At 32.2% G+C, this 141,227-nt stretch overlaps 18 protein-coding genes and 1 long non-coding RNA gene across 36 annotated transcripts in view; 10 read left to right on the plus strand and 9 right to left on the minus strand.

Annotated features, from left to right (window-relative positions):
* Lztr1 (Leucine zipper like transcription regulator 1) overlaps positions 1–1,900 on the minus strand; it is a 5,891-nt gene extending 3,991 nt beyond the window's left edge. The window contains exons 1-5 of one of the 2 annotated variants that reach the window (XM_083042272.1): positions 1,495–1,900; positions 890–1,198; positions 485–599; positions 207–373; positions 1–74 (exon numbers count right to left, since the gene is read on the minus strand). The exon at positions 1–74 is cut by the window's left edge and continues 128 nt beyond it. In XM_083042272.1, coding sequence (XP_082898398.1) covers positions 1–74; positions 207–373; positions 485–599; positions 890–1,198; positions 1,495–1,628 — 799 coding nt within the window. In that variant the 5' untranslated portion in view covers positions 1,629–1,900. The remainder of the gene's footprint in view (positions 75–206; positions 374–484; positions 600–889; positions 1,199–1,494) is intronic. The other variant, XM_083042273.1, reaches the window with a different exon arrangement.
* Positions 1,901–3,619: 1,719 nt separating this feature from the next.
* On the minus strand, positions 3,620–6,744 carry Set8 (SET domain containing 8). Of its 2 annotated transcripts, none has more exons than XM_083042532.1 (6): positions 6,420–6,744; positions 5,513–5,718; positions 5,258–5,393; positions 4,822–5,174; positions 4,561–4,751; positions 3,620–4,445 (listed from the first exon to the last, which is right to left on the minus strand). In XM_083042532.1, the coding sequence occupies exons 1-6, from the start codon at positions 6,481–6,483 to the stop codon at positions 4,235–4,237; spliced, it is 1,161 nt and encodes a 386-aa protein (XP_082898658.1). In that variant the 5' UTR covers positions 6,484–6,744; the 3' UTR covers positions 3,620–4,234. The 2 variants fall into 2 exon arrangements, with proteins under 2 accessions (XP_082898658.1, XP_082898659.1); XM_083042533.1 differs by lacking the exon at positions 6,420–6,744 and adding an exon at positions 6,062–6,361.
* A 1,117-nt stretch (positions 6,745–7,861) lies between these two features.
* Positions 7,862–19,072, plus strand: Sno (Protein strawberry notch). Of its 2 annotated transcripts, none has more exons than XM_083041656.1 (17): positions 7,862–8,032; positions 9,572–9,662; positions 9,802–9,909; positions 9,999–10,226; positions 10,637–10,759; positions 10,850–10,987; positions 11,061–11,428; positions 11,615–11,867; positions 11,970–12,295; positions 12,375–12,655; positions 13,410–13,774; positions 13,887–14,331; positions 15,006–15,389; positions 15,578–16,144; positions 16,272–16,588; positions 17,367–17,487; positions 17,630–19,072. In XM_083041656.1, exons 1-16 carry the CDS (start codon positions 8,030–8,032, stop codon positions 17,471–17,473), a joined length of 4,104 nt encoding a protein of 1,367 aa, XP_082897782.1. In that variant the 5' UTR covers positions 7,862–8,029; the 3' UTR covers positions 17,474–17,487; positions 17,630–19,072. The 2 variants fall into 2 exon arrangements, with proteins under 2 accessions (XP_082897782.1, XP_082897781.1); XM_083041655.1 differs by lacking the exon at positions 7,862–8,032 and adding an exon at positions 8,601–8,988.
* Positions 19,073–21,005: 1,933 nt separating this feature from the next.
* On the minus strand, positions 21,006–22,915 carry Gos28 (golgi SNAP receptor complex member Gos28). Of its 2 annotated transcripts, none has more exons than XM_083041658.1 (5): positions 22,690–22,915; positions 22,094–22,315; positions 21,826–22,007; positions 21,676–21,744; positions 21,006–21,542 (listed from the first exon to the last, which is right to left on the minus strand). In XM_083041658.1, the coding sequence occupies exons 2-5, from the start codon at positions 22,283–22,285 to the stop codon at positions 21,305–21,307; spliced, it is 681 nt and encodes a 226-aa protein (XP_082897784.1). In that variant the 5' UTR covers positions 22,286–22,315; positions 22,690–22,915; the 3' UTR covers positions 21,006–21,304. The 2 variants fall into 2 exon arrangements, with proteins under 2 accessions (XP_082897784.1, XP_082897783.1); XM_083041657.1 differs by having other exon boundaries at positions 21,007–21,542; positions 22,094–22,269; positions 22,690–22,913.
* A 1,074-nt stretch (positions 22,916–23,989) lies between these two features.
* On the plus strand, positions 23,990–35,374 carry Shtd (anaphase promoting complex subunit 1). Of its 2 annotated transcripts, none has more exons than XM_083041981.1 (22): positions 23,990–24,347; positions 24,997–25,140; positions 25,377–25,694; positions 25,990–26,060; positions 26,192–26,301; positions 26,439–26,708; positions 26,950–27,343; positions 27,885–28,074; positions 28,156–28,558; positions 28,685–29,668; positions 29,763–30,013; positions 30,779–31,037; positions 31,312–31,824; positions 32,226–32,433; positions 32,569–32,889; positions 33,043–33,271; positions 33,348–33,553; positions 33,757–34,096; positions 34,212–34,395; positions 34,523–34,822; positions 34,898–35,029; positions 35,098–35,374. In XM_083041981.1, the coding sequence occupies exons 1-22, from the start codon at positions 24,324–24,326 to the stop codon at positions 35,184–35,186; spliced, it is 5,940 nt and encodes a 1,979-aa protein (XP_082898107.1). In that variant the 5' UTR covers positions 23,990–24,323; the 3' UTR covers positions 35,187–35,374. The 2 variants fall into 2 exon arrangements, with proteins under 2 accessions (XP_082898107.1, XP_082898108.1); XM_083041982.1 differs by having other exon boundaries at positions 24,997–25,116.
* A 151-nt stretch (positions 35,375–35,525) lies between these two features.
* LOC145938404 (rhomboid-related protein 4) lies at positions 35,526–37,212 on the minus strand. The gene is made up of 2 exons (XM_083041983.1): positions 36,523–37,212; positions 35,526–36,322 (listed from the first exon to the last, which is right to left on the minus strand). The coding sequence occupies exons 1-2, from the start codon at positions 36,643–36,645 to the stop codon at positions 35,708–35,710; spliced, it is 738 nt and encodes a 245-aa protein (XP_082898109.1). The 5' UTR covers positions 36,646–37,212; the 3' UTR covers positions 35,526–35,707.
* A 389-nt stretch (positions 37,213–37,601) lies between these two features.
* LOC145938554 (xaa-Pro aminopeptidase ApepP) lies at positions 37,602–40,662 on the plus strand. Its single transcript, XM_083042269.1, has 6 exons — positions 37,602–38,025; positions 38,126–39,240; positions 39,332–39,658; positions 39,766–39,896; positions 39,998–40,173; positions 40,261–40,662. The coding sequence occupies exons 2-6, from the start codon at positions 38,126–38,128 to the stop codon at positions 40,381–40,383; spliced, it is 1,872 nt and encodes a 623-aa protein (XP_082898395.1). The 5' UTR covers positions 37,602–38,025; the 3' UTR covers positions 40,384–40,662.
* Positions 40,663–44,896: 4,234 nt separating this feature from the next.
* On the minus strand, positions 44,897–86,049 carry LOC145938164 (uncharacterized). 5 transcript variants are annotated; one of them, XM_083041580.1, is made up of 5 exons: positions 85,955–86,049; positions 78,300–78,519; positions 69,446–69,664; positions 50,046–50,750; positions 44,897–48,811 (listed from the first exon to the last, which is right to left on the minus strand). In XM_083041580.1, the coding sequence occupies exons 4-5, from the start codon at positions 50,683–50,685 to the stop codon at positions 47,523–47,525; spliced, it is 1,929 nt and encodes a 642-aa protein (XP_082897706.1). In that variant the 5' UTR covers positions 50,686–50,750; positions 69,446–69,664; positions 78,300–78,519; positions 85,955–86,049; the 3' UTR covers positions 44,897–47,522. The 5 variants fall into 5 exon arrangements, with proteins under 5 accessions (XP_082897706.1, XP_082897707.1, XP_082897703.1 ...); XM_083041581.1 differs by lacking the exons at positions 78,300–78,519; positions 85,955–86,049 and having other exon boundaries at positions 69,446–69,678; XM_083041577.1 differs by lacking the exons at positions 69,446–69,664; positions 78,300–78,519; positions 85,955–86,049 and adding an exon at positions 65,994–67,371.
* Positions 86,050–86,655: 606 nt separating this feature from the next.
* LOC145938848 (nuclear receptor-binding factor 2) lies at positions 86,656–88,226 on the plus strand. The gene is made up of 2 exons (XM_083042657.1): positions 86,656–86,984; positions 87,072–88,226. Exons 1-2 carry the CDS (start codon positions 86,707–86,709, stop codon positions 87,547–87,549), a joined length of 756 nt encoding a protein of 251 aa, XP_082898783.1. The 5' UTR covers positions 86,656–86,706; the 3' UTR covers positions 87,550–88,226.
* A 705-nt stretch (positions 88,227–88,931) lies between these two features.
* Positions 88,932–92,487, plus strand: LOC145938207 (tubulin alpha-2 chain). Its single transcript, XM_083041669.1, has 6 exons — positions 88,932–89,105; positions 89,765–90,009; positions 90,461–90,688; positions 90,878–91,136; positions 91,858–92,013; positions 92,227–92,487. The coding sequence occupies exons 1-6, from the start codon at positions 88,932–88,934 to the stop codon at positions 92,485–92,487; spliced, it is 1,323 nt and encodes a 440-aa protein (XP_082897795.1).
* Positions 92,488–96,311: 3,824 nt separating this feature from the next.
* LOC145938811 (uncharacterized) lies at positions 96,312–97,592 on the plus strand. Of its 2 annotated transcripts, none has more exons than XM_083042587.1 (2): positions 96,312–96,471; positions 97,227–97,592. In XM_083042587.1, exon 2 carries the CDS (start codon positions 97,227–97,229, stop codon positions 97,437–97,439), a length of 213 nt encoding a protein of 70 aa, XP_082898713.1. In that variant the 5' UTR covers positions 96,312–96,471; the 3' UTR covers positions 97,440–97,592. The 2 variants fall into 2 exon arrangements, with proteins under 2 accessions (XP_082898713.1, XP_082898714.1); XM_083042588.1 differs by having other exon boundaries at positions 96,325–96,471; positions 97,189–97,592.
* A 686-nt stretch (positions 97,593–98,278) lies between these two features.
* Jef (major facilitator superfamily domain-containing protein 6 jef) lies at positions 98,279–109,433 on the plus strand. Of its 3 annotated transcripts, none has more exons than XM_083042987.1 (11): positions 98,286–99,078; positions 99,341–99,908; positions 100,295–100,639; positions 100,788–100,909; positions 101,057–101,285; positions 101,586–101,714; positions 102,280–102,549; positions 102,915–103,173; positions 104,187–104,480; positions 104,593–104,658; positions 104,955–109,433. In XM_083042987.1, the coding sequence occupies exons 1-11, from the start codon at positions 98,669–98,671 to the stop codon at positions 104,963–104,965; spliced, it is 2,703 nt and encodes a 900-aa protein (XP_082899113.1). In that variant the 5' UTR covers positions 98,286–98,668; the 3' UTR covers positions 104,966–109,433. The 3 variants fall into 3 exon arrangements, with proteins under 3 accessions (XP_082899114.1, XP_082899113.1, XP_082899112.1); XM_083042986.1 differs by having other exon boundaries at positions 98,287–99,078; positions 104,593–104,705; XM_083042988.1 differs by lacking the exons at positions 104,593–104,658; positions 104,955–109,433 and adding an exon at positions 103,783–103,831 and having other exon boundaries at positions 98,279–99,078; positions 104,187–104,440.
* Positions 101,143–112,788, minus strand: LOC145939003 (uncharacterized). Its single transcript, XR_014425772.1, has 3 exons — positions 112,668–112,788; positions 110,530–110,643; positions 101,143–101,163 (listed from the first exon to the last, which is right to left on the minus strand). It is a non-coding gene; the product is annotated as an uncharacterized LOC145939003 (long non-coding RNA).
* On the plus strand, positions 109,915–124,129 carry Adar (adenosine deaminase acting on RNA). 3 transcript variants are annotated; one of them, XM_083042989.1, is made up of 8 exons: positions 109,915–110,673; positions 113,452–113,525; positions 115,423–115,486; positions 117,014–117,844; positions 117,958–118,343; positions 119,064–119,358; positions 119,467–119,657; positions 119,792–124,129. In XM_083042989.1, exons 1-8 carry the CDS (start codon positions 110,352–110,354, stop codon positions 119,888–119,890), a joined length of 2,262 nt encoding a protein of 753 aa, XP_082899115.1. In that variant the 5' UTR covers positions 109,915–110,351; the 3' UTR covers positions 119,891–124,129. The 3 variants fall into 3 exon arrangements, with proteins under 3 accessions (XP_082899115.1, XP_082899116.1, XP_082899117.1); XM_083042990.1 differs by lacking the exon at positions 109,915–110,673 and adding an exon at positions 112,899–113,374; XM_083042991.1 differs by lacking the exon at positions 109,915–110,673 and adding an exon at positions 112,899–113,079.
* A 10-nt stretch (positions 124,130–124,139) lies between these two features.
* Positions 124,140–131,166, minus strand: Golgin104 (coiled-coil domain-containing protein 186). Its single transcript, XM_083042985.1, has 9 exons — positions 130,835–131,166; positions 128,745–130,482; positions 128,154–128,424; positions 127,590–127,993; positions 126,756–127,291; positions 126,416–126,678; positions 126,098–126,127; positions 125,836–125,985; positions 124,140–125,393 (listed from the first exon to the last, which is right to left on the minus strand). The coding sequence occupies exons 1-9, from the start codon at positions 130,929–130,931 to the stop codon at positions 125,331–125,333; spliced, it is 3,552 nt and encodes a 1,183-aa protein (XP_082899111.1). The 5' UTR covers positions 130,932–131,166; the 3' UTR covers positions 124,140–125,330.
* A 630-nt stretch (positions 131,167–131,796) lies between these two features.
* On the plus strand, positions 131,797–133,913 carry Pbp49 (proximal sequence element A Pbp49). 2 transcript variants are annotated; one of them, XM_083042994.1, is made up of 6 exons: positions 131,798–131,932; positions 132,062–132,189; positions 132,292–132,472; positions 132,700–132,975; positions 133,069–133,307; positions 133,492–133,913. In XM_083042994.1, exons 2-6 carry the CDS (start codon positions 132,137–132,139, stop codon positions 133,766–133,768), a joined length of 1,026 nt encoding a protein of 341 aa, XP_082899120.1. In that variant the 5' UTR covers positions 131,798–131,932; positions 132,062–132,136; the 3' UTR covers positions 133,769–133,913. The 2 variants fall into 2 exon arrangements, with proteins under 2 accessions (XP_082899119.1, XP_082899120.1); XM_083042993.1 differs by having other exon boundaries at positions 131,797–132,189.
* On the minus strand, positions 133,869–137,583 carry LOC145939000 (protein O-mannosyl-transferase TMTC4). Of its 2 annotated transcripts, XM_083042992.1 has the most exons (11): positions 137,449–137,583; positions 137,139–137,364; positions 136,427–136,610; positions 136,168–136,347; positions 135,640–136,094; positions 135,060–135,443; positions 134,864–134,971; positions 134,593–134,734; positions 134,399–134,513; positions 134,112–134,294; positions 133,869–134,005 (listed from the first exon to the last, which is right to left on the minus strand). In XM_083042992.1, exons 1-11 carry the CDS (start codon positions 137,477–137,479, stop codon positions 133,869–133,871), a joined length of 2,145 nt encoding a protein of 714 aa, XP_082899118.1. In that variant the 5' UTR covers positions 137,480–137,583. The 2 variants fall into 2 exon arrangements, 1 of the variants encoding a protein (XP_082899118.1); XR_014425771.1 differs by lacking the exon at positions 133,869–134,005 and having other exon boundaries at positions 134,159–134,294; positions 134,582–134,734.
* Positions 137,584–138,410: 827 nt separating this feature from the next.
* The window catches only part of LOC145938462 (nonsense-mediated mRNA decay factor SMG9), a 3,186-nt gene continuing 369 nt past the window's right edge, over positions 138,411–141,227 (plus strand). Inside the window, exons 1-8 of one of the 2 annotated variants that reach the window (XM_083042130.1) lie at positions 138,411–138,660; positions 138,750–138,796; positions 138,990–139,176; positions 139,262–139,561; positions 139,670–139,814; positions 140,153–140,270; positions 140,339–140,447; positions 140,698–140,811. In XM_083042130.1, coding sequence (XP_082898256.1) covers positions 138,515–138,660; positions 138,750–138,796; positions 138,990–139,176; positions 139,262–139,561; positions 139,670–139,814; positions 140,153–140,270; positions 140,339–140,447; positions 140,698–140,776 — 1,131 coding nt within the window. In that variant the 5' untranslated portion in view covers positions 138,411–138,514 and the 3' untranslated portion in view covers positions 140,777–140,811. Of the gene's footprint in view, positions 138,661–138,749; positions 138,797–138,989; positions 139,177–139,261; positions 139,562–139,669; positions 139,815–140,152; positions 140,271–140,335; positions 140,448–140,697; positions 140,812–141,227 lie in introns of both variants that reach the window. The other variant, XM_083042129.1, reaches the window with a different exon arrangement.
* Positions 140,807–141,227, minus strand: part of Nc2beta (negative cofactor 2beta) — an 831-nt gene continuing 410 nt past the window's right edge. Inside the window, exon 1 of the mRNA XM_083042131.1 lies at positions 140,807–141,227. This exon is cut by the window's right edge and continues 410 nt beyond it. Within this exon, the coding sequence (XP_082898257.1) occupies positions 141,134–141,227 (94 nt within the window). The 3' untranslated portion in view covers positions 140,807–141,133.

Below are 141,227 nucleotides of genomic sequence, written 5' to 3' on the forward strand. Positions count from 1 at the left end.
TCGTGTGACCGTATCGTCGCGCGGGTGGCGGCGGTGCACCACGTAAAATATGCTCCGTCGAGATCCTCGTCCATCTAAAAGAAGAATTATAATTACAATTAAATAATAAATTAAATAAAAAAAGAAATATAATTTAATTAATTGCAAACTGAAACGAATTACATAAATGTAATGTAATCTATCATGGCGTATAAAATAAAACTCACCGTCTTTCCTTAAAATGAAATTGAAAGAGACTGTTGGTTGTCCGAGCCCCACTTTGGCCGCTAAAAACGAACATGGATTCTCGAGCTACTGCGACAGGAAAGTTGCAGCATGTCGGTGGACGTTCACCGGCCTGAATAACTTCTTCCCACGCTTTAAGATCATTAGGCTAAAATTATATTGAATTAAATTAAGATATCTGCTATATACATACGTTGTACAATTTTAATATCTTTGCTATATTTATATATTTTGTGAATATTTATAAAATAAAACATACCAACAATGATATTGTCCACATATCATTCAATCTAGCATTACCGTCATAGCCTGCGAATATCCATAATTTATTATCATATACAGCTGCACCGTGAGCAGACCTAGGCACTGGAGTCCTATAAATAAGTTAATGTGTTTGATAAACATATTTATATTTATATACTTTTATATAATAATTTATATATATTTATAATAATATATAATAAAATATATAATAATTTAATATAAAATATATAATAATTATATATTAATATATAATAATATATAACAATTGATATATATTTATAAGAAATATATAATAATTTATATATATATTTATATCTAAATTTATGAAAAAGAACTAAGAAGCAAGAATAAATGCCAGACATTGTGAAAGAAACTCTCTTGAGACATAAGTAATACTTACAGTCCAATAAATTTCCATTCTATCCACTGACCAGTCTGGAAGCGATACTCGAACAAATCATTCTTATTACTGAGATTAGAATTAGAGTGTATATCCCCGGTATAGCCACCAAACACAAACATCGATGATCCATGAATAACTGCAGAGTGATGGTAGCGTGGCGCAGGTGGAGTTCCCGTTGCAAAAGCTCTACCCCAAGATTTCTCTTTCACATCAAAGCGCAGTAAATCGTTCAACATCCTTTTACCATTGTCGCCACCAAAAACGTAAATAGCATCTTTATATGCCACAATAGTGTGTTTGCTGCGTCTGCAAAGAGGAAAGAAGGATAATTAATTGAATGCGCTATCAAAATAACTACTTCCTTCTAAACGTACTTTGTGCATTTATATAAAACGTTAAATAAAACTGTTATTACAAATGGACTGAATAAATTATACAACATATAAATATAATAATAAATAATAATAAATATAATAATATAATATTTCAAAAATAATAATAATGTAATAAATATAATAAAAATAAATAAATGTGTAGAACCAGATTGAAAGATAGGAAAAGTAAAAAGAGCACAAAGAATGCACATGATTTTTTCGGTTTACCTGGCACCGACGAATTCGTCGCACTCTGGCATACGTTGCCACCGGTGCACCGTCTCGAACGGGCCGAAATCCAGGGTCAGACACTCGGCGGTTGCCACGTTATCCATTGTCAAACTCTCGCGAGAATATCTCATTCAAATGGGGATGGATCACCCTCTCCTTAACCTATGCGCTCTTCCTCATTGACATGTCCTCTTCTGTAGGAGACAAGTGTTGATGTATATCCGTCGACCTTGTGTGCACCGCGCGACGATGATAAACGCGTTTCTTTCATCGTAGAGATCAACGCTCCGGATCGCTCCGCGAAACGGAGCATGCATCTGTCAAAAACATGTGTGTCGCGCGTAAACTGGAAGAATCAATATCTAGCATCATCCATTCGTGTCTTCTACGTCACGCTTGCCGCCACCGTCGGCATCAATGAAAATTTGCATATACTACGTGACTTGTATATATATCACGTAACATATGAAATATATGTCTACTGCTGACATTGAAAAAAAATTGGACTGTATAAATATACATAATATACACTATATTATATACATAATATAAAATTTCTAATTTTCTCTCAATTATAATTAATAATTAATTAATTTTCTCTCAATTATAATTAATAATTAATTAATTTTATCTCAATTATAATTAAAGTTTACAAAGCATTTAATAATTATTTAATAATTATTTTTGAATATATTATAATCTTTTATATATATATATATATATATATATATATAAAAGATATATATATACCAGGTGTCCCATTTTAAAGGACCCACTCAAATATCTCATTGTCAGAAACACTGCGTTAAATCGAAAAATGTTTCCTACAAAAGTTGTAGGGTTTCGAGGGGGACATAACATAGTAATATTCATATGACCTTGGGCGGCGTCTCCAAGGTCAAATGAAGGTGAGAATGAATTTTGAAAAGAAGAAAAAATATTAGGAAAATAAAAAAATGGTTTAGGTAAAAGTTGTTCAAATTAATTAGTAGAAAATATGGGTTATAATAAAAAATATGGGTTTCCATTTAAAAAATTCATTCTCACCTTCACTTGACCTTGGAGGCGCCGCCCAAGGTCATATGAATATTACTATATTATGTCCCCCTCGAAACCCTACAACTTTTGTAGGAAACATTTTTCAATTTAACGCAGTGTTTCTGAGATATTTGAGTGGGTCCTTTAAAATGGGACACCCGGTATATATATATATATATAAAAGATATATATATTATATATATATAAGATATATATATAAAATAATAAGATGGATTTTATTGTTGAAAATATCTTAATTAAAAAGTTATATATGAGACAAAAGAAATCTTAGATGCTTTTTCTTGATATAGCAGAATCTTTTTATGCAACTTTTTTCTTATACAATAAGAAAGTCCTTCACAATTGTTCTATAGTTATACATGCATTTTTTATAGAACAGAACAAATAGCAATTTTTGATTAAACAGCAAAGTATCATGAATATAGTCACTTTTGAAAAAATACTAAACTTGAACATATTCTAAAAAGAGTTGCGCATATAAATCTAAGAAAAAATAAATATGAATATAACACTATTATATGTACAAATGTTATGATTATAAATAAACAATATATATGTATGTATTTTTTGTATATGTGCGAAATGACAAAAATTCTGATCTATAACAAATAAGTGCAATGAATATGATAGACAAATTAAAAAATTTTTACTAAAAACTATTTCTTCTCTTTCTCTCTCTTTTTCTGTGTGTATATATTATATATATGTGTGTATCTGTTTTCAAATTATTATGGATTTAAAAGTAGAATAGCTGCTTACTGATAACAATAATGTAAAAGTACACGAGCAATATCGTATTATTAAATAATAACGCATATTTATGTCATAAATAGTCGATGATGAAACGATAGCATCCCTATTATCTAGTCCCTTCATTAAAAAAAAATATATACGATTGAGAAATATTATTCATACATGTCATTATTGTATAATTGTCTTAGGGAACATTCTCACATCTAAATATGTGGCAGTGAAGAACTTGCAAGAATTCAAAGCTTGTGTGTTGCGTAAATATCTCAACAAAAATCTTTTTTTTTAATAGTTATATTGATTATATATATACTTTCTTTTTTTTTTTTTTTTTTTTTTTTTTTTAAGAGAAAAGCGGAGAACATATATTCATACACACACACATACACACACCATATCACAAATGCTTCAACCAGGAACTAGATGAAGCACTTTGTCATAATTCATTATAATTTAAAGAGCAAATACGAAATTTCCAATTTAATTGGTAATACTGTTTTATGTTAAACATTGAATGACAACAAAAATATATACTTTTAAAAACCATTAATCAAATCTGATAACAATAAGAATTTGGTCTGATGATATATTATGCATTGAGGAAGCTCATTACAATGATCAAATATCATCATTTTTCATTTTTGATGTAAGATGAGCTAAATTATTAACAATTATTATAACTCCTTCTTTACATTCAAGCAAATTAATTTCGTAAAGTGTAAAAAGAAGTATTTGGAATTCACTAGCTTAAAAGCATTTTGCAAAATTGCATATCCAATTCCTACGCTGCAATTTTGTTTTTGAAGACACAATTTGTACACAATTCAGCATATACATAGTCTATATATAAAATTCCTTCATAGGAGGAACATAAATAAGAATATTTCTTTTACAATGTAATGTTGTATAAATAATGAAATAGAAAGTGCTATAATGCCAACCATGGATGATTACGAATAGATTCGCGACTTCGATCTCCGTAGTCGTATGAAATCTCCACACCTATCGGTATATCTTCTTTCGCTGTAAGTACAAGATGCGGTGTCGAACTGACTTCGACGATTCGCGCAACCAAATTGCCGTTTCGCGAATGGTTGACCAATCGGCCCAATTTATCACTCTCTGCTGTAGCGTCGACACTGAAAATTATATATATATCATAACATTTGTGCTTTTTCTATTTTAATTAAAATTATTATACAATATTTTCGCATAAAGAATAATTATTTCATCGAAATCTAAAAATTTTCTTACCAATACTGCTGATTACGATGTTGAAAGTAATACATGTAGCATCCAGTGTTTTGATCTTGCGCGTATATTTGTTCAAGCTCTTTCGCTTTCCCCTGATTAATCAGTTCGCCGATATATTCAACTACAAATTCGCCTTTAGCAAATTCTCGCGTTGTTACGACACCACGACCTTTACCCGGAAAACATCTCGCCTGTAATAGGAAATAAATTGTAACATATTTGCAGAATTATTTGATAAAAATTCTTTATACAGATTCTTACCTCTAAGCCTTCCTCTACTTGACAAAGTACTTTATTTTCTAAATCACGTTGTTTCTCCTCTAATACAACCTTCTTGCTTTTTCTGACACTACGACGTACTGGAAAGTAGTCAGTAATCGAATGATTTGTTTCAGTGCCCCGCGGCTTGAGTGAACGATGATTGGATTGATTGGACACTTCTTTTTTACGTCCACGTGAGGCAGGTTTTTTTATAACTTGCAATGGGCTAAGTAATGTAATCACAGATTGCTTTTCGTTGGTAGTAATTGTAGCTTTTTCATTTAAATCTTCCGATGGCATATTTATTCTATGCGGTGTAGATGGCCCATGAATTGGAACAGCCACCGGTGTTTCTAAGATAAAAGTTTTTATATATCATAAATTGGATTAAAAAGAGAATAACCAAATATGATATGGAGATTTATATGATTTATACCATCAGTTTTGAATTGTTCTACATCAGAGATAACCTTATTTTTTGCATTTTCACAGGTTGAAACTTGCGCATTTCCAAAAAAATAATGGGTAAGTGACTTGGAACATTTCCCCTTCGTAACTTCCATATTTGAATTCTGAAGCAAATAAAATAATGCTGCAGTGATTTCACAGTAACCGTTATATATTTACATGCATATTTATAAAAATGCAATTATATTTAAAAGATATATAGATTTTAGCGCACAATACTTACTTGATAAGAATGAATTGTGTTTGTAGAGGTTTTATGTGTTTCCAATATCGATTGTGGTTTAATTACATTAAACCAATCTGACACAGTTTTACTGTCAATGTCAAATAATTTACTCTCTTTTTTCACAGGTGAGTTTACATCTTCACTTTGCACAGGCAAAGATACAGTCTTTGTTACATTTTTTTCTAGATCATGTTTCCGCCTTCCTGTGTAAACCATTATTTATATTATTTTTTTTTTTAAATTGAGAACGCAATGTATAATATATATTATATTATTAAATAACTATGTAAAATATGTATATAAAACATTGCTATGTATTATTATATACAAATAATATTAAAATACAAATATTAATATGTATTAATGTAAGCCACTAAATATATACAAATACAATTGCTAATTTAACAAAAATAAAATTGTATATAAAAAAATAAAAGTTGTATAACAAAGTTGTATAATTTTAAGATTGTGAAAATTCTAAAAAAAAAAAAGAAAAATCACAAATCCATAAAAAATCTCGCATTTCTACACAAATTGCCAACTGACTTCGACCATCATACTCCATATTAAATTAGAGCCTAACCCAAGTGCTCTAGCCTAGGTTCTAGCGAAAATCGCGAACTGCAGCTTAACGAAGACCATCGTCGACGGAACAATCCGACAATAGAAACAACCGTCTCGCGTTTAAGAAACTAGGCTCGAGGCGTCTCGGAAAGGAGAGACGTCGCGATGGAAAGTCGAGAGGCGTCGAGGGACATAAAGTCGCGGGGGCGTCTCTACGACAGCGTTCAAAATGGAGCAAGAGCGAGAGAGGAAGGAGATAGATCGGGCCATCGAAACATAACCTACCAGCGAACCGGTGCGAAATGCTGAGTGAAAATGTCCAAGCCCGACGTATCCTTACCTTTGACGACGTTCTCCGCGCGGTTTCCCACACGGTGGGACGACGCCCGGGTCGTTCTGTACATGATAAATCACTGTCCGAGTCTCGGACGGATGGCAGCGAAAACGGCAGCAGTTAACGGTTGGCAGCTACGGCGAAGCGAGGCGATAAAAACTCGCGACGCGTCTCGTCTCGTCGACGTGCGAATGTCGGCCTCGCGGAGCCGCTTCCTCTTACTTTTACCAACGACAAGCCGCGTAGCCGAGGAATTCAGATTATAATTTCTTTCTCTCTACAGGAAGACGTCTAAATTAATACAAGCAAGCTACGCGCCGGATGTGCCGCCATATTGCAAGCAACCGTCGACGTCCAATCAGACGCGGCGGAAATTATAATGCTCTTTTATCCGCATATGATCTTTCGGAATATGACGCGAAATTATCGCGCGACATAGTAGTTCGCGCGACGACCGCGAGGCGGCGCAGGCGGCGACTCGCGCATGCGCGGGAGCGCGCATGCGCGTACAGCTGGCTGCTAATCGGAGCACCGCTCGCCGATCGATTGCCGCACTCTCGAGCGTCAACGTTATTATTTTTTAGACGAATTTATCGGCGATCGCGTCGCCCTGAGCCACGTATTCGCGAGATGCTTTGATCGCCGAAGCGACCGCAAATGCCGGATTTCGATCGGCGACGCCGAAATGCGCGATCGAACGCTTCTAACGGGCGTTCGCGCCAATTCCGCTCGACGCCGGGTTCTTTTCTTTTTAGCGCGAATACTTTAAATCATCTAACGATCAGCGCCGCACGCAGGCGGCGACGTTGCCAAATTTACGACATCCGTCGCCATTTCTCATATGTAACCCGGGATTACGTAATATTACGTGATACGCGATATCGCTTTGCTAAAGACCGCCGTGAATCGGGTTTCGCGGTTTTAATTAAACGAGCTCGGTGGATAATGAACGCTGATATTATCGATCTAGAATAATAAAGAGAGCGTTAACAATTTCTTCTCGATTATTCGATGTAATACGTGGTTTAGCCTAAAATGCGATAACAATTTTACAATTTATAATCGTCCTAATATATCTTACGTTTATATATACTATCTGCAACAGTGGATAAAAGTATTTTTCTTATTATTGTTTAATATTTCGTGGCATAAATTAATTAATATAATTATTATTAATTTTTTGTGTTTTGAATAAATGTAAACAAATTTTATATACAATATATATATATTTTTTTTTTATTGGGAATAAAATAAAATAAATACAACAAATACATTTATTGACATATGTAATATAATTCATGCATGATTGAATTATCGTTTCTCGTTCTGACCGACAGAGAGCGCGAGAATTCTCATGCGGTTAGCCATCTTTGATAGCATCTTGTCGATGACTGTATAGAGGCAGCTTCGTACGTCGTCTGGTGCTGCAGTCGCATTGCGATCGTGGATACATGCGAGTGTGAACAAACAAGTGAGCGTGAAAAACATCATCGAGGAAAGAAAAACTAACTTTAATCGCCGCTCGACCTTTCACTCATCGCATCGACGATTTTACACATCGCTTTATTATCGCGGTGCTAAAGACGTCTTAGATTTTGGATTCGTGCGCTTAAAAAATGGTACGTATACACAACGTTGAGTAAACCACGTTGATGAATAACTCACGAGTCCGAAAAAATTGCATTTTTCATTTCGCAACGACCTTACATTCTCGTATAAATTCGCCTTATATTATATTATCGCGATTATTTGCGATTATTGAAAAAAGAAACGTGTTGATCGCAAACTTCCGGAACTCCGGGGTTCCTTCCTATCTTGTTTAAAAATTCCGCGGGTGCGGGAGGGAGGGTGACATCGAAAGAGCATTCAATTACGGAAACTCGGATCTCCGATGACGTTCCCGGCTTTTTTTCTCCTCGCCGAGCGAGGAGAAAACCGAACGGGGCGGGGGCGGCGCGAAAAAACGAATCTCGCGCTGATCGGCGGCGATCAAACGTCGCGAAAACGCGGCAATTTTTTGGCTCGCCGCGCGCCCTACGAATCTGCCCTTATATTCGCCGGACATCCGGCAACAGCGCGTCGTCCGGCCGACAGCGCCGCTCCGCGGCGGCGGCGCGAAACGTCACCCGAGCGGGCGCGTGTGTTTTTGTACTCTCGTTGGTCGCGTGGGTGGGGGGGAGGAGCGGAAGAGGGGGGACCAATATGGCGGCAGCCGAGCGAACGCGCTCACGACGTGAATCGCGCGCTCCCTTATCGACGACGGTCGCGTGAGATGGCCCGGCTCGTGTCAACGTCGGTCTCGCAGCTCGCGTAGGACGCATCGTCGCCAACTCCTGGGGATCGTCACCGCCGGCGATGTTTCTAGCTTGATGCGACACGCGCTGCTTCTCGATCCTCCTCCGATCGGGCCGAAAAAAATCGCCTCGCGGGGGCCCGCGTATCCCGATTCCAGGAATACCAGTAGCGTGTCCACGCGCTCTAAGGAACTGTCCTTGTCTCTGTCGCCCTAGCACCGGCGCACGTCGTGACGAGATATACGCATACGAGATCCTCGCAACATACTTCGTTTGTCATGGTGGGTTTTTATTCTCGATGCACAAAGGTCGAAATAAAAAATGTAAAGATAGGGAGAGAGAGAGAGAGACGGAGATATATTTTTAAAGAGTACGATGAAAGGGCACGCGCTTCTCTCCTATCAAGGATTAGCGCGTATCTTGTTTGCTTCGTCTATATAGACTAACCTAAAGGCTTGTAAGACATGCCCTTTTTTTTGTTCTTTCGCGCCGAACAAGCGCGTTCCGTCGAGCTATCACGCTATCGGAATTGTAAATGATATTGCATTATAATAAATTTGAGAGATATTTTATTACTTTAAATTTATACATTTATATATGACGCATGCTTGACAAAAAATGTTACTTGAGAAACAATTTTTAATTATTCTTATATATGTATTTATTCTTCATTTTGAGTTTTTTTTTTTATGTCTAAATTGCAGACCATACATTTTTAATTGAGATGATTAAATATTTCCTGTGATTGCAGATAGATTATAGAGTGCTTTATAGATGCTTTTAATTTAACATTGCGTCTGATTTGATATTTGCTTTTACGATTTATCAAATGATATCTGTTGATCGTAATATATATTTTTGTAGGCAACAAAAAAGTACGACGATGGAGTGAGTGATGATACTAGCGGGAGTGACTTTGATGATGAAGAAGATCCTGATAAAATTGAAGTACCTGGTAAATTATAAACATATATATACACACACACACACACATACATATATATACTTTAATGTAATAAAATTTGTCAAAGACTTAGCATTTTATACAAGTTGCTATTTTTTACACAAATTAAGAAATGTTTTAAAACATTTAGGTGGAGGTAAAGATCTTGCAACCGCCGCTGGAATTGCTAATATCAAAGATGAAAAGCCTACAGATTTGCCAGCAAGTCCTTTGGAAAAAACACAAGGGGCATTAACTGGTAAATTATATATAATATTTAAAGGCAGATTTTTTATTAGGTTTTCTATTATTTCAATATTACCTATCTTTTCTAAAAATTATTTTTAGAATTAAACCAAAAATTTGGCAACAAAATTCCTGGAGGATTAGTAACAAAGACTGCAACACCAGGTTATGAAATGGTGCGTGTAGGAGGTTCTCAAGGCAATCCGCCAGGTTTTATGAACTCAAACCAAATGAATCAACTTAATCAATTAGCAGCTGGTGGATATGGTGGTTTCCCACCAGGATTAGCTTCTCTCGCAGGATTTAACCCTGCTGCTTTTCTTCAACCAAGTAAGTTTACTTTTAAACTTTAAAATCATTTTATTATATTAACCGAGATGAAAAATTTTACATGAAAATAAATTTTCTTCTCATGACTTAATTTTTAAAGACTTTGTTTTGCGTAAAAGTATGTATGAATATCACCTGTGTACATACATGACTGACATAAATTATCAAGTTTTCTTAATATAATATTTATTTTATGTTATTCTGACTTTAATTACTATTCTGCGTGTTAAATAAGATAATTTTTTTTGTGTCTATTATATTTTATTATAAAAATAATATATTGAGGGATTAGATGTATATTCACGAAATGTGAATATTGTATTTATAAATATATTTTTGTGATAAATGAATTAATAGCTAATTAAAATTGCAATAATATCATTTATATATTCGTACTAATTATTCCTTAGACATGGATATGAATGCTTTAATGGGCAGCTTTATGGGTATGCCTGGGATGAACATGGGAATGAATCCATTCATTCAGCTGCTTAATCAAAGCGGAATTAATCCCAATTGGTCAGGCCTTTCAGGTATTTACAATATGCTGATAAAAATGCTCGGCTGTTATAAAAAAGCATAATTCAAGAAGCAAATTCATACTATTTGTAATTTTATTATAGGAAAGACTGTATCACAGATGTGGATGAATTCAGGTGATCCAACAAAAATGATGCAACCAAATATACCGGAAGAGGAAGAAGTAGATGATGAAGATATGGGTGTCGCTGAGACTTATGCAGACTATATGCCGACGAAACGTATGTATTAATGTTTATCATATTTTTCTTTTTTCACAGCTTTCTTTCAATTAAAATCTCTAATAATTAACAGTCAAGCTCGGACGAAAGCATCCGGATCCGGTTGTCGAAACAGCATCCTTGTCGAGCGTCGAGCCAACAGATGTTTGGTACAAAGTATCTATACCAGAGGAATCGATACGATCCGGCGCGCTATCTGCGCTTCAACTCGAATCTATCACGTACACTTCTCAACAGCACGAGCATCTGCTACCCGATGGTACACGTGCCGGATTTCTCATCGGCGACGGTGCGGGTGTCGGCAAAGGCAGAACTATAGCCGGCATAATATATGAGAATTATTTGAAAAGCCGAAAACGTGCCATTTGGGTATCAGTGTCGAATGATCTCAAATACGACGCCGAACGCGATTTAAAGGATATAGGTGCATCTAAAATCGAAGTATGTATCTTCTTTTTGTTTCAAATTATGTTCAATATAATATATGTATATCGTTAAAAATATTATTGATAGTTAAAGTTCTAATTTTGTCTTCTGCAATCAATATTACATATATTTTAATTTTATTAAACACGTTTACAGACAAGTAATATAAAACACAATTACAATGAATAAAACTATTTGCAGGTACATGCCCTGAATAAATTCAAATATGCGAAAATCTCATCAGCTGTAAATGGCAATGTGAAAAAAGGCGTGATCTTCAGCACATACTCTGCATTAATTGGCGAATCGTCACAGAGTGGTGGGAAATACAAGAGCCGGTTGAAGCAGCTGTTGCAATGGTGCGGTGAAGATTTCGACGGTCTGATAATTTTCGACGAATGTCACCGTGCGAAAAATTTGTGCCCCACCGGAAGTTCAAAACCTACAAAGACAGGTTAAGAAATAAACTTTGATGCACCTACATTGTTTAAAGTTAAAGTATCTACACGAATTACTTCATTTTATCGATAAAAAATTAAATTGAAATTTTTCGCAGGTTTAACGGTCTTGGAAATACAGAATAAACTTCCAAAGGCTAGAGTCGTCTATGCCAGCGCGACCGGCGCTTCCGAACCTCGTAACATGGCCTACATGGTGCGACTAGGCATGTGGGGCGAAGGCACGCCCTTCCCGGAGTTTACCGATTTCATCGCCGCCGTAGAAAAGCGCGGTGTCGGCGCGATGGAGATCGTAGCGATGGACATGAAACTGCGCGGTATGTATATAGCTCGGCAATTGAGTTTCCACGGTGTTGCCTTCAAGATCGAAGAGGTACCTCTTTCCAAGGATTTCACGAAGGTCTACGATCATTCGGTGCGATTGGTGAGTTTCATCGCGTGCTAAAGTATAAGCTTTTACAGATTGTTTTCGAAATATTCTCACAATCCGCACTTCGATCTAGTGGGTAGAAGCGATGCAAAGATTTCAAGAAGCGGCGGAACTGATAGACGCGGAGAATCGTATGAAGAAGACAATGTGGGGTCAATTTTGGTCGTCGCATCAGCGCTTTTTCAAGTATCTCTGTATCGCCGCAAAGGTGAAGCACGCAGTGTCTGTGGCTCGCGAGGCTGTTAAATGCGGCAAGTGCGTAGTGATTGGTCTGCAGTCTACCGGCGAGGCGCGTACCTTGGAGCAGTTGGAACGGGATGACGGTGAACTCAGCGATTTCGTGTCTACTGCAAAGTCAGTAACATTTTATACAAATACGTAACGAGAAAAGAAATTATAATCAGAGTTACTCTTGGGAGAAACCTTGAAAATCTGGTATTCTCAGGAAATTTGATTGGGATTCAGGGAATTTTTTTTTAAATTGCCTCTAACAATTTTATTATTTAGTACAGTTAAGAAACATATGTCTATCATATCTTGACAATATTTAAGTTTTTTATTAAAATTTTATGTGATTTTTTTATTGATCTATTTTTAGTATCAAAGATCTTTAAGTTTCATAGAAAATTGTTCAATTTTTTAATATTTATTAATAAATTAGTACTCCTTATTTTTTAAATAAATATTTAAATAAATAATAATTTTTAATAAATAATTTTAATGAATTAGTATTCCTTAAGACGTTTATTATAATAAATTATTTTTTGTTTTATATTTTTATCTTATATTTTTGCATATATTTTTAGCGTTTAGATATAGTGATATATCGTTATTGTCTAAATTAATTTTACAATTAATAATAAGTCAATATTAAATGCTAGAAAAATTTTTGAAACACTCTTGCGTATGAATAGGAAATATTACAAAACGCACACAATAAAGAAACCTTATTTTAAAAAGATGCATCTACAAATTTTCTTATTTTACTACTTATTTTACTTTAATTTAATTTTTAATGAAAATAAAAAATCAGGAAATTGAGTAGACACATGTATAATATAAATTAGTGATTTCGATATCTAATAACTGATAATTTCGACATTTACAGAGGTGTTTTGCAAACGCTAGTGGAGAAACACTTTCCGGCACCAGATCGTAATCGCATTCAACGCCTTCTCGGTCTAGAACCACCAAAGCTTAAATTAGAAGACGATGACATGGATGGTGCTGGTGGTTCTGCGGGTGGTAGTAAAAGGAAACCAATCCGGCAAGCAGCGCAGCGTGCGTCGAAAAAAGTGCGCGCTTGGTCGTCAGAAGAGGAGATCTCGGAGGAGGATAGGAACGGCGCTCATAGTTCCGGTTCGGAGTTTAAATTAAGTGGTAGCGAGAGCGAAGACGATCATCATACCGATGAAGAGAGCAACGTCAGTTCCGATTTTAATCCGTTCTTCAGCGACAGCGATTCTGATACCGGTAATTCTGCACAAACTTTTTATCTCGTAATCTATTTTCTTCTTTATTTTGATTTTTTTTTAACATGTATGTAATCGCAGCAAAATTTCACAATTACTTTTTACGTCTTTAGATCCTTGGGACAGGCGAAAGAAAAAGGGCAAGAAGCAGAAGAAACCGGCGAAGAAACGTTTGAGCACGCAAGATAAAATCCAGTCGATGCTAGTGCATAAGCAATCCAGCAATAGAAATAAACGCAATGGCGACACAGCGGTGAGCAGCAATATTAGTGCCATGGGCGGAGGTGTCCCCCATAATCAGGCTCCGCCTAGAGACGCTATCGAGAGAGCTTGTAGTATGAAGGAAGAGTTATTATCGCAAATAGAGATTCTTGGCGAGCGATTGCCACCAAACACGCTAGATCAATTGATAGACGAGCTTGGTGGACCAGAGAATGTTGCGGAGATGACGGGTAGAAAAGGTCGCGTCGTACAAACGGAGGATGGTGCAATACAATACGAGTCCAGATCGGAAGTAGATGTTCCTTTGGAAACCCTCAATCTGACGGAGAAGCAGAGGTACGAGTGTTAAAAATTCTTATATAAGTATATATGTACTCCTACTAATTTACATATTAAGGCTCCTGGCTCCTTGCCGACCATGTCGAAATCGTGACGTCAGAGGCGAGAAAACACGCTAAAATTTCTTAGATGCCATTTCGAAATAAAAAAAAGATTTCGATGAAACAGCACTTCAGATGGCTTTAGCACACTCTTAAAAAACCCCGAAAACTATCCTTTCCCCTTTATAATCAATCGACAGCTGTAAAATGTAATATTATGAAGCCCAGTCCGTCTGGTCTTTGCACATGCGCAGTCATTCCGCATGTCAAAGTCTGATATCTCGATCATTTTACAGATGTTGATTGATTATAAAGGGAAAAGGATAGTTTTCGAGGTTTTTTAAGAGTGTGCTAAAGCCATCTGAAGTGCTGTTTAATCGAAATATCTTTTCATTAAAAAATGGCATCTAAGAATTTTCAGCGTGTGCTTTCTCGCCTCTGACGTCACAATCCAATATGGCTGCGGTGAGCACCCAGGAGCCTTAACTTTTAACGATTTGTAAAGAAATTTGGGATATTATTTCTTATAACAATCGCAACTTGTTAAATCTTTATGAATATGTCTACAGTTATTTCATTTATTTCGGTCAGATATTTTTAACTAACAATAAATATCGTTCTTGCGTACAGGTTTATGGATGGAGAGAAAACTGTAGCGATAATTTCCGAAGCTGCCAGCAGCGGTATATCATTACAGAGCGACAGACGAGCGAGGAATCAAATGCGACGTGTGCATATCACGCTCGAGTTACCGTGGAGCGCGGATAGAGCGATACAGCAGTTTGGACGAACGCATCGATCGAATCAGGTTAACGCGCCGGAGTATATATTTCTTATATCGGATTTGGCTGGAGAAAGGAGATTCGCCTCGATCGTTGCGAAGCGTCTAGAGAGTCTGGGTGCGCTAACGCACGGTGATCGTCGCGCGACAGAGACTCGGGATCTCTCGCAGTTTAATATCGACAACAAATACGGTCGCACAGCCCTAGAAGCGACGATGAAAACTATAATGGGGTTCGTATCAATCAAAATAATAATCTCGCAAGAAATGCAGAATATATATATTTATGTAATCTTACATAAAATTTATATAAAATATATTTATATAAAATATATTTATATAAAATTATATAAAATTTATATAAAATATAATAAAAATAAAAATAAAAAATATTTAAATAATCGGCAAATTATAATTTCAGGTACGAAGCGCCATTGGTACCGCCGCCTCAAGATTATCACGGGGATTTCTTCAAAGACGTGGCGGACGCGCTGGTGGGCGTCGGTTTGATTTGCAACAGCGAGAGTACGCCGGGTGTGCTGACGCTTGACAAAGACTACAACAACATGTCAAAGTTCCTGAATCGTATCCTCGGCATGCCGGTCGATCTGCAAAATCGTCTGTTCAAATATTTCACCGATACGCTCAACGCCATCGTCACGCAGGCTAAGAAGACCGGCCGGTTCGACATGGGTATCCTCGATCTCGGTACATCGGGCGAAAACGTCCACCGAGTACGACTGTATCGATTCCTGCGGAAACACGCGACCGGCAAAGCGCCAACGGAGTTGCACGTGGTTCATGTTGAACGTGGCATGAGTTGGTCCGAAGCCACGGACAAGTGCTCGGAATTAATCGGGACGAAAGAGGGTTTCTACCTGAGCCATCAAATCCGTAATGGCAAACAGACGGCCATTCTCGCAGTCGTGGTGGACAGTGGCAAGAAAAAGTCCGAGAGCAAGAAGGATCAACTTTATATGGTGTATAGGTATAGTTATTCACACACACACACGAAGCTTCACTATTTACAATAATTTAAATTGTATTATATAAATAGAATTGTGTTTATGCGTAGTCTTTGACATTATTGGAAACTATAAAATCATTTATTGTAGGCCCAACACTGGACTGCAGCTACGACAGGAGTCTCTAGGTGAATTAGAAAAGAAGTATAAGAAAGTTAGCGCCGACGAGGCGGAGCCACACTGGACGCAACAGTACGAGGCTTCCGTGAATACGTGTTCACACGCGTACTGGAGCGGAAATTGTAAAAACGCCACTCTCGGACTCATGGATTGCGAAGTGGGGTTAAGAAGACGTTCCTATAATGTATTAGCCGGTTCGGTTCTCAGCGTTTGGAGCCGCGTGGAGAACGTGCTCGCCGCACGATCCGGACATAATTCTAAGATGCAAGTTGTAAGGCTGCGAACGGGTAAGTCGACGATTAAAATATTCATAATCAGGGTGTATACTCCTGGGAAAAATGTGAAAACCTGGTATTCTCAGGGAATTTTGTTTTACCTTGAAGAATCAGGGAATTCTCACATTCTGGAATTTGATTGGAATTCAAGGAATCTTTTTAAAAAATTGCCATTTTGATAATTTTACTCTTATCTAGCATTTAAGAAACATATGTCTAACATATCTTTGCAATATTTAAGTTTTTTTTAAATATGATTTTTTCAAAATATCAAGATCTTATGTAAGTTTCATAGGAAATTGTTCAATTTTTTTTAATAGATAATATTTAAATAAATTAGTACTCCTTATTTATTTAATAAATAAATAAATAATAATTTAATAAATAATTTATTTAAATAAATTAGTATTTCTCAAGACATTTATACTAAATTATTTTTTGTTTTATATATTTATCTTTTATTTTTGCATATAATTTTAATGTTTAGATATAGTGATATATTGCACTTATTGTCCAAATTAATTTTACAATTAATAAATCAATATTAAATGTTAGAAAAACTGCACACTTGATAACTTTGGAATCGTATGAATAGAAAACATTAGAAAGCGCATGCAGCAAAGAAACTTATTTTAAAAAGCTGCATCTACAAATTTTATTTTACTTGGAATTTTAAACGAAAATATCTGGAAGATCAGGGAAATTTTTTACGAAATTTGAGTAGACACCCTGATAATGATTGTTCTAGTAAAACCTAAAAAAAACCGACTAATTTCTCTTTCTGTAACAGATGAAGGATTGAAGATTGTCGGGACGCTTATTCCAAAGTCTTGTATGGAAGCTTTGCGTCAAGCGCTTTCCTCCGACGCGGAAAACACGGAGGAATTGACGTTTTGAATGTTGAATCAAGGGTAAGACATCATATCGACAAGACTTAAATTATATATAATTATATATATAATTGTGTAACATAAAAGTACATAAATAATTCGTACATGTGAAATTATTCAATCCTTCAGTATTCTCGAGTTAATATCTAATTAATCATTTTAGAGGCGTGAATAGGACCAAGCAAGCTTGTCGGCACGAGTCTAATATGCCGCGACTTTAGAACAACCCCTCTTTTTCTTAAACCTTTTATTGGAGAACGCAATAAGAGGAATGCGAATTTATCAGGCGTATTACTGGAACCTTTGATGCGTCGAAAAATAGATTCCAGAGTGAATCTACTAGTCGCCGCTTTGCTGTCCGATGTTAACGAATACGAGCAAACGCTTCCATAATTAACCGACAAAGTCAAGACTACAACTTGCTGCTTACTTATTTGTCATGCAATCGTGAAAATTGTAGCATCCACCCGCCGTATACCAATGTAGATTTCTAAGTAGTTAGACCCCTCTTTTATTATTTTCTAGATATAGACATACGCGCCCTCCCCTTTCCCTCTCCTTGTTACGCCGAGAAGAGGAAGTTTTATTTTTTACGTCGTCGCCGTTACTTATAATATTTTCATCAATGAGATTTTTAGCGGACGTATAGTAGGGCGAACACAGATTCCATTCATTTCGGCTGTGCCCTAAAATAAACACGAGATGTGTAATTGGACAACGCATAGAGAACGCATTTCTCGCTTGAAAAGTGTGAAATTTAAAAACATACGATTCAAGACGCGTTCATTCAATTTATTTAAACTAGCCTATGGGCCGGTTTCACCATCTCCGATTAACTCAATCGACCGATTAAACTATATCTTTGTCTCTTTTCAGCTAAGTTCTTAAAAAGAGACAAGGATATAGTTTAATCGACCGATTGAGTTAATCAGAGATGGTGAAACCGGCCCTATGTACGCGAATTTTTTTAGCAACATTCGACGAGCGATTCTTTTCATCGGAACACAATGCCAATAGATATACTCAGTTAAAAATAATAACAGGATCAATTAATCGAAAATATCAAGACGATTTGATCCTCGTTAAGAAAACACAAATGTATACGCGATAGCTTTTTGAGTTTGTTCGTGTTAGCGTTTTTTATTTGATCGTTGAATCAATTGGAAAGAAGCAATTTTACACGTGTGCTACTACTACTTTACCGTTGCTACCATAATCACTATAAATTACTGCTAATATTAATATTAATGCTGCACACAGACACACACATACAATTACAAAACTATTAATATTATCTAGATGTAGGGAGACGAGGTAAACACTATACATTGTAAATGTGCTTATGTTTTTTCTTATTCTGTAGAACTTGAGAGACGCGACTCACACTATGCAAGTGCCAAGTTATACGTGTTCTCTCTTTTTTTTAAATTTTATTATTGTGACAAAAATTTGTTAAAGTGGATTTTCATTAACTATGTCAATTTTATCTTCTGTATTACTATGCGTAAGAAAAATTACATTTCCATATGTAAATGGGCAACTATTTATCTTAAGTTTAATACAAGTTATCAGTTTAAGCACATATTAAATATATTTATAACAAATATATATATAATATTATATATAAATATATATATATATATAAATATATATATATTATATATAAATATATATATAAATTATATATAATATATATAAATATATATATATATATATGTATTATATATATTTTATATATACATGCATGTGAAAGTAAAATTTATATTCTTTCGCACAAAATAGAATTTTATTTTTCTGGATATACAAATTAATATTTTTCTCTTGTTTGAATTTATATATTTGTTAGTAAAATTTTAATTGGTTCGTGAAACGTATTGAAATAAAACTTAAAGATATATGTATAATACTTCCGTGATGCTGTATATTTCAATGGATAGTGTAACTTTAATGATGAGATACTTTCTCATCATTAGAGAAATTATTTTAAGACAATGCCTCGTCTCTCAACGATCTCCATTTATAACTAATAGCCTTAAAAGAGGAAAAAAAAAGAAAAAAGAATTAGATCGAAATAACGTATACAGCCGATATATTTATATTCAAATGCATATACTAGTAACCAGTGCGGCCTGTATGTACACTGAATGTATGTAGATGTCTGTTTGTACGTCTGGACGAGTTTCGAACGAATGCGAAGTTCCGGAGAAGAATTAGTAATGATATAGGCCTCGCGATATATCCACCTTCTCTAATATGATAGAACTTCAAGATGCAGACTTTTAGAGCGTAGAGTACTGTCGAAACAGTTGTTAGAATCAATCCGTGATTAGAATCCTTATTTTAGTGATCTAATTCTTAAGAGCGTAATGCGTCTGATGAGTGAAAGAGATATTCATCATCATTCACCTGTTTCCACGGTTCTTTGTCTCGCAAGAATATAGAAACTTATATCTACACAAATAACTGCATTGCTTGCATCAAAGAAGATTAAAAAAAGAAAAACAACACATTTGATTATACAATATTTATAATATTTATATATTCTCGATTTATGATAATTTTTTCGCAATAATTAAAGAAAAAGAAAGGAAAATGCAATTTGTATCATAAATTTAAATCTCTCTTAGCTGCTATCAATTATTTGTAACATGTGATATTAATTATTATCACATTACTTTAACAAAATACAAAAAAAAACGTAGAGTTAGATGTGATTCGAAGATGTTAATCACATCGTGTTCAATTCAGAACTCAGTTCAAAGATGCAATCATCTATATAGATGAAATTCGACAGCAAAACTTTACGATGTGATTATATGCTGATAAAGTTAAGTGCGAAATGTATATATTGAAAGTTGTAAAACTTTAGGACGTAGACGAAATGCTTTGTATTCGATACTTTTAACAATAATTATCTCGCTTGAGTTCCTATCTTTGCAGGCGCGACTTATAAATCTGGTATCTAGTACACGTGGAAACAGGCGTCGCGCTTTCTAGTGAATTATTCCTTTTGTAACGTGCTGTGCTTTTTTTTCATGAATGATAAGAACGAGTGTGCTGCGTGTATATATGCATATGTATAAATGTCTCTGTGTACGTAAAACCAATAATTCTTACTCGAAATAATACCCATCTTTCGCGTCTAAGAACTTTTTTTTTGTTAAATAACTATTCTGCGTTGTCAAATCAATCGATCAACAACATACGCAATTTCTCTTTTGTGAAAACATTGTTGAAATAACTATTCAATTCTTTTTTTTGTTATTTTTAGATGTGTTACACAATGCAGAAAAAGAATATTGGTTTATACAGATATGAAATACAATGATTTTACTGCAAATTGTGCAAGTCTATTGAAAATTGTCCTAGTTTTTCATTTAAAAAAAAAAAAGTTAATCAAAAAAATGTAAGTAAATCGTGATTTAATTGTGCATCTTCTTCCTATCTTAAAAAGGAATTGGTAAATCTATATAAGCTAAATCTATGTAATTAAAAAGTGCAATTAAGAACAAAGATTATATATTTTAACATTTATTAACTTAACATGTCAAACATAGATTGAAGTTCTACTTATATCGCATATTTCATTTTTCGCATTTCAGTATAAAAAAACTATACACTTTCTTTACACGCTGGTTTTTCGTGATATACAATTTTGCACACCCTATATATGTATAAGATTCCTAAGATTCCCCCATGTTCATTAAGTTCAATAATACCTCTTAAAGTATATGTATATTTCACTGAAATGATTGTTACACGTATGTATATTCCATTGAAATAATTATTACCTGGAGATAATGGAAGTTTTTTTTTTTTGTATCACTATGAATCTTGTCTAATGAAAGGCATACAGAAGCATCAAGAATGTGCAAACTCCGATGACGAGGCCAAGTATAACGGAATCTCTTCTCTTACGTAAATTTATCCTTTGCAGTAAATTATTCACCGCTGGAAAGCGATTGGAGATATCGTTGAATTTGGTTCGTATACGTTTGAACGCTTGTCTCTGAGACATCAGATGATCTCGCGTCTCCATAGCTATACTTATTTGATCGTTAATCAATCGATCGGAGCTAAAAAATATAATTTATATATATATGTAATATATACCGCAGAAAATGTTTAACACAAGCATATAAAACAATAACATATTAATAAAATATAAATCTTATTTAGCATCATTGATAAAGCAAGATTGAGACTTACTTATGAATATGTTGATTTTCTTTGAGGTACATTTCGCGTCGATTCAATCCACCCGCACTTTTATAATTGCTATATGAAATAGATACGAATGTGATTTAATTTTTATCGATGCAAAATCACACTCATAATATTATAACAATTTTTACTTACTCTATTTCTTTACGAACGCTGCCTAGTAGATCCTCGCGGTCTTTCCTAGCTATAAAATTATTTCTAATCTTGTTAAATTCCAGTTTATAATCTTTCAATATCTCCTTGTGACGCTGCATCGTATGCAACATAGCTGCTCCATTCGGTTGTAATTCGCTCATCCTCTCGTTTATAAAAAGTAACTATATCAATTGTACTCGATTAATAGAAATATGTTTACACTGTTTAAAGATACATAAAAAGGAGAGAAAGAAAGAAAAGAACCTACTTTGGAAAGCAGCGTCTCTATCTCCGATGCCATGTTCTCAAATACCTGTTCCTCATCCAAAAGAGGAATCTCATCCGCGTTAACATGTCTAGTACTTGTATTTATACCAAGCTTACTGAATGCCACTAACTTTGCATCAATCTCATTTTCCAGATGTCTTGCCTGCTTCCTGAGATCTACAACATCCGTCATTAGTCTCGCACACTAATTCTCTTGCAATTTCTATGTAAGGTATAAAAAAAATTCTTGTCTATTTAATCTGCTCTTTTTACATTCATTTATTTATATTCGATATTAACTTGAAGCTTTAATAAGTATATACTTTCATTTGAATTTTATTTAATATATATTTTTTTTACAAAGAAAGGAATAAAGACAAACATTATTACTGCACTACTGATGTAAATGAGATATGTGATGCAAGCGTATCAAAAATAAAGCAATATACGAAAACATGAGCGACAGCTGAGAAGGAAACGTCAAGGATACATTTGTCCTAAATTGGAAGTACATCTTTCGAGAGAATTTTCGTGCAATCTATTGTAATGTAAACAAAAAGTCGGGACTAATAGGAGTGTTCCTTATCAAGAGCGCACCTTCCCAGTCGATTGCGTCCTGCGAGTTGGCCATTTATCGCGATTCGCAAATGCACGCATAAAATATCACATAACACGCCTTCCTCTGTATATATATGCGCTCGTTATTACCGGGACAATTCCTCGTCAGCGACGAGCAGAAAACGCAATACACAAGTGACACAAGCAGTGACAAGCAGGAGTTCAACAAACTCCTCTTCTGGAAAAACGCACGATTTTCAGCGCCGTCTGAATTTATTCCCGAAAGCTGTAAACTAAGGAAGTACCACGTGATGAATACTTGCTGCTTTACCGACTGAAAAAGTGAGGTTAGATTCCATCATAAATCTATTTATTAGCTATACAGATTGTTTTTTACACCTGAAATTGGAACGCTTCGCGGTTTGTTAATATTCTATTCTTTCTCTAATTTCGTTTTAATTTCAGATAAAAAACAATCTGTATAGCCAATAAATAGATTTATGGTCACTTCTAACCTCACTTTCTACCGTACCGACAGAAAGTGAGGTTAGAAGTGACCATAAATCTATTTATTGGCTATACAGATTGTTTTTTATCTGAAATTGGAACGTTTCGCGGTTTATTAATATTAATACTTTAATTGTGTGAAAGAATTGATCAATCTGTATAGTCAATCAAAATATAAGAAGTTGCAACTAGTTGTATACTCTTTATATTTTGATTGACTATACAGATTGATCAATCCTTTCGCACAATTAAAGTATTAATATTAACAAACCGCGAAGCGTTTCAATTTCAGGTAAAAAACAATCTGTATAGCCAATAAATAGATTTATGGTCGAATCTAACCTCACTTTCCGTCGATAAGGTAGAACCACGTTTAGGATCCCCTTAAAGGGATGCTGACCCTTATCGACAGAGCAATATTTTTCTGCACCGTTTTCTTTTTATTGGTTGAATAGAATAATAAATGCTTTTCCACGATTAAAGTACATATAGAAACAAAGTCGGAACCTTTCAAATTTATGTAAAAAACAAAAAAAAGTTGTTTAACTAAAAATATTTTTTTTGTTTTATACATAAAATCGAGAGGTTCCAACTTTGTTTCTATATGTACTTTAATTGTGGAAAAATATTTATTATTCTATTCAACCAATAAAGAGAAAAGGGTGCAGAAAAATATTGTTCTGTCGGTAAGACAGGGTCAAGGTCAGCTCTCCTTAAAATCACGCACACGTGCTTTCTCTACAATTTTATAGAACTGTCAATAAATAAGAGCTATCCTTTGACTATAAAGAGGCTATCGCAATATATACATATATGTCGGTGGCTAGATTAAAAAAAAAACAGATTTATTTGTCAAAAGCCGATTTTTGATCGGAAAATTGTGTTTTTGCAACCATTGTATTTTCTGATGCAGCTACATATATATGTATACATTTGTGTATACATATATGTATATGTATGTGCAGGTGCAAAACATGTCACGTTAGGTTACGATGGGTTTATTGTTTAAAGATGTGTAGTTTTTGATGATATGTAAACAGTTTGTCTCTCGAGAACTTTTATCACAGTTTTTTTGTACAATTTGTATTGTCAAAACAGTCAGTGGTTATTGATTCTTCGCATATTCGTAAACATAGTCAGCAAATCTGGATGAAACCAGGGAGAAGATGATCGCCGCCTCAGAACCGGTGGTAAGAATTTTTCGCATTATTTTATTTATTTTTTAGCATTATTTTAAATTTTCTCAATACTAATCATATGATTGTATAATTAAGCAAATCTAGTCCTTAAATAATAAGTACAGGCGAAAGCATCTGTTTTAATGTAATATCACAGCATAATGTGAAGACATGTGATTGCTAAATTTTTCTTTTTCACTTAAAAAATTCGAATTTTTTTAATAATAATCACTAGAGGTATCCAAATATACAAGTAATTTTAAATATTACTTGGTCTCTTTAGAGGTGTTTAGGTATTTTCAAATTGAAGATTAGTACGACTTCTTTTTACATCTATTGTGTTTGAACACATTATTTTCTTTAGATTAATAATGATATCAATGTAAATTAGAATATTCCCGAATTATGTACCGATTTATGCTAAAATTTCTCTTCATTTGTTTGTATTCCCAAGTGTTGGTTTAAACAATAATTTAGAATAACTATCATAAATCTGATTTTATATCTAAATTTTATATTTAATATTATGATATAAATAATATTGTTTTATATAAATTATAACAAGAAAAAAGAGATTTAATTAAATTAATTTTAATAAAGTAATAATACATATACTTGGTATTTTATATATATAAATCATATATATGTATATATTTTTTAGGAATATACGCCAGGTGGCCGACAGATAATCTTAAGGCATCCTGGATCATTAATTAGTCAGCAGTTATCCAATAATCAAACACCTGGAAGAGAAAATATTCTACTAAAAAGATTTAGCGAAGTAAATATATCGGAAAAGTCTCCCGTAAGATTTTAGAATGCAATAAAGAAATGTGAATGAAGTTATAAGGAGATAAAAGAAACAGATTATAATTAGCAATGTTTCTAAACTACTTTATTACATATTTTTGAACATGGGAGTTGTATGCATAGTGATAGAATCAAATTTGAAAAAAAAATTATGTCTCCTAATAACTAATTATCTCATAATTTCTTCTTTTCCATCTATATTGAAATAATAAAAAAATTCTATTTTTTTAGAAAGAGACATGGTTGGTACGTTGTAATAAAACATGTGGAGAAGAAGAATTATATTACTCTGGTAAAGTTGCTGTTCACTGTAAGGGCAGTCAAAATACTCGAGTATTGGAAGCAACCTATACATGTGAAACAGATATTAAGCATGCGCTTTGGTGTACATTTTACACGAGTATTCCGGATCATTTAACTAAGGGCAAAGAATACGACGCTGAGGGTTCCATTCATAAATCTTTAGAGTGCATCAGTCTGCTTGATTCGTATACTCTTAAGGTTTTTACAGAAAGTGGCGAAGATTATGTTTCTTCCTTACAATTTCAGGTAAAAAAAGACTTTTTTGCAAAACTCGAAATAATCTGATGATATTGTATTTGTACTCGAAAACTCTCATATATACAAGTGTCAAAAAATTTTAATATTAAAATTCGACTAATGAAAATTAATAAACTTAAATAAACTTTATTGAAAATATAACTTTGAAAAAAACTATTGCTATTATATATATTTTCCGAAAATGGTAGTTTATTTATAAATGGTAGTTTATTACAATTAAATGGAATTATTAATAGAAGATAGTAATTTGTTACAATTGTAAATATATTAATTTACAACTTAGGTTTCCGCCGTATGGCCGACAAAATATGGAATTATACTTGAAAAATCTCAAGTGCCAGTTACAGATTCAAGGTATATATAATTTATTGACAATTGAATATAAAATCCCATTTATATTCTTACATTCTTATATTTTTACATTTTATTTTTAATTATTATAATATTGAAGTCTTAATTATAATGTTTTTATATTTTGTTTTCAGGTATTTATCATTTGAAAACAGCAGATTACCAACTCAAAATGATAATTTACCTATAGCCTTTTCATTAAAACATCCATTAGATGAGATTTGCCCTCTGCTTATTAGACATGGTAAATAATTTTTCTTAAAAATTAAATATGAAAAATAATAAATCATATAAAATATTTATACGATTTACATGAAAATAAATTAAAGCCAAATTAATTTTTAATACATTATATATGTACAATTGAATTAAATGTTTTAGGATCTTTGTCATACTTGAATGAATCAAGTCAGCAAATTATATTCACTAGTTCGGAACCATCCTTTGCAGTCATATACGATACAAAGTCCAATTTGCATTCAGTTTACAAGATTCGCAAAGCGTTAGCTGAAGAATGCCAAATGGTTTGTGGAAGTAACGACACGAGTTTACTAAATCATTCAATTAATATGTCACCGTTAAACGTTGGCAGCAATTTATCCATCAATAAAAGCTGTACCAACAAGGGACATCTAAGTCCCTTTCTTCTTGGTAAAAACATATTCATATGTAATTGCTAGCACATATATATATATTGCATGCATGCATGATGGAATGTTCCAAATTCAATTTTATCATAATGTATATTAATGTTTTATTAGATCATTATCATCTCTTTTTTTCTAATATTTTCTTTTTTTATAAATATACTTATGGTAAAGTTAAATAAAGGTAAAAGGTTGTTGAAAAGAAAGTTTTAATACGAATTGATATGTGAATAAATGTGTTGCAGGAATTCCAAATTTACAAATGAGCAATAATACTGGTATAGGCCTAGGACTATCTAATACTCCATTCGGATCGCGTACTACTTCTTATAGTACTACTTCTGGTGGACCATCACCTTCTCAGCAGCAACAACACTCGCGCTCGCAAAGCTCGATGGCTACCATTTCTCGTTGTCAATCGCCCACGCATTCGGCAGTTTTGTCTCCTCTGCTTGGAGCACCTACAAATTTAAATATCTATCACAATAGATTACATCAGACAACCTCGAGTCAAATGCATATCAATCCATTTGCTAGTTACAACAATATCCAATTGAAAGAGGCTGCAATTGCGAGCAAACCTTTATATCCTGAGGTTTGTCTTGAACACGTATGGACAGAAAATGTTGGTGTATCAAAGTAAGTAATGGATTTATTCACATTTAATTTAGCTTTTGCATTATATATTTTCAGTCGCACAGGCTTGAACAGAAATTCATTAATATTTGATAAGTAAAAGAGAAAAATAAATTTGACAAATTTACTATAAAGAATATAAACTGTTTTAAATTTTAATTAGATTTTATTTATTTATTTATGTGTGATATTTATTCACTTATTATTTGCAAAGATCTTTTATTTGTATCCAAATCAATCAAAGTTTACATAATAGGTAAACTTGTAATATGATTTCTTTTAAGATCAACAATAACAAATAATAACATATTTATTTATTTATATATTATATTTACAGTATATATTTACAGCAGAATAATTCGAAAGAAAACTCAAACTTGAATCTATAAATTTACATTTACTTGAACTTTTCCATATAGTTATAAGCTTAGAAATTTTGCGACTGTATGTTTATTAATTTTTTCTCATTTATTTTTTAAAGAAATATTGATTTTTTACATTTGCAAATGTCGAACGACAAACATATATTTGTAATTTATTTCAGAGATATTATTTATGGCCGTGCATCGAAAGTTTTCTTAACATCGGATCTTGTTGGACAGAGTTATTTGGGCTATTTGGTTCCAAATCGTTTGCAACTGTTTCTAGTGAGATTAGAAAAGACTAATAAACAACAACAAATTATTTTCGGAATGGTGACAAGCATTGCAGCCAAGGATGCTATTAATTTACCAGTTAGTACATATTGGACTCTTTTTATATTCATATAACTTGAAACTTAATATTAAATATAATTACAATTTTTTTTTTTCCAGAATTTGAACATGATAGCAATTGTAGATTTGTCAAATGGTATAGCATTATACACTGGAGTTACGTATGTGGGCAAATTACATATATCTAGTATACTATCGAATATCATGGGCAACAATTACTTTTTACCAAATAATTCTAAACTTGCATCTCCATTTCCGAAACGAAGTTCCTTGATTTATCAAAACTGTGCACCCTTGCACGAAATTAAATTTGAAGAAAGTATGCATTTACTAAGTCCCGTAGGTGGTAATTGCGCTCGTCCTCCGATACTCTTGGAAAATTCGTTGTTGGATACAAATTTTCTTGCATTGAAAGACTCTGTAGGCAACGAGATTACCGTGGAATGCGGAAAAAAACAATACTTTCGTATAACATTACCCGTATCCAGCACATCTCCTTTAGGTAAGTAAATGCACGTTATTGCAAAAAAAATATATTATTAATATATTAAAATAAAATATATTAAAACAATTAATATATTTTATAAAGTTTACACACAAAATAATGTTATAAATATATCTTTTACAGTTACTAAATGTTTACATACACTACGAAGTGTACTTCAAAAAGATTTAGCAATGCAATTATTGGTTAAATGGTACGGGGCTAGAAATGCCCCTGGTCCACAAGATTTCTCACCGGCGCAAGAGTGGGATCTCTTTCTCGTGGTTCTGTTCACATTATTGGGATACGATGTGGAGAAGCTACATTTAATACAAAATAACGAGAAAGATCAATGTGCAGAACGTAATAGTCCTATGGTGTTACCCAAAAAACAAAAAACCAACAATTGCGGATCTATGGATGATTGGCTGTACTTGTTGGAGTCAGATGAACATAAAAATTCCCGAGCTTATATTTCGAATGTGCTGAAAAGTCAAAAAATATCCAGCTTCCCTTGCACGACTCCCAAAAGTGCTACAGAATTGAATGGCATCGGCAAAATAAATGTACAAGCCGTTTTATATCCGCATCTTCCGCTCGTTTTATTTTCTCTTCACCTCTTGTACGAGGAATTGAAATTAAACAGCGTTATATCGGAAAGTTTACCATTGCTCGGACAATTACTGTATCAATTGAGCATAGATTTGAAATTCGAGATGTACGTTCACCATTATTTTCTTGATTCTCCATCGTTATATTATTTAAAAACCGTAGAGTCTCAGATCGGTGACTCGGATCTACAGAAAATAACAATTCCACATTATATGTCTCGAAAACCGCCGAATATATTTGAAACAATAGATAACATGCTGGATAGAATGGAGATAATTGCATTTCCATATTTAAGTCACGTTAATCCAAGAACGAGAAATATAATATATTTAACTGCACTTGTGGCGAATGAAAATCGCGTTGATGTAATAGAAATGGAAAAGTATATCAAATTAATTGTACCTGCTGGAAGTCGCATCGATGTTCAAGAAAGCGGAAGCAAGTCTGACAAAGAGACGTTGAAAAAAGTAGAAAGGCCTACAACAGATAGAATCATATTATTGTATCACGAGATAGGTAAGATCACTCGCTCTCTTTGCAACTCAGAAATTATATTTCCTTTCTTAAATATTTTTTTCTTTCTCCAAAATTTAAAATAAACTAATTCTAGGCATGACGAAAGAGGATCTCGAAATATTGCCACCTGCGATAGCTCTGATTATAAAAGATGTTATGCATAGATGTCGAGAATGTCCACCTTCAAATTGGCCTATGCATGCGTATGAGCTCGTAGAGCGACAAGATTTAGCCGCATTAGATAAACATTTAAAGCCATCTTCGAAAGTACAATATATTGATGGCGAAACAAAAGATTATGGGATAAAGGATGAACAAGATGATGGCATGGAATTTGATGATACGGTATATATTTTTACACTTTCTTACGTTATATGTTTCCTCTTGTATATAATATTTTACAAAATTATTTGTCAGAGATGTGTAAAATGGGTGTCCAACCCAGTTAAAATAGAAAATGGAAAATAGGCATTTTTTAAATGGTTTTAAAATAAAAATGTTTTTCAAATATTTACATATATATATTTAAATTCTTATTTCTTTATTAAATTTGTCTAAACTTTCTTTATAAGCATTCTTTATAAACTTTCTTTTATAAACTTTTTAAACTTTTATAAACTTTATTATTTTAATATAAACAAAAAAACAAAAAATACAAATATATTTACATATGGAATTACAAAAAATGTTTATTATTGTTTACAGATATTTATTTAGTGACTTTTTAAATAACGTTTTGATTGTTATACATATGTACATATTATTGATATCTTGATTAATTTTTAATTTGCAAGAAAAATGCATTAGAAATAAAAAATGATAATAAAAACGATTTAAATGTAAATGTAAAATAATTTTTGAAAACATGTATTTTAAATGCAAAATACAAAATAGGCATTTTATATTTTTATTTTAAATGCATCTATTTCAGATAATGCACATCCCTGATATTTGTATAATTTTTTTATGATATCTAGTTTCGATCAATATGTCATTCTTTCTTTTTATACAGAATATTTCTCATACATAGCTAGCATTTTTATAATTTATTTTATTTATATATTACAACTCTTATTATAACTACAACTCTTTTCTTCTATCCATTTTTAGATATTAAAATTACGATTTAGTAAGGATCACAGAGTCGCTGAAGTGCGAAGATTACTCAATTCCTCAAAACCAGTAAAGATTGCGATAGTTCAAAGATCGAACGTAAGCGATCATGAATTTATAGAGGAGCAGGAGAGGCATCTTCATACATTATGCACAAGAACAATGGCATTGCCTGTAGCTAGAGGCATGTTTACATTGAGAACTTCTACACCGATGATAACAGAACAATTACCCATTCCACAGCTGTGTTTAACAGGTATATTTATATCGTGCTGTAAAACTTTACATTTATACATATGCTGTTATTTATTTTTTCTCTTTAGAGTATAAATATATATTTATTTTATAAAAACTAAACGAATTTATAGAATATTTTATAGAATATTTTTATAGAATAAATTTTATATAAATTAAAACGAATGGACGTGTTAGAAATTATCAAGTATGAAAAGAAGGTTCTTTTATAATTGTATAATAAAATTAAGCTATTTCACTAATAAAACACTAACCGATTGTTTTATTCTCATCAGGCAAGGCACCTCCCCGTGGAACTACCGTCGAATTAACTCACATAGACGTTGTCCCGAACATGAATATGTGGCCCTTATTTCATAACGGCGTAGCCGCAGGCTTATGTGTTCATCCGGATGCCGCGAGCATCGATTCGACATGGATAGTGTATAATAGACAGCAACTGGGTACGTGTACTCAACGCGGGACAGAACACTCGGGATTTTTAATGGCTCTCGGTTTAAATGGACATCTGAAAAATTTGGCTCCTTTAAGTACATACGAATATTTAGCCGATTGTCATGATGTTATCAGCGTTGGACTCCTGTTGGGTCTGTCAGCGACGCATCGCGGTACCATGAATGTATCTATGACTAAGTTATTATCGTTGCACGTGGAAACGCTTTTGCCACCGACGAGTATCGAATTAAATGTACAACAGAACGTCCAAATAGCGGCTTTAATGGGCGTTGGTCTTGTATATCAAGGAACTGCTCACAGACACATTTCACATGCTTTGTTATCTGAAATCGGTAATTATAATATATATCACATATTCTGATAGACATAATTTTACAAAACTCAATATTTGCATCAATATCCAATTCTTCTTTAACAAGATGCAAAGTGTGCTGAGAAAATTAAGACAGTTTTATCCTCATTTTTGTATTTTAAAGGTGATAAAACATTCAAAGAGATATATGTAATATAGATTAAAAAATTCAAAACTATGCAAACATAATATTGACAGTAAAATAACGTTTGCTCTTTTAATTATTCTTCTTTTGTAAAGAAAAATATATTACATATTCAAACAAAATCCAATTAAGAAAAAAAATGTACAGTTAAATCTCTAAAATTAATTAGTTTTTCTTATTCTAGCACATTGCAAAATATGTATAACATATGTTAATGAAAAAAATTATCTTTGTAGGTAGACCTCCAGGGCCTGAAATGAAGAACTGTGTAAACCGTGAATCATATTCCCTGACAGCAGGACTGGCATTAGGCCTGGTCATACTTGGTTCTGGTGGTGGAGCAGATGTGCCTGCAAGCATACCCGATACTTTGCACTATTACATGGTCGGTGGACACACGAGACCTTTCTCCGGAGCACAAAAAGATAAATACAAGTCCCCTAGGTATAATGAAGTTTATATAGCATCTCTCTTCTTCTCGATTCTCCTCTAATTCATTTAAGAAATGAATATGTAACATTTACGAATATTCGTTATCACAAGTTCAAATTTTTAAGAATTCATACTTTTTTGTTTTAGTTATCAAATACGGGAAGGTGACTCGATAAATATCGATGTAACAAGCCCTGGAGCAACAATAGCTTTAGGATTAATGTACTTTAATACTGGAAATCGTGCGGTGGCCGAGTGGATGCAACCTCCCGATACGCAGTATTTATTAGAATTTGTAAGGCCAGACTTTTTGCTGCTACGAGTACTCGCCAAGTCGCTAATTTTGTGGAAGGATATCGAACCAACGAAATCGTGGATTTCTAGTCATGTGCCTAATATCGTTTATAAATACAGATTGCAAAAACCTACGCCCGAAGTTATGCAGAATGTGGATTTGGAAACTATCAAGTGAGTATCTTAATCTTACATTTCTTAAAGCTTCTTTGTAATTTTTTTGTATCTTTATTATTTGTATATTATTAATATTATTAATATTAATAGTATACCATTTATTAATAAATATTTAATAATAAATTATTAATAATATAAATAATATTACAGTCAGGCTTACTGCAACATTATAGCTGGTGCTTGCATGGCATTGGGATTGAGATACGCAGGCACTGCTAATATAAATGCTTTCAAGACTTTGTATTATTACGCTCAGATGTTTATGGCACTGTCGCATAAAACTATAGCCGAATTGGCTGGCAAATCAACTGTCGAAACGTGTCTAAATGTTGTTCTGCTTTCTACCGCAGCGGTAATGGCAGGCACCGGTGACTTGAATGTAAGTTTGAATATTCATAACAATTATATAGTTATGACAGAATTTATTTAATATAAATTCTATAAAATATATCTAGATTATGAGAATATGCAGACACGTACGGACTCGTATAGGACCTGCCAGCGGCGTTGTCACCTATGGTTCTCATTTGGCAACACATATGGCCCTTGGTCTTCTTTTCCTGGGTGGTGGAAAATACACTCTTTCCAATAGTCCAAATGCAGTGGCAGCTCTTATAATTTCGCTTTTTCCAAAATTCCCAACTCACAGCAATGACAATAGGTTTGTATTCTATTGACACCAATTATTATAATTCGATGCCCTGATATCCTCAAAAAATATTCAACTATATTGTTTTTTTAGAACAAAGCAATTTTGTTTTAAAGAAAAGAGAATAATAGAAATAAATAATTTAAATTATGTTTTCTTAGATTATAAACTTACTGTAGCATTTGTGATATTTAAACAATTTATTATTTTGACAGGTATCATTTACAAGCGTTGCGTCACTTGTATGTATTAGCAGCTGAACCACGTATTATTTTACCTAGAGACATAGATACTGGCAAGTATTGCTATGCGACGATACATTTAACATTCGAGAATGATAGGGAAGCCGAAGGACAAGAGATAAGTCTGCAAGCACCCTGTTTATTACCGCAATTATGTAGTTTAAAAAGAATTGAATTGAAAGATACGAGATATTGGACAATTACATTTGAGAAGCACCACAATTGGCAACAATTAAAAAATATGCTGGAAAGACAAGATATTTTAAGTATCAAGCAAAGAGCTGGTTGTTTATCGTACATGGAAGATCCTCATGTAAGATATTATTACTTTAATATCTTATATATTTTTCTCTCATTTATTTTCGTTGATAAACATTATAAATATCAATAAATAATAAATTATATTAATTCTTCTCATTTTATTATAGGGATTTAGAAGCTTAGTGGCCCAAACTCTAACGACGGAAAATGCAATCTCATGGGCTGCTCGGCCAGAATACGTTACATCGTTTACAAATGATAAGACTGTACTGAATATAATAAAATATTTCTTACAATCGTCTAAAAGGGAAACCATTCCTTCCGAAAACATCAAGTATTTGTTACAAAATGGTACGAGATTCAATTATATTCTTAATACGAGTCTCAATAATCGACCAGTAAACGTGTCAATTATATATTTCATGCAGTGTGTTTTGCATAATGACATTTTTATCGTACTTGTATTTTAAATTGACAGATGCTCAATGGAAAGTGCCAGAATCCGAACAACATTTTCTGCACATATTTGCCATAATTGTATACGAATGCATTACAAAAGACAAAGTAAGTCTTATACCATTATGGTTACGTCTAATTCAAAGTGTGAAAATTATCGAGGAACAACCAAATAGCTTTTCAATATGGCAAATAAGGCTTCTGTCGACACAACTATCGAGAAGAATTAACTCTGTAGATGATGCAAATCTATTACTCAGTTTGGAAAGTATGCTAGCGATTAAACAGAAAACGGCGCGTATTATTGATAAATGGGAACATGGTAGTTATTAACATATTACATTATAATTTCTAATGATTTTGTTATATTCCACTAATTTTTTTCTACTTTCCACAGACATGAAATCTTTAGTTAAACAATATCTTACATCTAACGGAATGGTACAGGCTGACACTATATCTCTAGCTAAAATGTGCACTTATTTTATATTCTATGGTATACCATATCCAGTCGATGAGAAAGCAATTTGTAAGTCTGCCTATTTACTGTATTTGTATTTCATAAAAATATTTTTATTTTTCATGTTTATTTTTTAGCAAATTGGATATTGACGGCGCAACGCTCCTCTGGTATATCAAATGTCACACTATACAAATTGTATAAACTTTTACAACCAAGTAAGTAAGTTTTTGTAAGTAAAATCTGTGCATTGTAATGTATCATCAAATCATCTCATATTAAAAAAAAAAATCTTATTACTATTCTTTTTTTGTCTTTTCATCTTTTACTTATTGTTTTTGCAAATTGAAAATGCTACTGCATATTAAAATATCTTATTTTATAAAATCATATATCTTATTATGACAAGAATATTCATATAATAAATTTTTAAAACTTTATTTTATTAAATATTCATCAAAAATTCGTATAAATTATAAAAGGATTAAGAATTATAAGGAAAAAATTTAGAAAAAAATCTTTATTTTTTGATATTTATTATGTACATTTGATTTGGGTTTTGTATGTTTCGTAAACTTGGTTTAACATACAACTAACATGAAAAATTTATTTCTTATTAATTTTACATATGTTTAAGAAAATAAACATACATAAAAATATATATTAAAATTATCAAAAATAATAATTTTCATTTATAATTATTTACAATTATCACATGTATTTATTAATAATTTAAATATCAAGTACTTATAAAATGTGTCGTTTTCTATAAAATTCTTCTTCATGTATAATGGGTGTACCAGTTATCATATGTACCAAATTATCAATTATTTCTCCGACAAATGTGTAAGAATATAAACATCCGACCAAGATACCACCCAAATGTCCCACAAAGGATGAATTTGGAACTAACAGATGTATTAATATCAACTCAACCCACACAGATAGTTTACTTGGTACTATAAATCCACTGACATTATGCAATCGATCACGTTCTTCACACAATACAATTACTTTTAATGCAAATAATGTTGCGGAAAAGCCAATAGCACAAGTTGTGAAGTATCCATAATCTCCTGTTAGCTGCATCAGCATATATCCTAAAGATACATACATAATGCTACATCCGGTGGAAATTATAACAAGCAAAAGTACAAAGTTTGTTGTTCCATAGATGGGTTCTAAGTACGATCCTTTTAGAATGAAAGAAAACATATTATAATACAGATGCATATCGGATCCATGTTCAAAATTCGAGAGGAAAAACGATCGCCAGTCTTTGTATTTGATTATTTTTACAGCCGATATACACACATCCTCGGCATCCCATGGCACTCGTATCAATCCAGTGTACAACAAAGTCTGAAAAATAAATATTCAAGTATCAAATTTAATGATCGAAATAAGAACAAAATATATATATATATAAATATGAAGAAAATAATGTTTTCCACAAATTTATATTTGAGACAGAAAGATGTATCGTTTAATTGATGTTGCGCACAAATATTGTTGCGATAACTTGCCAATTAAAAATCGCAGTAACTTGTAGTAAAAATTACCTGTACAATAACTCCAATCAGAGTAGCAGGTGGTATTTTATCGAGTCCGAAATTTAGAATCTGCATACATAGCAAAAATATTCCATACTGTAGGCCTTGTTGCCGTCTTTGACCAGGCCTCATTATAAATGTAGAATACGATACAATATTATTCGATGATAAATTTAAGTACGTAATATGTATTGATCACTTGATGATTTTTCCAATGAACGCATATAAATATTCAATTAAGATATCACAGGACGTTTCACGAAGGAAGAATTTGGAACTGACAGATTGCTAACAAGTTTACTCGATGCTATAAATCCACTGACATTGTGTAATTCGATGTAATCTGTCGTGTTCATTTCACAGCGCAACACGTAATGCAATGTTGCTTGAAACAAGTAAATGGTATTGTGAATAAACATAAATATTCATATGTGCGTATCGGTCTGTAAATAGATATTTTAATTTTTAATTTTGCTGAAGACGCAAAAGTGTGAAAAATTAAATTCACTCGGCACCGTAAAAAATAAATAGTAAATGCAACAAAACTTCTTTGCTCCACTTTAGCAATTTGACAACAAAACACTTTTAAATAGAATGTATATATGTATATCATATGTAAGAATATGTATGTATAATATATAATAATGTAAAGTAGAAGGGATGAAACACATGCCAATTTCAGGGGCGAGCCGCGAGCGGCGGCGAGTGGTGGGGAGAGATGCGTGGTGGGGGCTGGGAGGTGCGCGCGCCGTTTCGTCACGTGACCGCGTCACGTGGTTAGGTGTGCCCCCCACCCCCACCTCTGCGCAGCCGCCAAACCACGTGACGCGGTCACGTGACGAAACGGAGTGCGCAGCCCCCACCACGCCACTCTCCCCACCACCCACCGCCGCTCGCGGCTCACCTCTGAAATTGGCATCACTGATGAAACGTCTGATTGGCTATGCCATGTTATTGCTTTCTAAACGAGAAGAAAATTTGATCGACCAATCATTGATGAAAGTGACAGAGATTTCTTTACTCTGATTGGTCGATCGAGCATTTTGAAACTTTTGTAGCATCGAACGAAGCGTATCTTGAACATTTAAATCTATGGTTTAAATAATTCGAGATTGGAAAAAAATTGTGTCAAAACATCTGGAATGAATTAAAGAACTGGACGATCTTTTAGCATGAGTGTAGCGAGCGCGTCACGCGGATATTATCATTAGAAATTTTATACATATATATGCATTGTGCCAAGAACTACTGTTTGTAGCAGTGGAGTTTGTTTTCTTCTGAAACATTTTTCATACATCTATACATTCATAAAGAGATAAAGGTTCTCAATTTATCATACAATTATATTTTCTAAGAGACAAAGAAAGATAAGATATCTAATCTTTTCAAAAGATTGTGCGAGAGATGAGTTTGTAATTCTATCGATAACAGTTGCAATTTGCAAGAGGTATAAACTTCTACAGTGCTGCATTTTATCAGTGTAACAAGGGAGTGTTCCAAAAAGATTTCAAGGTAAAAAATAAACTCTATTATATATAAGTATTTTTTCACATATTTGTTGTCTCATTGTTGAGCATGAAATAATGAAGTATTTTTTATGGCCCCAAAACAGATGGTAAAAAGGAACGGACTTTGGAAGCTAACGCAGCTTCGGACATTAATGAAAAATGTTCAAGCTGGTGGTATTAGAGAAAGAGGGATCCAGGCTTTGATCGTTAATGGAGAGGATGCGCATCAATCAGAGTATTCGACTGAGCGAGATCAGAGACGACGTTTTATCAGTGGATTCCGTGGTTCTTACGGCACAGTGGTTGTTATGTACGACAAAGCATTACTGTGGACAGATGGAAGATATTATACACAAGCTCTGTCAGAATTAGATCCACCAGAGGAGTGGACCTTAATGAGAGAGGGTTTATTAGACACACCTACTATTGCCGCGTGGTTGGCCTCGAATTTACCTCCAAAATCTGCAGTTGGAGCTGACGCCAATCTAATAAGTTATACAGAATGGGCACGATTGCATACCGGTTTAACTACTGCTGGTCATTGTCTAATTCCCCTTCCTGAAAATTTGGTAGATAAAGTATGGGCTGATGAACAACCGGCACCTACAGCGAATGTAATCTTACCTCAATCATTACGATACTCAGGCCAAAGTGCAGGAGACAAAGTAAGATTATGTCGCGAGGCCATGAAAGAGAACAATGTGACGATCCTCGTAGTAACTGCATTGGATGGGATTGCGTATTTATTAAATTGGAGAGGATCCGATATACCTTTCAATCCTGTCTTCTTTACGTACGTTATTCTCACTCTAAAAGATGTACATGTCTTGGTAGATAGAAGTAGACTTAGCCAAGAGGCATTAGAGCAATTAAAAAACGAAGGTGTCGACCCAATTTTTCATGCTTACACAGATATACATGTCTATATGAAAGAACTCGTGAGTTCATGTACGGATCAAGATAAGATTTGGATTAGCAACAAATCCAGTTATGCATTACACGCGGATTGCGGAGAAATCAAGAAACATACAGATATTACGCCTATCAGCGTTATGAAAGCGATAAAAAATCCGATCGAAATAGAGGGTATGAAAGCGGCGCATGTGAGAGATTCCGTCGCGCTCGTAAAATATTTCGCTTGGTTGGAAGACAAGATCAAGAATACGAAAGAGCAGATTACAGAAATTTCAGGTGCGACGCGATTGGAAAAATTCAGGCAGTAAGTCAATTTATAAAGTGATTTATTACAATGCATTTTTTACCATGTAAAATGTAGATAACGAAAATCATTTTTGTTTTTCTCTTTTAAGGGAGCAAGATCATTTCGTTGGATTAAGTTTTACAACTATATCATCTATTGGCCCTCACGGAGCGGTTATTCATTACTCACCTACAGCAGAGACTGATATGCCTATTACGGATAAAGAACTTTATCTTTGCGATTCTGGAGCACAATATCATGACGGTACGACAGACGTAACGAGAACTCTACATTTTAGCGAACCTACGAGTTTCGAACGTGAATGTTTTACTAGAGTGTTTAAAGGACAATGTCGTCTTTCAACAATGATATTTCCGTTAAAGACAAAAGGAAATTACCTTGATACATTGGCACGCGAAAGCTTATGGAAAGTTGGGTATAGTAAACACTTCTTTTTATAAAAATATAGCGAAGCAGAAAAAAAGGATTTTTTATTAAAGAGAGATATATTTTTTTTTTTGTTTGACTGAATTAATTTCATAGCCTTGATTATCTTCACGGAACTGGTCATGGCGTAGGATCCTATCTCAATGTTCACGAAGAGCCTATTGGTATTACATGGAAACCACATCCAGATGATCCAGGTTTACAACCTGGGATGTTCTTATCGAATGGTATGATCAAAATATACAAGGCAAACGCCATTAATAAAAAAAATTGAGAACAATATAATATGAATAAATAAATATGTATGTGTGTGTATTTTTAAATACAGAACCAGGATATTATGAAGACGGAAAATTCGGTATTAGACTGGAAAACATCGAGTTAGTTGTTGCTGCAAAGACACCTTACAATCATAAAAATCGAGGTTTCCTTACTTTCGAAACTGTGACACTTGTACCTATTCAAACCAGTTTACTTGATGTATCAATGCTTACAAATAAGGAGGTATATATATGTTTTTTTTATTTTATTTAAATATGTTATTTGTTTTTTATATATGTTTTATATATATTGTAATATATCTTATTTCAGATTGAATATTTAAATAACTATCATGCAAAATGTTTGAAGAGTTTAAAACCTTTTCTACAAGGGCCAGAAAATATTCAGGCGCTTAAATGGCTGGAGAGGCAATGCCTTTCTATTTCTCGCTAAGTTTTATAATGTTAATTTAACACCTTTTATAATATACGTTTTGAATTATATAAAATCTTTTGAGAATATATCTTTGAGAATATATAGAACATAAATTTCTTCAATTCAAATTAATTAATTAATATTATTAAGGCTGCAAATAATTGCGATTAGTATATATAAGAGAAATAAATAAATAATTTGTGTGTACACAAATGACAGAGACATTGCACTATCCGTTGATATACACATAAGTTTTCTGAAGGTGAGTATACATGGATGAAGGAACAAAGAACGAATATTGAAATAATCATATCTTTATTAAATAAGGATTTATTTTAATTAGGTTCTATAACTAAAATGTTGTATTGTAAATGTTTGTGATTATATATATATTTTTTTTTTTTTTTTAATTTTAAACAGAAAATATTATATGTATATAATGATGTTTTCTATTACAATAATTTGTTTTTAAATTGAAATATTGCATTTTTTAACTGTCTATATATATTCTTACTCGATTAAATGAATGTTATGCGGAAAATGCGTTTTTACATGCAATCGCGATTGATATGAAAATACTATTTCCCATAATAAAATTATCAATGAGTTATTAACTTTTACAATTAATGTGTATAATTATATATATCACAATGATAAATCTCTAAATGTATTGTTCATGTAATATATTCATTTAATCAAGTAAAAGAATCGAAGATGTACGACGATTGAAATGTAGACGTTTTCATTAATTCGAATTTTCCCGCTAAACAAATCGTCGCTAAATAGGGTTTGAATCTCTACTAAATAGGGTTCGAATCTTTGCTAAATAGGGTTTGAATCTCTACTAAATAGGGTTCGAATCTTTGCTAAATAGGGTTTGAATCTCTACTAAATAGGGTTCGAATCTTTGCTAAATAGGGTTTGAGTCTCCGTTAAATGGGGTTTGAGTCTCCACTAAGCAAGATTTGAGGGATGGCGGTATATTTTTATTCGAGTGTAATATGTTTATTAATCTGTGCAATGAGTTAATATCTGTTATTTGCAATATAATACATATTACATAAAACAAGAAAATGTCAAAACAAATGACGAACATTTTTATTTAAATAAATTTTATTATGATATAATTAAAACAAATTTTATAAAATATTTCTCGCTTGCGAACGCGTCTAGACAACAATAATGGAGAAAAAAATGATTAGAAAAGAACAATAATGAAGCGCATTTCGCACATTTTATATTTGTTATTATATTGTAATACTGAATATAAAATGTCTGTGCTTTAAATAAAACTGATGATAGAACTCTTATATATTAATCTGGCCGAATAATTTATTATGATGTAATAAAATATAACAAGAAACTTTTTGCGGAAGAATACAATTAATATATATAAGAGCATACTGAAAAATTTCCGTACTGATAACTGCGTAGACCTTTAATAATCTTGCGAAAAAAGTTAATATCGATTTTATATCGACACCGGTGATAACGAATAAAAGAAAATATGGTAGGAAAAACGATGAGCAGCCGTCATTGAAATTGTATTAAATAAGTCCATTACGTGTGTTAAGTAAGCTTCGCGCGTCATTCTATAAATATTGCATACGACGTGTAAATTCGCGTCAATCGATTACCGAGAGACTGGTTGCAACGCGAGCTTGTCAGCATCATATATCGCCGTTCGCGACTCTATCGCCGTAACAATAATCGAGGCACGTAATTCCAAAAATAGCGTCGGCAGGAGCGCGTTAATGCTATTTCAAGTCGCGTGTCAAAAGACACTACGATAATATATACAAATATACGATATATATATACATATATGTATATCGCGAGGCTTTGCCTTCCAACGCAAAGGCATCGAAAGGCGAGTTTCGACATATATATATATATATATATTCGCATATTAGTAGCTCCTATGTATAGACTTTGGTCCTGAGTGTCACAGGAAACATACGGCGTGAGGGGAGACAGAGGAATTGCAAGCATCAGGAGGCTCGCGTCAGGACGCTCTCCCCAGTGTCGGTCTCGACGGTCAAGGGCAGTGGCGTCGCGTGACGTCACGCGACGCTGCAGTGACGCAACTAGTCGCCAAGGGCAACCCGCTCGGTTATGGTCGCTTGGCAACCCCTTTTCTCGCCCTACTACTCACTTCCCTCCCTCCCTTATCCCACTTCATATCGGAGCCGCATACTCTCTATCGCGTACACGTGCCATTGCTCAATGAACTCTCTCCCCGCTCTCTCTTTCTCTTTCTCGCTCCTCTCCTTTCCCGTGGCGCCGTCGTCGCCACTCTTTCATTCTCCATGACGTGACCCTAACCCCTAACCAGGGTCTCTCGCGGATGCTGCGACGTGGCGGAGTAACGACACAGCGCACCCCCGACGCGTTTTACTCATCCCCTCGACGCCTCCTGGGATTTTTCCTTTTTAATATCAACGCTAATCCCGAAATAAAATATCAACTCGAGTAATTGAAATTTCGTAATCAATAAGATAAATAGTAATTAATAAAATAAGCTCGAGCTTTATGTATAATATATGTAATGATGATGTAACATTTATTTTCTCGATTCAAAATTGACAAGTGAGATCGCGTGACTTCACGTTTTTATATTAGTCAATTAATAATCGATCGAATGATTTTCGAATCAGATATTATACAGTCACTCAAATAAAATAAATATATATAAATATTATAATACAAAGCATTAATATTTATTTGAAAAAAAGTTTAAGTTAAGAATAATGTCTTATTAAAATTGTTTTACTTTTATTCGTTCAGATGTATGAATAAGATGAAAGGAAGAAGAATATTGAAGAAGGAAGAATTATTAATAAAATATCTCGTAATTCGATTCATATATCATAACGAAAAGAATCTTACATTAATTTGCCAGGAAACATTTTATCGAACGGAGCAAGATAATAGTAAAAACAAAAAAAAAGTGATATTGTGTGTCCCAACAGGACAGATATCTATTAAGATAAAAGAAGAATAGAGAGAGAAGAGAAAAGACGTGTTGTAGAAGAGGCAGAGAGAACGAAAGGTAGGCAAAACAGAAAAAGAGAGGAAAAAAAAGAAGAGGAGTCCTCTCGCGCGGAGGGATTTCTCGCAGTGAGAGATGGAGAGAAGGCAGAAGGTATCGCGAAGTGCAGAGGAGGCCTCATCTCGCTCTCGGTCCTATTTATAGACATGCTCTCAGCTTCACTCGTGCCCACTGCTCGCGCACTGTCTTTCTTATATAGGTGGCTGTATACCTATATATAGTGACTGTATTGCGCGTCTCTCCCTGTCTCTTTCTCTACGCACGAGCTACCGAGCCGGCCAAAACTGTGCAAAATATTCGAGAGATCGATCGCGTGGATCCCACAAACCGCGAAACTGCGCTTACCTGTCTCTTACGACAACGAATGTGTGCGTGTGTGAATATCCCTCTGAAAAGATATACTTTTTATAATAGCGATGTTTATCTAGAAAATTTGCCTGTGCGTCTTCATCTTATTCGATACACCTCCTAGAACTTTCTGAGAACTTGATCACTTCTTGGGCGATGCAATGACAGATCTCTAAAAAATGCGGCCACAAATTTATTATTTTAATTAAATTATTGCTCAATTTTGTTGTAGAACGTTTGACAGCAAAATTATATTCTTACTAGATATTGAATAGAAAACAGACATATGAATATAAAATAATCTGTTGAAAATTTAAATGTAATACTCTTTCACCAAACTTTCGTTGAATAATATTATAATTTTCTGAAAATTTTAGTATTAGATATCGCAATTTAATATTATGTATATAAATCGTCAGTTAAAATTGTTTACTTAAAATTTTAGCCAAAAATTGAAATTTTATTTGCTATCCAGCAATGCAATCTGTCTCTTGTTTTAATTGTGCCGCTATTTATTTATAGATATTTATATTTATATTAAGGAAATTCACATTTCATATTTTTATGAAATGATTAGCCAACAAGAACTTATAATTTTTCTAAAGGAAATTTTTCAAAGTACACAAAGTATTTTATAAGTCATATCTTTATTCAACATTTTATATAATTAGAGATCTAAATTTCAATTCAAATCAATTAATTAAATATTAAAAATTTTAGAATTCTCTCAAATTTTAAAAGATTAATTTGTTTTAATACTACCTATTGGAATGCTTACGATTACATATAGTGCAAGCTTATATAAATATATTTTGTTATACAAAAGACATTGAAAAAAAAATTGAAACTTAATAATAATTATTTTTTACCAAAACTGATTTTCTTCTATAATAATTAGTAAAAATGATATATTGATAACTTTTGAATAAATATATAAAAATCAAAAACTTTTAAATATATAAGAGCGCAAAGTAAATATAAATCTTATTACATAATTTCAATGAAACGTTTTAACTTTATTAATTAAATTTTCGTGTAGAATGATAGATTAAAGAATATGCATCCTCCAATTTTGAACAGTCTGTATAAAACTCTTGTGAAAGGGTTACGAAAATAATCAACAACTTGCCCTCGAGTCAGTGTTAATTGTATTTCTGTTAATAATTGTTGCAAGAGATTGTTCGCGTTACCCGTTTCGCAAAGAGAAGCATATGCAGGAGCGATGATGACAACACGAATATACAGGTAGTCGGGAGCTTTTGTTATGTGCATTGCACTCGGAGCGCCATATGTATAATAATTATATATAATTTATCTAGCGATAGGATAATACTATCTGTTAAAAAAAAAGTATTCTCTTGAGAATGCGCTTGCGTTACTTCGCGTTTACAATTTGTTACAATGTCAAAGAGTAGTGCGTATCATCGCGTTCGCATACGCCTATACAATGTGTCCATATATATATATGTATATATGTATGTGTGCGCATACGACTTTACAAGTGTAATTTGTGTAATTTGTGTGGATTCCATACCGTTTTTCTGTCATTTTTGTAACGCATTGCACGATTGAATAATAATATATTTATAATAAAAATAATTATTTAACATTAACAATATATTCATTTGAAATATAGTCATTTTGTTAATAAATAGAGCAACATATACATAACATTAACAATTGCTAAATATGTATACACGTATGGGGTAGTAATGCGAAATGAAGAACAGAAAAGAGATGGCAAGAGAACGACATTAGATTTTACATATACATACAGCAATTTTATATATATAATATATATCTATATGTATAATAAGTTATATACATATGTACATGAAATATTTCTTTCAACAACGATAATCACGTCTAATTACAATTCGCAGATTTATTTTTTTTACAATAATATGAAAAGGGAGAAGCAAGAATGAGTGAGAATTGAAAGTATTTGACGGAGGACAGCCGAGATTTAGCGTGTTCGGGAGCACGAAGAAAATACGGTGATATATGATTGAGAATTAAAAAAAAAAAAAAAAAAAAAAAAAGCGATCACTACAAGATCAAAAATCAATAAATGTGCAAACTCTCTCTAAAACATATCAAGAAATTTAAAATATTGTCTCTGGGTTTTAGTAGAGCGCAACATCGTTGCGTATATATGTAGCACCAAAAATTTAACAAATAACACAAGTTTCCTAACGATATTTATGAGAGGAGGAACTTTTTTTTTTAGCACCTATACATCTTCTATAACGCAACGTGCAACGTTGTAAACTTTTTTTTTCAAAAATAAATACTTTTATCTTGATCATTATTCTTGTGTGTGATTCGATTGTGTGTGTGAGAATTAGTTATATACAAATATATACTTAAAAAAATATCTCTATTTCCGTTGCCGCGAACCTTTTGTCAACAATCTCTTCCGCGTAAGGTAGACCTGCCTTCTTTGTAAGATAGACTTGCCTAATAAGAGTAATACAGCTTCATGAATTTTTTTTAAAACTTGCACACTCGGACCGTATGAGTCTTTTAAATGGCGCATTCTACGGGGAAAAGATGATATATGTTTTAAATATCGAGAGTCCCGAGAGAGTTCGTCATTAACCATGGAACGAATCGATACATAATATTTATCGTTTCACGAAGCATTACATTCTCATACACAGTCGTTCGTATGCAATGAGAGAGAGAGAGAGAGAGAGAGAGAGAGAGAGAGAGAGAGAGAGAGAGACGCATCGCTCCTCTTCTCCCCCCTCCTTTCTCTCAATCTCTCCCTCTTCCGCTTCACTCTATGATGATTCTCGGAAGCTGCGGATGGTATCGATTTCATGTTATACAATTGCACGAAAATGCTCTCGCAACGCTCAATGACATCTAGATACGCGAGACTAGCGAATATCTCGCGACATTCGCATATCTCGTGTCTGGATACAAGCTAAGAGATACAAAGTACATGTAAAGCAGAGAGAATGTTTATCGTTTTCATATTTTAAGAATGGGATTACTATGTATTCTGATAATTAACTTCCATTCAGTGTTTGTTGCGGTTAAATATAAGTCTGTTTTTTTTTTCCCCGATGATTGTAAATACTCTTCTAATATACTTTAAGTACTTTAATTTTTCGCTATGTGACGCAAGAGAAACATTATTTTTGCGATACAGTGAATAAACTATATATTCTCATACTTTTTTTTTCAGTCAACGGTAAATCTCAAAATACATGAAGTTCTTACACACAAGTGTATGAATAAGAATTATATATATATATATATATATATATATATATATATATATGGCAACGTTTAATCCTTATTCTTTGATTCACGACAATTTTTAAAATGAGCAAATTGTTTATTTTTACAGTTACGTTACGTAGATACGATATCTGTAATTTCAAAAAATTCCTTCCGTGCTGCATGCAATTAATTCGTATCCAGTTATGCATCAATATAACATAAATAGTTGATGAACCGACGATAAATAACGGATCAGTCGATGACGGTTTTGACCGTCTAAAGGTCTCCGCGTTTTCTTCATCGGTCATCACGAGAGATGAAGGGAGGAGGAAGGGAGAAAGAGAGAGAAAAAAGGGGGAGGATGAGGGAAGGAGCAGCGGCCGAAAGAGAAGAGGAGGAAAAAGGAAAAGACAGAGGGGTAGAGGGAGACATAGATCACAATTTGTCAGAACGTGACACAAATGTAATGAGATCTCTGAGAACGTTAAAAAGGATTTTTCAACATCGTTGTAATTCGTGGAATTCATTGATTGCAGGGTGACGACGCGTGGCTTTGAGGATGACTTCTCGGATTAGCGTGAGACGCTTCGCGCTTCAGCCTCTGCTTAAGGTGCACTTTTGCGTGGCGCTTCTTCTCGTCGCTCCTGGCGAACTTTCGGCCGCATTGATCACAGCAGAACGGTTTCTCACCTGTATGCGTACGCACGTGGGTTGTTAAATGGTCGCTCCTAGAGAAGGAGCGCATGCAGATGCGACACTGGAACGGTTTCTGTCCCGTATGGATGCGAATGTGCCGGGTGAGCTCGTCGCTGCGGGAGAATCTGCGATCGCAACCGTCCACCGGACAGGCGTACGGTCTCTCGTGCACCGGCGTTTTGCTCGGTCGATTCGGATACTTTCGCGGTTTCACGGGAACCAGTTGAAGCGGTAGTGCACTCTGCTGATAAACTTGAGAAAGGATCTCGTGGCCTTTCGACGTGCTCGGATTGTACTCGGCCAACTGGACCCCTGCGGTGCCAGTATTAGACGGTCGAGCTTGCTGTTGTTGTTGTTGTTGTTGTTGTTGCTGCTGCTGCTGTTGCTGCTGCTGTTGAGCTTGCGCTTGAGCTGGTTGAGGCTGTTGTACGCTGGGAGTGTAACCGGATGTGCCGGTTGGCTCCTGCTTCAACGTTGCTTCCTGATGATGAGTATGCGAGTGATGATGGGAAAGAAGATTGGGATCATAAGCCTCCTCGTGTCCCGTCAGCCAGGCCGTAGAAGTAGTAGTTGGCGCGTCGTGGTAACCGGGTGGCGGGGGTGGTGGTTTCGATTCGACCTGCAGCAATTCGACGGTCTCGCCGCTATACGCGGTCGAGTGAAGGTTGGGGTGAAGGAACGGTTGACCCGTCAAGGTTAAGGTTGGCGAGGGTAACGGCGCCCACAATTCCTGGCTCGTTGGCTGTTGTTGCTGCTGCTGCTGCTCGCCTTGAAGATTGTTTAGAGGCGAGGATTGCGTGCAAGTCGTGGTAAAGACGCCGCGATAGGTCAACGTTGGTACATTGCAGATATTTACGCTCGTCGCGGGCACGGTAGATGTGGAATGCGGTGAAGAGTATAAAATTACACCACCTTGCAACACGTTGCAACGATCCGTCTCGTCCTGGGTTTGATGGTGGCGCAACGGTGGACTGCTCGAGGAAGGCGCGTTTGACGTATTTCGCGTATCCTGGTGGTGATGATGATGATGTCGATGATCTCTGCCGACGGATGCGCCGTTTTCATCCTCCTCCGCGGTCGCCTCTTCCAAGGAAAGATCCTCACCCGCCAGACTGCCTGTAAAATATCAATAAAATCATCTCATTATTCTCAATTTCAGATGCATGACGCGTATATATCTCGTATACGCGTTTTACCTATATGTGTGTGGTGTGTATTTATTTATATATATATATATATATATATATATATATATATATATATGTATACATGTATTCTTCTCCAAGAGCCGACAGGAAGAACAGTGTGATACGGGGGTGACTTTATCTAACAATGGTTCTATCTGTTGTCTGCATCCTGCCGCGTTTTGTTACTTCCTTTCTCTGTATAATAATTGTCCTAACTAACTCTGAGAAAGTATTTTTGCCAAGATCACAAAACGTGCGCATTTTCCATGGAAAAAATGTATTGTCAATTTTTCCATAGCATATAATATATAATGTATAATTTATGTTTTTAATATAATGCATGAGGAATAAAAAATATTACGGATTATTGTAAAAATGCGATTTTAGTAAATATATTTCTCTATGACGGAAATAAAAAAATATATATAATATATGTAGGAAAGAGATAACATACGGCAATTATCTAAAAGTTATTACGGTACTGAGGGTGACGAAGGTACAGGGGGAGGAGGGAGGGGCGGCTGGAAGCATGAATGAACCGACTAGAGGATATAGTGGGAAGAGGAAGAGGGGTGGTGGTGCAGGTTCAAGAGGAGGGTCTCTGAATGTCGGGGTCGTTGAGTATTGATCCGCGAACAGGCGGGCAGACCTTCGATATTACGTATTTTCGCGGGTAGTGTAATAAACGTCAGTAACACCTCGTGGTGTGATGCTTCGCCGCAGATGTTGGACTATGCATCTCCTTTAAGAGCGTATCCGAGAGCGAATTTAGACAAATATGTCTAAATTCCCGCGAACGATACAGATTTTGAAGATATCAGGATATCAAGAAGCGCAAAGAAGAGTTTGCGTAAACGTATAGATAGATGAAAGCGAAAGGTTGCCGAAAGCGAAATATAATAGCGCGGAAATTTAACAGTATCTTATTTGCATCGTATATATAATCTTATTAAATGTTCGCTGAATTGTGTAAGGAAATTTCATTTTTTCAAATTCAACAACGCGCCACAGACATATGTCAACTGTGCATTGTCCCTTTTCTATAAAATTATCACGACGAAATATAACGAGTCGACATAAAATAAAGTAAAAGAACGTGTATGAAAAGAAACGAAATCGTTGTCGATCAATTCTCTCGTCTTAAGGATAGCTGATGTAGATACCTGAGATCGGTGGCGGTTCGACAAGTGCAGAGGGGCCGAAGAAAGAGGGTAGGTCGCTGCTGGTGGTGACCGGGGTGTTTAAATCACCAGGCTTATCCTTATCATTCGGATCGTGAATATCGCTCCTGCAGTTTCTGATACATCCCTTATCGTCATCGGGCTGTCGATGCCTCTTGCTGTCCGTAACGTCACCAACAGACGGTGACGACGCATCGGTATGCAAGTGATGCTGATGATCGTCCAATCGATGATGATGATGATGATGATGCTGCTGCTGATGATGAGGGTGTTGACCATGATTGTGCTCCGAGGAATCGGTCGGACTGATTTGAAGCTGCGTGTGTAACGGCACGCACGGGGACAAGGATAGAGTCGGTATGATCTTGCTGCTGCAGTTGGTGGACGGCGAATTGGTGCAGGTCACGGGTGTTCCGCCGATTCCGCAGGTGGCCGAGGAATTGGACGAGGTGGAGGCCGCATTGTACGGTAAACACGCGTCGAAACTAAGCTGCACCGTCTGCAGATTAAAGGTCGCGTGATGGTGATGATGATGATGACCAAGGGGCGGCGAGGAAAGTAGAAACGGGCTGGTGGCTGCGTGCGGTTGCGAGCCCACCACCTCCATGCCGTCCATCGTCATCCTCTGGAGCGGGTCGCCTCCCTGGGCGATGGCAGAATCCTCGGTACCGCACTGCGTGTCCTCGCCTGCGGTTGTATCGTTCAACGTAATTATTATGGTTAGAATATTGTCGTGTTCTCGCTCTGATCGTATCAATTAAGCTTCCTCCTCAAACTCTCCTCTCTCTCTCTCTCTCTCTCTCTCTCTCGATAGCGCGCGTGTTAGAGACCCGTATAATGTGTTAATGATCTTCCAATATATATGTCGGAGAATCTATCCGTCTCTCTCTCTCTCTCTCTCTCTCTCTCTCTCTCTCTCTCTCTCTCTCTCTCTCTCTCTCTCTCTCTCTCTCTCTCTCTCTCTCTCTCTCTCTCTCTCTCTCTCTCTCTCTCTCTCTCTCTCTCTCTCTCTCTCTCTCTCTCTTTCTATTCTCTTTTCGACTAGGTAGGATTAGTAGCAGCGATTAAGCGTGCGTTGCGCGTTTCTTGCTCGATCGCGTGCCGCGCGCGCCTTTGCTTAACTCGATAGAGCTGTTTGATACGCGCCGGCTGATACAAGAAAGGTATCTTCCTTCCCGCCTTTTTTTTTATTTCGATAATAGATGCCACCGGCCGGCAACACTACGTGTTGCGGAACGGACCACCACCAACCAACCACTAATAATCACCATCACCATCACCATTACCACCACCGAGCAATCCGTAGGAAGAAGCTACGCGTGTATAATCGTCTCGCATAGATTTTCGCCGACCGGTCAGTTAGGTTCGGTCAAGTATATACCTGGTACCGTCTCGTTTCCTCGTCAACGAGAAGAAGAAGAAGGAGAAGAAGAAGCTACATAAACCGTTGAAATTATCAATTCCTCTTCTCACCTTTCTTTCGCCGATCGAAGGAGCCGATACACGCGAATAATGATGCGAATCGAGGTATAGTTCGCGCGGCGAGAAGAAGACGTGGTGTCCGGCCGCCGTCGCCGTCGCCGTCGCCGCGTCAGGTCCACGCGTGCTCCGAATCTGTGCGCGAGTGAGAGCAAATACAGTGTATGATCCGAGAGCGTGTGCGTAGGCGCGAGCGAAAGCGCGCGCGCGCGGAATCGCGCGCGTTATGTTATGTTGCGTCGGCGACTCTCTCTCTGTCTCTTTTTCCCCTCTCTTCCTCTCGCTCTCTCTTTCCTTCTCTCTATCTATCCATTTATCCTTTCTCTCCCCTTCTCTCTCTCTCTCTCTCTCTTTCTATATATATTCTCCTTTTCTTTCTTTGTAAATTCTCCTTCGTTAGGTGTACGTTTCAACTGCGAGAGTGTATTGGCTCGTGCACAGTGATTGTTAAAGGACGCGCAATGCGTGGGGGTCGCGCACGAACTGAGCCGAGCGGCGGCGCGCCCCGTAGTTTTATGAATGGACCGCCGAGACTGTCCCATATTTGGAAGCGCCGAGTCGACCGCCAGCCAATCCCCGCCCGGCGCTCCTTCGTCTACGCACGCGTGTGTGCGCCGTACGTCTTCGTACGTATGCGCGCGTGTATTTATACATGCCGACGTATGCATATACGTACACCGTACGCGTACGTGTGTGTATTTAGATATATATTTAAATACACACGTATATCTTACATATAAATATATATATATATATATATATATATATATATCATGCGCGTCGTACATATATGTATATGTAGAATCTGAACGATTCCCTGCTTCTCGCGCCGTCGTAGTTACCAGCCAACGCTTACGAGCATATCTATCCCCACCAGCTATCGCTCTTCGCGCGCTGCCACCTTCCCCTATCTCCCTCCGCGTACTAGACATCCCACCATAGGAGCTTCCTCCTCCCTTTCCCTCTTCCTCCCCGTCGTTGAGACTCCTCTCTCAACCCCGTTCACCGGTGACGTAGAGCTCTGTGACGTAGACTCGAGGCGCGCGACTCTCGTCCCCCACGAGGTACTTTCGAGAGAACGCGCGAACAGGCGACAGAAGATGGAGGAAAAGCCGCGAACTAGCGTAATTAAGAGCGGAAAAGAACGAAGGAGAGAGTTCGGGATGTCGGTCCGATATGTCGGAGCTACCGTCACCCCGATAACTATATTCAATTCTGTCAAATTTGTTTTTTTTTTTTTTTTTTTCTTACGAATGGAATATCCGTTTAATCTTTTAAATAAGATAAATCGATATCATTCTAGTTTTTTTTTTTCGAATATACGTATATCGCAATGTTAGTTATATGTAAGAGCGTTAATGTCGATCGTTAACTATTTCTCTTATAATAATGTTTACCGGTAGTTTTATCAACGAGTCGTACGTGAGAAAACTCAATATTATTCCGCGCGTTTTATATTTCTTTCGAATGTATGTACATCGTTCGCAATGTTTAGCTGCATGAATTAAAAAGGAGCAAGCTTTGCAAGAGTAAATTCAAGAGTTAATGTCGTTAACTATATTTCTATTATAATGTTCGTCAATAGTTATTAACAACTCATATATAATGTATTACGTGACTGATACAAATACGGTAACTGCATACGAAGCAAATTATTTCTTAATACATTATGCGCGAATCGTATTCGCGCAAAATCCTAGAAAAAAAAAACATTCACTTATGCAAATATGCATACATCATTTTACTGCGTTATATCGATAACTAATTCTAAATCCGCTAAAAGACGCGTGTATCTACTTCTATGTAATAAAACACCGCAGATGATTCTCTTACAGGATGATGCGGAATAATCGATCGCGGAGCAAAAGACTCTCGTCTCTCTTCCTGCTATTATATCCATTACAACGAACATCAGCATCGAGAGCAAAGTTTCGCGTTTGGTCGATCGCGCATAACACAGTATTACGTAGTAGTATCACCTACGAGATAAGCGCGACATATCCACATATCGCGTAAGGAGAAAGTAATTTTATCCCGGACGGTATGCGCGTGCGGTTCTCTCTCTCTCTCTCTCTCTCTCTCTCTCTCTCTCTCTCTCTCTCTCTCTCTCTCTCTCTCTCTCTCTCTCTTTAACATTTGTATAAAGCAGCGCGCGCGTGTCTGCCATACGTGAGGCAGGCAGACCGCACTCTCTCGCAGGAGGGTAAAGAGACGCGTGCCATTTGTGCGGAGACGCGTGCGTGCGCCCGGTTAGCAGTCACGTATATACGCGCACGCGCGTACGATCTTTTTCTCGCGGGCGTCTCGCAACCACCTGATGCCCTATTTGGCACCACGCGCTGCCACGCGCCCGTTCTCCCCTCTCCCTTCTCTCGCTCCGTCTCGCTCTCTTGGTATTTCGTCTCCTCTACTCCTGCCCCTGTCCTGTCTCTTTATTTCTCTTTTCTCTCTCTCTCTCTCTCTCTCTCTGTCTCTATTTTATTTTATTTTTTTATTCTTTCTGCGCGCAGAATATGTGTTGTAATATAATTATCAAAATAAAAACAAGTCCTTTCATCTCGATAATTGAATCGAGCGATAGAAACGTGACAAAGGTACTACGCAAGCCCTTGTGTACGTAGTATAATTAAAAGAACGCGTAATGTTTGATTAATTCTTTCATGTATACAGAAGAGATTGAAAAATTGCTCAACAAGGACATGTTAAAAAATCACTGAATATTCTATTATGCAATCCTCCTGAAAAACTGGTGTGCAATATATGTATATATATATATATATATATATATATATATATATATACACGAGTTTTGTAGATTGATCTAATATATTATATCGCACGTATTTTCGATCGACTTTGCGAATCGAAAAACCGATGCACGCACACGAGAGAGCAAGGAGAGACAGTGACGCACGTCAACGACGTTGATCTGGCACAACAAAATGTTCTAAAATTATCAGCGGCTCTTGACGAGGTGGTGGGCGCGCACTATTCGTGGCCCTAATCGACACGATTTTGCGCGGGCGAACGGCGTTATTTCAAGCCGCCACGCAACCACCTGAGCCACCCAGCATCCCCAAATACCCGGGATGACTAGTGCGGCGAGCGTCAAATATTTTCCTATGTGTGTTGCCGATGAGTCAACTAACCGATGATACAAGATTTTTGGCAGCTTAACGTCATAGTCTTGCGTCGTCTTATATTCTCTATTATCCGAGGGGTGTCTCACTCTTCAAAAATTTGTACATGTATTGCGAATTATCGAGAATTCTAAGTAATTCCATGTAATGCGCCGTATAATTCCAAGTAATGCGTGTAATTATGTGATTAATTCTTTTTTTAAAATAATATTTAAATATTAATACTGTTTAATTTAGTAAGAAAAATGTAATTAGAATGATTATAAAAAGAAATGTTAAGAAAAATTAATTTGTGAGATATTGTAAATCATATAGTACCAATGTATTATGCAAAGAATTTAAAATTAATATTTTTTTAAAATTAATATTGCAAATATTTAATTGGAACACCTAAATTAAAATATTATATTATAATAAAGATATAACAAAAAGTTCCCAATTATAAGTTTTAAAAAATGTCTTGTTTTAAATTTTGTGATTAAAAAATTCAGAAATTTTAAAAATCAACTTAAAAAACCATTTTTAATAAACATTTCTTTTTTTATAAACTTGAACACACACAAAATTCGATTAGATCTGAACAAATTAAATATCAAATATTAATTATTTCATAAATTATAATATCTAGTAAAATATATATTAAAAAAACATCATAACAACATTATTTTTACTTTTTAAGACGTTTTAATCTTGTCTGGGTTATTATTGTTTTATACTTGTAAATCAATGCAAAGTAATGCGTAATTCCAGAAAAAATGTACATGTATTGCGACAGTGAGACACCCCTCGCTATTATCTATCCTTGCCCTGATCGTTCTTTCGTTTTCCTTTTTGGCGTATATACATACATGCACGGGATATCGCGTTATTTCTCGTATAAATTTCGAATGAAAATCAATTCCGCTCGAAAATTTTCTACAGAAGACATAGACAAGAACTGTTTACGATAATAAATCGCGTCGACGCTATTTAAAATTATGAAAATCTATCATGTTAGATTGATGCGAGGTGTAAATTAAGATGTTTTCAGATAATGCTATATATATATAAAATGATGAAAAGCGTAATATATACGAGATGCTCTGGCACGAAAACTACGCATTCTGAATTCTTTTACGATGCTCTTGCGAAACATTATACTGAATAAATATATGGATGCGAGAAGAATTGAGAAATTAAAATATAAATTCGAATATATCGGGTGTTAAAAAGGTGGCGGATACGCTGTATAGGGGTGAATTCCTAATGTTATTTGGAGACGATTTTTCCTCAACGAAAATGTCGAGAGAAGTCATCATTTTTTGCAAGCTCCCAATTTTTGCCATCATATATCTTGGTAACTAAGCCTTAAATTAAAATTCTATTAAATTAAAGTCGACTTGAAATTAATTGAAGAATGTAGTTTTGTCAATATTTTAATTCCACAATACTTAGTTTACGAAAAGCCCTTTATTTTCAATTACTTATAACTCGAAAACTATTGGTGCCTCGACATTTGCACTGAGGAAAAATCGTCTCCAAATAACCTCAGGAATTCACCCCTATACAGCGTATCCGCCACTTTTTTAACACCCTATAATATAAATGGACGAAAATTGATCAAATCTATGTATTAAAAATTAAAGAGAGACTTATTAATATTAATCGACTTTCTTCGAATAAATATATAATAGAGTATGTGTATTAATAGTATCCTTGAATATTCAACTTTATCTACTTTATTGAACTACTTTAAAATTCTTTAAATTTAGTCAGTGCCTCTTCAAAATACACATGTAATATGGATTTGACACACAAAGTTGCAGGTTGCTGTACTATTTCTCTAATAATTCTTCTGCGATTCAAAGTGTTTTACTATTTGAAAACTTAGCAAGGTGATGGTTCAAAAATTTGGGAGACTTATCAATATAAACAACATAAATAAAGTTTTCAGAGTAATGTACGGTATAAAAAATGTGTCGCGCAAAAGTGCACGTTTAATCTAATTTACTCTACATTTCTCACGCTTTTTTGCACAATGTATGCAGAATAATCGCTGCGGGCGGTGCGTTTTAAATCGCTCCTATATCGAGCCTTTTGCTATTACATACTTTGGTGCTACGAGTGGTGAGTCATGTGCGACGACTCGCGAGGCTTTCGCACGTTTTTGCGCGAAACGTTACCGAGATCGTTGATTAATGATCGCTTCCGGTAGAGACGCGAACATTTACTTCGACCTTTCAGGCGCTTGTTACACCGCAATGATGAGAGCGTTATTTCCGATTATGACAGAGTAACTCTGCCGTAGAATTCTATATCAAATTCTATATCAACGCAATGTAAAAATTCAATTGGAAAACTTTTATTAAACAAGAGACAGACTCCGAAATATCTGTAAAGTGCTTCATAACTCTTCGAAATGGAAAAGTTTTGAAGTTAATCTTTTATCGATTTTAATCCATTAAAAGAGAGACTTTCTATACGACGTATTATAATATAAATGATATTTAAATAAGAAAATGATAATGTAGCGTTTTTGTAACGGTAAATTATGAAGAAAGAATAGCTCTCGTTATACAATTAAATTAATATATCCAGCGGTATTTCTAAAATCATTCCTACAGGCCATGTTATCCATCATAGTCCGTTAAACGGGACTTGAGCTCCTTTCCTCTGTATACACTTTAGAATAAACTTGCTTAAGCAGTTACCAAACAAAGCGACATTTGTATTAAAGAGAGAAAGAGAGAGAGAGAAATAAGGAGAAATTTGTTCAACAGTTTTTTAAACTTGCTCATTCTTTTCTTCTTGATCGTGAAATACCGGAAATCGAGGGAAATTGATATAGAATTTCAAGCGACGTGATGATTAAAGATAAATTAAACCGAATGAATTAAATTAAAATAATTATAAGGAATGTTATATAATATTAATTAAAGACTATTAGCGTATCGAATAATTTTTAACGAATAGCTGCACAATTTCGGATAAAAGACTGCAACGAAATATAATCAAAGGCAACGATAATGATTAGTTATGAATTCTCTAAAAATAAATTGTCCGTTTCAAAAAGAGTATATAAATTCATCGGCGTGAAAAGGCGTAGGAACGAATTTACTATTTCGAGGAGAACCGTGCATTTTGACTAAAATTTATATCGCACTTCCTCGTTTCTCGACCTTTTAATGCGCAATTCTGCTCCAATGAGTACTTATATATGCGAAAGACACACGGCTGAAACCGCGCATCATGGCAGAATATCATGGTCGTAATATAACTGCCATTATGATGCACTCCATATACGAGAATTTAATTTTTCTGAAAGAGAATCGTGCAACACAACTACGCTTTCCTTAGGCACTTTACGCTCGCGCGTAGAAGGGGATAGATAGCTCGTGCGAGATGTCCACTATTTCTGTACATTTTTTTAACAACTCTATTAATAATGATCGGAGCAGCGGAAAAAGCATTACCACGTGAAGAAGCGTTACAAAAGCGTAATGCAAGTAAATATTAATAAACTGCGATAACGTCAGGACGAGGCTAAGATAGGTGGGGAAAGCTGGACTGACTAAAAATATAATTGCTTTACGGACCGCGGATGTGTGTACTTTAAGTATAAAATTTGTTAAAAATATAACTTTTAAAATAGTGCGAGCATGTAATAAAGTAAAGGAGAGGATGTAATCGGATAAAATCAGAAAGCAAAAAGAATGTACTTATATATACGACAATCTTTTGTGCTTTTTCTTTTTGCGACGGCGAGTGTAAACAACATCTTCAAAGTTATTGTTGTAAAATTATCATTCTTTTAAAACTATTTTAAAGAATTTTTTTTCATGTCATAAAAAATTTGTATCTTGTATATATACATTCGCGTTATAAGCTTCATCGGATTCTTTACTTTTCTTTTGAAGCGAAAATCCTTTTTTAGAAACATTTTCATTTGTAGAAAGCACTATGATTTTTAATTTTTTACCATTTATATTAAGTACCTCTCAAATCAAAGTAAACTTTTTTATCGAGTAAAAGATAAGTAAACTGGATCAAAGAATAGTCTGCCTAACAATTAGTGTTATAAACGAAATAATTAGATACTCTGAATTATTATTCTTTTAAAACTATTTTACAAATTTTTTCTCACAAATCAGAGAAAACTTGTATATATAGCTTTTATATATACACTCGCGTTATAAGCTTCACCGGATTCTTTATTTTTCTTGAAGCAAAAATTCCTTCTTAGAAACATTTTCAGAAAGCACTATGAATATAATACGGATTGTGAAATTTAATTTCCAAAAAAATCTCCGTCATTTTCCCATAAAATCTGTATATCATCCCCATCCACCCATCCCTTCAATTAAATTGGCGAAAAACCTAAATTTATCGTTAATAAATCTGTATTTTTAGAGTAGCTAATCATTTTACATTTATAACGCACACTGATTATTTTATTCCAAAGATAATTTAGGCAGATCCTTAGAATGAAATAAATCCACCTGGACGGGAGGAATTTCTGAAAAAAGTCGAAAAACCGCGTTTCACAAGAGATAGTCGCAAGTCCACCCAGACAATCCTCCCAAGACTATTTTTGCACCGTGGCCTATCGATTTCTTTGATCCTCTCCCTCTCATATACTATAGCTCGCGTGTACTTGGACGTCAACGGTGGCTACGTATAACGCGTAGTTAACCCCCTTCGTCTTCTTCCCGCTTAGTCTTATCGGTCGATGCTGACGTAGGTGCTTCATACGTCTATGAGCCATTCATAGACGATAACAACTCACCGACACATCGCTCACCGGCATATTTTTATCACGCACGTACACGTACAAATCTGTATGCTCTAGCGTAAAAATACACGGGGAGCAACGTGTTGGTTCCTACATATGCGATTATCGCAACGATTCCTATGCAAGGGACTGTTGAATGTATAGCGCACCTTCCGTATGAGTCCACATGGATCGTTATATCGCGTAAGCGGGTCGATTTTTTTATTATCGGACGCTCTTTTGTTGCGACGCCCGTTGACACTTACATTGATATAGGTGTCAGAGAATTATCTCTTAGAATTTACCCTGAAAATCACGATAATCGTGAGACAATGTGATATGGACAGAATTTTATGAGAATTTTTCTGATTAATATTTATCACAATAAAAAATAATATCTATCACAATAAAATATAAAATATGTTTGATTAATTCTACTAAAAGTATAGTAAACTTTGCTAAAAGTATAGTGAAAATATGGAATAATATGGTATGGAAAGAATTTTATGAGAATTTCTCTGATTAATATTTATCACAATAAAAAATAATATCTATCACAATAAAATATAAAATATGTTTGATTAATTCTACTAAAAGTATAGTAAACTTTGCTAAAAGTATGGTGAAAATATGGAATAATATGGTATGGAAAGAATTTTATGAGAATTTCTCTGATTAATATTTATCACAATAAAAAATAATATCTATCACAATAAAATATAAAATATGTTTGATTAATTCTACTAAAAGTATAGTAAACTTTGCTAAAAGTATGGTGAAAATATGGAATAATATGGTATGGAAAGAATTTTATGAGAATTTCTCTGATTAATATTTATCACAATAAAAAATAATATCTATCACAATAAAATATAAAATATGTTTGATTAATTCTACTAAAAGTATAGTAAACTTTGCTAAAAGTATGGTGAAAATATGGAATAATATGGTATGGAAAGAATTTTATGAGAATTTTTCTGATTAATATTTATCACAATAAAAAATAATATCTATCACAATAAAATATAAAATATGTTTGATTAATTCTACTAAAAGTATAGTAAACTTTGCTAAAAGTATGGTGAAAATATGGAATAATATGGTATGGAAAGAATTTTATGAGAATTTCTCTGATTAATATTTATCACAATAAAAAATAATATCTATCACAATAAAATATAAAATATGTTTGATTAATTCTACTAAAAGCTAAAAGTATAGTAAAATTTACGAAAAGTATGGTAAAAATATGGGACAATATGGTATGGAAAGAATTTTATGAGAGTTTCTCTGATTAATATTTATCGCAATAAAAAATAATATCTATCACAATAAAATATAAAATATGTTTGATTAATTCTACTAAAAGCTAAAAGTATAGTAAAATTTACGAAAAGTATGGTAAAATTAATCAAACATATTTTTAAAATTCTTTCCATACCATATTGTCCCATGATTACCATGATTTTTAGGATAAATTCTAATAGAAAATTCTCTCTGTGATATATCTATAGGTTTATTATCGCATATCGTAAATTGGTACTTTGACAGATATTAGACGATATCAAAATGGCATGTAGCCTTAAGGAAATATTCGAAATTAATATTCGCGTAACGTTAGTTGTTAATTCCAAATATGTCAAGTAGGTAAAATGTTATTAATTAACATATATATATATATCGCGCTAGGCGAAACGATTGTATATGCAAGAGTCACTCTTAAGTATCTGATTTTACGCTCTGTCGGTCCGTTGAATGGATATAACACGTATAGTAAGATGATTATCCGGCTCAATTTGAGGGATCGTAATACACCTGTTACTGATTGTTCGAGTTATAAGTTTTACGTCAATGAGATGTATTGTTACATTCATTTTTTTATTTATCGCGCTTCTGACATTTATTCACGGCATATAATCGCATTTATAGAATAAAAAGTATATTATCTAAAAAAAATCTAATTTGATTTAATTAACAAATAAAAATAATAGCTGTTTCTAGATCAAATAAAATATGTGGACATTGATATATCAAATTCTTTCTCGAACCTTGTTCATGCTTTTCAGTATACGATATGCTGTAGACACTTAATCGAGTTTTTATTCCTAATAGCTACAAGAATGGATCAAATACTATTGACATACGTTACTTTATATTATATAAAAGCGATTCTAGTTTTCTCATTTTGTCACTTCATCCTGATAAACGCGCTTGTTACGATATATCGACGTTTGCACTTCTCACAATTTATATATATATATACGTATACGTAACTTGATTCACGATAAAAATTTTACAGTATTTTACGATCGATCGTCAGGTTGGGTATACGTCAGCTTTGACGTATGCGATAAGATTGTAACGATGTTTCGGCATATGGTCGTGCTTTGTCACGCGACGTAAGCATAACGAAACAATGATACTGCCTAGCGATTATTTTATTTTAAGCTGAATGTACCTAATTTGATAATAATATAAGATTATGTTATTATTAAAGTTCCTTTCCGGCGAATTATCTCAGATTGTACGTATAATTTGTTTTTACATGTTTCTTCCTCTTCCCCCTCCCCTTTTATACTCCTCGAAGGGTTATTTTTGAAGACATTTCCTTAAAAAGAAATTCTCAAATCACTGATAATAAGAAGAGGACCTATTTTCGTACTTGTTTTAGCAAGCATATAATAGAAGAAATTCCAGGGTTATTTTGCTGCGAAATTTTGACAGTAGAAAAAAAGGGCCATATATAAAAGCCAAATTGCGCAAATTCTTTCCCAAGAATATTACTTACTTATATATATTTTAATAATTGATTTTTTTCCGTCCATAATCTATCGTTGTGAAATATTTTATTTTATGATTTCGCATTTCTCGGTAACCTTTTAATACTAAAGACATCTATCGATATATAAATGTTTAATATAAAGTTGATAGCAAGAATGTGTATGTGATACATACATATACACATACGACATTATTTGTCGCTGTGAATTTTTGTCTAATATTTCACAAATTTTGAAAATACCTGCGGAAAATATTCATCAAATCACAAGGAATAGTTGTGATTTGACTTGCTGTATATTTATATGTCTAATTGACATTGCAAAAAATTCTGTGCAATTGTAAAAATTAATGCGTGCAGATTTTCACACGCAAAAAAACTCTTACGCGCAACTTTGAGAGAGAAATAAGGCAGAGATAAGCTGTTTAAGCCAGCATTATTAAAAAGACGTCAATGAGAGCCGAGAGAGAGGGAAGAGAGAGAATAAGAGAGAAAAGGTGACTCGTTCCCTTTTATCCGCCCACTGTAGGTTCGTATATGATGTACGATTTCCTGTCTTACGAATCCATACAATAATAACGAAATGTCAGGCGTGTACATGCGATTTACTATACGCATTACCGTACTAAGCTACGACACTTTAAACAATGACTTATGCAAAGCCGCGCTTCGATCCCTCGTTCTCGTGAATGGGAAAAAAAAAAAAAAGTTTTTCTCGTGTACTTTCTGGTCTTTACTTCGCACACACTCGACCCCAGTTACATTTATTTATTTATTTATTTATTTTTTTTTTTTGCGAAAACGCGCAAGACGAAAGAATTTTTGCGCATGAAACCGGACGAAAATTGGACGCGGTCCATTCCGACTGAAAGCTATCATTAATCTTTTAATCGTTTTACATCGAAGGGAGCCGTTTCGCTCTTTTATATACAAACTTGGACTAGTGATGTGTAGCACGCCCAATTCAACAGGACTGCCGACAGCGCGTGGAATTAAGAGTTATCGTTCTTCAATATCTTTTTTTCTTTCGCTCACGCTGGGCGACTCTCGACGCGGCCTCATTCTTTCATCTTCTCTACATTGTCTTTCGTGCTATCTAAAGAGCATTAGATACATGAGAACCTATTACTAGCCATGCGATGAGAAGACTACTATGGTATATATATTTAATCTTGTATGTAATCTTCCGGTGTCAAATCAAAATTTGTACAATTTTTTAATTACTCTGTAATAGAGTACAATGTGTAGAAGATTTTAATTCGAGTTATTAGCAAAATAAAAAATAAAAATATTTTTCTCTTTCTCTCTTCATTTGTATGTTATAATTCAAATAATTTTTCCATTTCTGTTGTAATAATACACTACTCCAAAAAAAAGAAAGAAATAGGGAACACCCTAAAAATTATATGCTATTTTCAAACCGCTGAAACTCGGCGAAAAATCATCGTAGACTAAAAATTGAAACAGCATTTTAAAGCTTAAAGTTTCAATTTTAACAAAAATTGTAGAAAAATTTTCAAAAATAGTAGCTTTTTGTAGGCAAAATATACTTTATGAAACATGAGTAAAATTTTTTAGGAGAAATTTTTTTATTGAGATGCAGAGTGTCAAAAATATGTAATTTTAAAGAACAAAACAATGTGTCCTTTTTTTAAAGCATAAAACGAAAAGATAAAAAAATTTTTTTTAACCATTAATTTCACGTTAAAGCTGAAACTTCAAGCTTCAAAATGCTTTTTTAAATTTTAATCAAGGATGATTTTTTTCCGAGTTTTAATGGTTTGAAAATAGCATAATTTTTAGGATAGGAAAAGTGTTCTCTATTTTTTTTTTTTTTTTTTTAGTAATGTATATCAAAATTTATATGCGGCTTACAAAATTGTAATTAAATTTCTAACACGCGCTAGTTTGGTCGCGCAATATAATTTTGTTTTCCTTTAAAGTATATAAATATCAGAAAAATTGTCTTTTATAATAATGAAATGATTTATCGCAAATATTACGAAAAGCGTATCACATATATCACTGCAAAAAAATATGTAAAGTATTACATAAAAATATGTAAAATTACATAAATAATAAGTGTAAAATTACACGATAAATAATAAAAATGTATTTATTTATCGTGTAATTTTACATTTATTATTTATGTAATTATACATATTTTTATGTAATATTTTACATATTTTTTTACAGTGTATATGCATACGATGCGAAGTTTTTGAACGTCAAGAGACCATCGAACTCGCAGTTTACCAGCGGTTACCAGCGATATCAGCGTCCGGTATCCGACGGCAACATCTGCGAAATCGCGCTCGTGAACTTGGATGCAAGATTCGAAAATCTTACTCGACTCTGTGAAATCTTTGACTTTTTTCTTTCTCACACTGGACGATAATTTCGTTACATGTACAATGATTTTGTTAAATTATTCGTACATTTAAGTCTTATGCTGCGTAAAACTGAGCAAAATAAAAGCCGAATCTCTGCCGCCGGTGAAAATCATCTTGTATAATATATGGTTACCCTCGTTAAAAAATAAAACAGGATAAGATGCTAATATTGTTTGAACGCAAACATCACATTTGCCTATATAAGATTTAAATATTATAGAAAATGTGAAATGAAAACGTGTCTGCGCGTTCAACATTTGATAGAAGCGTAGTATAAGAAGCATTTTTCGCATATATGTTTTGCACATTAGGGTTTATATAGCAAAGTTATCAGTATCTGAGCTATCTTTTTACGATATTATTGTTTTAACATTGTTAATAATATATAAAGAAGCTTTCGATTATACGACAAATCAATTATTAGTTTTCCTATAAATATATCATATAAAAAAGTATCGTTATATATTTAGCAACTGGTTAGAAATGTTTAAGAATATTATAAAGTTTTAACAAAACGGCTAATCTCTGTTTTGAAAAATCGTGGTTAAACTGGTTAAAAAAAGTGCAAGCTACACAAATTACATCTGATCTAACAAGTAGTAACAAAAACTACTATTTTACCTAATTTTAAAGTTTAATCAATAAATGGTACATTTGTATATGTTTATATGTATATATATACATCGATGTATCGAATGGACGGTCAAGATCGATCAATATTTGGCCAATTTTACACTTACTTGCAGAGAAATTTGGTGGTGAAACGACACGTCAATATTGAATAATAATAATTAATTATCGCGGCAATATAATTTAATCGATCTTTAAACGCTCGCATCATCACGTCAATTATAAAACCGATTGAATTTCTGTTGACAAAAATTGGAGTATAATTTTGTGTACAAGAATAAATATAATTTCACTCATTTGAAAGAGAGAGAGAGAGAGAGAAATTTTATCATTATCAACAACGCATGCGAAGGTCTTCTCGCGAGCCACATTGGTGACAAGAAATTTAATAGCCAGTCTAGAAATACAGGTTTCGACGTGCTACTGATCTTAAAGCTCTTAAAGATCGATTATCATACATATAGTCACGGAGTGTTTAGACCGGCGTGGCGTTATAATGTACCGCAGCAGTGTCGGTACTCCCACTAAAAGATAAAGGGGAAACTGTGAAAAAACGCCTCGAATGGCTCGAGAGCGACATAAATTATATCTCACGTCCGTCCTGCCTGTCGCAGAAAAATCATTGCGGATAATAGCGTGTGAAAACGTCGTATAAATAACAAACTACTCTTTCTCTCGCGGTGAAAACCTTCCATTCGATTTCACGATTCGATGTGTCACGAAATAACTCTTGTATCGTAAGTATTATATTTTCATTACCTGACGGCGGCGGTGGCGGCGCGTGATGATGATGGTGGTGATGATGATGGTATCCTAAAGCGGGCGGCGGTGGCGGATAAACCGCTCCCCAGATGCAGGACGCGGCCGCCCCGGACGTTTGCTGCTGGTGATGATGATGATGATGGTGCTGCTGATGCTGCTGTTGCTGCTGCAGTAGCTGTTGCACTTGCGCAATGTCCACAAACTCCTGCAACTCACCCTCGGCCTCCGGCCTTGCGGCCTCGCGCACTCGCACCCCCTCGCCGGTGGGTAGCACCGCGAACGAATTCCCACCGCTGTTGTGCTGCAGGTGCTCGAATCCCGCGAGCGGATTCGCGGGCTCGTAATTGCTGCGCCCGGTTGTGTGTTCGCGGCGCATCGCGAGTGCCAGCATCTTTTCAAGTTCCTGTCCCGCTGTTGTCGCCGGTTGCCGTCGACCGCCGGGTGCCGACCCACGTGATCCGACGCCTCGGTCCTCCTGGTTCCTCGCTCCTCCGTTCCGTCGCCTCCTCGCGTGTCTTTGCCGACGACGAGGGAAACCTCGGGAAACGTTCGTACATGTCACGGCGTCGCTAAGACACCCCGCTGTCTGTCCTCATCCGGGGGTTGAATCCCGCTTGTTCTCGTTCTTCAGCAACGGGGTTGCATGACGAGCTTATCGCTCTCTTCGAGATTTTTCAATAAAATCACTTTGACCCGGAGAAGAGAAGAGTTTTTTTCTTCCTCCAGGTTGGTTGCGAAGAGACGATGACCGCTAAATCGCGAACGTACCGGTACGAATGCTGATGGTTATACTGTATCACCAGGATACGGTGGGAGGATACGGTACTCTTCTCGTGTTCCTTCGGCGCGGCGCATCGACCTTCCGCTCTCTTTGACACGTTGGCCCCTCCTTTGAGCCTCTTCCTCGCGCTTCTTCTCGACTTTGTCTTCTCTCTCGCGAACCTTGTCTTCACTTCTATTCCTCACATCGGTTTCTATTATCACGCTTAGACTCACTCACATCTATACTCGCGTCTCTGGTCAGTCTCTCGTTGATCCGATGGCCGATGGCCAATGGCGAAGAAGCGTGGCGAGGCGAAGAAGCGTAGCGAGGCAACTAAAGGGGTTCACGAGATGGCCCGCGCTAGACTAATAAAGCGTGGCTCGCGCGCGAAGCTGTCGGGTGCCAGGCCGAGAGGCCGGAGAGTGCGCTCGCACGTTCGCGCGTACAACACTTGATGGGAAGAAGCGAGGAGAACGCGATCGCGAGGCGGCCGATGCGATATGTCGTCGTTCGCGTTCGATTCGTGGCCGGCGACGATGACGGAGATTCAGCAGTGTCACGTGTGTCGTCGACATTACCCCGTGGTTACTCCCGCTACTGTTGACGGTGATTGTCTACGCGAATTGTCAGCCCTCCCCTCCCGCCCCCCCCTCTTCCTCTCTTCTCTCGCGGAGAGAATTCTCTCCTCGCCCTTGTCTCGCCCCCGTTTCCTCCACGGGTTCCGGACCATTCGTCTCTCCCGCGTGGTCTGCAATCTCCATTCATTCCTTTCCCCCGCCACCCTCCGTGCAAAGATGTCTTCTCCCTTTCTCTCTCTCTCTTCTCTTCTCTTTCTTTCTCTCTCTTTATCTTTCGCGCGTGTACCTTAGTTTCCCCATCCAAACCCGGTACATCTCGCCGGTGTCCTCTCTCCATCCGGCTATCCCTCCCCTTGGTACCACCGACGACCGGCTCCACGTTCCCTTCCTCGAGACACGATAGCGTCTCTGTCTCGTCAATCTTTCCTCTTTCTCAGTGCCCCGAACGTTTGAACACCAACGCGTTCATCGCCGGTACCACAACCGACGTTCGCCGGGTGACGTCACCAGCGTGGGCGCACCCCCGTACGAAAGAAAGAAAGAGAGAGTCTCTTTCTCCCATCTCTCTTTTCAAGCGTGTCCTCTTTTCTCTCACATATCTCTCTCTCTCTCTCTCTCTCTCTCTTCATCTCCCCGCAAATTCCACTCTTCTGGTCCGAGTTTATCTCCTTTATCTCTCTCCTTTCTTACTTTTGCACGCGCGTGCCGGAAGACAACAAATCAATTGGTGACACAACGGGGGGAATTATTGGTAAAATAGCGCCGAAAAAATTTTACAACAATTTTAGCAACAAATTGTTAAGCTGGGAGAAAACCTGAATGGACCAGGCTAGCCCACAAAACACACATTACGACGAAAGGGTTCAGAGGTCGTTAGCCTCTCGTAACTTGAACCGATTTCGTCCTTCGAACGAGAAAGGACAGTAGCTTCTCGTCTTGGAGTCAATTTGTACTAGCATTTTCAATGAATGAACGGATATTAATATTAGAGAATCTTAAAGCGAATATATATATTAGGTGCGAAAATGCAAACTCTTATTCACAGTTCTGAATAAAAAAAAATAATGAAGATGGGAGGAGGGAAAATTAAAGCAACAATTGATCAAAAATACCATTGTTAAAGATGTCATAAAAAAAAAAAAAAAAAAAGAACGATAGCGGCGGAAGTCTCGACGATAGCCGACGATGACGACGTGTTGTGACGGTGACTACAACAACGACGACAACACGACGATGACGACAACGACGGAAACGGCTACGACAACACTCTAAATCTCTACGGCGGTGGCATAATCACAGGCGTGTGCGCGCCATATCGGGCAAGACTATTTTACGTAGGTTTAACATCTATCTCGCCTCCTCCCACCCTGGCTACGGGCTTCGTGTTACCGAGCAAACACACCTTTTTAGCGGCATTTCATTAATATCATAATGGCAATGGAGATCAAGCGAGTGAGTCGGCTCGGTGTTGCCCCGGGGCGAAAGAACCAAGAGGCGCTTCTTCGTGGCCAACGCCTCTCTCGCCGTACGCTAACTGTCTCGCGTCCGAGTGGATCATTTGTCTTCCTCAGCAAACTACAACTACGCACGTTGTAGTCTCCGGCGATTCCCCGAGACTCCGAGCAGTTGGCCGCGAGTCGTTCTCGCGAGCTCGCGAATTTAATCGCGGAAACGTTGGCAGTATATTTCATACATGAAAAGAAAAACATTCACATCTCTAAATATATCGTAAATCAATTTTTGAGATCAATGGAAACAAAACTAAAAATTGTTTGCAAGAATAAAGTTACGCGATATGGAACAAGAAAAGCATCTACTGCGATCAGACTCGTTCATTTTATTTTGTATGAAATAACAACCAATTTATGGCTAAAAGAAAGAAGTAGGAAAAAGTTGAGTAAAACTGAAGTTTTTATTAATTGGCAAATTCTCGTTTATTGCATTTGGCTAATGAAATCGTTTGTTCAAGTTTTACTTAGCTTTTTCAGTGCGCGCCTAGTTTCTCGAACCGTCTCACTCATCCTGACTAATTACGGCGAAGCCACGAGCGACACACCAGATTAGCATTCTGGTCGCCTTAGATATGAGAAGTTGCGAATGAACGTTACCTTCATTGCGAGGAGGGGAGTATGTTTCTGACTATAGTATATATCCGCTCTCTCCTTCTTTTTCTCTCTCTCTCTCTCCCTCTGAGAGACATAATTTGAAATTGTCGGCTGGGTCAAAGAGCAGAGCTCGGCTACTTAAGCGAGTTGACTCTGGTGTTCTTCGGGGTCACGTGCCACAGCTTCTTCTTCTGCTGTAATCTCCTACCGTTGCCCTTGTTCCTTTTTCATGAAAGTATGAAAAAAAAATCAATTAACATGATTTAACATGGATATCGGCTATATCTTTTTTTTTACCATCGTATTAATTGGTGTATCGATATAAGATTAGATTGCTTTCTTGCACGGGGGGACACATTAAACATTTTTTTTCTATTCGCACATACATACAGTAAATATTATATCTATAAATATTTAATATTTGCATATTATATGAACAATAATAACGATAATAATAATATACATAATAATAAAGATACATCACGCATGATGTTTACGCTGCTAATTGCTAACGTACGAGATAAGAGACTTCTTACATCTTGTAATATCCTCCACTTATTTACGATAGCCCCGAGAACACGCAGTCTTGGAGGCATGACCAAGTCTCCGATCTGACCTCATCGGATGTGGCTCTGATTTGCTCAATTCATCCACGACGTTTCTATGCTCTCTCACGGGCGCTTCAATACACGGTCGTCTTGCGCGGAAAAAGAGCCTCTGCGCGATTGCTATCGTCTCTGCCTCATTATTCCATTATGATGGCGTGTGGCGTGTGCCATACCCCATCCGCCTTGCCTTCTCAGCGTTGATCGCGCTCTCCCTCTACTCTTTCTTTTCTCTTTCTCTCTCTGGCTCTCCTTTTCCCTCCTGCTATATCTTCTCTTCTCTTGGCGTTTTCCTCCCCATCCGTTTTCTCTTTCTCATTCATCCGTCGACCCGTTCTTGGTTCATGCATGTTCTTCTGGAGCTTCCTTCGTATGGAGCTCCGATGGAGAGACACGCGTACACATCTTCGTGATGACGATGATGTGCGTGATATTACGCGCCGGAATACGTGGAGCCAACACCAACAGGAGAGAGAGAAAGAGAGGGAGAAAATAAGAGAGAAGAAAGGAAAGGGCAAGAGAGAGAAAGTGAGATGATGAAGAGAGAATGTTATGAAGAAAGGAGAAAAGGAATAACGCGAAGGAGCGAGAAAGAGGCGCAAAAGGTGAAACGGTAAGTGGGATAAGGATAGGAAATGAGGGATGGACGAGGAGGACGAGGCAGGACAGAGACTCTCAAACGGTTCGAAACAGGTTCCAGGACCGTTGCCTTACTTCGATCCCTCTCCGGTGGGTGGAGAACGAGTTACAGTACGCGAGCTAGCCGTGAAAGACAGCTGGGTTTTGGTTACGCGGCGAAGCTGAGGAAGAAGAGAAGAAAAGGGAAAAATAAAATGATAAAGAAAGAATTTCTCTCTCTCTCTCTCTCTCTCTCTCTCTTTTTCGAACCGTACATACGAAATAAAGTAAACATTGATGCTTCTCAAAGATAGTCTATTATCAACATATATAGATGCAAGAAGAGTAATCTAGGTCAATTAGGAAAATATTTTCTAATATTCACATAGGAGGCACCAATCCTTCATTTTAATTAATTGCTGGAGAAATTAAATATAATTTTGTACAATTTTATAATTTTTTAACTGCTCTTTATATATGTGTAAAATATAAAAATATATCTTAAATAGAAAAATGTCATATTTTATAGGACAAATTGATCTGGAATAAAGTATAAATCTTATTCGTTGAGAGTATATAAGTCTTATTCGTTGAGTTAAAATATTTTGTAGTTACAGTTGTAAGAAATAAGTTATTATTATGCTGTAATATGTCTACTAAAGTGTTTAGAATGCCACAATTTGACACGGTACAAGATCAAACTTATATAGCTAGACACCGTATCTAGATATTGAAAAATGTGTAGCTCGCAGCTAAATCACTTGCGATAAGTGAATGCGCGCGCGTTGTTAAAATAACTGATTCCGCTCCTGCGAGCGATGATATCATTCGTATGTCGAAACGGTAAGCGAGCTCTGTCTCCTATCTCGTACTTTGCTTCACGCTGTGGTAGAAAATTTTATATATTCGACTCTTTTTCTTATATATATTCATTAAATATTTTGTTTTCTCTATCGCTCTTAAAATTGTCTCTGGGATGATTAGCTATACAAATTCATATTGAAAATGAAATGGTAATCGTTTAGAAAAATATTCTCATAGTAACTTTATATATTATTTACAAATCTGAGTAGAATCGCGAAAAAAAGCATTTTGTTAAACAAAACAAATCGTCAACCATCATCTCATTAGAGAATTCATAGAAACATGTATTGATAAAGATATCTTAACTTATGAGAACCTGTGCTGTTCTCTCAAATGTGAAAGTAGATGTAATACAGTAAACATAATTCATTCGGACAGATGCATTATGGTACGAAAAAATTGAATATACAGAGCTTGATTCAAACTTACATTCAACAATACAAACACAGATAATCCGTATATAATAATAAAGAGATATACAAATGTGCATATAGCATTGAAGAATATTTTTCTGATGGAATTTTGATAATATGGATATAAGGAATGAAATACGAATTAATTGTAAGTAGAAATTTAATCGAATAATATCCTACTTATAATGAAAAAAATTATTGAATTTAAATAAATATTTATTTCAATATACTCCTTTATATACCATTTATTTAAAACAAATTTTATCTATTTTGAAAAGGATTTTCTTACATCAAATAAATATTTTTTTTATCAAATCAATATTATTAATTTCAAATAAATGATTTATAAAGAAGTATTGAAATAAATATTTATTTTAATTCAATAATTTTTTTTCAGTGTAGTAGATATTATTCGATTAAATTTTTACTTAGTTCGTTATTTCATTCCTTATATCCATATATTATCAAAATTTCATCAGAAAAATATTCCACAATTTTTTTTTGCAGTGTACACAGAGAGAATTATGAGAATTTCTTTGATTTTACTAAACTGCATAATAAAATGAATCAAATATATTTAATATTTTACTGTAATAGATATTATTATTTTTATTTTGATAAATATTAATCAAAGAAATTTTCATAAAATTCTTTCCATACCATATTGTCCCACGATTACCATGATTTTCAGGGTAAATTCAGAGAAAATTCTCTCATTGTCAGTGTATAAATTCTGTGCGCGTTGTACGCGAAATAATTCTGTGTGTGAAATAATTTTATATACTATGTTGCACGAGAGGAACTTATGGTTGAGCAACACTGAAGAAGTGGCGAGGCACGCGACAAGGCAGCGTGTCCCACGCGCGTTTGCTTCGAGGAGCTCTCCTCAAATCAAATCACGTAACGCGTGTGATTGATATACATATATGTATATATGTATACATATATAATGAAAACGTTAAACTGTATATTGAATCTTGGAACGGGAACGAAAGACTCGCGAGCATACCATTGGCGAGCCGCAAAAATCCGCCATTAAAATTTGCGAGCCGCGAATCGGGCTCCTCCCATCGCGTTCAAGATGTGCGCTTCGCAGTATCACTGAATGATCGGACACGTCATAATAATGATGATACTCTTATCTTTCTTTAAATTGCGATTGTCTTACCCTAATACAAGAACCAAAAGAGAGGAATAATAGAGTCGAAAGTTTGGATTTGCCTATATTTCTTATATATATGTATATTGTATATATCGTACTTTAAAATATAAATATAAAATATAAACCAAAATTAAAATAAAATTAAAATATAAAATATAAACTGGTTTTAAATACTTAATATATTAATATATTATGAATTATTAATATATTATTATTATTATTATTATATTAATATATTAGTTAATATATTAATATATTAATTATTATTATATTAATATATTAATTAATATATTAATATATTATGAATTATTAATATATTATTATTATTATATTAATATATTAATTAATATATTAATATATTATGAATTATTAATATATTATTATTATTAATATATTAATATATTATGAAAATACTACGAATCCCTTACGATACAGATATAAAATGCAAAATTAAAAAATATAAATCTTACTCTCTTTCTCCCTCTCTCTCTTCTATCAAACATTACATTATGAAAATGTACATCAACACAATAAAAGTATACGGATCGTTGTACATGTATTTTAACATTGGCGAAACATATATAGTTAATTTAAAATTCTAAGATTCTGGATTTAAAGATTAAAGGCTTCTTGCCGATTTTACAAGCGTTTTCTTCTGCGGGCTCCATTTGACTCGGCTGGCGCCTCTTCGAGGTATAGCGCGAGACATGAGAAAGAGAGGGCTTAATTCGCCGTGCATTTCCCCTTATTTGGGCTTCCGCGCTCGATCGGACTGCAGGAGGGAGCGTAACAACTTGGGAGGGAATGAGAGGGCCGAGCCTCCGAGATGTATGGCGAGAGGACTCGTTGAGTGATGAATGTATATACCCGTCTCATTCACCTCTCCTACCCTATTCGGTGACAAGTCAGACCCAGTAGGACCGTCTAACACATCGCGTCAAATTTGTTCACCAAAAGATTCTGTCTCTTTCATATCTCTCAATGCTTTCTTCCGCACAAGAATATAAAATTTGCCTCTCCCTTTTTGTTCGTGATATTTTCTCTATGAAAAATATATGCCGGAGTAATTTTACTAATTTTATTCGCATATAATATCTCTATTCTCCAACTTCTCGCTCTATTCTCCAACGTTTCGCGAGCTTGGAATTCGTAATAAGCAGTATTACAATGTGTATTTGTATTAAAATTGATTTGCAAGCACACAACCTTAGATTCTATTCATGTATCAAGTATGTGTCGTGACTGATACCGTACAAAAGAAATTATTCAATTCAGTTTACACGCGCTTACTGAGGTGGTTCGCGTGTGCTGTGATCATTCTTGTATTATTATACCTATTGTGCGCTGTTTAATTTCAATATCTTGTCCAAGTTAAACATTTCGATGATTACTAGAAGTGGAGAGTATCGTATCTACATGATTGTAAATAAGAACTTTTTAATTTTCAAAAAAATGGAAAATTATCATAAAAAATACAATTATCTTTCCAATCTTTTTTTTCTCAATTACAAAATAAAAATAATAGAATTGTGTATTACACAAAAAACAACGAAAGCGAAGAAAATTAATTATATCGTCACGCTTCTCTTGGTCTCGCCTAATGTTTAAAGTCTTCTTTCAAAATCAAAGTATACAATATATAATTTTTAATATATTTAATAATTTATTGTCTATTTGAATCTCTTATAATTTCCTTTTCTTTGCTTGTGAAAACATCATACGAAGCTGATATCACTGTTATAGTATTCGGACAAAGTTAATTGATATTCCAGACTAAACTGATACAAGAAAGAAGCTTAACGATCGTAGCAGATTGTTTTAATATTAAAAAATTGAAAATTTACACGAGAAATCGTGACTTTTAGCCACGTAGTGAGCATTGTAAATGCTATAAGCTATAACAATGATTGGTGCATGTATGAATAAGAGATGTGCAGGGGTCAAAGAAAAAAAAGCCAAAGGCATATTGAGTGACATACTCGTATATGCTACGTTGGTTCAATAAAAAGCCGAATAAACGTTTCTCCGTTGCCTTAATACGATTTCGTTCTGGCTATTATGTGCTCTACCACTCGGGGCTGTCCAGATCGTTGCTCTTTATCGCGTCAGGGCGCAACGAGTTCTCCTTTTTTTTTAGGAGAACAACACAACGTGCCGTCGTCCGTTCGTCGTCTCGATCGAAATCGTAATCTCTCTCTTGCTCGAATATATACGGAAAAACGATCTTGAAAGAACGAGGAAACAAGAAACGGGGAACGCGAGGACCAAAGAAGAGATGACTTGTCTGTAATTTATTCTGGATCTTATTTCACGAGACGATTCGACAATTTAAGACTCAACACGATCGCACGGAAAAGAATAAATTTTATGTTCACTCTTTGACTGTTTGTTGAGAGAGACATATTTATATTAAAAATTTATTGTGCATAAGTGTTACTATAAAAACTTGTAATTTTTTTAACAATTTTTATATATCAAAATTGTTCATTCAAAACGTCAAACGTAAATTTCTTAAATTGAAAAATATATTAAATTTATTTTTTATTTCTCTCTATGATTTGTGAGCTTCATAAAATGATAACATGTTTCGTGTGTTATATAGATTTACTAAATTATCTAATTAAAAATATTTATTTGTTATAACTCATTGTTTAATTAACACTTAAATATATCTACGAAATTTTTTGATTGATCAAAACAAATTTTACTGTAATTAGTTAAACTTTATGTCAGTATATTTGCTTTGTACCTAAAATATGTAAAGATTAATATTGTCCGTGCATTCAGCTTGTGTAAAGAACGAAATAACGAGGTTAAATAAACACACAATGAGGCAGATGATTAACAAATAATGTTGTGCTTATTTAACTTTCACTTAACGCACTCTACACAAAGCGTACTCTACAAAACATGTTCGATTTACGACATCGATTCTGATCGGCACGAGGGTAATTAAGATTGAATTTTTATTTCCAAATGTATTTTCGTTCGAATAAATATTTGGGGTAAAAATCTAATAATAAAAATTTGGGGTAAAAATCTAATAGTAAAAATAAATAAATAATATAAATAATAGAAGATCAAAAGTGCTTTGCAAAAAAATTACTTGTACGACATGTTAAATATCTTCTTAATTAAACCTTAATAAGCATTAAATCTCTTATTATAATCTTAATATATATATATATATATATATATATATATATATATATATATACGCCCAGATTTTGTTGTGCTATAGATACGTAAAAATAATTTCTGTTTATTCGTAACAGAGAAATCGTATTTATAACATTGGAAATTGAGCACATCACATTATACATACAAACACACAATCTTATAACGTTAATATAATATTTGTATTTTAAGCTTATTTGATACACGCAAACTGCAAATGTTTTAGTAAATAAAATTTATAAAAAAATGCATAATTTTATATATATTATTTTATATAGTAATAATAAATTTAGGAAATTAAACGAGAGATAGACAGTCAATGAGTAAAAAAAAAAAAAGTAGAATAAGAGAAAGGGCGAAGGGGAAGAAAAGAAAGAGAGAGAGAGAGAGAGAGAGAGAAGGCATCTAAATGTTGGTCCAGGCGCGTGGGATGTTGATTGCGGTTAGGCTCGTGCCTACTCCCTCTTCTACCAACCTTCTCTCTACCCTCTCCATCTGTCACATCGCGTCTTATTCTCTCTTTTTTCGCTCCTCTCTCCTTTGACTCTCTGAATACCGGTCTGGTCTGTCGTACGCTTGTGGTGTAGCCGTCTTTACACACGCACGTGCGTGCACGAATAACAGTCGGGTTGCGAAGGTACATACGAAGGCGACTTCTTTCCTATGCGTGAGTGCGGTTAATGCACGTACATCTCGCCGCGTATACATAGATTTGGATGGTGCATGGACCAGTCCTGACACGCGAACGCGCGCCGCGAGCCGCGTCGGACAATGCTAGAGATCCGTGTGTGCCACACCTCTTTTCTTCCTTCTTCTTTTCCATCCCGAGAGAGTCCTCGGCGCGCCCTTGCGTTGGATATCTCTCCTGCTATATTCTTGCTATCTCGATACTTTTCACGATTCCCTTCTTCCTTCGTTACCTCAGCCGTTCCGTCTCTTATTTTTATTCTTCTCTTTCTTTTTTTCTTCTTCGAGAACGTGGGCAATATTTTTCCCTCGCATCTCTCTTTTCTTCCTTTGTCGATTTTATATTTTTGCATTTTTTTAATACATCCTTAATACTCGTGATTGAAATTGTTAGGGCATTCTTTCAATAATTCTCTATAGTCTTATTGTTATAAGGATCTAATAATCTTTTAAGAATCTAATAATATCATTTTTTTAATGATAATGAATTATTTTCATGTATCTATAGCACATCAAAATCTGACTTATTTATTAAGATTATAATCAGGAGCTTCAGTGCTTATTAAGGTTTAATTAAGAATGCATTTAACATATCGTACAAGTGCTATGATTTTTTTGCAAAGCACTTTTGATCTTGTATTATTTATATTATTACTTTTTTATAAATTTTACCTACTAAAATGTTTTTGCGCATATATCAAATAAGTTTAAAATATAAATATTATATTAACGTTTTAATAATTAAAATTGTATCTTCAAAGACATAAGACATCATCAATCATCAGATATAAGACATAAAAATTTTTTAATTTGATAGTAAATTTTCGTATAAATTTTTGTGCGCAATTAAGAACATTACACATTTAAAGTGCGCTATACACTGTAAAAAGAAAATGTAATGTATTACATAAAAATATGTAAAATTACATAAATAATAAGTGTAAAATGTATACATTCTCATTATTTATCGTGTAATTTCACACTTATTATTTATGTAAGTTTACAAATTCTTATGTAATACATTATATTTTTTTACAGTGTACGATACACTGTAAAAAAATATGTAAAATATTACATAAAAATATGTATAATTACATAAATAATAAGTGTAAAATTACAGAATAAATAATGAAAATAAATACATTTTTATTATTTATCGTGTAATTTTACACTTATTATTTATGTAATTTTACATATTTTTATGTAATACTTTACATATTTTTTTACAGTGTATATTAGCGCGATAGATTTTGAAAGCCAGTTTATGCGCTTGAACTCTCGCACTCAATGAGTCGCAAAGCATTTAATGAAGATTATTGGTTATTGCATACCTGTGCTTGCGTGCATCAGCTCTGTCGTGACTCTGCGATGTAATATTTAACAAAAAACGTTATAAAGAGTAGAGTTGATCTCTCTGCCGTTACGCGTGAAACGCGCATGAGCATATCACTCGTGACCAAACGGAGAACAGGAGAACCTTCAATCATCAATTTATGAATGAACGGTTAAGAGTGCCTTTCGGTGAAAGTCTAAGGCGTACGCTCCAAGAGACTGAAAGCAAAAAAAAAAGGGAACCAATTGAGCAAGGCGGAGACTGCGGTTAAATATTGACGAGTAAAGTAAAGCTCGTAAACAGCGGAAGCTATATAATAAACTTATATAATGTAATTTATTTATTAATAGCATAAAACAAAAAAATGAGTAGAATATATAGATAGAATGTTTTAATATATATAAAGTTATATACGTATATATGTAAAAGATGTGCATTTTGCATCATGATTCATTATCAGAACTATATATATATATTCGTCAGTGTTTAATATATGTAAAAGATGAAACGTAAGGTTATAAGGACAGCTCGTACATTATTAAATTAACTAGAATAAAATAAATATAATAAAAATATAATATAATAAATTTAATTTTGATGAAAAAGAACCTAAGAATTTTCTTCTTACGATGAAAATTAGAAAAATATGAAGCTCTTTTCCAATAATTTTGTGTGAAATAAAAGGAAACATTCAATGACATATGTTATCAAATAAAAAATTTTAAAAATGTTTAATTTTTCCTAGAAAAATATCATAAAAAATTGCATTACTCTATATATTTCCATAATCATAATAAATACAATTTAAAGATTTTTTAAGTTTTTTTTTTTTTTTTGACCAAATTATTTTCAGGCGAGATTCAAATCGCTTTAGTCATTACGCTGCTCAATAATTACGAAACAGCCACCGATATGTAGCTACTTGGCTTGTGATACGGTTATAGCACATACTGAGAGATGGCAGGAGTTCCTTAGTCAAATGTTTCAAATTCACACTTCTATTTTCATAAATAAGTATTTTAAATAAAATATTCTACGATCATGTTCACTCTTTTATATTATGATATATATTCTTCCGATAATTTTTTTACATTATGCTTGTATGCGTGTGTGCGTGTATATGTCAAAAATAATAATTAACATTTATTTTTTTAAGAATGTTGAATACTTCTTTTAAAAATTAGAAAAATATATATATTATAGAATATTCTAAAAATCAATGTTATTTTAGAAAAAAAAAAAAACAAGTACTAACAGAATTTTTCAACCCTTATCTCTCATCTTTTATTTGGATTTTCTTAAATAAAAATACAAATAATAAGTGTTAATTACACATTAACACAAATAATTAATAACTTGATTCTCTTTTGTATAAATCCTTTTTCACAAATAAGCTTATTTTATTTTAAAATGTGTTACTTCTATTATTAACAAGGTCGGAATTTATTTATATTATAGATAAAAGATTCAACAAAAGGCTAAAAATGCAAGCAATGTAATAAAAAATGCACTATAAAAAGACAACTACTGAAGATATAGAGAAATCAGTTTACATATTATGCGTAAACACATAATAATGAGTAAATAATGTAAACTTCTTGTCTCAAACACCGATCATCCATTTATAACTTTACAAAAATTTTCTTTACTATCAAGCATAATTGCAATTTAAATTTTTTTGCCATTATGCATCTTTTTTACTGCAATTAATGTACAGAAAAGGCTATTTATTATAATGACGAAGAAAATGCATTGCAATCTCCATTATGATATCAATTAATTAAGCAGTTTCCGCATGATGAGATCATCCGGTTTGGTAAGGTAAGTCTTGTGCATCATCTCGAATGCAGCCATATTTCAACGATGTTACGACTATTAGAATGACACAGAAATGTGAAGAATTCGAGATTTAACGGTTTACTGCGTTGTATCATCAGATGATCTTTACATCGATTTATGCTCCTTCGATCTCGTGCGACAATAATGTTAATTACATGCTCTTTCCAGCTTCCCTCTTTTATCTTTTAAAGAAAGATCTGTTTCTGATAAACAAACGCTATTTACATATTTGCTGAATATTTACGAATAATTATCGTATAAATAAATGGCTGAATAAAATCTATCCAAGAAACATATTGCTATTACATTCTCTTAATTACTCTTTTATTTTTCTCTTTGAGTTATTTTCTTATGAAAATTTATATATAATTGCGCGCAGAGTTTTTATTTAAAAAAAAAAGTGACACATAAAATATATAATATTCATGCTTCTCTCAACTTTTTTTCAAATAATGATCATGACCCATCTCATTATCACACATTCTTCGCGTCAATGTCCCTTATGAGCGTCTTCCGGTCCGTCAAATGCAGAGGAACAGGCAGAGACTATATTTCGAAATTAAATTCTTGTCTCGCTCGAAAATAATATAAACTAAATTAGCGTCAAATTTAATTACATTTCGGGTAATTAATCATTGCCATCATGTAAAACAGTCTTATATTTGCCGAAATATCATCTCATCAGAGATACACTTATTTAATTTAATTATTTAGATACCAATTAAATAAACAAAAGAAATACATTAAGTAATGAAGAAATATAAAGGAAATATATAGAACAATTTTTTTTTATTGGCTAAATATAATTGCGCGAGATTATTAAAGCTTGTCTCTTTTATATTATTTGTTATACGCTTATCAATTAAAACATACGAATGTGTTATGCCATTATATGATTGAATCGTTTCAAGATGCACGCGTGTGTGCAATTATCTATATTAATCAATTTGAAAAGATAAAATTGAAAGACTATTTAATTTTTCATCAAAATAAAGTGTTAAATAATTTATGTACAATAAATTTAAAGAAACTTAAAGAATAATATATAGATCTATTTTCTCTTTTTGACTTTATTCTCTTTATATATTTTTGTGGAAAGAAATATCTTTGTCTTTATAAAAAAGATACATTTTTAGAAACTTATCTCTCTGAATAGTTGTTTGTTTTCTGCCATTTTTAAATTATGTATTTTAACACACAAAATATTACTTGTTATGATACGATAGATATTGTTTTTGGACGCGTTAATGATTTCAGAAGAAACTCTTCGAGACTTGAACAAAATCTTTTGAAATAATAAAAGATCAGATGGAAAAGAAGAAACGGTAAAGGTACACGCAGAGGGAATTTTCTCTTATAATTTACTCTGAAAATCATGGTAATCGGGACAATATGGTATGGAAAGAACTTTATGAGAATTTCTCTGATTAATATTTATCACAATAAAAATAATAATATTTATTACAATAAAATATAAAACATGTTTGATTAATTTTACTATGCAGTTTAGTAAAATTAATCAAACATGTTTTATATTTTATTGTGTTTTATATTATATTTTAGATATTATTGTTTTTATTGTGATAAATATTAATCAGAGAAATTCTCGTAAAATTCTTTCCATACCATGTTGTCCGACAATTACCATGATTTTCAGGGTAAATTCTAAAAGAAAATTCTCTGAGTGTACACATGAAAAGAGAGGAAAAGGAGGATCCTCACGCGTGTCCTGGATCAAGGATGCAAATATGGCATAATATCCTGTGTCGTGCGCGTCGCCTGCGTTTGAATATATACCTACCTAGACAGTAATATTGGTAGGTAATTCAAGCGAGGTAGGTTGAGCCGCACCCTGTTCCTCAAGCATCCACCGAAAGACCTCCGTCGTGGACATTCGTATATACAATCGTATATGTGTGCGTACTTCGCATACACATACGTCTTCCGATACTACTCCTTATAACGTCTCTCATACGGGAATGGTACTAACGTGCATGCATACACTCTGGACCCGCGAACGAGCTCGACGAGGGTCTGAGATGCGAGGTGAACGTCCCCCACAATATCTAAAATCTGTGTGCGCGCGCGTGCGTGCGTTGTGCGTGCATCGTGTTGCCTCATACAGTTGTGTTCCTCTTACTTGAAACTTGTGCTCCGTTGACTTGCACGTATGTATGTGTGTATATATATGTGTGTGTGTGTGTGTGTGGACCTACATACGCGAGTGTGTTGGTGCGCTCTCGCGCGGTTTGTCTCTTTCCTTTCTCTCCTTGTCGCACTCGTAGGTATAGGTGGTAGAACGAGCCTGTCCAGTTTTCCCATGGGAACAATACCCCACGGGATATATAATAACAATGGTCACACGAGCGTGGGAGACGGGTCGATCTTTATTTACCCGTTCGTTTTTCGTTTCCCTCTACATCGCCATCGTCATTTTTGTTTTATTGTCTTTCTTTTTTTTTTTTTTTTTTTATCTTTTTTCCTTGCTTTTCTTCTCGCTCTTTCTTACCCTCTGTTTCTCCATATTTCTCTCTACGTTTTTCATATACATACTCATCGTGATTTTCGTCCGCGCGATACGCCAGATTTATCTATTAATGTATCACTTGCTAGATTCTTATTTTTCATGCGGTTACTTTTTTTATCCTCCTTTTTGTATGACAATATATTACATATGATGTTAAACTGTATTAGACTTATACAAATGGCGTATCTTAAAAAATTGCGTTTTTTAATTCTATATCACGGAATTTTTATTTAATTTCAGTATGAAAAATACAACACAAAAAAAAAGACTAGGATATCTATCAAAATTATTTTGAAATTGTAAGATTAATAGATTAATGATCAGTAGATATTAATTAAAGTAATAATCGAATACAACATCAAAATAATTATAATAATGACATGTACTTATATGTCTTATTACGTGAGATAAGAGCAAACATTTAATTATGTTATACGTTATCATAAATAAAAAGTAAAATTTTTCATCTTGTATATCTAAAAGAAAAAAAATTAAAGTATCGTTAAATTACAATCACACGCATACACGCACACACTAGAGAGTCAATCTTTGTATTGTTTTTTTTTTATCGGGATCAAATAACTTATTTAGTTTTGATATCTGTTTGTATCATTTTTCCTTTAGATTTCTCAATTTTACTACTTTCACGCTCACCTTTATGCATATCTTAATTTTTTTCTATCCTTTCTTTCCTCGATCTTCATGAATCTCTTTCTCTTTAACACTCCCTTTGAAGAGGTAGGGCACGCGAATGTGGGAGGGATAGTTTCCGGTCGCCCACGTGCCTTCATGATCACCACTTCGTCGAGGTATCGGGAAATCAAGTAAAACATACTCGGGCGAATATTATCTCATTAAAAAAAAGAAAAATAATAAAATCACTATTTCCCCCGCGTGAGTTTGGCAATTTTTTTTTCTTACGTAATATGTGCACGCAATATATTTAATTAATACATATGAAGCCACGAAAGTATATGATGAGTGAAGACTGTTGAAGAAGATGAGAATGAAAAGTTTGCTTCATGAAACTTGAGACAGAATTTTTAATTATATTTTTATTAATTTGTGATGATTTGTTCAAGAATGTATTCAGATCAAAGTAATGTGTTAGATACACTGAGAGAATTTTCTCTTAGAATTTACCCTGGAAATCATGGTAATCGTAGGACTGGTATGGAAGAAAGAATTTTATGAGAATTTTTCTGATTAATATTTATCACAATAAAAATAATATCTATCACAATAAAATATAAAACATGTTTGATTAATTTTACTAAACTGCATATTTTATTTTTTACATATTAATCAGAGAAATTCTTTCCATACCATATTATCCCACAATTACCATGATTTTCAGGGTAAATTCTAAGAAGGGAAAATTCTTTCTGTGTAGCATATTTTATATGTGTTTCCTTAATCATAATTTTCAAATTATTCTTACATTTTCTGTAAAATTTACTTGCAGATTAGATTTCTTTGATTCATCAGTTTCGTAAGACAAACGTGAAATGCGAAATGTGTCTAGAAGTTGTTTTGAGAGAGAGAGAAGAAACCTATAAAATTATATAATTATAATAAAATTATATATAAATAGATATGTGTTAATCAAATATATACGATGCTTACATTTATACACAGTTGCTTTCCTAAATTAGGCAAATCTCACGCGAAGCGAAGGTGACGTTACGCGTGACGGGTGCGTCACGCAAAGATACGCAAATATTAGACCCCATCGCATACACACCCCACTACGGTAGCGGACTGTTGCGCCAGAGACTTACCGCTCCTATCTATACACCTGAATCGAGAGGATTTTCACAACGACTAGCCGATGAGAGAAAAGGAGAGAGAGGGAGAGAGAGAGAGAGAGAGAGAGAGAGAGAGAGAGGCTCCCCGACTAGATTGTCGCGTGGGCGACCGGAAACCGTACCTTCCTACCGTCTTTGGTCGTCACTCGACGACTCCGCAGAGAGAAAGAGGGGAAGTGAAGAGAAGGAGAAGACAGACCGGTCAAGAACTCGCCATATTCTTCGACGTTCTTCCACCGATACATCGACTGTACCCACAAGCCAATCTCTTCGAGACAATATTTGCGCGATTTTTCGCGTCGGAAATAAAATATGCATGAAAAAGGGGGATGTTTTAAAAAGTCAAAAGGAGATTACACCGAGAAAAAGTTGCAATAATGTATTATCACTATTTCAAAACACATCTTTGGGGATTGAGGGATATTTTTTACTCCCTCTTGATTCTTTTGCGGGGTGATTTTCTAAGTTTAATTCTCTCTTTATTGTCATCCCGCTATAATGAAAGTAGTCCAATTCAAAAGCTGACTTCATTAAGATAATTAATATTATTAGACCAGGATTGACGGAATGAGGAAAAATTGGCGATAATATGACGAAAGAAGCGAAAAAAAAAAAGAAAGATATCGCTTATCCTGAAATGGTAGAGAGATGATGATGACCTCGATCCTATGTTCGCGCTCCATTCCCGTCTTGCACCTCATTCCGCCTGTTTCTGCTAGCCTGGTCTGACTGAACGCACGACTGGCCTGCCCACGCCTGCCCTTCTGTCAATTATATTTACTATTTCATTCATACATCGCCGCCGATTCTTGCGTTCACGAGCCGTGCCCATTCACTAGAATGAGCGCTCGCGCGCGCATGCGCCGTAACTTTTGCTAGGGTGCTTGATGAAATGGATGCGATTATATTCGCTAACACTTATTCCCGGTGAAAACAAAGTGTTTTCGAAAGAATTCTGAGATTTCCTGTTGGACATTCCTTCAACGTATTGACACGACATACGTAGATCTGATGGATTATCATATAATGATACATTCATTTTTTACTTTAAAATATATACTGAATATTATATATATATATATTTTATTCAATTATAGATGATTGAATGTTCTTTGAGCTCAATTAAATTTATATTCATCCTTTAATTCGCTTTTAATTAATATTCAAATATTTTTTTAGTAAAAAAATTTATTATAATAATCTATTTTATATAATTAACCTCAAATTAAAATTTTGTGATTTTATTTGATCTTTTGAAATATAATAAATATATTTCTCTCTCTGTGTGAGTTATTTGTTCATCTCGTATATAGAAGGAATTTTGGATATATATCATGAACATCTATAATTATAATTCTGAAATGCTATCACCAAAACTATATATTCATCATCCTCTCGATGTTAATTGATTTTTCCAATTTTACTCAATAGCGACTTATAATGTATTTAGATATATATAAATTTGTTCATTTCACTCACATTTTCTACAGTCGAGGTCTTCGGTTTCTCTCTTCAACTTTTAAATGCGAAAAGTTGCACGGAAGTAAAAATCTGCAAGTAAAAACGTATCGCCATATTACATATATGCACTTAAAATGAACTCTTGGCGCGTTTTCTAATAACACCACCACTGAGGCACGAATTAAAAAATAACTTGATCGGTTGCTCCGAAAGGAAAGAAGTAACTGAAGGTTAGGTTGATATTACGTTCATACGACAATAGTTTGTACGCATCCGATTGGCTACTGGCTAGAGAATTCTTAGTACCTTGACAAACTCTAGAAATTCTCTAGCCGATAACCAATCAGTCAGCAAACGTTTCTCTCTCTTTCTCTACAGTTATTTCTTTCCTTCAAATCCACGATCTAGAAACACTAATTTAATGCTTTTCACTGACAAGTCATGGAACAATCATGGAGACGTCTGCCTTGAACTTGGCAAGTCTTGTTTCTTTTCATACATAGTATATTTTTATATTATTTATTTGTCATTGTATAAATTGAATATAAGAAATAATAATTATTTGTAATCTCTATTAAAAGAGTTAACGATGCACTATATTTTGTCTATTATATATATATATATATATATATATAATAAATAAATATATATATAATAAATAAATATTTATAATAAATATATATATAATAAATAAATATATATAACAATGCAATAATTTATATTATTCAATAAAATTTATTAAATGTGTGCATCGTCAATAAAATTAATATATGATAATATTTCAATTTAAGGCACACGAGAAACAGAGGAGAGCAGAAGCATTGCTGCGTGAAGGAAAGTTTGAAGAAGCAGCAAAGTGTCACGAAACTGTGGCTGATCTCTTGGCAGAAGCTCATGCACAACTCGAGTCCAGGCTCGTACATATACATGCATCTACATTATCCTCTCAAGAGACACCAAAATTTCTGACACCGATTCAATCGTTTGTTACTTTAGAATCCCTCAGTCTACAACGAGATTATCATAAAAGACAGGCAGCCGTTGTCAGGTATTTCTGAATCTCAAGTTATTCGTTCTATATCCTAATCTTATATACTACTTTTTATTTTACTGTAAAACAAATATTTGTTTTTAGAATGAAACAAGTACAGTACGAAGAATATAAAACAACATTAGAAAATCATAAGAAAGATCTTCTTAATAAACGTGCAACTAAATATACTGAAAAAGATAATTGTACAAATATAAGGATTGATAAGTTTGATGGTTCTTTACGTCAAGCTATTTACAAAACTATCGATGAGCAAGATAACCTCTTAAGTTTGATATCTTTACCTGATGCCGAAGAAAGAAGCTTCAAACATCCAAAAGACACTGGCACTGTTATAGAAGAACTTAGAACTGTCAACAGTCAATTGCGATCTCTTGTGGGAAGTTTACTTAGCCAATTGGAAGCAAAAGAAGAAGAAGTACGCCAGCTAACAGAACGTCTCTATGCAGTTTCTGTCAATTCCAATGATGATATTAGACCGGGAGAACATCCTTTATGTCTCGCACCATTACCACCTTTAACACCTCTTGAAATGCCACTTTTCGATTTTACATCTTCGTAAACTATAAACTTTTTATATCTGAAATCAAAAAAATACAGAAAAAATTAACATTGAAAAATTATAATTAGCATTGTTAAAATTATTGCTATGTTTTCAAATATAACATTAGATAATTAAATGTAATTTATAAATTTTATATAAATAGTATATATAACAAAGCACACATGTACTTGTAAAATGTAGAAACATATATTTGATAGTTTTAATATACTATATATAATTATACAGTACTATTTAATTGTATACATATTTTACCATAATATTATATACATATACATATATTGCATCAATCAAACAATAAAAAAGTGATCGAGTGGATAAAAATATTTTTGCTAAAAGACATATTTTAGTTGTAATTTGTTTTGCCGAATATTAATTATAATAGGAAATAACAATGATTAAATTTTTATATAATTATGTTTGTATATAATATGGTAAAATTTAATATGGTGCCATTTATATAGAGTATAGAGAGACAACCAGTGAACATATTGCAAAAATATGAATCATGTACTCTATGGACTTAATTTACAGTTGTTAAGCATCTTTCAGTTGAATGCATCATTACTGTGTATATATTGTAACTCAAAATTGTATCTAACAATTTAACGTTTGTAAATATTTGACATGTATGAAAAAATTTAAACATAAGACATTACAAAATAAATACAATAATTAAATTAATCAGTATATAAAAATATAGTTTTTTATTTTTTACCATAACAGTCGTGTATAAATATCTAAAAAATATTCAGACATTTAAATCTTTAAATGTAATGCAATAGAAAAGTAATTATATACATAAATCTAATACACATATATATATATATACACTATACAGGGTGTAAAGTACTAAAAAAACATATATAAAGCACATTCTTTGGCCAATGGAAATGATTCTTCCTGATTGTGAGTGAAAATGTCGAGGCAATAATTTTCAAGTTATAAATAATTGAAAAAGAAAGGCTTTTCTCGCAAATTAAACTTGTTAGTTACAAATACATGATGGCAAAAATTAGTATGCAAAAAATTATGACCTTCCTCGACATTTTATATATATACTATGGTAAATAATAATATTTACGATTTATTTTTAATTACATGATGTTTTCTAACGCTGAAATAGAGCGTCGTATGAAAAGGTACCTTCATGTTTTTAAATTGCAAATGAACATCTCTCAATGTCAGTCAACCAAAATAATAAAACCGATTAAGAAATTATAAATAAATTTTTGTGCCGTTTTACACAAAAGTTACATAATGTTAAAATTAATTTTATATATTCAAATGAATTAATTACAAAAGCATTTTAATTTTGGCAAATAAAATTTTCTGTATAAATTGCATTAATTGCGAATTAATAAATAATTATAAATAATTCGATGAGCACGATTCGTGAAGTGGTTACAATTTTTGTGGGGCAAGCTGGAACGCAGATATCGAATGCTTGTTGGGAATTATTCTGTCTGGAGCATGGAATTGAACCTAATGGACGTTTTAAAACAAGATGTGAATCATCGGGCAATTTATTCAAAGCATTTTTCTCGCAATCACAGGTAAACTTTAGCAACAAACGTTGGGCAACCTTGATTAATCGTCGGATTATAACGGAGAATTTAATTTAATTTATTGAACATTATATCTTTTTCTTTTTATCTTTGTATTTTTTTATAGCATTCTTTTCTTTCGCATTATTATATTAGATATCACTTCAAATAATTCTATATTTAATATATAATATATATGAGAAGTGAATAACAAGTGTTCAAGGCTCTTACAATGTATATATATATATATAATAGTTGCCTCAAATTTAATTTTATTTAAATATTTTTATGAACAAGACGATAATGTGTGTCAACCTCTCTTTAAAACGAATTAATAACTTAGAAAGTATTGATTTTAGAAGAAATATATATTTAAAATAAAAACAATGGCGGATTTTTTTAGAAGTGCATGTAAATTAGTTTTTTGCTATTAAATAATGCTATTCTTGGGAAAGTTAATGATTTAATTAATTAATTAATTTTTTTAATTTAATATTCTCCCTAAAATAAAATTTGAATGATGGAGATCAAAAGTAATTAATTAATTAATTAATTAATTAATAATACGTAATTAAAAATTATTTATTTATTTATTTAATTTATTGACATATTTTTGTTGAAAGCACAATTAAAAAACATTAAATTTTAATAAATACAATTCTTTATAGGAAGGATTGGTCTCACCGCGTACTGTAATAGTTGATCTAGAACCAACAGTAATCGATGAGATTAGAACTGGGGCTTATAAAGATCTTTTCCATTCGGATTCTTTAATCACTGGAAATGAAGATGCTGCTGATAATTTCGCAAGAGGTTTTTATACGCTTGGTCCAGAGGCAATCGATGTAACGTTAGATCGTATACGTAAAATATGCGAAAACTGTTCAAATCTAAATGCGTTTATAATTTCGAGGTAGGTAAATTGAAGTCAAAGCTTTTGTCTCCTCGGAAAAATGAGAAAAGTGCCAATATATATAATTAATAATTATATATGAGTAATTTTTTAAAATTTGTTCAAATTTTATTTTTTCTAAAATATTCTAAAAAAAAAACAATATAAAAATTATTTTTCTAATTATATTTTTCTTGTCATTTTTCCTGTATACAGACAGAGATTAGATATATACGAGAAAAAAAGACATATATATAATATCTTTTATCTCGGATCTTCAAACATTATATAACTATTCCTTTGAATGTGATAATAACTCTCCTTTCTAAATTTTTTATATATAAAAGTATTCGGAACATATTTAAATGTTCTTATTTTAATTTTAATCTGTATTTCCTATCCATATTATTCACATCGAACATATGAAATTTATATAACGTAAATAGCAAAAGTTAAAGAAGTAAATTTCTAGATCAGTCGGCGGTGGAACAGGCAGTGGTTTTACGACTTTACTATTGGAACACCTCGATGAAGATTATGCTAAAAAACTAAAGTGGGATTTTGCTGTTTATCCTGCACCAAATATATCCACTATAATCGTAGAGCCCTACAATTGCGTTTTAACTACACACGCTACTATGGACTACGTAAATTGTTGTTTTCCAGTAGACAATGAGGCATTGTATGATATATGTGTAAGGTGCGACATTTGCATCATAATTCATAATTATATTAACAATAGAATTATTATAAATTTCACATAACTAAAATAAATGAGTAAAATAAAAATGCGATGTATATCTTCCTCATATATTAATATTAAGAAAATAATAAAAATCTCTTATTGTAAATTATTTTTGTTATAAAAAAATACTTTATATATTTGCAGAAAACTAGAAATTGATGGACCAACGTACACAAATCTCAATCGCTTGCAGGCACAAATTGTTTCCAATATTACCGCATCGATGAGATTCGAGAGTGCCGTAAATTTGGACCTCGAAGAAATACAAACAAATCTTATACCATATCCAAGATTACATTTTCCATTAATGTCTTACGCGCCAATTATTCCTTCACTTAAAGCAGCGTATTCGAATATATCAGTGCAACAAATTACGTCTGAAAGTTTTGATTCTGCTAATCATGTATATACATACACAATATATATGTAGAATGCTCCAAAAATATCGTCACAAAAACTACAGATTCTATCAAAACTAAATATCAAATTAAAAAGGGAATGTCTAATGTTTATATGTATGTGTATATATGTATATGTATATTGGACTTGAATAGATTTTACACACATACAGAGAAAGAGAGAAAGACAGAGAGAAAGAATGAGGAAGAAGGAGTTTATATTATAATAAAACATTTTGTTACATTAAACATTAGACATTCTCCTATTTAAGCTTTATTGGCATAAATAAGTAATAAAAAATATATTTTAAATAAATAGTTAAATTTCAACCGAATTATTAATTATTTGGAATTATAGTATAAATTATAGAGAGTATTATTTGAAATGTATAAATATAATTTATAAAGGTGAAATATTTAAAAGAAAAGATATTTACAATTTATTGATTTAGCCTAAAATATTCTAAGAATTCATTTTCTTGAGAAAAAGAAATTGATATTTTTGGATCATTCTAAATAAATTATGATATTTACACAATTTTAATAATGCAAATTTTTGCAATAATACTACATAAATTTTATGAAAATATCAATGGCATTTAAAAACTGAAAAAGATAAATCGTATAATGTAATATTTGACTGATGCAAGATTAAAAAAAATAAATTGTTAAAGAAACATTAATATTTAATATTTAATGACTAATTAAAATTTTATTGATATATAGATGGTGCGATGTGAACCACATTGTGGAGTTTATCTGAGCTGTTGCCTGCTATATCGTGGAAATATAAAAAGTAAAAACGAGATTAATAACGCGATTGAGTTTGTAAAGCGTAAAAAATCCATACGTTTTGTTAATTGGATTCAAACGGGTTTTAAGGTAACTATAATACTAATATTTATCGCAGATGTAAAAACGAGCTACATCTACTATTACATTATCAAAATATACATTTTGAAAAAAAATATACTTATTTTTAACATTTTATATAAAAACGTTATGTTATTATATTATACATATATAAATATTGCACATGAAATATTATGAATCTTCTAATTTAAATAAACTCATTTTTAAACTACTCATTTTTAGACGGGAGTTAATTGTCTACCGACTATTACGGTTCCCGGTGGTGATTTAGCACCCTCAAAACAAACTGTCACACTCTTGAGCAACAATAGCGCCATTAAATTTGCTTGGTCTAGACTTATATCAAAATTTGATCTAATGTATCAGAAAAAAGCTTTCCTTCATCATTATCTAGCCGAAGGTATGGAAGAAGATGTTTTTGCAAATGCTCGAGGCAATATATATGCTCTATTAGAAGATTATAATGAAGTCGAAAAGATGTAAACATTTTTTATGAATATATATATCAACATATATATATATATATATATATATATATATATATATTTGTGTTGAAATTTCATGCTGCATATAATGAAACTGTGTTAGGTCAATTATTATATATGCATATAGTTTTGAAATTTTCTCATATACGTCGATATATTGCTTTATAATAAAAAAGAAAACCTATAATATAAAACAGATAAAACCTGTAATATAAAAATTTGCTCTATAATAAAAAAGAAAACCTAATATATAAATCTATATAAACTTTAATTTACAACATAAAAAGATGTACCAGAGTAAGCATGTGCCATTAAGAAAAGCGTTTCGAAAAAGTAAAATTTAATGAGAAAAAAGTTTTAAAAAAAATCAAATTACGTATAAGTTGTATTGATCAACTTCTTGAACTTCGTAATCTTTAAAGTAACACGGATTTTCCACAATTAAAATTGATAATTTATCGTGTGATAAGTGGATCTTGCCCCCCAGGAATGATTGAAACATAAGTGTAGTCATATAGACGTTATCTTTTTAACATCCTATCACAATCTATCGAAACAAGATTCCTATTAATAATCATCTGGCAATCTCTTTACTTTGAAGTGGTTCTAAGTAGATTTTTTAAACATCTTTTTTTAAGGAAACACGTGTTGAATTTAATTATATGTATAATGAAATACAAATTCTCTACTGGGATATGTATTGCAAAAATACTAAGTGATATCTCTCTGCTCTGAATGCAAATATTCCAGACTGCGTGTCTAAAAAGCGCATTTGTATACATATACACTGAGAAAAAAATACTGTTGAATCAACATTTTTGTAGTTAAATTTTATTTTATTAATTCAATGATATTATTAATCTAATCAAATACTGACGTATTTGATTAGATTAATAATATTATTGAATTAATAAAATAAAATTTAACTATTACGTCAGTATTTGATTAGATTAATAATATCATTGAATTAATAAAATAAAATTTAACTACAAAAATGTTGTTGATTCAACAGTATTTTTTTCTCAGTGTACGTATAGAAAGAAATAAACAGAAGATAATATGTAAAATACGTTTCTTGCTATAAATTTGATTTAATAATTTATCGTACGAATTGCTAAAAAAAAAATATATATTACACGCGCGTAAAGCTCATATAAATTGCACGTGTCTGTTTTGAGAAACAAAAAGTCTTGTATATCAATCTTATCAGACCCCACGTGATCAGTACCGATTATTAATCGTCACTACGATACGACGCAATGTGTGTACATACGCAGGGGATTTTTATCGAAATTAATAATCAGGATATCACGATCACGACGTTCTAGCATTCTTATTATTTACAACGGCACGAGACTGTCACGTGAATTCCAGCTGTGCACTCTTATCAATATCATGGGATTTTTGAACTCTCGCTTACGACAGCGGCTACATGCGCTATACTGCCCTCGTGAACAAATTGAATCATAGCAACCAGTAAGATGACACATCGGGCAAAGTTTCCGTTCGATGTAATCTTTTTCAAGCATATTTTGCTTGATATATTAATTACCTAACAATAAGTAGCACAAAAAATGTATAAAAAATGTTTAAAGCTCGCTTTCAAAGATATTTTAAAAATGTTTAAGTAATATTGGTTAAGTCCCTTTTTATTCATTGAGAAAACGTTTATTTTAACACTAATCTAATATAAATATTTAACGTTTATTAAATATTTAATATTTCATTAATAAAATATTAATAAAATAAATATTTATTTAACGTTTATCAAATATTTATTTTATTAATATTTTATTAATGAAATATTAAATATTTAATAAACGTTAAATTAATATTTATATTACATTAACGTGAAAATAAACGTTTTTTTTTAATTATAATAAAAAGAGACTTAACCATTTTTATTCATTAAGAAAACGTTTATTTTAACATTAATCTAATATAAATATCTATTTAACTTTTATTAAATATTTAATATTTCATTAATAAAATATATTAATAAAATAAATATTTATTTAACGTTATTAAATATTTATTTTATTAATATTTTATTAATGAAATATTAAATATTTAATAAACGTTAAATTAATATTTATATTACATTAACGTGAAAATAAACGTTTTTTTTTAATTATAAGAAAAAGAGACTTAACCATTTTTATTCATTAAGAAAACGTTTATTTTAACATTAATCTAATATAAATATCTATTTAACTTTTATTAAATATTTAATATTTCATTAATAAAATATATTAATAAAATAAATATTTATTTAACGTTATTAAATATTTATTTTATTAATATTTTATTAATGAAATATTAAATATTTAATAAACGTTAAATTAATATTTATATTACATTAACGTGAAAATAAACGTATTTTTTTAATTATAATAAAAAGAGACTTAACCAATTACTTTAATATTTTAAAAATATCTCTGAAAACGAATTTTAAACATCTTTTATATATTTTTTGCTACTTGAGTAAGTTTTATGCTTAACAAAAGAAATATTTAATAAATTATTGATTTCTTATAGTATTTCCAAGATATCTCTAGGTGCTTTCACTAAAATCTGGATATCCTTTTAATCACAAATTTTTTTATCAATGCGGAATAATTGTTTTCCGATTAAAATCGAAAAATAAGTACCACGGCACTCAAAGGCCTTTTGTGCATTATAAGATCAATTAAAATATTAATTCTTGTGACGCGTTATGTTTTTATGTAGTACCTATAATGAGATATCATGCAAATGATATCGTAGATGCAATATCTACAGACGCTGGATTTAACATGATTGTGAAAAAGATATGAGTGCGTATTATCAGACACGTTTTATATTTTTAGACATCAAACTGACTTCATGCCGACTTGATTAATTAATAATAAACATTGAGATGGAAAATTTTCTTTCTACTATTATATGACTCTTTTTGGTCACTCAACATTAATTACGTAATTAAAGTTTGATTATCTGAAAATAAAAAATACTATATCATAAAAATATCAGTTTACTTTTATTTTAATATAGTTAATCTCCGTTATGCTTGCACAACATATTATAAATGATTAAATTAAAAACATTAAATGAAGAATAAAGAGGAATAAGATGCGAAATACGCGAGATGATAAATTAATAATTTTAATTAATTTATAAAACTTTTATTTCGAATACAATATTAATTCATATATATATGATTGTCTTTTAAATGTGATATTTTTATTTGTAATATTTTTTATTAAGATTAAGAATTATTTCCTATCTACATAAATGAGAAACTTTATTCCTCATTCGTTCTCTTCTACTTTGCCCAATTAAGTTACATCATTTGCAAACTAATAGCGATAAGTCGACGACCGATGCGGATGCGATACTAAATAAGTGACGTATTTTGTTTATTGTTACTTCGTTTTCTCATTTTCATGCTGTATTATCGCTGCATCATTATCGCATTATCGCCTATGATTTTACGTCAAACTGCACTGTCGGACGTCAATTTTGCCAATTGTGCAATTATTGGCAAAAGGCGCGTACATAGTTCATATTCCACACTGCCTAGCTCTTTGCCCGTGAATATGCGTCAGCGTTGCACTAGAGTTTATCAATATGTTGCTTAAAAGTTTTGATAAAAACTTATGAAGACCCTTGAGACACGCATATGTCTCTCTCGGCCTCTCTCGCTTATCTCGTACTTTTCTCTTCCTCTCTATCCTCGTTTGAAACAAAAATTCCCTCCCAACAAGACGCGGTAATGATTGTCGTGAATGACGCGCGAATCTCTTATCTCAATAACTCGTGACGTCGTATATTTGTCGTATAAAATACCCGTCGTGCGCGATTTACCATCAGTCCTAGTCTTTTACCTCCACACGAACAAATGAGGTAGAATAGAATCTAATATCAACTTTTCATATTCCGAACTTTCAAAGTTATATCAACGTTCTAGTCAACAGCAATATATATTAACACCGGACAGAAAGTAAGTCTATTTATTTTTCTTTTATCTCGTGTTAACTTTCGAACAATTAAGTAGATTGTGTGTGAGCCTATATAAATTCCTTAATATTTAAATATATAAAGGACATATATTTTTGAACAAATATATCGTGCTCGGATCGTGGATATGTCGCAGACTTTTTGGTTCATTCTTTTCTCAAAAAATTTCGCGTTATACACTGTAAAAAAATATATGTAAAATTACATAAAAAATATACATTTTCATTATTTATCGTGTAATTTTACACTTATTATTTATGTAATTTTACATATTTTTTTGCAGTGTATATTTTATTAAGAGTCGGTCTCTAAAGATTCGGCGCTTTATAAAAAGATAATCGTAAGCCTTTGCAAAAAATATTAATTTTATAACAAGATTGCAACAGATAGAAATAGATTGAAAGCTCCGTGTATATATGTTTAAATAACTCTGAACGAGAAAGAAAAACGTCGGATCTTTCTCTTTTCTCATTCGTGCAACGTGTAAAAAAAGACCGCGAAAAAATTTTATGTCTCTCCTCGTTTTCTCTCTTTCTCTTCTTAATTAATAAAAAAATGTATTATAGAAAAATTTTCCGATAACGAAATGTCTATTTTTTTATTTCTTTTTATAAACACACACTTTTGTATTCATATTTATTTCGTTTTCATGTTTGTATATAAGAGTATGTAATTATCGTATCATACCTCGTATTTCAAGCTCCGATGTACATCTGACAGATAACAATTAATCCACAGATGTTGGTTGGTGGTGCTGTTAGTTACGTCGCTGGAAAGCAGGCGGTTCGTACAGTTTATTGGCGAACTGCAAACAATGGCCGTCTTTTGAAGACAGCGAAAACCTGCATGTTTCAAGGGCCACCGAAGCCCGCACCATCGTCAACTGCGGCCTCTTCAGCGTGTCCCGCACAGTCACACATGGGCCTGATACACATACCCAAAGTTATCTGAAAATGAGAAAAACTACATATCGATCATTATGAAAATTATTCATTGCATAAATCAACAAACATAATTAATAATTATTTAATCTCAATCTGTATTTATATAAGATAACATGACGACGCAATAAAGCGATATAATTATTTATTTTCTTTCATTAAATATGGCTGTTTGTACTTTTATCCACACATCACCAAATATTTTATATATATACAATGCTCTATAGTTTGAAAAGATTAATATTATAAAATAATAATGAATTTTTTGCGATATATTAATATGACAAATTTGTCAGAATTTTTGAATAAGAATCAGGGGGTTCTAATAATTTCAGAGTTATTAACAATCAAAAGAACGAAGGTACAAATAGAAAACTTGGTAGCAAATTGAAGGGAATCTTAAGCTTATCTTTAATTAATCTTAATGTTCTAGCAGTTACGTTATATTAAAATAATTCTCTTTTAATGATTTCTGATTCCGAAATGCAGTAATAGAATTTTAAGTGAAAAAAAACGATGCTTCTTCTTCAGAAATAAAATTTTCTCATTTATCTTTATAATCAAAATTATAAAACTAATATACATATATATGTATAATAATCAGTTTTTAAAATATGTTTCAATTTTGATGTCTATATAATTGTTTATAAAAATAAAATTCATTAAATGATATATCTAAATATATTTCTGTATGCATTTAATGATTGGATGATATCTGGTATAAAATTTAATCTAATTTTATAGAAATTAGATCAAATGCAACCAAATAAAATCTGATATACATATAGATATTGCTCTACTATATCTTTCGAAGAAGAAGACGAAAGAGTTTGATGAGAGTTATAAGATGACAGATAAATTAGAGGAAAGGCAAAAATAGTATCCGTCGAAAGACTAGACGTCGATATGGCATTGAGGCACATATATCGCGTCGGTAGGGATAGTAAGAGGGTAAAAGTGTTACGCCGGCGCAGTAGCGTATTTATCGATTTTGGAAGCAAAGCTGCCCCAACATTGCAGCCCAACATTGATTTGACCACGAAGGGTACCGGTTTGGTATACTTGATATAATCGGCGAGTCCACGTAGGATTAACGAAAAAAAGAGTACAACGGTTGCTCCATGGTGAACAGACTTTGCGAGCTTGCATTTTGTCCGGTGAACGTGTTCCACTGGTAGCTAGAATTACGCTCTGTCGCGAGAGCGTTTCCGAATCCGTGAAAGCGAATAAGAAGAAATCATGCAGAACTATGGTCACGAGGATTACAGCTACGAAGCATCGAACGATGCGTCCAATGTGCAACCAGGGAGCAGAGTTCTCCCTCAAGCTCCGAACGCTAGACCGATGGTGGACCCGCAAGCCGAGGGTGAGGTCGATCCCAGCCAGTATCCTCAGGCGAAGGAAGCCACGCATAAGATACGCGGTAAGAGCGATATCTTGGAGTATCTCTTCGGCACCGTCGACCAAGAACTCCTCACCGTGAAGACCTTTTACTTCTTCTTCTACTCGGCTTTCGGTTCCCTGTTTCCGCTCATGGGAGTGTACTTCAAGCAAATGGGTATGAACGCCGGACAGTGCGGACTTCTCATCGGTCTCAGGCCGTTCATCGAGTTTCTCAGCGCACCGTTTTGGGGATCCTTGGCCGACAGGTGAGATTGTGTCTGTACTGCTTTCTTACATGGCGCTGTCGTTTAAATGAAAATATATATCTCGACATTAAAAGATTACATTTTAAATTTAAACCATTTTCTTATTTTTTTCGTATAGAATCATATTTTCTGAATTACATAATTTTTATATTATCGTTTGTTCATAAATATACAACCATGTGCAAAATTAAATTGATTAAAAATTAGAACCAGAAATAAAAAAATTAATAAATAATTTATATCTCTTTTCGTTTATTCGCAGATGGAAAAAAGGCAAACTTATTCTATTAGCTTCTCTTTCCTGCTGGATTATCTTTACTCTACCATTGGGTTTCGTTCAACCACCGCCAACTTCCTGCATGGTTACGTCAAATGATACTTATTATCTGGAAGCATCCAGCAGAGAACAAAGAATTGTAAAAAGATCGACCGATTTGGATGAATTGTATTATCCGGAAAATAAAGAGGAGTATCTAGAAGTTGCGTCTAATGTCGTCTTCGAAAGATTGCGACGAAGTACGGACGATAATGAAATATTAGATTATACGAAGAAACCAAATTCTTTGAAAGAAACTAATATATTCCAAACATCTTTCGATATCGTGAAAAATGATATTACAAGTTTCGATAACGACGGCTCTATTGCATACGATTTGGAAACCAATAGAGTTAAAAGACAAATATCTCGCACAGATAAGAACGACAATGGAAATCTTAGATATTTAATACACGAGGACAATGTCGATTCAGATTCAAAGACTATCGATTTGGAGACACTGCAAAAGAACAATCGTCCAGCCGATATCTTGCAGTATAAACATTTCATGAAGGTATATATTTGTTTTCCTATGTGTATATAACATAAATATAAGAATCGTAAAGTCGATGATATACAACAGAAATTGAGCATTGCACATGTATTTTCATGCCAATCCAAACATAGTAACTTTGTCTTATTATAAATTGAATGCAATCGCAAGAATTTCAACAATTATAAAAGTGATTAAATTGTTGTGCAATTGTTTGTTCGTTATACGAGACAAATATAATAATTGTAATGATAGCATTCGTTTTGATTTAAAACTATTTCTTTTAATTTTATTATACAATTTTTTATTAATTATATAAAATATAATTTATTATATAAAAAAATTATATAAAATTATTTAAAAATTATATATGTAAAAATTATATAATATATATTTGTTTCATATAGAATGAACAATCAAGTGATAGAGCAGTCCCAAAGAAAGCTTACGTTCATATCAAGACACGTGTGAAACCATCAGCAGAAAAAATTATGGTAAAACGAGACGTGGAAAAGCAGCTGACACTTTTGAATGAGGACGATATCAAATTTGATGACGATGAAGAAGAAACCGAAAGAAATTTGGACATGCCATTAATGAGAAGTCGCAGAAATATAAGAATGCTTTACGGTTCTATCATTGGACAGAATCATTTGTCTCCTTTATCGGTTACTTATGCTGCGAATTATAATGAGATAGAAAATAAAGGATGGGTGAAACCACTCTTTAGTTCCATAGTCTATAGATTACCGGTAAGTTATAAACTCATTTTATAAAGCAATCTCTTGAAAACAATAATAATTTATATCTGTGTGTGTGTGTAGAATAAAAAAAACCATGATCTTGCAGACGAAAGATATATTAATAATTTAATGATACGTGAATTAAATATGATTTTAGGATATTCAAAAGACCTTCTTTCTTCTGCTACTGTTGGTAGTAGTTGGAGAATTTTTTTCCGCACCTGCTATAACTTTAGCCGACTCAGCTGTTATCACTTTACTTGGTGAAGATGCTGATAGGTAATATCGATACACATATCTTTTCAGATTATGCTTAAGATAATTCTTTTTGAAATTTTCAACAATTAATTATTTACCGATTTTGTAATTTTATATATTCGCACATGTCTAATAATCTTAAGGTTAATAAATTTACTTACTAACCAGATATGGTCATCAACGCATGTTTGGAAGTCTCGGATGGGGTTTGGCCATGTTCTTTGTTGGCATTGCTCTCGATCATAGCACCGCATTTCCGGATCATCCCTGTAAGCCTGATGAGAGAGAAAAAAATTATACAATTTGTTTTGCAATATTCAGCGTTTTAATGGGCGCCGCGTTAATAACAGCAACGCAAATTAATTTCAAATATGATTTTGCGTCTGAGAATCCGCAAGTGAGTTCATTTTAATATCCATTTTAATATCCATTTTAATATTATAATAAAATATTGCTGCTTAAGAATTTTACTAAAAGATCGATATAATTAAATCACTTTCTTAATTTATAAAGATAAGATTTTCTATCTGACATCCTTATAATAAATTTTTCATCGTTTATCTCCCTTCTCTTCTTTAAACAGAAGTTTTGAACGAAAAATGCTGATTTCTTTATAGAGAAATAAATCTTATATCAATTATTATTATGTATATTGACTATTTAAGGATTTAAAATAATTTTATTAATTATATTTCAGGAAGTGGGTCCAGCTGAGCCAACGCAGGAAGAAAAACTTCAAAGTCAATTGTCTCAGCAGCTCAATCTCCCTGGACTTCAGGATTCTTCTGCTGCTGTAGATCCTAAACCTCAACCTCCCGAAGGAAAGGTCTATATCCAATTTTAATCAAGATAGATAAGTTTAATCCAAGATATACGAACGTAAAATATACGAAAGCAAAGAATAAGTATCTCATTAGGCTTACGTTGTCAAACGTATTATTCTCTCTCTCTCTCTCTCGTATTAACTTTAATTTTGTCAATGTCCCATGTTTCTCTCTTTTTTAAATTAAAAATTAATCTTTTCAAATTCATGAAAGTAATATTGTTGCATTAAATTTTTCAATTTTATATCTATAAATTTTGTTATTAAAATTCTTCAAGAAAAAATTGATAATATTATCAAATTCTATCTAAATTCCTCCCCACCTTAAATTATTAATCGAAATAAATAGATATTTCATTTATGATGATTTACATATATAGTGAGCCTAGAGATTTATCTGGCCTAAATTAACACGTATTAATTAACGAAGCAAAATTAAAATATATAAATATATAATATAAATATATTTTTCAAGTTTACTTGTTTCGATCGTATGTTTTGTAACGGAAAAATGTCTTTATTGTATCGACTTTCTACGTATTATACAATCATGACTTTTTGATTTTAGACTAAAATGTTTGCACAAACCACAAAAGAAATACCAGAGTGGGTGACAGTGTTGAAGCAATTCAAAAATCTGAAATGCGCTTCGTTCCTTTTCGTCGCGTGGTTTATGGGATTTGGCATAGGATTGATCTTTACTTTCCTTTTCTGGCATCTTCAAGATTACGGTGGTTCGCCAACTTTGTTCGGCGTTGCATCTGTCATCAATCACATTTCCGAAATCTTCGCATACTTTTTCAGTTTCAAACTTATTCGACAGATCGGACACGTTAAGGTACACAATAGTATATCTTATAGTAGATTATATTGTAAAATCAATCGCTTTCAATGCTGTATTATATTTTCCGTTTTATTTTCCGATCTTGTTTATCTCGAAACTTTTAATTCTAATACAATTTTTTTAAATTAAATAAATTTCTTTTAAGAAAAATATTGAGAAATAACAAAATTAACTGAGCTAGCATTTGAGATTTTTTATATTTGTCTAATAATTGTTTATTTAAAATTTAAATATATATTATTTCTATTCGATAAGAAATTGGACTAAGAGAAAATGCGATTGAAAACTTTCTGCGAACACTCCATGTGCATCTCATACACTTTTGCATACCCGATTCATAATTATAACTCATATTTCAGGTATTGTGTCTGGGTCTAGGCGGAAATATACTTCGATTTCTTTATATATCTTGGCTAAGAAATCCATGGTGGGTATTGCCATTCGAGTTCATTCAGGGTATTACACATGCGGCTGTATGGGCCGCATGCTGCAGTTACATCGCCCATAATACACCATCGCAATTGCGTTCGAGCGCGCAGGGTGTTCTTCAGGGACTTCATCATGGGCTTGGAAGAGGATGCGGTGCGGTAATTGGCGGCATGTTTGTTGCAGCTTATGGTAAGTTTTTAATGTGTGTTTCTATAAAATAATGTACAGTTTTTTGCCGATAGTTGATTACAAATCCAAGCGATTTTATATTATTATATTTTTTACACATCTACATATCATTTATATATATATATATATATATATATATATATATATCTACAGCGCTATATTAATATGCGCGTTTTTAATTTTTCTAAAGAATTTTATGAGAATTTTTCTGATTAATATTTATTACAAAAAAAATAATATTTATCACAATAAAATATAAAATATGTTTGATTAATATTTTACTAAACTGCATAGTAAAATCAATCAAACACATTTTTTATATTTTATTGTGATAAATATTATTATTTTTATTGTAATAAATATTAATCAGAGAATACCATATTGTGCCCCACGATTACCATATGATTTTCAGGATAAATTCTAAGAGAAAATCCTCTCTGTGTACTTATTTTCATTTTATTGTATTTTAAAATTCAATTACTCTCTGTCTTTTTTGTTTATTTTTTAACAATCTCTGTATTCATTAATTTATTTTTTATTTAATTTATTTTTCCATATTCCTTCGATCTGTCTACATGATTTGCGATGTTCATTCTATCTCGCCTCCAGAATCTACTTTCTTTCTCCTCGTTACATCTCCTGTCGCATCTATATGTGTGTATGTATGATGTGTGTGTATATAAATCTAATAACAAATTATTATATTAATTTTTATATAAAGAAACCATCTAAGAAAATCAATTTATATTAAATCAATTTATATTAAATTGAATTTAATATGTGTTGATTCACATAGAAATCTTTGTTATTAATTTTATAATGACGATAACGTCATATTGATTTATTTAACAATATTTATAAATAATTTAATAATTGTTATTTATAATAATAAACGATAATAATTTAATATTTAAATAATTTAATATTTAATAATATTTAATATTTAAATAATTTAATATTTAATAATAAACGATAATAAATATTAAATAATTATTAAAATATTCAATGTACAGGTACGACTGCAACTTTCCGAGCGTACGGTCTCATTTGCACCGTTGTCCTAGCAATCTTTATCTTCATCAATTTCTACAGAAAAGATACCGGTTTTGTATCTGAATTGCCACAAACGGAAGATCCGCATCAAGTAGCCGAAGTTACTCATTTGGCACCACATGGTGTACCGAGTAATGCTATACCGAGAGCCCTCAGTTCTACCCGCTTACATGAACTAGCTAATCAAGATGCTGGTTACGGTGCTACTTATCAAACTGCTGGTGGAAATCTGGCCGTACCCGGTGCTAATGGAGGTGAGAAACTATTCTATTTGCGATTTTATTCGTAATGATTCGAAAATAGAAAAGAAAAATGATTATTCTCTAATTATTTTCTCCTACTTAATAATTTTTCATTTGCATACAGGTCCTGGCAATCCAACGAATCCATTCTTAAATGGCGGAGGCGGCGGCGAAGGTGGATATAATTACGGTATGACTGGCAAAGGAGAGGACGAGTATATTCGTAGGAGCTTCCAGGTTCAGTAAAACCATTCTAACTAAGACGTCCGAAGCAAGAGGATGCAATATTCTATTGATAAAAAAAAAAAGAAAACAGAGAAAGACACTTTCTTTAGGTTTTATTACCTGCATCTCTTCTACAAAAGGCTTCTCCGAAGCTCACTGAACAAGAAATCCTATCTATACTTTGCCACGAGAATATTAATAAATCCCAATAAGGTATATACTATACAGAGAAAACTGATAAGTTACTTTCCTGTTTGATAGATCTACAATGAAGTGGTGGGTAGGGAATTCGATGTCGTAAAACCAACTATTCAACTACACGCCCAACAACCATGCACCAATCCTTTTCACCAACACGACTACGACTGGTAACGACTCAATTTATCGATTCTTATCGAGGTTTGTTACTTATTATGGTCGATACGTTAAAATGTGGACGATTAAGAGAGACCATTACTGCTAAATTATAACATAAATAATAACGTATGCATACACAAATTTAAATATATATACGTACATGTGCGCACATACACGCACGAATTCATATATGCAATGCACTCGCATATATATACATAAACATATAAATACGTGCGCACGCAAAATACATAAATAATTAAGGCACATACAAAATGTTTTATATAGCATTAAATTATAAAACATATTTCTCTCGATTAATTCGAGGATTGCAATTTTTCTTAACGAAATGTTAATGAAAATTATCATTTTAAGATATTTCAATATCTTTAATGGTACGAAATATGTCATTTAATGTGCTTTTCTACATATATGCGCGTGTGCATATGTTGTATATGGAGATTTGCGAGTATATGCATCAGGGTTGGCAAAATTCCACATTTTTTGGATAAAGTCCATGCCAATGGTAAAAACCGGTATTTTCCGAAAAAAAAACCGGCAAAAACTGATACTTTCTAATAAAAACAATAAAATAAATAAAAAAATGTTTTATATCTTTGAAGTTTAAAAAAATGTATTTTATATATTAATTTGAATTAAAGAAGATTTTATATTTCTCTTATTTTTTTAATCATAGTGATTAATATGGTTTATTAATTAAAGCAAACGCATATTTTTTCATAAAATTATATAAATATATTTTAATGTAATCATTTTTATAGTTTTTGCCAGTTTATTCCATTGGATAAAAAAGTCCGAGACGGTAAAAACCGGAATTTACCATGATTTTTTCCACTTACTGGACTTTTCCGGCCAACCCTGATATGCATACGTGCTTGTGTGTATCTATGTATGCGTATGTACGTATGAATGCGCGTATCTCGTCTTTATGCTGTTATAAGATATGTTGAGATACGATGTGATAAATTAACAAATATTTGTGGATGAGCGTAAAGAATGAACCAATGTTTCAGTAGATTTATGAAATCTTAAACCTTATTTTCGGCTCTTTTTTTTATTTTTTTGTCAATATATTGCTTCCTTCTAATTTTCCAACAGATGTTAACAAGTTTTAGAGTATCAGGGAATTAATGGTAAGACTAAATTAATCGAAAGTGCCTATCGAAAGTTTCCTGATGCCCTATGCAATATTATTTTTATTTTTAAAACTGTCGTTCTTTTTTTATCTCCCCATTGAGAAAAAAAAATAAGTTAAACTTGCGCGAAATAACATTGAACTTTTTAGTTCGAATTGAATACATTTTATTAGATATGAAAACCATGAAATAGCAAAATACCTTCTATTATTTGCGCGAATGTATTCACTTCTTATACACATTCAGAATATTATTTTATAGACTATGACTATGATATGGTACTACTATAAGTCAAATATATATATCATAAATACATGAGAGTATATTACAGTTAATTTTCATTGTTAATTTTTCTAGAAATTTATAATATGTTGTAGTGAAATTCTCTCATCTTAGGATTGTTTTTAAAATATTCGATTTCTCTGTTTTAAAACTATTCTATATTTTTAAGGCTCCTGGCTCCTTTCCGACCATGTCGAAATCGTGACGTCAGAGGCGAGAAAACACACGCTAAAATTTCTTAGATGCCATTTCGAAATAAAAAAATATTTCGATGAAACAGCACTTCAGATGGCTTTAGCACACTCTTAAAAAACCCCGAAAACTATCCTTTCCCCTTTATAATCAATCGACAGCTGTAAAATGTAATATTATTAAGCCCAGTCCGTCTGGTCTTTGCACATGCGCAGTCATTCCGCATGTCAAAGTCTGACATTTCGATCATTTTACAGATGTTGATTGATTATAAAGGGAAAAGGATAGTTTTCGGGGTTTTTTAAGAGTGTGCTAAAGCCATCTGAAGTGCTGTTTAATCGAAATATCTTTTCATTAAAAAATGGCATCTAAGAATTTTCAGCGTGTGCTTTCTCGCCTCTGACGTCACAATTCAATATGGCCGCGGTGAGCACCCAGGAGCCTTAAAGATATTTATATAAAAATAAAAACGAGTTAAAACAATATATTTACACATCAAAATATTACGTTTTACATGATTATTTTATATGATCGTATATATAAATTATATACATGTCTATAAATATCAATGCATTTTATTGAATGACTTTTAAATAACTGGCTTTAAGTATATATTTCTTTTAAGATATTTTTTAAACAAACAAGAATTGGTACAAGCAATCACTATTACAATTTAGCAAAATGGCTACATCAAACTTACTTTGGAAAAATTACTCAATATTTCGAAGACACATAAAATGATGAGAGTCATTAAAAAAAATTAATATATATGACAACAAATTCGTAATATGAGATTTTATCCGAATAAAACCGCCCTTAGATCGATTAGAAAATAAACAAAAGTTTAATATGCGAGATTGCAACTGGAAGGCCTGAAAGATTTAAACTTGACGCGATGTATCATAGATATTGCAATCGATTCACTATCCTATTGGCGATAATTAAAAAGAGAACGTGAATAAAAATTAAATTAAGAACAATTGTCACTTGTAAATATTCTAGGCATAGCTTTTACTATATATTACACTTTGTTTTCTGTTTTTAAAAAAAATTGTTGATCGTTATTTCCAAATATCCAAACTTCTCTTTAGAATCTATTGAATATTATATATCTATCATATACTTTTATTATATATGTATAAAATATATGTTGTGACAACTGTGTATATTGTTGAAAGAAGAAAATTTAATAGCGAAACAGACGCATACACACATACATGCATGCATATATATAAAGATTGTAGCAACCGAGAAATTATTTATGAGATCGATATTACTTTCCGTATAATTCCATATAAAGAAAATTAATTTACTCGACGCAGACGATAAATAGAAATATGTAACATCTCTACCAATTTCTTTTAATTATATGTAAAAGAATTATATATATATATCATGTATATGTAGTATTTTGTAAATCGTACATTAACCGATAATGAAAGGGTTCAACTAATTAAAAGAATATTAATATATCAATTTTGTAATCGTAACTCTACATTTGCAACTGATGAAACTTTATTCTTTATTGAAAAATAATCTCATTTCTATTGTCTTTTCTCTACAAATAGAATTGATGGTTAAGGTACACTTTATGAAATACTACAAGTGTGTAATGCCATAAGTGACATTTCTTGTATCGGTCATCACACACACATCGATGTTTCATGGACAATGTTATAAAGACTGAAACAAAATGTCTTATGCACGTAGCGGCCGATCCAAGGAAACACTTTAGACACGCATATATGCGTATTTGTATTATAAATTATATATAGAATACCAAACTCTCACACTCTTATGTAACGTATGATAATTATCGATTGTGTACCTATATATACATATACATATATATATATATATATATACATATATCGTATATGTTAGCAGGAAATGCTATAATAATTAGACACGTATCATGAAAATAGAGTCAAAGTATATGGCTTTTACATACAGACTTCTGGATATCTTATGGGGTTGTTCATTTTATGAATGTTTACTTCATACATGATTTTTCATATCACATGTTGATTATTTTACATATTTAACATATGTTACATTATTGCTAATAGCTCAATTTTGATGGTATTTATAGGGTCACACGTGTTACTGGTGTTGTTGAATTTCTCTGTACTTAAATATGAAATTTGACTGGATTGATTTTCAGTTGAAATAGATTAACTTATATTAAGTTGATGTAACATAATCATCCAATTAAATAATTTATTGAGAGTAAATATTCATTATATATAACATTATATATAGAATTTTGTGGATTGTTATAGGAATCGTTAGATATTTCATAAGAGTATGCTTCTCTCAGATTCTCTTTTAACACATTTGTCGAGGATCAAATTATCATGTATTATATCAATTTTTACCCCACAGTTCATCCAAAGGTATAAATGCTGTCTCTGGATGACGTAAACCATATATTATAGTCGAAATAGATTTTCAAAGATGTCTCTAACGAAAATCAGTTAAAAATGTAATCATAGAAATTATACATATTATATAAGAGAAACACAAATATGTAAAAAAAAAAAAAAAAAAGTTGTATTAATTGTAATCCCTTTTCTAGGGGGAAAAAAAAACAGTAAAAAAGACAGATGAATTTTCGAGAAGACGGTATATAAACACAGCAAATGCATAAAAATTTATATATGTATAACGACATATCATAAAACATCGTGCGTAGATCTAATGTAGCAAAAATCACGTATGCTTATAATTAAGAACAGTTCACTTGCACTTATAACCGGTATTTATTATTCCCATTAACCGCCATAGTTTTGTTAATGCTTTTTTAATTTTAATTTTAACCGACACTCGCATCCTCGATCCATACAAAATAATTAATAATTTGGAATGTATGAAACAATAATATAAATATTTAAACAATATTTAAACATTTGTTTATCGTTCAAGACAAACTTCTCAGATTTGCACATGTGTTATTTTAGAAGGATTTATAAAAATAAAACAAAATTAATACACACACACACACGTACAAATCAAAGTACACTTTATCTAATTGTTATTTAATAATTGTTATTTTATTTTCTAAACTATCTATATATATATATAGTGAAATTGTGTTATTCCAAAAATAGGGTGTTAATGGATTAATTATTGATGTTTGGAAAATATATATCAATGTGCCCATTCCTACTCAATTTGGGCCGTAAATTAAAGAATATAATATAAGCATACACATGGTATAGGGCAAGAACGCGCAGGTATAGTGTTTATAGAAAAGAAGGTGGTAGAGGTATCTGTTTACATTTGCTTACATTGCTCTGTCATGAGACCCGTATCACCTCTCTGGAGAGATATATGCGTGTAGTATCCACGCGCTCGCGAATACGGACTATGAACTGTGTTAATATTAATTAGGAAAAACAGAGTGTTTGCCATAACAATAGCGACAGATTGATGTGATTTTATACACGTTACTGGATATTAATTACGCTGGCGATTGACACCGAATCGTGTCAATTTGCCGTTATCGTTATCGAAGCGCACAACGTTTTTAAGATACAAATTTAAGATACCGATATATAAACGATATTTAACACAAGATAGCACAAACGAAGAATTTATTATATATAGTTGGGTACAATATTTTGCTTCGCCGAAGAGGGTGATTATTAATTTCGTTTAGAGCGCGTATGAGATGAGTGTAGAAAAAAAAGATTTATATAAAATTGTAATCGCGGTAACGCGTATATTAGTGCAACGTTCGCTGCGTCTCTATCGAGTTTGTAACGTCACGTGGCGTTCTCGTCTACGGGATCTCTCACGTAAAGGGTTGTTGAAGAAATTGCGATTCTTAATAAATCATTTGGACTTACGTATGATTGTGAAGTGCTTCGATCGAGGATTGTTTGCCGATGATCCGGATATTATCTGCGTCGGATACCACGAGATCGTGCGACGTGGTTTGCACAACACTGTGTATGTTGAAGCTATAGTCAACAAACACAAGAAGTTGTACGGTAAGTAAAATATATTTTTTATCTTATATAATATTTTGTTAATTAAACATATAAAAATATTTAAATTAAATTTAATAAAACATGTATTTTTGCATTTAAATACTAATAATTAATATATATGTGTTCAATTAACAAAATTAGTAATTCGGTTGAACAGTTTAGTCAAGTTAACAATTTTTTTTAGTGTGTGTTAATATAAAGTGTGAATAACTTTATCAAATCTAAAATAACACTTTATATTAAAATTTCAAATACATTTTTGTGTATGTGATATATATATTTATATATATATATATAAATAAAATATATAAAAGTTAAAAACACTAATTATTATAATTTATACTGAAACACATTGATTAACGTTTATTTCGATTTATATATTTATATAAGCTTGTACGATATTTTATTGTTATTCTCTAGGTTTGTATTAATTACAATAGTAAATTTAATTTTTCACTCATATCATGTATGATTTCTTTGTATTTTTCGTATGTGCACTGAAAAAAAAATTGTTAACTTGACTAAACCGTTCAACTAAATAATATTTTGTTAATTGAACATATATAAAAATATTTAAATTAAATATAACATATTAAAATCTAATAAAACGTGTATTTGACTTAAATAATACTAATATATGTTCAATTAACAAAATAGTAATTTAGTTGCACGATTTATTCAAGTTAACAATTTTTTTGTCAGTATATGTGTTAATATAAAGTATGTGTATGTGTGTATAAGATGAAAATTGAATAACTTTATCAAATCTAAAAATAACACTTAATATTAAAATGTCAAATACATTATTTTGTGTATGTGATATATAAAATATAAAATATATAAAAGTTAAAAACACTAATTATTATAATTTATACTGATACACGTTGCGTAACGTTTATTTCGAACGTTCTATATATATGTGTGTGTGTGTATTTATGTGTATTTTATATTTTATATATTATATAACCTATATATTATTTTATACACATATATATATATATATATATATATATATAGGTATATATAATCTTCATTTTCAATTATAATATAACAACTTAATTTGATAAAATAATTAATTATAAAATAATACGAACTTAGGTTATAAAACTCGAGTATCTGTGAAAAAAAATGCGCGAGATCGGTCAAGATCCCAAGAAAGTTCTTTTAGAGTTAATACTATCTCGACAAGTAAATAGGGATGATATATTTTTCGTTGAATTAATTCTAAGTACACAAAACCTACTAAAAATGAATCGTGTGTCAGCAAATTATTAAAATTAAATGATTAAAAAGAGAAAATCACCCCAAAATCAACCGCCAGCACGAACGACTCCCCTTGCAGTTGCGCAGTAAATAAGGTGCAGTAAACAAGGCGCGCAAATTAGATCTGGCTTTAACCATAGGCAACAAACTAACATAGATCGGTTTCTCTCGAGTAGGCTCGGCTCGGCTACTTACTTGCGATTGGTTAGCATTCCGAATCGCGCCGGAACCAGCCGATGCGCTCCGAAGTTGTTGGCACCCCCTCGCAAAATAGGCTATGTATATATTTTATATATATTATATTATATAGTATATATAATATACAGTGCCGTAACTAGCTTTTTATATGTCCTGGGCAAGGTTTTATTTTTGAGCCCCTTAATTTTTGGGGGGGAAAAATAATAATAAAGCAAAAATTATATAACAATTGTTTATAAATAATTGTTGTGTACACACAAGAAATAAGATAAGAAATTTAAAATTTGCAAATATTATTATATTTGAACAATTTTTTGTTCAGTTTTATTATTTCAAGGCCCCCTTTTCGTTCTGGGCCCTGGGCCTGTGCCCCTGTTGCCCCTGCCTAGTTACGGCACTGATAATATATAAAACTCGAGCACAATTCCGTTTACATACTGCAAGAAGCAATAAACAGGAGAAAAATACATTTCAAATATCTCGAAATATAGTTAATATAACAAGAGAATATATATATAAAAAATATGCATTACCAAAATAAGATTACATGTGAAAATTTGACAGCTTTGAAAAATCAGCTGATCGATGACAGCTCGTGGAAAAAATTCCTTCACTTTTCGAAGAATGTTGAAAAATGCTGAAGCATCTCGGGGTCACTCGGGTGCTCGAATTTTCCTATTTTTCCTCCTCCTCCTCCCTCCTCCCTCCCCCCTCAGCCGCCCCAGCATCCGTAATGCACCACCTTCCGCCCATTGCAGGGGTGTCGCTCGCAGCGCCTTCGAGACGCTACTAACGCGAGCGATGTGCGTAAGTACGGAGATTCTCGCGGTTTAAATTCGATACGAAAAACAATCGCGCTTGTGGAACGTCGTCTCTGGTCGAAACGCCCGTGAAGCTACGCGTCGTCGAAGAAACGAAAGTAAAATCTCTCCGCAGCAACAATAAGTAGGTCGTTTCAGTATCATGCTCTCACGCGCTGTCGCGATTTAGAGGAGGAGCCGAGGATTAGGTTAGGTTGATTATGCGCGAAAAAACACGGCAATGGCGCTGCGGATTTTCGGGATACCAGAATAATTAAAATCAATGTGTTAAATACGTAGCGGCTCCTCGCAGAAACGCGCGTCCGCTTATTATTTATCGCTCTCTCGACCGTTTCCGCGCCTTTCCCTTTCGAGCGACAGACGCATCATGTCAGCCGGACTAACGTTTTTAAATAACAACCAACAATCGAGTCAGACAAGTACGAGAAACGGCTCTATTGATTTTCCGCATGGCACTCCGCGTAATATATCTCCCTCACACGGTTCATTTTTTCAGAATGCAACGCACCTATGATTCCCGCTAACGGTAACACATTGTTGGAAAATTCACAGAGTGGTCATACAACCTTGGTGAGTTGACATTGAGTTTAATCGTTCTGGTGATTTGAAGAGAGAGAGTCCACTTTCCCTCCCTCCCCCGCCGCCCTATTAATAGATATTTTTAAATGCACAGAAGAGATTTGCTAAACCTAATATGTAATTGGAGGTAATATTTTATTCATCAAAAAAACAAAAAGGCTCGTATAATCCAACGCAATAAATAATAATAATCGAATATAGTGAAAGGCCAACTAACGAGCAAATAAATAGATATAATATAATAAATTCATTTAATCATGCTCTTAAAATTAATAACATGTAAATTCTTAACATGTAGACGTTTCGACTTACTTAGTCTTCCTCAGTACAAACCAAACGCTTAAATAATATAATAATTGAAGTATATCAAACGACCATGACGAGCAAAATATCATCAATATTTTAACATCAGGACGCATTGTAAGTTAATTAATTTTTTTAACATTGTCCTATAAGTTTACACAATTGATAATGTTTAGTTACAGTTTAATACAAAGATACAAACCGGTCTGTTACTATGGAACTCGCATTTATATTGATTGACAAATACATTCAAACTGACAAAATTTGGACAAATCCTTTCTCGCCTTCAAACGAAGAATGGGTTTAAAATCTCTCATTACTAACAAAAGTGTTCCATAATGATAAGATGGGAAATGTTATTCTTGCTGTGCCTCTTAGAAAATACACCGATGTTATAATATTGATGATATTTCGCTCGTCATGGTCGTTTGATATACTTTAATTATTATATTATTTAAGCGTTTGGTTTGTACTGAGGAAGACTAAGTAAGTCGAAACGTCTACATGTTAAGAATTTACATGTTATTAATTTTAAGAGCATGATTAAATGAATTTATTATATTATATTATATCTATTTATTTGCTCGTTAGTTGGCCTTTCACTATATTCCATTATTATTATTTAATATTTTATTGTTAATGAAAATTCAGGCGCACAGTATAGTTTGTAATTCTTAAATTTGCACACTTTTTTACTCCAAATATATTTCAATTATGTACCATTTTTGGAGTTAACGTTTGAATGAAATATGGATTTTAATCAAATACAAGTTTGAGATATTATTTTAACTGTTCTCGGATAAGAGAACTTCCAATCAAACCTATTAATGTTTAATATAAAGGATTATATACATATAAATGGAAATATTATAATACAAAAATCATAGAAATACGGATCATAAGATTTTAACTATTCTCGAATAAGAGTCACTTTCAATCAAACATATTAATGTTTAATATAAAGGATTATATACATATAAATAGAAATATTATAATAAAATCGTAGAAATACAGATAATGATACATAATATTCTTGTGTCATTTGCTGATTTAACTTGGTGCTGTATATTTTAATTCTTTCTCCGATATATATCAGTTGTTTCTTTCAAAATGTTCTTATTTAATCCTTATTATGTATTACATTATTGCAGAGCAAAATGAAAACAAGAAATATCCATCTATAGGAAATCATAAAGAATACTAGACATTAAAATATTAGTATATTATTATATACAAATGATATACTAATAGATTTTAATTATTGATTAAAGATTAATAATGATTTTAAAACCAGTGTAGAATCTAAATTACTATTTCAAATTAAAAAATTTTATAAATTATCACAATTAATTTTGCAGTAAAAAGGAACTACTTTACAAATAGATAAACTTATTTTGATATTGAAAATGAAAATATTATTAGAAATTTTTGAAATTTATTGCAAAATTCTTAATTTGCATCTCTGATTTTTTACACTGGTATAGAATAAAACTGAAAATAAAATGCGAAATCTATAGTAAAGAATTATTAATTTATTTATGTTGAATAAAATATATAGTCGCAACTTCATAGAATTGTCTTGCAGATGGGGCAAGGAAATTCACCAAAAGTTATTCTCAAAAGAAGTACATCGGAAGTAGATCTAGAAGGTCAGTAATATACATATACATACATACAGTGACCGTCAAAAATAAAAAGCCACCTTATTTATAAGACAAGTTTGCTTCATAAAGGTAAAAGAAAAAATATGTTATAGGTTCTTTATAATTGGAATTTATTAATTAAGTGTTTTTAATTAAAAAAGAAACATTATTTATTTAATATTATATTTATTTCTAAACAATCGGATATTTAAGAGTGACAAAATAAAAAAGCCACTTAAGGTAATATAGTATTTTTATTTAAAGAAACAACAATATTATTTTAATTAATAGTTAATATAATTTTCTTTAGCCTCAATAACTTTTTGAAGTCTTCTTGATATATTCAATTAAATTTTTCAAATGTTATAAGTCCAGATTCTCCCATTTTGACAAAATTTTCTATTCTTGCCCATGAGAAACATTCTCAGACTATAATATTTCCTTCACCATGCTTTACAGTTTTTTGAATATGACGATCTTGAAGCTCTTCTCCGTGTTTTTTCCAGACTCTAATCCACTTCTTTTGTCCAAATAACTCAGATTTACTTTCTTGGACAAAAGAAGCGGATTAGAGTCTGGAGAAAATATTGAGAAGATCGTCATATTCAGAAAACTCTAAAATGATAGAGAAAATATTATGGTCTAGGGATGTCTCTCATGGGCAGGATTAGGAAATCTATAACATATTTTTTTTTTTTTTTACCTTTATGAAGCAAACTTAAATATCAAACAATGATATTTAATAGTTAGCAGATTTGATATATGCATATATATTAAGATCTGAGCGCAGCAACTACTTGCGCAAGTAGTTTGTTGGAAATAAGAAGTCCAGACACATTTCAAAACAATTAACTCGACAATTAGACATACAATTGTCTCAACGCCTAATACACGTGGTCAAATCAAATTAATTCATGGAGAACTCGGACCAACAATTTCTCGCTTTCAACCGACGAATTTGTTTTCAAAACTTTTTATCTTATACTGACCAACTCAATTACGTTTTATCAACGGACTCCACCGACATCTTTTGCATTTAGACATAGGCGTATTATGCATTTAATAATTAAGAATCGTACAATGAATTCGATCACATTGCTACAGTCGCGCAAAAAATCCATTTATAAACACTCGATTTACGGTTATCCGTTCGTTAGACCGATATGAATTTAATCATGTTAATTTATACTTAGTAATTATATAGAATATTGCGTTGGTAGAGTACTGAAGAAGACTGAGTACAGTCGAAACGTATACTTTTATTTGTACACTCTTACATTTATTGAAATTAATAATAAACTCAAATATTTTTAACAACCTACTTATTGCTCGTTTAGTTGGCCTATTAATTTTCATTATTATTGTTATAGCAATACACGAGCGTTGTCATAATCATTTCCTTTTATAATTCATAATGTATATTGTACAACTTGTTTTAAAAGAATCCCAATTTGGTTTATATATATTCAATGATGTTTAATATTTACTTTTACAATACTGTAATTATAAATTTTGTTTTATTTTCTTGATTAGATGTTACCAGTGCGAAGAAACGTCATAAAAATCCACAACCAAAAAATGCAGTATGCGCATTAAACGAGCTAAAAACTGGAGCTACGTACAAAGTGGTGGGGCAGACTGGACCTACACACGCTCCAATATTTACAATTGCGGTGCAGATCGATGGACAGACGTACGAAGGGAAAGGACGTACTAAAAAAATGGCAAAACACGCAGCTGCTGAACTCGCTTTGCGGAATATTATTCAGTTTAGAAATACGCCTGAGGTTCATCAGGCTATCAATACTTGCCAGCCTGTTGTGCCTGTCGAGCCAGATTTCACGAGCGACGTGACAGAACGTGATAATCATCTTGTCAATGCATTTAAAACATTAACGCAGGAGCCAAAGAATACGAGTAAGTTTTTAGATAAAGGTCCGGTCGCATTGATCAACGAATTATATCCGGGTGTTATATATAACTGCATATCCGACAACGGAGAGAGTTACGCAAAGTTCACGATATCGGTAACCATTGACGGAGAAACGTTTGAGGGAACAGGCCCGAGTAAGAAATTGGCGAAGGCGGCGGCGAGTAAAGCCGCTTTAGCGAAATTGCGAAATGTTCACAGTTCTTCGTTTTGTATACCGCTACCCGTTCGTATCTTGCCGAATTTTTCCAATTCCGCCCACTGGCAAGAACAAATGACTCTACCGCAGATGCTGGCCGATAAAATCGGCAAGATGGTGAATCAGAAATTCAGCGAACTTATCCAAAGCAAGCCGCAACACGCAAGGCGTAAAGTTTTAGCCGGTATCGTACAAACCAAAGGACAAGACGCGGAATTGATATGCGTCACCACTGGTAAAGCATAAACTTGTTTTATATCTATGATGCTTAAACGAAACATTATTAGAAGTGTATCCCTTTTTATTTCTTTAAAATATCTACTAAAGTCTATCTTCTTTTGGCAAAAGGTACGAAATGCGTTTCGGGCGAGCATCTGAGCGTCAGCGGTGGTGCTGTGAATGATTGTCACGCGGAAGTGGTAGCACGGCGATGCCTCTGTGAATATCTGTACAAACAATTAGAACATCATACCGAGAATAAAAGTGTGGAATCTATTCTCGAGCCAGTGAAAAAGGGATTCAAATTGAAACAGGGCATCCAATTTCACCTATATATAAATACCGCACCCTGCGGTGACGCGAGAATCTTCTCGCCCCATGAAGAGAACGAATCCATAGATAAGCATCCCAACAGACGAGCTAGGGGTCAATTACGTACCAAGATAGAATCTGGCGAAGGAACTATTCCTGTAAAGAGTAACGAGGGTATTCAAACTTGGGATGGCGTACTAATGGTACGTATTACTTGTGTGTGAAAATTAAGTGATAATCAGGGTTTATACTCCCGGGAATAACCTTGAAAACCTGGTATTCTCAGGGAATCTTGTTTTACCTTCAAAAATCAGGGAATTTTCATGGAATTTGATTGGTATTCAGGGAATTAAAAAAAAAAATTGCCTGTCTAACATATCTTTGCAATATTTAAGTTTTTTTTAAAAATGTGATTTTTTTTAATTAAAGATCTATTTTTCAAAATATCAAGATCTTATGTAAGTTTCTTAGAAAATTGTTCAATTTTTTTTAATAGGTAATATTTAAATAAATTAGTATTCCTTAAGACATTTATACTAAATTATTTTTTGTTTTACATATTTATCCTACATTTTTGAATATATTTTTAGTGTTTAGATATAGTGATATATCGCACTTATTGTCCAAATTAATTTTACAATTAATAAATCAATATTAAATGTTAGAAAAACTGCACACTTGATAACTTTGAAATCGTATGAATAGAAAACATTAGAAAGCGCATGCAGTAAAGAAACTTATTTTAAAAAGCCGCATCTACAAATTTTCTTATTTTATTTGAAATTTTAAACGAAAATATCTGGAAGATCAGGGAATTCTGAGGGAAATTTTTTATGAAATTTGAGTAGACACCCTGAATAATGTATTTTTTATAAAAGACTCGATTCATTACTTACCAGCCGTACTTTCGTCAAATTTTTCAGGGTCAAAGACTGCTGACGATGTCGTGTTCGGACAAAATAGCTCGATGGAACGTACTTGGTGTGCAGGGAGCACTTCTAAGCCACTTCATCGAGCCAATTTACTTCCACAGCATTGTTCTCGGCAGTCTTTTGAACCCGAGTCACATGTATAGAGCAGTCTGCGGTCGTATTGAAAACACTATCCAGGGTTTGCCACCGCCGTACAGACTCAACAAACCGTTAATGAGTCTAATCACATCTTCCGAAGTTAGACAACCTGGAAAAGCACCTAATTACAGCGTCAATTGGACGATCGGTTCGTACTAAATATATATTTCGGATTTTTTTCAGGTCAAAATATATAAGATTGCTTAACAGACATTTTTTAAAATTTATTTTATTTTTTTTCTATTACACATTTTAGGACAGAATGAAGCTGAAGTCATAAATTGCACAACTGGTAAAGATGAATTGGGGAAACCGTCTAGAATATCTAAACAAGCATTCTTTAGAAGATTCTTCAATCTTTTAAGTAAACTTCCAACCATAGATGATGTTGATGAGAATCGTTGTCGCCATTATCTCGATGCAAAATCTTCAGTACAAGACTATTCGGTAAGTCATTATATACTATGTATATAATATAATAACAAGATACATGTGTAAAAGATGTACGTCAATGCATGGTACACATGATATTTCGTCTGTTTTTTTCTTTTTCTTTTTTTCTTTTTTTTTTTCTCAAATAGCTTGCCAAGCGTCAGTTGAAGGATGCTTTCCTGAGAGCGCAACTAGGAAGTTGGGTGAAAAAGCCGATTGAGCAAGACATGTTCGAAGTTGATATCTGACTAAATCGTAATAGTAATAATATCAGGAGAAATAAAAATGCGAAAAGTCAAGTCACGGAATATGTAGTTCCTAGTGCAAAATAGATAGCTCGTTCGGCGTGTCATAATATGGCAGAATTTGGTATCAGTAAAGCATAAATCGTAGGATTTCGCGCAAGTATTCTTAATCTTGCGCCTTATGATCTCAATATATTTATCGTGTTCAAAGTATATTACGAAAAATATTTATAATTATTAACAGCTTTGTTCTCTACAGTATAGTCGATAGAAAAAATGCACCAGAAGTTTATATTATTTTGACGTATCAATAGCGATAGTTGATAAAAAGTTGATTCATTCATTATATCACATATCTGTATAAAATTTCTTAGATTAGGTATTAATATAGTTTGTAATGTGTATATGTATGTATGCTCGCGTGCATGTGACGTGTTATTGCTTCAAATTATTCGAAACTTTTCTAATTTTCATGCGCTATTTGCATCGAGTATTTAAAATTAGCGAAAAAGAAAATTTACATTTGAATCATTCTTTTTTAATCAGAATAATTTGTTATTTTGTAAAGACATTTCTACATTTTAATTTATTTATTTTTCATCAAACAGACATTTTACAGTTTATTTCCATAATATAGGCGACTAATCCTGGGGAGAACAATTTCGTAAATATAGTTTTGAATTAAAATATAGTTTAAATGGCAACGTTAGTGTTTTATATATGAATGTCTTGTACCTACGACATCCCCAGATAACATTCCATGTCAGATACGCAAATTTTATAATTGCAATTCCTTTCAATAGGATTACAATTTGTCAATTGATGTGATGCATTTAATAATATGCACTTATAAGCGTAACATGAACATTGTATATCATACACAATAAACATATCTTTGCATAAGTGTGACATTTTTTTTTTATTTTTTTTAAACAAGATCTTATGCATTTTTCCTTTAAAGTATCTAAAGTTTAAAACTTTGTTGTCCATAAATGGGAATGCTATCTGGGATCCTTTAGTAGGGCATTAGGTATTATAGCAACAAATTAAGTTGCGATACACCTTGCATCCTCAACGGCTGTGATTGGATTCAGATCTGAAAAATGGATCTTAATCGTAAAAGATACCAACTTCGTCGCGCAAAGTTTAGGCGAAAGAGGCGGGACAGAATTTCCTATCATCAGTTTGAATAATAATTTCAATTTTCCATTATATAATAGCAATGTAAGCGTTTTCTCGTTTATCCGTTTTACTCTCGCTTAGAATTAGTATTATACATTCAGAGATACATCTAATTGTTAGCTTTCGATATATGTTATAGCAAAAAAAGTATTGTGTTTTAAAGCTATATTGCATAGAAAAAAAAAATCTCCTTAACAGCGAATTGAGAAAGTGCTAATCGCACGTGAGATATAAAATTAGAATTATACTAACTATCTGCAACTGTCCACAGCCGGTTTAATGTAGTAGTTGGTTATTACTTTCAATGCATTCAAATAAATGCGTAGGAATTAAGCAAATATGTGGAAGTGGATGGTATATAAAAAAAAAATATGATAATAATTACGCGACGTGTATGATTACAACATAGTTTTTCAGATTATTAAGTATTAATAGAGTATTTAGAGAATCCTAAGGTCATTGCCTCACTGTGCCAGTATTATGATTAATGCAATTCTGCCGTAATGACACACTGCCCGGTGCTGGTCCAGTTTTGCATAAAGAACTTATTTGATTTAATTTAATATAATACAAGAACACCAAATATTTTTGTTTTCCTTTAGAATTATTGTATATAGATTATTAGAAACAAAACATTAAGTATAATTTTCTTGGATAGGTATATGTCCTCTGTTCTTGGATAAAAAGACTTAATTATAAATATATGTTACATATGCGATTGATTTTACGATAAACATTACACGCAAACGTCTTTTTATATTGTACGTTTTATATTTCCTTCATTAATGTAATAATTTAATTATATATATTTATATTCTAAATTTCTCTGCGTTTAAATTATCAAAAATTACGACAGGGTAGACTTATTTTCTTTCTGTATATGTATAGATGTATTCAAATTGTTTCTCTTCTCTCGTGCGCATCTGACAAACAGATTGCGTAAGATAATGAACAATTTGACTCGCGTATATTGAAGTTAATATGTGATATCAGTATTATATTTATGCGAACCGCACCAACGAATTTTGCTTCATTCTTCTGTCTGTTTTCTGGTAAATGTATTTAGTCAAAGAAAAAAAGCATGACAACAGAGGTTTCGATACATGGCGGCAGCGAAATTAAATAAATGTATGTAAATCTGCACTCTATATCGCGCAAATGTAATAAGCTGGTAATCAAAAGAGTTATCGTACCATCTATAGAAAGAGTGTTTTAATGCTGTGTTTAGCAATACTACACACATATAAATCATTTTTCACAGTCTCCGTATGCAAGAGTATTACACAACATTATATATATATATATATATATATATATATATATATATGAAAAACCAAAAAAAAGTGAAATATTGAAATATTCTTTCTCCATAAATAGTACGATGCCTTTTCTCTTACCATACATGTATAATTATATATATTTGTTGCTTACTGTAAATCGATACTCCGGAATTTTACGTTTGTTTATATATAATAGCTTCATTCTGTTTCTGTTTATTTATCCAAAATCTTAAAATTATTATCTTATACTATAATTAATAAAATATTTGTGTTTGCATTCTGTAAAATATTTATCTTAGCTGAAATGTGTTATTTAATTGAAAATGTATTCGAATACTAGAACAATTATTCTTTCACATTCTCTATTCCTTATGTTTTATTCTCAATGATTAAAAAAAAAAAATTCTCCGTAGTTTTACTGTAACAACTTTTATTTTTATCATATTTTTGTAGTTTCCAATTATTAATTGAATATACCGTTAATCAATCGTGAAACTTTAAGAATAAAATATTGTCAATCTCACGAATAGAATATGTACAGAAATAATTAAGCTTTCCATACAGTAAATGGATTGGAGTTTTTTGAAGGTGTATATGCCTGTTTGAAACTAGTGATATAATAATAATCTTGCTTTCTCAGAAAGGATGCACATAAAATAAAAAAAGTAGAGAAATTGTTTAATATATATTTATGTATCTAATAGTGCTTGTTTAGAAAGAAGAAGGAATAATATATATAATATGAAAAATGTCATAATTATTAAGACACTATGAAGCGGAAAGAAATGTTTAATTTATTTCATTTTCGTAATTCGTAAGTTATTATTTGCACAGAAAAATGTACTTTGTAAAACATGGTTTAAACTTTAAGAATGATGCATATTTTATCATATATAAATAGTCATAGAAATATAGCTGCAATATTCTATATTATATGGAAATGATATGACATAAAATTTCAAACAGGCAATAATTTACTTCTATAGCAATTCTTTTATCACATATATGACACTCGATTTTAAACACACATAAGTAAATGTATGAAACTCACAGCGTTCTTATTATATTATATTTATTGCGGGTATTAATGTTATCAGTATTAAAATATTTATAGAGTATGCTCTCTTTAATAACTTTATCGCGATTATTTGAAGAACAGAAATTTAGCTAGATATAGATGATTGTAGATATCTCGAAATATTGCTCTGTCGAAAAAATATATAGATATTTTATCGTTAAATACGCAATACAAAAAACGAGTCCAGTTTTATAGCGGTAATCTCTCTCATTTAATAAGAGAATAAGAATAATAATAATAATCTAATAGAAGAAAACTATATCTATTGGTTTTCTTGATCTCTTCTTCCATCACGTAAAAACGCAAGTATTGCGAGTATTTTACATACATTATTGCATTTTATTATCGCACTATACGGTATAATATCGCGATACAATGCAATACGATACGTATGAAACACATCATAGTAATAATATATAGCTCATTAAAAAAATTTAAAGTGTATAAAAAAAAACTCAAGTAAATTTAGCGATTATTAATCATAGTTTTAGTCGATATTACTTCGATTACAATCTTTCATCCGTTTATGCTCAAGTATATGTATTATGATCGAGATTCCCTGAGCATATAAATCAAGTATTAACTGTCGAGCGAATTTGTAGTCAGCTAGATTTTAAGCTTGACTAGTGCCTCTAGATATAAGTATTCTAATAAATTAAAACAATCTAGTTGAACTTGCAAAATAAACTTTTATTTACCAGATATCAAATGTAGCGTTATTTTATAATATCTTAATATAGATAGACACACATCTTTCCTCTTCAATAATAATTTATTATTATATTCCTTTCATTCTAATTAATTTATATTTCAGCATTACGAGTACATTTTCGAAATATATAAATATGTCTGACAATATTATGGCGATTTATATTAAGCCTGTGATTAGTTATTTTTCATAAAATATATTTTATTATTCACAATTATTCTAATAATTTGAATTTAACGTTAAAAATCCTCTAAATAAAAGGGAAAAGATAGTTTCTTTTATCTCAGCTATTTACTTAGAAAATACTAAAACTTTAAGGCTCCTGGCTCCTTTCCGACCATGTCGAAATCGTGACGTCAGAGGCGAGAAAACACACGCTAAAATTTCTTAGATGCCATTTCGAAATAAAAAAAATATTTCGATGAGACAGCACTTCAGATGGCTTTAGCACACTCTTAAAAAACCCCGAAAACTATCCTTTTCCCTTTATAATCAATCAACAGCTGTAAAATGTAATATTATGAAGCCCAGTCCGTCTGGTCTTTGCACATGCGCAGTCATTCCGCATGTCTGATATCTCGATCATTTTACAGATGTTGATTGATTATAAAGGGAAAAGGATAGTTTTCGGGGGAGTCATCTGAAGTGCTGTTTAATCGAAATATCTTTTCATTAAAAAATGGCATCTAAGAATTTTCAGCGTGTGCTTTCTCGCTTCTGACGTCACAATCCAATATGGCCGCGGTGAGCACCCAGGAGCCTTAAAAACACTAAACTTTGTGTAATAAAATCTTTCTCCATATTTTTACATGAAAAATTACTTTTGTTAGCTAAACAAATTATATCACATCTTGCTTAGGACATATGATAATACAAATTGATTCTCTACTAGTGCTTTTTACTCCTATTTTATAAATATATTATATAATACATTTTGAATACATTAAGTCAGAAATATACATTGTTAAGTAAAGGAATATTTACATGTGTTACTGAATTATATGATGGTAGATAACAGAAAATCTGATTACCTTAAAACAAGAATATAAATATCGTTAACTCTTTTCCCTTTCTCGCACCAATATATAACATATGATACTTGTGGATGTAAGTATCTATATACATATAACATATGATACTTGTGGATGAAAGTATCTATATATATGTAACAATTATTAATTATTAATTGTCAATTTATTTTTGTTGATGCAGCATTGTTAATTTTGCTATCTCGTTACCTAATGTATCAATATTGTCCTGTAAAGTAAAATAAAAATAAATATTGATAAATTAGCAACGTTATATTTCTTCTAAAAACAATAAATACCACTATGCTATTCCATGACAGAACTATCACTTTTTGGACCAGAAAAACTAATTTCGATTTTTTAACCAAATATATTGTAATACAAGAATAATTATATGCAAAACTTTTCAAAGTATCTAAAAGATTCGAACAATTTTGAACTTGTATGTTGATATGAAAAAATATATAAAAATACTGTTAATTTCTTTCACAATTATCAATAATCAAATCGAGAAACGAGTTTTTAAACTTACTTTGTATTTCTCATATTCTTCGCATTTGTTAGAATGCGAAATATAATATTTTAAAAAGTGATCAGTTCAGCATCTATATATAATATCATATTTTTAATTTATTTTCTATTTATATAATTTTTATTTGATATATACTTACTTTCAGAGTAATGTTTTTTAATAGTACATCTTCAAGAACTGCTTGTAATTTCTGATTTATTTCTAAAGAAAGTTCTAAGGTCATATTTTCATCTGAAACTTGATGATTATAAACGGATGCCATTATACCTCCATGTCGTGCCAATTCCGCCTGTACATAAAAAAATAAAAAAAATATATATATATATATGTATATATAAAATTATATATAATTGTTTTTAGCCTAAACCTTTAAATTTATTTTTAAAAATCCATTTTCTTACCCTTACTGTATCTCTTCGTCTTTTGTTATGCTTGGATATAAAAAAAGACTCTATTATTATCAATAGGAAAACATATAAGTCTAATAAACAGAATTGTTACTTTCCTACTTAAGAGATTTTCTTTTTATTGAGAAAATTAATTATATCTATTTTTTGATATTTTTTTAGAGCGATTAAAAATTTAACATTTTAAACTGTATATTTATACGAATTAATATATTTAATTAATTAAACTATTTTTGTCATATATCGATATTCATAAAATATATTTTGTTGCGAGATAAAAAAAAACCAATTAAAAAATGTATTGCCTCTTACCTTATGTTTATCTCTTTCATTGCATGCCAAAGCTCCAAAATCTTCATGTAAGATATAGTTTTGTATTATTTTTGTTTTTTTCTGCAGTTCTTCGAGCAATGTTTGTGTGTGTTCTTCTAAAAAATCTAATTTTTCAGCTCTTTTTACATTTATTTTTTGCAACTTCATAATGCGATTTATTAGTGCTTGTTTATTAGGTTCCATAGAGTGAATGTGATCGTCATTAGCATTGTTATCCGATAAGGCACCGTTTAATGTATCGCCTAAAAGAGACAGAATTTCTTATGTCAAAATCCTATTTATTTGTTAATCAATGAGAGATATTGTGAATCTGTCGAACCTGTTAAAGAAGTGTTAGATCCAGTTCTGGATGTAGCGTTCAATGAATTACTGGGAGATGCAGCTTCAAGCATCTCCAATTTTCTACGACATTGTTGTAATTCTCGCGTCATCTCCTTTATGGAAATTTGATGTTTCCTTTTCAATACTGCATTTTCACCTTGACTATCCTCCAATTTCTGAGCAAAGTTTTGCGCTCGTTGAGTTTGTTCAGCTACATGCTTAGCCAAAATTTCACACTCCTCTCTCCGCTTCTTTCGTTCTTGCATCAAATCCTTCTCCAAAACTTTGATCTTATTAGTCAATTCGTTAATACAATCGTGCAGTGGACCGTGTTCGGATTCGAGATCACTCGCCTTTGTTTGAATCGTAATAAACTCGGATTGAAGATGTACATTTTTGTCTGTCAGTTTTTGCGTAAAATCTAACATATTTGCTTCCTTTTGACGACACGCTTGCATATCAAATCGCAGTTCCTCGTTAGCCGATCGTAACTGTAATATTTGAGCTTCAGCCGATACTATACACTCTTCTTTACTACAAATATAAAATAAATAGCTTGTAATTATATACAAGTATCATTCAATAATATTAGGATTTCATTTATATAATGTCACAAATTTCAAAGTTATAATAATCTAGGATTTAAGTCAATTTTTTCATCAAAGAGAAAATTTTATAAATGAAAGATAAATTAGGTAAAATTAAGGCTTGTATTTTGAATATCATAATTTTTATCATATTTTTTGCATATATGCAATTATATTTTTTACATTTCTTCTTTTTTCTATGTGATATATATTTACTATATATTATATTCTCGTAATATACTTACTGTTGCAACTGAAGTTTTAATGCTTCTAATTGAGAAACTTTGCTTAATAATTCAGTAACTTGTTCCTGACGCTGACTTGCAACAATCTTCAAATCACTTAAATTATTTTCATTGTTCAATCGAGCTTTCTCAGATTCTTGTACTTTTAGGCTGAGTCTATTATTTTCTTCTATTAAATTTTGTTGTTTAGATTTTAATGTTTCTAGTTCCTTTTGCAATTGAAGCCTCAGCGTTTCTTTATCTTCCGTAACATGTCTTTCTAAAATCAAACGCGCCTGATGCTCTTTTAACTGATGATCCAATGTCACAGCTTTATTCTCTTCAGATTGTTGAAATTTCCGAAATGATTGTTGCGTTTCGCGACGTATCTGTTCGCATTCTTCTTTCATATCATTTATTTTCATCTGCAACACATAAATAATTTAAATTAGAATATATTATTTATATATATATATAAATAATAATATATTATTATAAATATAATATATTATTAATATACTAATATATTATTATATATATATATTATAAAATAATAAATATATTATGTATAGTGTATATATTTACCAAAGCTTTATCTAATTTCTGTTGAGTTTCCTTCTGTAAGTCCATTTCAGTTTTAAGTTTATTTTGCGACCACTTCAGTTTGATTTCCTTAAACTTAGTCTCCTCTTTTAAATTCTCTATTTCCTTTTGAAGATCAACAATCTCACGACATTTTCCATCCATGATGTTACATATTCTTGTACGTTCACCCTGAGTTTGGCGCAACTTGTTTTGCAATAATTCTTGATCTTTTAAAAGTTCTTTGACTCTGCGTTCCACGCAATCTGTCGCTCTGTTACATACATTACGAATTAAACCTTACATTTGTACGAATATGACTTAATATATAAATGGTTTATCAATTGATTTATGGCGGAAAAGTCACTAAGCATTTATGACAATGCTTGGAAAAAAAGATTTTGCTGTTTTTAATTTATTTAAAATATATATATTGCTTCTAATTAATTTATCTTCAAATTTCGTAAGATTTTACTTTTCTCAATCATGTTGAAAAAGTAAATTTATATAAATTAAGTATTAAATAATATAAATTAATTAAATTAAGTATTAAATATAAATATGAAATTATACAGTTGTTTTTCTTATACATACCTTTGTGAATCAATTAACTGTTTCTCGCTAGTTACATATTTCATAATCATGTCTTCTTTCTCTTTATTAATCGCGATACACTCTTTTTTAAGAGCTTCTTGCATATCTAGCGATGTATTCAAATCGGCTGTTAATTTATTTATAGTTTTTTTCATGTTCTCTTCTAAAGTAATCGTATCTGTATTCGTTTGAGTTTCACAAAATAATTGATTCAATTGATTTGACTTCTCTAAATGCTGGATTCTTTCTAACAATTTTGCGTTCTCGTGTCTTAAACTAGTATGATCCTCCAATAATTTAAGATATAATGGATGTTCTAAGGAGCCTAATTGTGAAATATTTGACTCTACCAAAGTACTAAGATTAGATGAATTTTCTTCATGCATATCATTATGCAACTTTTCTTTGGGCAGAAAATTATTTTTATTTTCATTAATTTCTGATAATGATACATCATCTTGTGCTTTTTCATTAATAATATCGCAATCTAATCTAGCTACATCATCTTTTTGGAAAATAGATTCTTTCTCGTTTGATATTTTCTCAAAATTTTTATGTAATTGTGGTTCTGCATTTTCCAAATTATCGCATATTTTATTCTCTTTTAAACATGTAGATTGATTTATTTCAATTTCATTATTTGTTATACTATCTAACTTATCTTTGTTCTCGTCACGATTTGGTTCTACCATACAATTTGTTGTTTGACTATGACTCGGATTTATTGTTAAATCTGTGTTCAATCTAGTCTCTCTGATTATATCTTTCAAAGATTTATTATTAGTATAAAATCCCATCATAGCATTCGTTTCAATGGATTTTGATATGTGACTGTATTTCATTGCCAAATGTTGCGGTAGCAGAGCTTTTTCCATAATGTTTGTCGATTTTTCCGTGATAAAATTGAAAAAATTACGACTCTTATTCAAAAGTTGAACATTTGATTGCATTAAAGTTTTCGGATTTGTCAGGAGAGACATTTTAACAAGTTTATTGTCATCAGCTAATGTTGGTCGAGCTGTCAAACTATTTTGCACATGGGTATTTAATGTCAAAGTTGAATTTGAATCATTTTTCTTACATAGATCTTTCTCCTCATTTTGATTTCTCTCATTTATTTCGTTATTTATCTGTAATTGTGAATCTAAAATTTCATTGCAAGATTGTTCTGTTGTAAATATATTGGTTTCTGCAGTCTGTTCTTTAAAATCATTTTTATCCTGTTTGTCTTTTACTAAATTATTTTCACACGAATCAATAACCTCCTCATTTGCAGAACATTGCAAAGTAGATAAAAAATTTTTCACTTTGCTCGGTTGACTAAATAATGTCTCTTCTTCATCTGTGCATGTTCTTGATATATTTCTATATGCACATATATCATTTTCAGATTTATTAACTTTACTTCTGACTAGGAATAAATCTAAAGATGATACTGGTATTTTGGATAAAGAAATACTTGTGTTATTGGAAAATGAATCATGAAGAGATCCATCATCACGTGAAAGATGGCTCTCGCTGCTAGATAAATGATATGTTCGAAGTTTTCCATTAGGAATGTTAAGAATAGATTCGTCGACATTAAACCTAGTCAATAAATTATTATTGTCCGTCATCGGATGATCCAGTTTTAGTCTTCCATCACTTTTTCTTGATAATGCTGAGTCGCTCTCACTTCTGAACATATTACTTCCATAATTTTTAACTTGCAAGACATCATTTTGGATTGTTGTGCCTGCTTGAATACAAAAATAATTATGATTAATATATCTCTTAAACTTAAGTACAAGTTTTGATATTAATAAATACATATTAAATGTATTACTGCATCATTTCTAAAGAAATTATTTGACATATACAAAGATTTCCTTTTAAGTTTTAAAGCAAACATCAAAAAGAGTAGAGAAACAGCATATATATATATATATATATATATAATTTTATATAATTTTATTTATAAATATTTTTCACTATAATACTAATAAATATTCTAATTGAAGTAAACGCATGAATTTTAATATGTAACAGTAAAACAAAATCTGGTACAATATTGAACAAAATACATCATACGTTCCTAGATTTAATATTACCTTCGGTTAATCGAACACCTTGCTTTGCAATAAAATTAATGCCGTCACATCTTTCGGTAAAATTCGTTTCGTCAAGAAATTCTGATTTCTCGTCCATGTCAATTGAGATATTCAATCATAAGATTGACAACGTCTGTATATAAGATTTTTATCTCATTATTTTGCAAGCGTAAATCAACAGTATCGGGAATACACATTCATTCTAATATCATAAAAAGGACAGACTGCGACATTTCAAGGTATTCTATAAAATTGAAAAAGTAACCTATAAGTAATAAAGAATTGATTACAAATTCTATCCGCAGCTGTCAAATTGTAAACCGCAATCGATAGGTTCGTTCGTGTATTGCGCGCACTTTTTCCAACGTTTGCGCTAAGGGTGGGATTTCCACGCAGTGACGTCACGGAACGGAGAGCCGGCGCAGCCAATCACGGGCGTCTCGCAATTTTCATTCCGCGCTCGCGATTGGCTGCGCTCCGAGTCCCTAGTTCTAGGGACCCTAGCGCTCTCGAATCCGCCCCATGCGGGTGAAAACCCGTGCAGCGGAATAGCAGAACGCGGAACGAGAGCGGAACCAATCAGGAGCCGTTCCGCGTTTCCTTGGTTGCGTTCGGAAACGTCACCGAGTGCATTCCCTCTCTTTCTATATCACTGAGAGAGAAATGATATAGAAAGAGAGGGAATGCACTCGGTGACGTTTCCGAACGCAACCCTTTACGCGGAATTGAATGTTCTGAGGGTGAAAACCCATGCAGCGGAATAGCAGAACGCGGAACGAGAGCGGAACCAATCAGAACATTCAATTCCGCGTAAAGGAAACGAGGAACGGCTCTGATTGGTTCCGCTCTCGTTCCGCGTTCTGCTATTCCGCTGCATGGGTTCGCACCCTCACTTCTGTCTTTCTTCAACATCCATGTTAAAGAAAGACAAAAGTGAGATTTATCTGAGCTTTGATGTAAATGGAAAGCACCTATTATTTAGCAAAAATATATATGTTTCGAAAAACAGCGGGACGTCATGATTAACTTACGGCTTTAATTATAATTAATTATAATTAATTATAATTAATAATAATTATAATAAACTTTTTTTCACATGTAATGACCTTTATTACTCGCTTTGATTCTAACGATAAGTGATTATTCGTAAAGACAGCAATGGATGAAATATATAAGATCTATGATCGTCAGGCATCACCAAAGATTTGTCTGAAGAATTATTTTCAGCAATACAGTGAATTAGTGAAGGCCTCTTTAAGTCATGGTACGAGCGAGCAGAGTGAAGAAAAGATCTTTCAACTTATGGATGTTGACTTGTCACAAGCGAGGACTCTCTTAATCAAACATTATTGCAGGTACATCCCATTACGATATGTAGTAAACATTGCTATTATTACTCTCAGATAAAAATGAAAGAAGAAACACTTTTATATATTTAATCACAATTAATTTTGCAGCATTGATAATTTATCGTTATTAATGGAAACTGCCAATAAGAAAGAAGGGGAAAAACAAGAGTACGTTAACGAGTCTGAAAAGGTCTTGAATAATGCTCAATTGGAAACGATTAAAGTGTTGAGGACATTATCTAACAAGGAAACTGTAATCAAATCAAAGATTATAAATGGAATTCCAATTGTAATTACTTACAAAAAATATATAAAGATCAGGAATAAAATTAGTGAGAAAGAAAGAATATATAAAATTTGAGCTCTCTCTTAAGAAATATTTAAAATTGTTTCAAAATTGAGTTAAAATATTTTGTGATTATTAATATATTTTTGCTTTGTTTAATATGATTTCTAGAAACCTATTTTTTATCAGTAATGTATGAAGATAATAAATTTTTTTTTTTTCGTTTCTAGAAACACGATGAATCAAGATGGCCCAATGATAATTCTATAACACCATATGAGGACTTTTTAGTTTATTGTAGAGTATATGAGCCATTTGATAGCCATTCTCGTCTTTTCAAGTTTAGGACAAGCTATAGCCCAGTTCTTAAACTTAGAAGTATCATATCGATTCTAGGATGTCAAACTCTTTATGATCTACGTCAAAAGATAATATGTCAATCTGATCTATCAATTATGGTAGAAACTAGTGAAAATCCAAATCAAAAGCCTCAATCAATGGCAAAAGTAACTATTCAATTTTAAACTTTATCTTTTATAATATTCTATATGCAAATTACATATAAATAACACCTATATTTTTCTGTTTAATAACTACAGGATGTCTATAAATCAGGATTCTTTTACATTGAAGATACATTCTATAATGATACTAGTCTGTCAACCAATATTGATTATAGTAGTGTTATATTAGAATGGGCAGCAACTCGTAATATAGGTCCATTTAAAATCGCAACCATGGATTCTCAAATAAATTCTCTTTATGCAAGATTTGGTTTTCCATGGGTATATCAACATCAAGGTTGTTGCGAACATATAATTGTACTGACCGATGCCAGGTAATTTTTAATATATATTATAGAAATATTTAAAAAATTTTAAGTAATACTAATTGCTAATATTGGATATATAATATACAATATTTTTAATATATTAAAAATAAATAGGGACAAACATAATAAAAAATAAAATTGCGCATATTTTTGATGTCATTTTATCTAATAATCCAATTATTTTTGCAAGGTTGGTGACCATGAATGATGTATTATCAGTGTCTGTCTATCCAAAAATAGAAAAAATAAGACCCATCTCTGGGAAAAATTGTATTTATTGTGGAATACTTAATGTACACTGGCTTATAACAGAACACAATAGAATACCACATGATATAAGTTATAGCTGTAATAGATGTTTTATATCTTATAATTATGTTAATGGTAAAAAAATCGGAAATTTTAAAGCATATAATTATCCTTGTATACCAGAACTAATGTTTGTAAATAAACGTAAGAAAAGATAGAAAAAAACGTAGTACAGCTAATAAGATTTTTGTCAGTTTCTTAATTATTTATGATATTACGAACATATTTAAAAAATATAACAAGCAATTTCATTAAAAATTATTTTATTGATGTTTTTAATGTGTACAATTTTTGTAAATTATCCTTTGCACTAGATAAATCTGGTTTTAATTGTAATGCTTTCTTATACATTTGTTCTGCTGCATTTAATTTATTCCAACGATGATATAAAACACCTAAATAAAAATCAACTTTAATTTTAATTTACTTATCTTTATTAACCAAATAATATTGATTTTATGTATTTTATTTTTCAATAATAAATTTTCTTGTTATATGTACCTAAATTTGCATAAATCATAGGATCTATTGGGTTTTTTGACATTGCCAACTTAAATTGAATTTCTGCTTCTTCATATTTTCCCTTTTTTCCTAAAATATTGGCAATGTTGAAATGGATAGCAGCGTGATCCGAAATAAATTGCAAAGCTTTATTTGCCATTCTTAATGCTTCTTCTGTCTTATCTAAAATTATACATTAGCCCTTAGAATGTACTATACATTTCAGCATATTTACTTAATATTGTACACACGAAAAAAATCCATTAAGATTTAAAGATATTACAAACCTAAATCATCTAACAGTAATATCATATTTGTCCAGGCTCGTCTATGTGTAGGTTTTTGTTTGGTTGCATTTATCCAAGCTTTCAGCGCCTTATCATATTGTTTTTGTTCCAGATACTATAAACAAATTTTTTTATTCATAACTTAATAATCAAAGATAGCTTAAAATTATATCTTGCTATTACATTTCACTCACTAATATGCCTAGATTGTAGTAACAATCTGGATAATTTGATCGCTGCTGTAGAGCTGTAAAATAGCTGCTTTCTGATTCCTTGAATTGCTTCAATGATGATTGAATTATTCCTAGATTCATCCATGCTGTAGCAAAGTCTTTCCTAAAATTCAGAGTTTGTATGTGTTACTATTTATATGCATATATAAAATCTTTGTGATACAAATAAAATATTTATAATTATATGCATTAATCTGGAAATTCAAATAATGTGATATATAATTAAACTTACTGCAAATTGATAGCTTGTTTAAATAAACTTATAGCTTTTGAAAATTGTCCGTCGTCTCTGAGTATATTACCGAGATTGTTCATAGCTTGAGTATAATTTGGATTTAATCTGGAGCATAAATAGAATATATAATTAATGAATTTTTAAAATAAAAAAAAAAAATTTATTTTAAATTTTATTTATTCTATATATATACCGTAAGGCTTCCTGATATTCTAGTTTAGCAAGATTGATGTTTCCTGCATCTGCAGCATTTTTTGCGATATTATAATGCACTTTTGCATTCAGAGGACATACGTCTAATGCTGATTGGAAAAGTAGTTTTTCATTTCTCCATTGGCCACTCCTCATCCAGGAATGTGTGAACAATAATACAATAAGCATTATATAAGCTAATAATATCGCTTTAGGTGAAAAAAAACGAGTAGAGAATTTGTGTAGGCCAACTGTAACCAACAAACAATATCCTGCTGAAGGAATGTACAATATTCTCTCTGCCAAAACAAAGCCAACATTGAAGAAGATGTTACTAGCTGGCAGAAATGGAAAAATTAGTATTGCAAGTCCCATAATTATATATCTGTAAAAGTTATACATCTTTTATAGTTTTACCTTTGGTAAATATACGTATATATTTATTTATGTATACAGAATGTCCGGTAATCTTCTCTCGTATGTAAGTAAAATGAGATGAATTAAATAGGAAAGAATTTTCACTATATATATATATATATATATATATATATAATCTTAACTTTTAAAAGTTTTGCAATTACCTCAAAGTTTGATCCTTGTGAATAAATGTGTACATAATTATTGTTCCGAATAATAACCAGAAAACAATAATAACAAAAATTCTGTAGTCGAAGCCAGTGATTAAAGATACACAACCCATTGACCAATCAAAACAGAGCCATATAGGACATATAAGTAACCATATATTCAAGCAATAGATATAGTTGTAATTAAGTATGCGAAAAAATATACTATCCATAAAAGATGCTGGATTATCTACTGGTTGAAATTTAGGGACAGAAAAACCCATAATACTAAATCTTAGAAATAAAAGTATTATTGCAACGAAAACAAGTATAGCAAGTCGTAATACTGTATTTCTGTAATTAACGAAACCATTTAAATTTATATTTGAATGTTTAAACAAAAATAAATTAATTATATCAACTGGATATATTTTGTTCACCACAACTATATCATATACTGCACAAATACCCTGAAAAATAAAGATATGTTTTACATAGTTATATAAAAAAAAAATCAACTACAAAAATATAGTTTTAACTCACAATGGCAGTGATTCCAGTCTCTTTACATAGCATTGCTATAGTTATACAAACAATAGAACCAGACATAGCAGTCCATGTATAAAATGCATTTTTTGCATATATTACACAATTGTATAATAAAATTGATAACCACATAAATAAGGTGCATAATAATTCAGCGCGTCCTACAATTCCAGATACCTGACATAAAAACACATACAAATTAGAATATATAATATATTTCAGTATAAATAAGTGATAATATATATAAATTTCTTACAGCTTCTGTATGAATTGGATGAACTGCAAATAAGGCTGCAGCATAAAATGAGATCTTCTGTTCTTTTGGTCCCAAAATAAGATTATATACAAATAAAGTTAACAGACTATTTACACTATGTAACATTATGTTTATTATGTGATAGTCCTGTGAAATTAAATCTAGTCGTAACCAGAAATGTAATCTATAAAGATAAAGAGAACATAAAATTAATATTTGAATATTTTTTATAAAATATTATTAGATATATTACAGAAGTACTTAAAGTTTCTGTTTCCTCATTGCAGCAATATTAATTTGAAATATCAAAGGAGAAAAATCACATATAATTCTTTTTGCAAAAAATACATTAAAATAAATTAATTTTTCTAATATTCTACAATTTGTGTTTATAGTAATATGAATTGATAAATATATTAGTCTAATTTTTTTTATTATATACATTAGTAATCTCAATCTATATAAATTCTATATTTTAAAAATAAATCTTATATAATAAGTTATTCAAAAATTTGCTATTTTGTAAATGGATTTTAAAAGAATTTTTGGTCTATACTTTGAAGTATGAATGGTGACATATGAAAAAACCAATTTATTTTGCAAGATTTCAAAATTCTTCCCGTACAAATTATATTGAAAATTATAAAATTTATTATTTCCGACATTTATATCATAATATAGCTGCAGTGAGAGGCTAATAATGCTATTTTACCTGAAACTCAGGATGGTAAGAGGTCTATATGACTTATGGCTTTGCTTATGGGATAACTTGGTGCCCCAGAAGTCATTTTTAAATATTTCCCAAATTGCTGTACCATACACATCATTGTTATTAACAATGGCTTCAACATCGTCAAAAACAAAATCTCCATCATAACTGTTAACAAAACAAAGTGACAAAATCACAATGATCCAGTAAGAAAGAAATGGTGGTACAGCTGAAAATTTATAAAATGTTTCATCAAAAAAAATGTTTTTCATCTCATAAAATATAAAATCTATATAATTATATAATAACTCACCAGGCAGGTGAGTCGTTGTTTTATTTTTCATAATATTATTCTCAATAAAAATTAAATTTATATAGCATTGTTTTTGTTTACAACAACAAATCCAGTTACCGGCTCATGTAAACATATATATATATAAAATATATAGATACGTAAACCTTTGACTAGAAAGTAACGATCAGCCACAGACAAAAGAAATATATATAGATTGGTTGCTTTTCGCAGTGCCGTAACTAGCTTTTTATGTGCCCTGGGCAAGGTTTTATTTTTCAACCCCTTAATTATTTTGGGGAAAAAATAATAATAAAACGAAAACGATATAACAATTGTTTATAAATAATTTTTGTGTATACAAGAAATAAGATAAGATATATAAGATCATTCATATTTATTTCATATTTATAAATAAAAATAATTATTTTAATTGCACTTTTTTGGCTTTCATTGCAGCAAATTCATTGATTATATCATCATAATTAATATCTTTAACAATATTATATTCAATCGAAATTATGGAAAGATTGGATAATCGTTCTTCTCCAATTTAAAATTTAAAATTTGAAAATATTATATTTGAACAATTTTTTTTTTTTCAGTTTCATTTCAAGGCCCCCTTTTTGTTCAGGGCCCTGGGCCTGTGCCCCTGTTGCCCCTCCCTAGTTACGGCACTGCCAGTGCCGTAACTAGCTTTTTATGTGCCCTGGGCAAGGTTTTATTTTTCAACTCCTTAATTATTTGGGGGGAAAAATAATAATAAAGCGAAAACGATATAACAATTGTTTATAAATAATTTTTGTGTACACAAGAAATAAGATAAGAAATTAAAAATTTGCAAATATTATATTTAAACAATTTTTTGTTCAGTTTTATTTCAAGGCCCCTTCTTCGTTCTGGGCCCAGGGCCTGTGCCCCTGTTGCCCCTGCCTAGTTACGGCACTGGCTTTTCGTTTCATGAAATCGCGCCCAAAGAATGTTTTGACAGCTTGTTTGTGTTTGCTCTTATAACCTTAGAAGTTTTTCACGTGACTTTTAGAGGAAAAAAATAGCTAACGAGAGAAGAAGAAGAAGATATGTTATAATGTTGCCGACGACATCAAAAGATTCAGAAATTAAAGACGGAGAAAGTAAGACTTTAATTAAAATCGTAGAGCGGCCAACATTTATATTAAAAACTCGGGAAGGTGAAAGTAGAGCTGTTTCTCCAAGCCAACGCAATGGGCACAAGTATAATATTTATTGATTGCAATAATTATTAATTTATACATTTTGTCATGTGTTACGATATACTAGATAATTTAGCGAGAATTTTGTAGGAAGGATACTGATATATCTTCAGGAGCACCAACAAAAATACCCGATTGTAATTATTAATATACAAAGCAATTTATATAACCATTTTTTTATAAATTAAAACTTTGTTATTTAAAAGACGAATTATAGGTAAAAAAAAAAATTAAAATACTTCTTTTTTCAATAATAAGTTTTAATTTATAAAAAAATTACTCGTTACTTTTGGTAAAAGTATAAAAGTAATATAAACATGTATATTTTAGCAATCCGTATATTTTCGACATGTCCTGAGATGAGTACTTGCATCAAATTTATGGATGAAAACATGCAACTATGTGAGAATCCACTGGATTATCTGTGTGATCAACAAGACTTTCTAGTCGTTGGATGTCTAGGTGCACAAAGTGTTGGCAAATCAACAATTATGTCACTACTAACATCAAATTACTCGTATGTAATGCATTTACTTCTTATGTTACTTTTAGTTTTCTCATCAAAATTATAATGCTATTTTAATAATTTTTAACATAATTAGATCCAACATTTTTCAAGTACAAGATTTATCACATTATGAAAGTGATGCAACAAATTGTACTACCGGAATAGATTTTTTCATAAGTAAAAATAGGGTAATATATCTAGATACACAACCAATTCTTTCTGGACTTGTAACCGACTACTCTGTATGTTTTGATCAAAAAAAAGCTGCAACTGATTTTGTGAATACCGATTCTAATTTGGAGTTACAATCTCTCCAATTTGCAGCATTCCTATTTTCAGTATGTCATGTTATTATATTTGTGCAAGATTGGTTTATTGATCCAAATTTAGTAAGGTAATTGTAAAATGAAAAAATATTTGTTAATTTCTTGAAAATATAACAACTAAAGTTTTGTTATAAAGTTTATATTGATTAATTAACATCTCTATTTCTCTCTTATAGATTTTTACAAACTGCAGAAATGTTAAAACCATCTTCAACAACTATTATGGATCAAGATTATGTAGAATATTATCCACATGTTGTATTTTTGCATAACAAAGTAGGACTACAAGATTTTATGCCAACTAATATTGACCAAATAAAGGTGTGTGCAATCATATACATTATATTATTAAATATATACTTTATTTTTTATAATATAGTCACAAACCTGTATTTTCTCAGTCCTTATCTTTTTTACTGCTTTATTATATAATTCTTAATTAGCTAAATTTTTTAAAACTTATTTCGTTTCTTGCATTTCTTTTTCACTATTATTAAATTTTCACTAATAAGATTATAGATTTTTCAGTTGCTTTTTTTTTACTTTAAATTGATTGCATATATATATATATATATATAATTCCATTAATGTTCTAAAAATTTAATTATTTAAGTGTGCTTACATTTTCAGAATTATTGTATTTTTTAATTTTTTTCCAGGAGTTTTATAATAAAATATTTTCAAGTTCTAGACTACAAACTCATAGTGGTATAAATATGAGCCATTGTTCAACAGAAAATGGTTTAAATTTATTTTTAATACCATCAACAAAAGAAGGTAAAAATCCACTCTTTAAGTTAATTTATAGAAAATTGTATTAATATTTGATACATTTGTTATAGAAGATATGATATATTGTGAAAATGGAAAATCTCTCATAGACAAATTACGAACGAAGATACATGGAGTTACTAGGAATCCAATGACGCCGACTGTATTAACAGAAAAAAGCTGGTAATATTACTTTAGATTTATTATTTTGATTTTAATCAAATTATTATAATCTTAAGAATGAATTTTCTTATCTATTCTTAATTTTTTTTCTCATTTCCTGAATTTTGATTCAACATTTAAAATATGAGTAAAAAAGTCAAGAATAGAATTAATTTCGTCTTGATGAATAAAGAAAATACATAAGAGTCTAACTTTTTCTAATTAATTATACATAAGATATATACATAAAATAATGCAATGTTATTGATAGGTACCATTATGTTTCAAAAGTCATGGAAGCAATAAAGAAAAGCCATCTATCTTCTGAATATGGAAGACTAATGCCTTAAACTTAAAAACGGCTGTTTATAAAGAAGAGATAAAGGTTTATTTTACTTTATTATATGATACATTGCTTTTATAAATTATGATAAATAAAAATAAAGCGCTTAAAGTATAATTATAATATAGAATTAACTCTTTTATGAGTTTGCATATAATTTTTGTCGTTTTTCTTTTATATTTAATATTTTTTAATTGCTATTATTTTCATCGATTGATTTTCTTCAATATCTATTCTCAATATTTTGTTCGATATATTAGAAATATTTTGCTCTTAAAGTACAAAATTGTGTGTGTGTGTGTGTGTGTGTGTGTGTATGTGTGTGTGCGAAATTGTCTTTAAATATAAATCTTGTCTTTGAATTTTATGAATAATCTTCCTGTTCACTGTCAACTTGCTGCATGGATGCCATTTGTGCAACAGCCTGTAATTGCTGCCATTGTTGTTGCTCTGCGACT

Source organism: Prenolepis imparis, unplaced genomic scaffold (genome assembly GCF_030444845.1).
Source record: "Prenolepis imparis isolate NDT839.2.m4 unplaced genomic scaffold, iyPreImpa1.0 SCAF_7, whole genome shotgun sequence".
Lineage (NCBI taxonomy): Eukaryota > Metazoa > Arthropoda > Insecta > Hymenoptera > Formicidae > Prenolepis > Prenolepis imparis.

What these genes read in the sequence shown, in the direction of transcription:
- Set8 (XM_083042532.1), bottom strand. Translation starts at nt 6,483, where the DNA reads ATGTACAGAACGACCCGGGCGTCGTCCCACCGTGTGGGAAACCGCGCG. An exon ending in CGCGGAGAACGTCGTCAAAG is followed by an intron (nt 5,719 to 6,419) that starts GTAAGGATACGT and finishes TGGTTTACACAG; the next exon opens with GAAGGCGGAAACATGATCTA. An exon ending in AGAACAATTCAAAACTGATG is followed by an intron (nt 5,175 to 5,257) that starts GTATAAATCATA and finishes CTTTTATCTTAG; the next exon opens with AAACACCGGTGGCTGTTCCA.
- Sno (XM_083041656.1), top strand. An exon ending in TGCTGCTTTTCTTCAACCAA is followed by an intron (nt 10,227 to 10,636) that starts GTAAGTTTACTT and finishes ATTATTCCTTAG; the next exon opens with ACATGGATATGAATGCTTTA. An exon ending in AGTTGTAAGGCTGCGAACGG is followed by an intron (nt 16,589 to 17,366) that starts GTAAGTCGACGA and finishes TTTCTGTAACAG; the next exon opens with ATGAAGGATTGAAGATTGTC.
- Gos28 (XM_083041657.1), bottom strand. Translation starts at nt 22,723, where the DNA reads ATGGCCAACTCGCAGGACGCAATCGACTGGGAAG. An exon ending in TAGAGACGCTGCTTTCCAAA is followed by an intron (nt 22,008 to 22,093) that starts GTAGGTTCTTTT and finishes CAATTGATATAG; the next exon opens with TTACTTTTTATAAACGAGAG. An exon ending in GAAAATCAACATATTCATAA is followed by an intron (nt 21,543 to 21,675) that starts GTAAGTCTCAAT and finishes TATATTTTTTAG; the next exon opens with CTCCGATCGATTGATTAACG.
- Shtd (XM_083041981.1), top strand. Translation starts at nt 24,324, where the DNA reads ATGATCGCCGCCTCAGAACCGGTG. An exon ending in ATCCAGCACATCTCCTTTAG is followed by an intron (nt 28,559 to 28,684) that starts GTAAGTAAATGC and finishes TATCTTTTACAG; the next exon opens with TTACTAAATGTTTACATACA. An exon ending in GCATGGAATTTGATGATACG is followed by an intron (nt 30,014 to 30,778) that starts GTATATATTTTT and finishes ATCCATTTTTAG; the next exon opens with ATATTAAAATTACGATTTAG.
- LOC145938404 (XM_083041983.1), bottom strand. Translation starts at nt 36,645, where the DNA reads ATGAGGCCTGGTCAAAGACGGCAACAAGGCCTACAGTATGGAATATTT. An exon ending in TGATTGGAGTTATTGTACAG is followed by an intron (nt 36,323 to 36,522) that starts GTAATTTTTACT and finishes TTTATTTTTCAG; the next exon opens with ACTTTGTTGTACACTGGATT.
- LOC145938554 (XM_083042269.1), top strand. Translation starts at nt 38,126, where the DNA reads ATGGTAAAAAGGAACGGACTTTGGAAGCTAACGCAGCTTCGGACATTA. An exon ending in CGATTGGAAAAATTCAGGCA is followed by an intron (nt 39,241 to 39,331) that starts GTAAGTCAATTT and finishes TTCTCTTTTAAG; the next exon opens with GGAGCAAGATCATTTCGTTG. An exon ending in GAAAGCTTATGGAAAGTTGG is followed by an intron (nt 39,659 to 39,765) that starts GTATAGTAAACA and finishes TTAATTTCATAG; the next exon opens with CCTTGATTATCTTCACGGAA.
- LOC145938164 (XM_083041577.1), bottom strand. Translation starts at nt 66,387, where the DNA reads ATGCTGGCACTCGCGATGCGCCGCGAACACACAACCGGGCGCAGCAAT. An exon ending in GCCGCCACCGCCGCCGTCAG is followed by an intron (nt 50,751 to 65,993) that starts GTAATGAAAATA and finishes ATACAACCGCAG; the next exon opens with GCGAGGACACGCAGTGCGGT. An exon ending in CGAACCGCCACCGATCTCAG is followed by an intron (nt 48,812 to 50,045) that starts GTATCTACATCA and finishes GATATTTTACAG; the next exon opens with GCAGTCTGGCGGGTGAGGAT.
- LOC145938848 (XM_083042657.1), top strand. Translation starts at nt 86,707, where the DNA reads ATGATAATATTTCAATTTAAGGCACACGAGAAACAGAGGAGAGCAGAA. An exon ending in AGACAGGCAGCCGTTGTCAG is followed by an intron (nt 86,985 to 87,071) that starts GTATTTCTGAAT and finishes ATTTGTTTTTAG; the next exon opens with AATGAAACAAGTACAGTACG.
- LOC145938207 (XM_083041669.1), top strand. Translation starts at nt 88,932, where the DNA reads ATGAGCACGATTCGTGAAGTGGTTACAATTTTTGTGGGGCAAGCTGGA. An exon ending in AATGCGTTTATAATTTCGAG is followed by an intron (nt 90,010 to 90,460) that starts GTAGGTAAATTG and finishes GTAAATTTCTAG; the next exon opens with ATCAGTCGGCGGTGGAACAG. An exon ending in TTGTATGATATATGTGTAAG is followed by an intron (nt 90,689 to 90,877) that starts GTGCGACATTTG and finishes ATATATTTGCAG; the next exon opens with AAAACTAGAAATTGATGGAC.
- LOC145938811 (XM_083042587.1), top strand. Translation starts at nt 97,227, where the DNA reads ATGTTGGTTGGTGGTGCTGTTAGTTACGTCGCTGGAAAGCAGGCGGTT.
- Jef (XM_083042986.1), top strand. Translation starts at nt 98,669, where the DNA reads ATGCAGAACTATGGTCACGAGGATTACAGCTACGAAGCATCGAACGAT. An exon ending in CGTACCCGGTGCTAATGGAG is followed by an intron (nt 104,481 to 104,592) that starts GTGAGAAACTAT and finishes ATTTGCATACAG; the next exon opens with GTCCTGGCAATCCAACGAAT. An exon ending in ATATTCGTAGGAGCTTCCAG is followed by an intron (nt 104,706 to 104,954) that starts GTTCAGTAAAAC and finishes CCTGTTTGATAG; the next exon opens with ATCTACAATGAAGTGGTGGG.
- Adar (XM_083042989.1), top strand. Translation starts at nt 110,352, where the DNA reads ATGAGTGTAGAAAAAAAAGATTTATATAAAATTGTAATCGCGGTAACG. An exon ending in CTTGGGATGGCGTACTAATG is followed by an intron (nt 118,344 to 119,063) that starts GTACGTATTACT and finishes CAAATTTTTCAG; the next exon opens with GGTCAAAGACTGCTGACGAT. An exon ending in CAGCGTCAATTGGACGATCG is followed by an intron (nt 119,359 to 119,466) that starts GTTCGTACTAAA and finishes TACACATTTTAG; the next exon opens with GACAGAATGAAGCTGAAGTC.
- Golgin104 (XM_083042985.1), bottom strand. Translation starts at nt 130,931, where the DNA reads ATGGACGAGAAATCAGAATTTCTTGACGAAACGAATTTTACCGAAAGA. An exon ending in ATGAAAGAGATAAACATAAG is followed by an intron (nt 126,128 to 126,415) that starts GTAAGAGGCAAT and finishes TTTATATCCAAG; the next exon opens with CATAACAAAAGACGAAGAGA. An exon ending in GACGAAGAGATACAGTAAGG is followed by an intron (nt 125,986 to 126,097) that starts GTAAGAAAATGG and finishes TTTTATGTACAG; the next exon opens with GCGGAATTGGCACGACATGG.
- Pbp49 (XM_083042993.1), top strand. Translation starts at nt 131,993, where the DNA reads ATGGATGAAATATATAAGATCTATGATCGTCAGGCATCACCAAAGATT. An exon ending in TTATAAATGGAATTCCAATT is followed by an intron (nt 132,473 to 132,699) that starts GTAATTACTTAC and finishes TTTCGTTTCTAG; the next exon opens with AAACACGATGAATCAAGATG. An exon ending in ATTGTACTGACCGATGCCAG is followed by an intron (nt 133,308 to 133,491) that starts GTAATTTTTAAT and finishes TATTTTTGCAAG; the next exon opens with GTTGGTGACCATGAATGATG.
- LOC145939000 (XM_083042992.1), bottom strand. Translation starts at nt 137,479, where the DNA reads ATGAAAAATAAAACAACGACTCACCTGCCTG. An exon ending in AACAACGACTCACCTGCCTG is followed by an intron (nt 137,365 to 137,448) that starts GTGAGTTATTAT and finishes ATAAATTTTCAG; the next exon opens with CTGTACCACCATTTCTTTCT. An exon ending in ATCCAATTCATACAGAAGCT is followed by an intron (nt 136,348 to 136,426) that starts GTAAGAAATTTA and finishes TTTTTATGTCAG; the next exon opens with GTATCTGGAATTGTAGGACG.